The 120481-nt window shown below is 36.8% G+C and overlaps 1 protein-coding gene across 1 annotated transcript; it reads right to left on the bottom strand.

Moving 5' to 3' along the window:
• Positions 1-22191: 22191 nt before the first annotated feature.
• LOC149078698 (uncharacterized) lies at positions 22192-102835 on the bottom strand. Its single transcript, XM_089241394.1, has 20 exons — positions 102823-102835; positions 102697-102732; positions 97433-97483; positions 77677-77715; positions 72126-72173; positions 61564-61620; positions 59456-59494; positions 57730-57759; positions 56689-56757; positions 53512-53544; positions 51552-51599; positions 49560-49601; positions 47673-47726; positions 46850-46897; positions 44286-44336; positions 35378-35428; positions 31514-31564; positions 28871-28921; positions 27378-27425; positions 22192-22354 (listed from the first exon to the last, which is right to left on the bottom strand). Exons 1-20 carry the CDS (start codon positions 102833-102835, stop codon positions 22287-22289), a joined length of 927 nt encoding a protein of 308 aa, XP_089097520.1. The 3' UTR covers positions 22192-22286.
• Positions 102836-120481: the final 17646 nt, after the last annotated feature.

Below are 120481 nucleotides of genomic sequence, written 5' to 3'. Positions count from 1 at the left end.
ATCTAGTGATATAGATCAGTGGTTCTCAACCATTTTTTGTCCATGACCCCCTTTCAATCATTTCTCATTCCTGTGGCCCCCTTGCGAACATGAATAATTTTCTACTCCCCCCCCCCCCCGTTTTCCCATTGGAAGATAATTATTCAAAAATTGTCTGAAGTGTAAATATTTTTGAATTTAATTTGATTAATTTTAAATTTATGAAAATAACGAAAAAGCAAAATAAACATAGTAGAATAAATCCCTTGGGGTCACAAAGTGTCTGTATCATCGTAATGTTACTTTTTGTGAAGTTTATTGTTTTGTGTTTTTCACAGTTTGATTTGTATGTTTTATGTGTTGTGTCAGTCCAATTAAAAAAAAATATTTTTAATCAATGTAAACTCTGCGCTTTGAAGACGACACAATGTCTTCAGTCGTGTTACAATGTCAAGTTACTGTACTGGATAAAATTTTTATTATTTCCAAATTAGTTATTTTTTGTGTGTAAAAGATAATGGCTTCATTGAGAAATGTCAGTTGTAGCTTCCAAAATACGCATCCTTATAGTGATAAAAATCGCAAAAAGTGGTAGCAAGCAGTTTTATTAATTTTATTCTCTTCATGTGGATAAAAGTAGTAATGAGGGAGTAGCCACACACAAATGAATCACAATTGAAAAGTTCAACCTTCCACATCGTTTTCAACAATTATACATGTATCAAGGATATAGGTTCATGTTGTATCCCTGCTATGAATTTAAAAAAATGAACTAAAATACATGTGAAAATTTTTTAAATATTTGTTTGAACCATTCATTCCAGAGAAATCATGTATGCAGTGACGAAACTGTTCGTGTGAACATAATAATGATTCATTATCAGGATTTCAAGCCCATCGGAAAATATAAATAATCAGATTTTAAAATAAGAAAATTATCAGTTTATTGACTTCAATTTCGATACGGTGAAAATCTGATATTTCGTTGGATGACAAGCTACCTTCAAGTGGCTTTTTGGTTCATAATGTGACCGCTCTCTCGCAGGCGAACGAAGCAACGTGCGTGTTGGCTTAAACACAACACAATATTTCACATAACAGTCCATACTATATTTCATATACAGTGCGCATAGGTAACGGGGCATATGGCATTTTTCTGGCGAACCATTGGTCCTAGAGGCATACTTCCAGTTGGAAAAAGTACCCGAATAATGTGTATTACTCAGATATTTGATTCATGTTGTCAGGGGTTACATAGTTATTAAAATAAAAATGTCAACTTTTTATGCGGACACCCTGTGCCCCAAAACCCAATTGGAAAGTTTTGTTTCCTGGTCTCCGACAAAAAAATTCAACCTGTCTAAGTTCAAATTTTCACTGAGATATTCGAAGAAAGTTGGACAGAAACAGCATTGAATGAGGGGAAACCATTTTACCCGCATTTAATGCTATTTTTCCCAAATTTCCCCAATTTTTCGAATTTGCATATCTCGGTGAATATTGCACTTAGAAACGTGAAATTACTTTAGTTGGCATCGGGAAAGACAGTAAATATTAAGAAATAAGTCGTTAACTCACATAATTTGATGTATCGGCCTAACATATATAAACAGGCGGTGAGTAGTCTGATAAGACTGAAGTCGAAGATGTGTCTGTCTGGAGGTAGGCCAGCAGAAGGTCTAGTTTTGGTATGTCATATATACATATCAGTAATCCATAGAATTTATAAGGTTTTTCATCTTTTTGATGGCGACCTAGTGGCGTGAATGCGAGCCGATTTTCCCGTTAAAAATTCTGGCCACAGAGAGCAGCAGGCCAAATATAATACAAATACCGGCACAGTAATATAAATATTCAATTGTTACATGTCACTTACAATTTAAAATATAGAAGGCAACGGTCAAAAATCCAACGCTACACTAGCTACGCACTCAGACAGGTACACACACTCATATTTTCGACTCAATTCATTTGTTCGTAAATTGCTAATGACAAAAGACTGCAGTCGTACCCGGTTTGGAAGAAATATGGAAGCATATACCAATTAAAAAAGTCTGTATTCCAAGCGGAACTGATTTCGGACGAAAATTCACATGCCACTAGAAGAAACCGAACCGTCGCCATTCGCAGTCATTAAGCTACAGAAAACTCACATGCAACTCACACAAAACTGCACATTTCTTTACGCATATTCTACTGGAAGGTATGTGTAAGCTGTAAGGGAGGTGCGAAATAACATGCGTATGGGAGAGAAAATAAATGGTAGAAGAACGATTTTATAACGAATACTGTATACAACAGCGCGTCGAATGAGAGGTAAGCCCGCGTCATTCGTGCAAAAAGGGGAAAAAGAAAACACGAAAGAAATGTTTCAAACGTGTACAAGTCGCGGCATCTGAAGGTGGCCAAAGGGCATACAGGGTCAGCACCAGGCTTGACATTGCAGTGACATTGGAGCCGAGGAAGGTATGTGTGCTCGAGTTCAGAAGTGGCGTAGTAGCTGGGGCCGTGAATGCTCGGCTCGATCCATCGTTTCGAATTTGGGGGGACTATCGGGGCCTCTTCTCAGCAGTGATATCGAGGCCGTGGAAATTGTTGGCAGGGCTGGCGACAGGCTTATTCATCTTCCGACAAATGCTTTTTCCTGCCAACACCATACCAGAAATATCTCTAGTGTGGTGCTGTTTGTTTCCGGAATGTTCTGACTGCCCATTTCTCATGTTTGGTGTTTCCAGTAAAGTTTCTCGCAGAACCCTTGATGATAATGAAGCTGTTCCACAGAACTCAAACAAATTTTTGAATATTTTTCTGAAAAAGTGTGGATCCTACTGCCGTCCCAATAACATCATAGCTTCAGTGAAAATGAAGGAGGACCAAGGCAGCACCTCTTCATTTACTTATTTATTGTCATACATTATTGTGCTAGATCTTATCAGCGATGCTCCTATCCAACTGAGGTTCCTGCATGGCTTCCACAAAGAAGGGCGGCCTTTCAGGCCTCCTACCCAAGGACCCGAGATGATTCTCATCAGATACACTGTGTATGGTTCCATTTTTGATTTTCATAAGACAAATTCATATTAGAGGGGCACGTGAACAGTCCGACCTGGAAGTCCACCAAAGATCTTAGCCTAGGGACCGTGCCCGGTTCAGCTCATAGTCGGGCCCCGTGAGGTTTCAGTCCTGCAAGTCAATTGGCAGGCATATTCACAAATCAAGAGCAAAATGGGGATGGATCTATTATAACCATCCATCAGACGAAACGCTCCCGCGCAAGAACTCTGACATACACTTTAACTGAAATAATCATGACACTAATCATTGAATCAGGATTCTCATATGAGTTGTCGGTGAATATCGCCTGAGTATGAAATCAAGCATCTGTCCTCAATGTTTCATGGGAGCACTATAAGCCCTACAAGGATAGGATTGGCAGGACACTAGCACTGAGGCCTGCGACAAACCTCGCTGTTGTTTTTATTCACACTATGAATTCACTTAAGAGGAGGCCGTGGTAAGCATCTCAGTCTTGAGAGTGCCTACCTCCAGGATAGAGGGGACGGGGTGGAGTAAAAAGGGAAAAAGGGAAAATTGTAGAACTTTTTTATTCTTACAAGAAATATGCCCTATAATTTTTTTACAGATAGAATTGCCGTTTATTTCACCTGTATAGACGTGTTTCTCTGATCACAGAATTTGTGTGGGGTGACAAAATATATGGAAATTTTTTCTCTGCAGCATAAAAAAAACTCTATACACGGGAGCATCCTTAGTCATTCTCAGACTCTAAACGTCCATGTTTTGTGAATTTTTTCGACACGAAAGCTTTTCTTATGCACTTTTGTACCATAAGCAATAAACGGATAAAAAAAATAACATTTCATCAGAAAAAATATGCCTTTGGAAAATATTGAAAACAATTACTCATTACAGTATTATATTGCGTGTGAGAAAGACATCAATGAAGTAGAACCAATCGCGGCACCTATTAAATAAAACTATTACAATTGTTCGAATGAAATTAGGAACCAGATTTCTATTAATGTGACGTATGGAAAAAGCAATATGATGTGATATTAGTTAATATTTAAAAAATAATAATATGAATCAAGTTTGCCTCGAACTCTCGAACTTTTAACATTTGTTATTTGTGCGTGGTGAAGGAACGTTAGTAAAACTTGCAAAGTGTAGTCGTAATTGGTTTTTATACTGTTTTACTGTTTTTGATTACGATCACAGAAAACCTAGGATGGCTACACTTTGCAAGTTTTGCTAACGTTATTTTAGCATGCACATAAAACAAATGTTGAAATTGTGAAGCAAACTTTATAATTAAGCTAATATTATATTAGCTAAGATTTAATTATTAGTTAATTATTATTATTAGTTTAATTATTTAATTATTAATTTAATTATTAATTTAATTATTAATTAATTTATTATTAAGCTAATATTATTGTTTTTAAAATATTAACTAATATTATAACGTATTGTTTTTCCATACGGCATATTAAACAAAATCCGGTTGCTAAGTTCAATCAAGATTTGTTTCATGTCTATTTTACATGCGATACAGTGTGATTCTAAATTCATGGGACACACTTTGAGAGGTGATACAAGATATCAAAACAAGCGGCGATGCATCACTTCCTGGAGGATTGAGAAGTGGTCACTGGCAGGTATCAAAAGGCTATTATCAATGTTAGTCGTTGTTCGAGCTGCTTTGTCTGCTTTCTCGTTGCCCGGTATTCCTACATGACCTGGTACACAGTTAAATTTTACTGTGGTACCGTGATGAGTGAGGTAATGTCGATTGACGGTGTACTAAAAGTTCATGGTCCATCCTATCCATCCCATTGAAAATTTTAAACACTTCGATGATATCTCCTCGACACCTGCGTTCATCCAATGTAAACATATTCAAAAAATGAAGTCTGTCTTCATAACTCAAGCCCTGTGTGCCAATAAGGACACCGTAGCTCTTCTCTGCACCCCGTCATCCAAGTCTATGTCCCTCTGAAGGTATGGTCTCCAAAACCTTACCGCATACTCCAGTCCAGGACGAACTAAGCCTCGAAAAAGCGGAAGAATGACTTTAGGAGAACGCGAAGAGACCTTTTTGAAAAGGAGTCCAAGCATTCTATTCGATTTTTTGACCACCGCTGAACAATGTTCAGAAAACCAAAGCCGCTCGTCAATGAGAATTCCCAAACCGGAGACCCTAGTTGCATCCGGGATAGTGACAGCATTCAACTAGTAAGAGAACCGTGGGTTGTTCGAACCAAAATGAGCGACCATGCACTTATCAACGCTAAACGTCATGCTCCATTCATTTCTCCATGCTGCAATCCTGTTTAAGTTGGTCTGGAGCAACTCCCTATCGCTTTCATTCTCGATTATCCCCATTAGCTTCACATCATCTGCGAATTTGCTAGTAATCCCATCGATACCCTGATCGAGTGTATCGATAAAAGGTGAAAAAAGTATGGGGCCAAGGACACTTCCCCGAGGAACTCCACTTGTGACGTCTATCCAACCAGAGAATACCCCGTTCACCATAACTCGTTGCGACCTATCTCTCAACCACGATTCTATCCAATTCAGCATATTGCCCCCAATTCCAATCTCGTGTAAACGCTTCAAGAGTTTGCCATGCTGGACCCGATCGAATGCCTTCTGGAAATCAAGGTAAACAACGTCGAAATTTTTGCTCTTACCCAAAGCCTTAGTCACGTGATCATAGAAGCAATGGAGGTTAGTTACACATGACTTTCCCTTCCTGGACCCATGCTGATTATCCGACAATACATTATTCTCTTCTATCCACTTCACAAACTGTCTTTTGATGATAATTTCCAAAATTTTCGAGAAGGAGCTCATCAAACTCACTGGAGGATAATTTGACACCGCTTCTCTACTACCCTTCTTATATATCGGAACAACATTAGCAAGTTTCCAATCTCTTTGGACGATACCCTCAGCAACACTACTCCTGTATATCTGTGCGACTGGCCCCAACAATTCATTAGCACATTCCCTGAGGACCCTGGGATAGATATCATCTGGTGCTGGTGCTTTGCTTGCACATACATTTCTTAGAAGATTTAGGACCTCCACGTCTTCTACTTGAATATCGTTGAGGGTTTTATTACCCCATGCAACACCCGTACATCGAATATCATTATCTCTATTAAAAACCGACGCGAAAAAGTCATTGCAAGCACTACACATGCCTACATTGCTCTCTAACCTAGAGCCTCCTATCGAGAGGGGGCCAACTGTCCCCTTACATCCATTATTGACGTATCGAAAAAATGATTTTGGGTCAGAGCGAATGTTATCTGCCAACCTAGATTCAACTTCCTTTTTACTATCCCTTATCGCTTTCTTCAACAGTTTTCTTTTATCAGTAAACAATGATAGGTCACCTCGTCCACTTTTATACTCTCTGAATGATCTTTTCTCTTCAAGATAAAGGTTCCGCACGCTATCCGGGAACCATAGAGGGTGCGATGTACAAACACGCTTTTTTGCGAGCAAAGGGTATGCCGTCGTGCAAAACAGAGGACAGTTTCGTACTAAATTCTTCCCATTGACTTACCACCCCTACTGATTCCAACTGGTCTTTGAAAACTTCCGCTAACCTTCCTCTCAAAACATCAAAGTTAGTTCTCCGAAAACAAGAAACCAGTCTTTTGTTATCAACCTTACCTGAGAAAAAGTTACACCGAAATCTGACGATACGATGTTCACTAGAAGAAAACTCTTCCTCCACCGAAACATGTTCAACTAGATCCTCAGAACTAGTTAGAACTAAATCCAAAATAGCAGAACCCCTAGTGGCTTCTGATACATGCTGTAAGCCTATAAGTCTATAAGAAAGTCTCACATACTGATTTCCAGATGAAAGGTTTTCCCAATCAATACCTGGGTAATTGAAATATCCTAGTATGAGAACCCTCTTTCGCTTACACATGTAGGAAATTTCATCATGAAATTTAGCGATGTAGTTTTGATCCCTGTTCGGTGGATTGTAACAAACCCCTACAATAGTGACGGACTCGCGATGCGAGGATCCGGGTTCGAACCCCACAGTGGTGGTGGCTGAAGTTCAGTGGCTGAAGTTGGTTTTCTGTGGTTCCCAACTTCAAGGCGCAAATGCGAGCCAATCTCCCCGTTAAAAAGTCTCGCCACAGAGAGCAACAGTCCTACAACGATAAATCATTCAATCATAACACTTCAATCACAATTAGAAAAACTGGTGGCAGATGGCAGCACCACACATAACAAGCATTACAGAGAAACAAAAAAAAACTTCACGTCAGGTTTCACTACACGCACATTCCCGCATGTACCGATTCGTTGACGGGTTCCGCGGGGGTGGGGGGGGGGGTGGGCGGAGGTGCATGTGTGGTGTAGTAGTAGTAGGTAGGGCCTCCAAAAAATTGCTCGGGGATCCATGATGTTCTTAAGTCGCCACAACAGGCAAATTGCCTGTTGTGGCGTTGTATTTGTATATTTGAAGTTTATGGCGTCTTTTGTTCTCAAGTTCAACCCATATGGTTTCAATATCATTTCTCTGCACGTTACACTCTCTAGCCTTCAAACAGGATTTCTCGTATATCAACACTCCGCACCCTCTCCTATCAGATCTATTTCTCAAAAAAGTATCGTATCCTGAGATATGTAAGAAAGATCCATCCCCATCGTTTGCCCAAGAATCTGTAATGGCTATTAGATCCAAGCCCTCCACAACTATCATAGTTTCTAAAAAAATTTCTTATTACCCAAGCTCCTGGCATTTATTAACACACATTTTAATTTGCCCGGTGATTTAGTGTCATTAAATTTTAGTTTGTTTTTTATTGGTGCAAGGACCCATCAAGGTTATGCTGCGCGAAATAATGATCAAGCGCTACAATGACTGGTGGTAAAATTTGTGTTATCAGGTTGCACTATGAAAAGGCCTACCAGATTACAATACTTCGCACCCTTGAATGGTTGATTGCACTTATTGCAGTAAATGCGTCGAGAAAATACACACGATGTTTGCTGTTGATTAAGGGATGTTGTGCACTTTCCAAAAACACCCTCTACCGCCTTTGCTACTGGATTCGACCGTGCATAGATATCTTCTATCACCTTAGATATCGTCTATCACCTTAGATATCTTCTATCACCTCGTAAGGTTAGCTCCTTGGTATGATTTAACCGGTTTTTTTGTAGTTGTTATGAACCATTAAAGCATGATGATGAAGAATACACCTCCCTCCTCACAATAAATTGTGACTTACAGACAGGATCGTAAGGTGCGAATACGATCCAGTTTCCTATTTGAAAAAGTCTCTCCACTGAGAGAAGACAGACTTTCAACTAGGGTTTCCAAATTCCCGACATTTTGTCGCCTTAGAGAATCGGGAACGGAGAACGGGAATCATATTTCACGAAAATTCTCGGGGAATTCCCGCGAAATCACTTACTTACCGTTAAACGCCGTTTACACGAATTCCTCCGTTTATACGACGTAATAACTCTCAACTCGATTACTCTTTATTACTTTTTTAAGTTAAAATATTTCATTTATTCACCACACAACTTCAATTACAAGACATTTCCCCATGAATCCATTTCATAATTAATTGATTAATTTATTAATTATAATAATTCAATTTATTTTTCATGTAGAGTGCTGCGGGTGATTGTATCGGGGATGAATTTCATTTTGACTCTTATCTTGTGACTTCACGACTTTTAGAAGACGACGATATTCTAGAATCCTTCAACCAAAGAGCAAGCGTTTCATGTTCCGAAGAAATAGAACGGGAAAGTTCAGATGAAGAAGAAATATCTGCACCATCTCGCTATAATGCATCAAAAAGCTCTAGATGTGATACGTTGCTTCCTACGCACTCGGGAAAAACCGAACAATCGCTGGATAAACTGAATAGTGTAGAAGTTTTTCTCTTTGGAAAGAAAAGCAAATATTCTTGATTATTTTTCATGACGTGATTTTTTTTTGTTTTTATTCTATTATGAAATTACCCTGAATTAAAACTAATGAGAATTAAAATTTTATTTAAAGGAATTGTTCGGATGTATAATAATTACGTACACAAAAACGACTGGACAAAAATTGAGAGTGAAAGCCTGCTAATTTGACATCCGCTTAAGTCGACATGTTTGTTGATAATTTTGGGGTGTCGAGAGTTTACTATTCACGACATCTATATTTCTTATGGGCATCTTTTACTCAACCACTTCGTTGGAAATTCCGCCTGCTGTGGCCTTGTATTTTTATATTATATTATTATCGTGCAGTCGATCCCGTTTTAACTAATCCCGTTATAGCAAAACTCTCGTTTTAACGAGCACTTATCTCCCAGATAAGTTTATATAGGAACAATGCAAAAACCTGGAATTCCTTTACAACGAAATTTCGTTATAACGACGTGATTTCTCCGGTCTCTTGGAGTTCGAAATAACGGGATTCGACTGTATTTATATTACCTTACCTATAATACTAATGATCCATGTAATTAAACGTAGAAGCTTTACAAATCTTTTCGTTGAAGGGTGAATTGGCACTCATGCTTGTGTACTCGACTCTCCTGTTGGCTGCCCTGGCACCAGATCCTAAATTTCATTGCAGTTTGGTCAAGTTCCGCAAAACTTATAATATTTCATATTTTTCTTATTGAAGATTAAATTAAACTTACCCATCATGTGAAATTATATTTTATTCAATTTCCCCACAGTTAGCAAAGTAAAAAAAAAGGAATGCCTTGTCTTTCGCATATTTTGAATTAAAACTTGCCTTTGCAACACTAAGATGGCTTCATTCCAATTATACTGATCGCATGCTTACACATCAGTCTTATAATCATTTACTACTGATAAATATAATAATTCATGCCCACGGAAGAAAGCATACGAGATTTTTAGTTTCAACTGCATAGTGTTATATCGAACCACTGGAAGAATATATATATATGTAATTATCAGATTAACCCAGGCTCCTAGTGGTCCAATATACATTTAGAAAAAAAAAACGATGACTCATGAAAAGAAGGAATCAGTTAAATTTCATTAGTATTTAATATTTACTCAAATGATCATATGAAAAGAACGAGTTATATTTACACAAAATAAAAGTCAATTAGAAAAATCCATTTCCACGATAGCAAATTCTGCATAATACATAAACAAAATACTGTATGTTCAAATATAATAATTTTAACTTGATGTTGGAATATCTCTCTTTAATCACATTTTATACCTAATTTCACCATCTCTGCCCCCGGTTAATTCCTCCTAATTTAGATCTTAACTAAACATCTATAATTTACTAAAATTGTGGTAAGAATTTCTTTCCTACCTTTTCCTCCATCCCTTTCATCACGGATGATCGCCGCTCCTGATGCTACAGTTGAAATGTGTTTTAAAAAATATTCTACTCTTTCTACATTTTTTTTCCAACTTGATTTCTAGTGGTTCGATATAACAATGGTACCGTGACCATTCCCTTACAGTATTATTCCAAATTTTATTTTTTGTAATACTGTTCTTAATTCATAAATTTACCCTTTTATTACCTTCAGATAAAAATGTCAAAACATGAACAAATGATGACTCTTGAGAGAATGTTCAAATTGATATGGTCATAATGATAATTTAAAAGGAAAAAAAGAAACATTAAGTTGGTGTTGAAATTTATTATTGTATAGAAACTTTTGTGTTTTGGGAATTTCTACATTTACTTTCATTGAATTTTGATTTTATAATTTTTGTGAAATCTTTTGAATATATTGCACTATGGCTGAAGATCCTAGCAATTTTAATAAGTTAGCGGGGTGCCAGGCATTAATTCCCCATTTTGACAACGTATCTGCTGTCACTCCCCGATATTTTGTCGATACGTTAGAGGCAATCGCAAAAACCGCAAATTGTACTGAATCAGAGAAATTATTGTTGCTAAAATCCAGAGTTAGGGGAGATGCGTTGACACAGATCATTAACAATGTTGATTTGGAAAATGAGCAGAATTATGAAAACTTTAAACAAAAATTTTTGGATTTTTTCTCCACCAAAACAAGCCTTGCTACACGACAGCAACTTTTCTCGAATTGTCGCATGTCCTCCGACGAAGGGGTCAAAATCTACGCTGCTCGTGTTTCCACAAATACACAAAATTTTTTCGGCAATGCCGATATCAGTAAACCCGAAGTGAAATCACTTTACGAACAAACACGACTAGCCAAATTCTTGGAAGGCCTCCTACCAAAATACAAAAGTTCTATTTTAGTGAAAGACCCCCAATCGTTTCAAGATGCTGTGAATTTCATTGAAACTTTACAAGTTAATGAATCATCAACACAACACGAGACAATTTGTAATGTAGAAAACAGCAAAGATAAAGAAATCAAGAGCTTACTAGAAACGCACACAAAACTGACCCACAACACACTTGCTGCACTACAAAAGCAGGTGGAAAATCTTCAACTGCACTCCGTGCCAAGGCACGAAAACAGTGCGCAATTTCGTTTTGAAAATAATCCCTCCACAACTCAAGCATTCTCTGAACCCCCACAGCAACATACTCACACACAGGTGTGGACCGCAGGTTGCGGTGGAAACACTTGCTGCAACGAAACAATTTCACACAGATTTCCACTCAATGATTTTGAAGGTCATAGACACCCTCATTTTGCTCAGAATTTTTGTGGAAACTGTGGTCGAAACAATCATACAGCTTCAGAATGCTATGCTTATAATCCTGAGCACCGTTTCAACCAACGTTCACACGCACCACGCACTCAAAATTTTCATCAGACATTTCATTCTAATCGAGGACGTTTTAATACACGCAATCATTCACCACATCCTCGAAGAAGCAATACAGGCAGATCAGTAAGATTTGAGGACAACAACACATCTCATTCCGGTAATTTAAACTAATTAGGGGAACGAACGAAAGTGCTTCCACTTCCGCGGCTAGAGTCCGTTCCCCTAACATGAATACCACTTCAACTTCTACAGAGCCGCAACAAGATACATGTATTACACAAGTTAAAACGATAAACACACAGATTCTGGATTCACAAGAAAATGACTTCTACCTTCCTGTTGCTGATGTCAAATTTGCTGGTTGCCAAACAACCAGTTTGATTGATTCTGGCGCCTCAGTCTCATTACTTCAGTATTCTGTTTTTCAGAAAATCAGAAATGACGCACGGATAAAAAAAGCTAACACTGATGTCAGAGTTAAATCCATTTCAGGAGAGCCACTAGATATTTTGGGGTCATTCAAAATCCCTCTCACATTGGGAAATAAATGCATTATTCATCCATTTTTTATAGTCAGAAATGATTTGGCTACACAATACCAAGCAATAATTGGCTATGACCTTTTGAAGGCCCACAAATTCATACTCAACCTCGATAATGACATATTAGAAGCTGGTAATACAAAAATTAAAATACGAGACGCCAATTCTCCAACTTGTAACACATTATCCACAGAGTACGCCCGACTAGCAACGAAAATCACACTTTTGCCACACGAATCCAGGGTAGTGTATTTGAAAACTGACATTTTGGCTAGTGAAGGGGATGATATAATGTTGACACCTACACTACAAAACGATGCTATAGAAGTACATAGAGCTGTGTGCTCCATCTCTAAAGATAAAACGATCCCCATTATGCTTTCGAACTTGACCGCTCGAAAAGTGGCTCTAAACAAAAACACTCGTGTAGGTACAATCACGAATGACGTAGAAATCAGAGACATGGAGGAAATCAAACAGTTACGCAGGCAGGAATTGTCGGAAAATGATTTTGAGCTGAGCCACTTAGACCTTCCAACTCGTTCGAAGCTATTGAAATTACTTTTTGAATTTGGTGATATATTTAGTAAACGCTTATACACCATAGGTTGTACAGATAAAATCACTCCTATTTTACAAGTAAATTCATCAAAACTACCATCTACTCGCCCCTACAATGTTCCCTACGCTTTGAGAGACGAATTAAAATGTCAGTTAAATGAATTAGAACAAGCAAATTTGATTGAAAAATCAGACAGTCACATAAGCTTCCCTTTGATCATGATAAAGAAGAAAAATCCTTCAGGAGACCCGAAGCAACAGAAATGGCGATTGGTAGTAGACTATAGAAAATTGAACGCTCATTTAAAATATCCAAGATATCCTCTACCAATCATTCATCACTTACTGGAAATGCTACGGGGATCTAATCTTTTTTGCTCCCTTGATCTATCATCATCTTTTTGGCAGATTCCTTTGAAACCCGAGGATCGTGACATGACAACATTTAGCTCTCCATTTGGCTCGTTCCGTTACAAAACTATGCCTCAAGGCTTGAATGCTAGTCCGGAAACATTTTCCAATCTTTCAGATCAACTTTTAGCTCCTCTTTCGGATTTGAAAATTGCCAACTATATTGATGATTTTTGCTTGGGTGCCGACAATGTCTCACAAATGCTCTACAAATTGAGAAAACTATTCGAGAGGTTCCGCTATTTTGGTTTGACACTTAATCCAGCTAAATGTTCATTTCTTGTTCCTCAGATCGAATTCCTAGGTCATACTTTGAACAGTTCAGGCATTCGCCCCATTGAAACAAACATTAGAAAGATACAAGACTTTCCAGTTCCCAACACCGTACGGAAAATTCGCCGTTTTATTGGGCTGGTTGGGTATTACAGGCGTTTCATACAAAATTTTTCAGATATTACGGCACCTATTACTAACCTCACTAGAAAGAGTAGAAAATTTCATTGGACTCAAGAGGCCCAGAATGCTTTTGACATTCTAAAACAAAAACTTTCGCAACCTCCAATTTTGATTCATCCGGATTTCAACAAGGAATTTATCCTTTCTACTGACAGCAGTGACGTTGCATTAGGTGCAATGATTGGGCAGAGAATAGACAATTCTAATGTCATACATCCAATTGCATATTTTTCCAAGAAGTTAAATCCCACACAAATTCGATACACTATTATGGAAAAAGAATTAATGGCCATTGTGGAATCTGTAAAAGCATTCAAGTACTATTTGTATGGTAGACATTTCACTATTAGGTGTGATAATGCTGCTTTGACCAAATTATCGAAATGGGATTCTCCAGGAAGCAGAGTCACTCGATGGTTTGCATTTCTCTCAGAATTTAATTATGATTTTGAATTAATCAAATCTTCGGAAAACCAAGTCGCCGATATTTTTTCACGCGACTTTCATGTGAATACAGTACAGATCACTTTACCCTCCATAGAGGAGATAAAGTTGGCTCAGCGCGAAGATCCTAAATTGTCAACCATAATCTCTACATTAGAAGACGATAATACTCAGCACTCAAAGCTCAGGATTAAGTATGTCCTATCGAATGGTCTTCTTATGCACAAAGGGATTATCACTCGCTCAGGGGGTCAGAAGATCATACTACAAATAGTTATACCTAACAAGTTCAAGCCACACATTCTTGCAGCCAACCACTTGACACACTTTGGACACTTAAAAACATACCACGCCATTAAAGAGAAGTATTTCTGGGATAATTTATACACAGATACAAAACATTACGTAGAATCTTGCACACATTGCATATCTTTCCGATCTCCTCGTAGAGTACCACCTGTTCCATTGCAACGTCATTTTATTCCATCTCGACCAATGGAATACGTCTCTTGCGATTTTGTCGGAAGATTGCCTAACACCTCACGTGGAAACTGCTATATACTTACGTTCATTGATCATTTCACAAAATTTGTGAAACTGTACGCAGTTCCCGACCAAACATCAAAAACAACAGCAGAGAAATTCCTCGACTTTGCTTGCACTTTTGGATTTCCTGAGAAATTATTATCAGACAAAGGTTCAAATTTTGTGAGTGACCTTTTTAAAACACTTTGTAGTCGCCTAGGGGTAACGAAATTACAAACAACGGCGATGTGCCCACAATCCAATGGTCAAAGTGAAAGGATAAATTCTAACTTGAAGAAGTCCCTCTCTATATTTGCACTAGGAACAACTGATTGGGATGCATACATTAATTACTATGAATTAATTTATAATTCAACTATTCATCAAGCAACACAGGAAAAGCCGGCATATTTACATCTTTCCTACGACCCTACACTTCCAACAGACATTCTTAATCAGACAACTCCACATACACGTGTCTCATATTCTGATTTTGTCACACAAAAAACAACACAACTGCAGTACACATTCAACAAAGTGCGTGAAAGTCTAATTACATCAGCAGAGAGGCAGGAAAATTACCAACGAAAATTCGCGAAAGATAGGAATTTTCACCCAGGTCAATTAGTATTCTTGCATCAACCCGACGCTGATAGACACGCTTCGCTTCCTAAGCGAAGAAATTTCGTCGGTCCCTACAGAATTCTCACAGTTCACAATCCTGTAAATTTTACAATAATTGATACAAGAAATCCAAAAGCAAAACCTATTAAAGTACATGCAAACAGGTTGATCCCATTCAAAGAAAGACGTCAAGAATTGGATTATATGCACAGTACTATTAGGGAAAACAGGAATAGTAGAAATCCGGCAGACTCCATTATACAACAAAGGCCACACGCTAGTTTCGATGAATTGTCTGACCTTCAATGGCTTCAATGTATTTCTCCTAGTGCCGCACGTTCGGTGGGGAACCCACCCAGCAGTAGCCCTGGGCACTATTCCGAGGAGCCTTCTCGAAACACAGATAACCGTACCGTTGTAATACCACAATCTTCTATTCAAGGATGTCAAGCCCAAAGGCCTTCCACAAGTACAGCAAGTGATGCACCCCCTGCTCTGGATAATATGTCCCGTAATTTATTGCCTCAGCGTTCCGTTGGTCATCGATACAATTTGCGCTCTAACCGGCCGGCACAAATTAACACTTTCACTTTTGGAACATATTAATCAAGTGTTGTGTATGTAAATACATAAATAATATGGGACTTGCAAATATAAATTTTTTTTAAAAATTTCTATAACGATTATTCGAAAATTAATTCACCGAATTTTATAATCGTATTCAGTGATAAGTTTTTTTTTTATTACTGGAATTCCGTCGTGGATACAAATATGCTGTTGATTGTTCAGTGAGAAGGGCCCCTCATTGGACGGTGAACACTTATTTGTTTCCAATTTTCATTTTTTTTTCATGCAAAATTTTTCTTCAAACTCACTATCTCTCCTTCACAAATTAAATTTGAGGTAGACATTGAAGTGCACTGCAAGTTTGATCAAGTCCCACCTTATTTAAAAACAAAAAAATGCATATATGTACATATCTCTATTTCTGAAGAAGCAGAAGATGAAGCATTCAGCAACAATGACTGTCAAATTATGTTTATATTGAAAACTATATGTTTAATGGATGCATTTACATTGTTCATTTCTATGCGTAATCAATTTCGCACTATTATATTTGAAAAAAAAAAATTGTTAAAACCTTGAAAACAAAGTAGAGTTATAATGGAATTATGAAAAAAAAGTTATTATGAAAGTGTGAGAAAAAAATGAGACTATGAGAAAAAAAAAAAAAAAAAAGATGAGAGAAAAAAAAATGAAATTATAAAAGGAAAATTGAACGTATAGAAAAAAAGATGAAAGTATAGAGAAAAAAAAGGGATATGAAAGTATACAAAAAAGACAAAAACAAAATAAGGATGAAAAAAATGAAATTAAGAAAAAAAAAATGAAATTATGAAAGAAGAAAAAATGGAAGTGAAGAAAAAGAAAAAATTTTTTGTCAAAATGTTAAAAATGTGCATGAGGAACAAAAGTATTAATGTTGTACACTTATGCATGCAAGTACTTTCATGTAAATATCCACATATAGCATATATGCAATTTTGTGTTAAGAATACAACATACTGCGTATTAGTGTAGTATAATTTGATGTTGGAATCTATAATCCCTCAGAGTTATTAGGGTTTTAATATTTATATTGAGCATTTAAACAAGTTTAATTTGGGAATGATTATAAATGATCACACTGTGGTAAGATTTTTTCTTTCTCTGCCAAATGGTTTATATACTATGTTTTTATATCCCTTCCACGTTCATAATTCATAAGTGAAATGTGCCCGTACTCTCAGGACACCGCTCACAAATTTCAATTATCTCTGCTTCGAGGAGACAGTTATCAACTGTTTCAAACTTTCCCTTCGAACGATGCAAATTCCTTTTCAGCAGACAACGACATCGATCACTCAGACTCGTTGATGCGATGGTTCACCGAGTAATGTGGCAGTGATATCTTCAAGCAAAGAAATTTGCTAACTTCACTAATATGTTCAAAACTTCACATTGAACTGCCATTTCCAGACACCATACACTGAAATTGTTTACGTGCAATTTCTCTTGGATACGCCTGCGGAACGAGATGCATCGCCGGTGTCGCACTTTGGTTGTCCTCAGTCGTCTGTGTAACAAATAGTGTTCGGGACTGCTGCACGTCTGAACACGAACGAACGGTCGAATATTTCGTTTAATAATTTTCGCTTCGACAGTACTCCAGCGTCGTCCTCTATTCAGTGACTGACATGTGAAAAGAACAAACACATTCGACGCTCTATACACATTCGCTGCAAAGTGCAACCCACGCTGAACATCATGAGGACTGATTCCTGACATTGGGTCTAGTGCGGATTGAGCCACAACAAGCCAATTTGTTTCCTGTACAGCTGGATTTTTGAAAATTTACACTTTCGAACTAATAACACTCGAGGCACTGAACAAGTACGTTGAAGTTCAGAGTAATGAATGTGCTGTAACTTATCTAGAATCAATGCGCAGCATTTTCAGGGAAACATGTTCTGCGACACTTAATGTTACATTTATTTCAGTGATAAATGCAACAGTGATTTTCTTGTTGCTGTGTCTAAACGTATTATTGATATATTTTTGTGACGTTATACGAAGAAATTATACGTATCTTCGCTATTCCGAAAAAAAAAAAAAAAAAAAAAAAAAGTACTTCCGATAAATCATCGAAAGAGATGATAGGTAATCTACGTTATGAATTCATGAAATTTTTAAAAGCTTCTGTGTATTTCATGCTCAGTGATTTTTGCAAAGCTCTTTGGTATATTATTTTATTTCTGCTTATATTATCTTTCTACAATTCACTTACGACATTACCGAAGCACATGTATATATCTACAACACATAATGCATATTCACTTCTAATTTTTATATTACATATATATATATTTTTTCTTTTCGCATATGTATAAGTATATCTAGGTACGAGTATTCTTTTCCATGCATCCCTACATTGCTTACCTTTGTGTCAAGTGATGTACATTTGTACATACCAGATTTTCATTCATGTTTTGTACAGCAAACATAATTTTATTGCCAGTATTGTAATCTCCCGACTTATCTTTTCTTTTTCTTTTTTTTTTCGTTTTTTTTTTTTCTTTTTCCGCAAGATGGATGTGCATTGCTATGGCGTCAATAGCCATCGCTATCAGATGAAGCGGGAGAGGTCCAATTTCCAGCCCAATATAAAATAATAATAAGAGAAAAGGGAAAAGGGGACTTGAGCCATTTAAATTGAAAAAAACATGCTCTTTCGCCTCCATCAACACTCCTTAATTTTATGGCCACTTACTTAAAGGGCCCCTTCAAAGTTTGCGTAATAGCCGCTCCGTATTCTTCTTTTCTCTCTCTCTTCCCTACATACTCAAGCCTCTTGACCTTTGTAATTGCCACCTGCAGGCGATTGACTTTATTTCATCTATTGTACGCATCCCTTCTTGGGAATATGTGCCTTCTGACTTTCTTGCTTCCTCTCTACTTTTCTTTTCCTTCTTTTTGTACAACTTCCCCCCCCCCCCACAGAAAACGTCTTCCTCCCATATGCTTCGAAAGATCGTAGGGGGTGAACCTTGACCAATGATGTCAATTTAATACAATTTTTACCTACGTAATCCTCATCACCCAATGGAAGGATCTTTCTTTGAAGCCGGACTACCAATTAGAAATAGGGGGTTGGTACCCCTCAAAACTTTACTTTTTGGAATCTTTGAAAAATTAGAGCAGATTGATTAGTGAAAACTAGAAATCAAGTTGGAAAAAAAATGTAGAAAGAGTAGAATATTTTTTAAAACACATTTCAACTGTAGCATCAGGAGCGGCGATCATCCGTGATGAAAGGGATGGAGGAAAAGGTAGGAAAGAAATTCTTACCACAATTTTAGTAAATTATAGATGTTTAGTTAAGATCTAAATTAGGAGGAATTAACCGGGGGCAGAGATGGTGAAATTAGGTATAAAATGTGATTAAAGAGAGATATTCCAACATCAAGTTAAAATTATTATATTTGAACATACAGTATTTTGTTTATGTATTATGCAGAATTTGCTATCGTGGAAATGGATTTTTCTAATTGACTTTTATTTTGTGTAAATATAACTCGTTCTTTTCATATGATCATTTGAGTAAATATTAAATACTAATGAAATTTAACTGATTCCTTCTTTTCATGAGTCATCGTTTTTTTTTCTAAATGTATATTGGACCACTAGGAGCCTGGGTTAATCTGATAATTACATATATATATATTCTTCCAGTGGTTCGATATAACAATAGAGTGATTTCCACCCCACTCGTACAGCACTTTTTTATTTTTTGGAATTTAAAGCCATTCAAATTGAAAGGTCAAACGTGGTCAGTGGTTCATCCCACCCGAAAGTTAAAAAAAAGCAACCCCTCCCCCCTCTCCTTCGCAATCGATATTTTATTTTCGGGGAGGATTATTCAAAGAAAAACAGGGGAGGAGAGGGGGGGGGTCAGTTGTGAACGACAAATTTTCCGAGGGAAGGGATTCAAGTGCACGAAATTTGTCAGCGAAAACCATAAAACATCGTCTCTTAATCACTCGCAGGTGGTTAAACGAAAAGAACAAAAAGGATAAGTTATCAAGTATTAAAGTTGCGTAGAGAGGAAAGGCAAGAAAGTATCAGAGCGTATTGCGATGAGTGAAGAAAATATACTACGTATTATGCATGTTTGAGTTTGAATAGCAGAGAGCTTTTCCGTTTTTTTTCAGAAATGAAGGGAACCCACACATAGAGTAATTGGGATAGCTATCGATGCGCTATAACACATTTGGAAATCACTTCAGGCAAGAATCGGAACACTATGTCTTTTTCCAGATACATAACATGAAAATTCAAGCGTTTATTTTCTTCAAACATAAAAAAAAGATGACTGCACCAGAGAACACACAAAAAAAACACAACTCTGACAACACTAATGCGTTAAGGCCACACATATGAATGCGCACACACACAACACGTCCCTCCGTGTAAACAGGGAAGAACGGGGAATCAACTTTTTTTTTGGGGGGGGGGAGAAGCAAAAGGCTTGACAGCACAAGAAATTTCGTTACGAAAAATTTGGAGGTATAGAGCCTCGAGAAGTATTAAAATAAACCAAAATTGATCAAAAAAGCATGTTGAAGGTGTTTTAAATACAAATACAAATACAACGCCACAACAGGCAAATTGCCCAACGAGGTGGCTGACTTAAGAACATCATGGATCCCCGACCCATTTTTTTTTTGGAGGCCCTACCTACTACTGCTACACCACACATGCACCCCCCCCGCAGAACCCCCCAACGAATCGGTACATGCGGGAATGTGCGTGTACGTGTAGTGCAACCTGACGTAAAGTTTGTTTCTGTGTAATGCTTGTTATGTGTAGTGCTGTCATCTGCCCCCAGTTTTTCTAACTATGAGTGAAGTGTTATGGTTGAATGATTTACCGTTGTAGGACTGTTGCTCTCTGTGGCGAGACTTTTTAACGGGGAGATCGGCTCGCATTTGCGCCTTGAAGTTGGGAACCACAGAAAACCAACTTCAGCCGACCACCACTGTGGGGTTCGAACCCGGATCCTCGCATCACGAGTCCGGCACTATAACCACTCGACCACCACAGCGGCTGTCGATATTTCAATTATTTTGCGAAAATATTTGTAGTTTTTTTTTTTCAAATATTTAATCGACTTAGGGGGAGGGGGTGAAGAAAACACAAATGAGCCCCCCGCCTCCCTGCCTATGCCTCTGCAATTAAACAAATCGTTGGGAATTTCGGAGAGGAATGTGCACGTTCAAGTTGTAAGAATAGGCAGAGTCGTAAAAGTTTTTAAAACGGTGCTTTTTGGTACCCTGAAAAGTGCCATCCTTGTCAGCCTCTCCTCCAGTTCCGGCCCTTCTTTGGGAAGGGAACATTGATCCGTCATTTCTTAGAATGGTTACGTGTTCTGTGCGCCCGAACTACGCCGCGCTTTTAAAGACGGCGCTATTTTCTCTTATCTTACACGCACAAAGGCACGGGTCGCCACAGAGCACGACATTCCTGGGACACTTGGATGTTTTTAATAAATTTTCAGGGTCTTATACAGCCCAATCCCGTTATAACGAGATCCAAGAGACCGGAGAAATCACGTCATTGTAGCGAAATTTCGTTATAAAGGAATTCCAGTTGTTTTATATTGTTACTATGTAAACTTATCTGGGGATTAGAAAAGTGTTCATTGAAACGAGATTTTCGCTATAACGGTATTCGTTAAAACGGAATTTGACTGTATTAGGTTTGCTTTCGCGAGCCAACACTTATGACTTCAAGGGCCACGGGTTGAGAATTTTAGACCTTATCAATAATTACAAGTGCATTATTACATTTTTTGTAGTCGAAGAATCTTTGTAAGCTGGTTTTAATTCTAAGACTTTTTTTAAATGTGTTATATAAATATTCATTGCACATACCAAATGCACATTGGTCACTTTTTATTTCGAAGATGGATTTAATACCCATGGCGAGGGCAATCTCATACTTGAAGCGCCCGACTGGTGAAGTGGTAAGATGCTCGTCTTCCGCCGTAAAGGTTGCCTTCAAGGTCCGTGGGCTCGAATCTGGAGAACATCGTTAATAAGGTATTTGCCTACCGAGCCTGGAGCGATCACTGATAAATGGCTTTGGCGATATGACCGGAGTTGGTGCGCAGTAAAGAGTCGCATGGGGTACTGATGAACTCAAATTTTTAGACATCGGAACAACTTATCAACTACTCAAATTGAACGCATGTTTTCGAGCACAATGCTGATGAATCAGTAACATCTCGTTTGAAAAAATTCAGACACAAACTAGAGGATTTTCTACTTAATAATGATTATTTATTCAACATATAGTGTCCATGAATTCAGAAAGTCCGTTTGCTGATCGTAGTCTCTCTTCACTCCTTCACCGACTATACTAGTCCTCCTGTATTCTATAGTCTTTCAAATACTCATCTTTTGAAATTATATTAAACATGTATTTGACTAGAGAGAGACAGAGAAAAAAACCCAATTAAAACTCATTACAATTCAACTACAGGTATGCAGTATCTTCAAAAGATCTGCTACTTCACTCGATTTTATCGATGCAAAATAAAATTACATAATCATGAACTTATAACACTTGGATTCAAACTAATATCAATTGAATTGCTTTTTCAATAAATACTCGCTCTGGAAGGTGCAGCAGGTCCATTATAGAAATTCCGCTTCGAATTTCGAAGTTATATTCAGTTTTGTTGTTGATAAAGATAAGTCCCAACTACACTCATTGCCATAAAAATTTGCGCACCCAGAAGAAGTCGTCAAAATGAAACGAAATTTTACACATGTAAGTACTGCGTTGATATAAGTAAGTGATTAGAAAATCCGAGAAAAAGGATCATTTATTGCAGAAAAAAGTACAGATGAACAGAAGTTTTAGTACTCTGTTGGACCCCCCCCCCCTCTAGCGCGAATGCACGATGCGATACGAGCTGGCATTGAGGCATACAAGTTCCGTATTATGTCCTGAGACATCTCGTTCCACAGTTGCTGTAAATGCGCATCTAGTTCGATCAACCTCGTCGGGTGTCCAACTTGCCGTCCCAAATGATCCCAGATATGTTAGATTAGTGACAAATCTGGAGATAGAGCAGGCCAGGGAAGGGTGGTAATGTGGCGGAGGCAGTCTTGTGACATCCTTGCTGTGTGTGGCCTAGCATTGTCTTGTTGAAAAATGGCTCCTGAGGGCCCTGCCATGAGTGGCAACACATGTGGCTGAAGGATGTTATGGACGTACCGCTGGGCTGTCATTGTGCCATGGATCAATATTAGGGGTGACCGTGTATCGTAAGCAATGGCACTCCATACCATGACACCAGCTGTGGGAGCGGTGTGTCGCTGTAAAGCGAAGGCAGGATTGAAGCGTTCACCACGGGGCCCCCCACACACGAACACGATTGTCATCACTGCTCAAGTTGAATCTCGAGTCGTCGCTGAAGACGACCTGGTTCCATTCCGTTGCAGTCCAATCCCGTCGTGCTCGACACCACTCCAAACGGAGGCGTTGGTGTGTGGGTGTCATTGGCAGCACACGTAATGGGCGCCGCGGTACCAGATGTCCTTCAGCCAGGCGCCTTGCGATGGTTCGGGAAGACACAGGGGCCCGTAGTGAAGCTGCTGCCTGTGTATGGATAGCGGCCAATGAGGCAGTTGGCTCTACGCGTGCGTTTCGGATGATGTGACGGTCTTCTCGACGACTGGTCTGTCGAAGGCGTCCTGAACCTGGTCGCCGTGTAAATGACGTCTCGTCTGTCCACTGGTCCCAACACCTCCTCACAGTAAAATCAGAACGGCCTAGTTGACGAGCTACTCGCCAAGCTGACCACCCAGCTTCCATCATCCCGATGATTCTTCCCCTATCGTACTCTGACAACTGCTCATATGGTCTTCGACGGCGGGGTAACGGCATGTCTCCCTCAGCATTTCCTTTGCAAACGATTAAATACACTCCAGCAAGCTCTGCTTACCTGTTTTATACTCCAAGGAGAACGAAGTTCAACGCCCTCTAGTAGCATTACGCAATGCGCAATCACGCTGCATTTCTAATCATTTGCATATCTGCCCGATATTTACCTTCAGGCCAACTTTCGTTTCAATCCCACAATTATTTCTTGGTGCGCAAATTTTTATGGCAATGAATGTATTTCTCGGGGGTAAAACAAATTACTAATCTAAAATTGCACTTTACATGAAGAAAAAATCTAAATCGCTTTTTGAAATCTGCGTCGAAAACAAAATCGCCACTTATCTTACTACTACACATTTTGCCAAATGTGAATGAATTATGTAATTGACCCTCCGAGACAGCAAAGAGAGTATGACGTTCCCTACCTGCCTGAACCTGTTTCATTCATATCGAACACATACAGTGTATCTGCCTAGTTCGTGGGTTATTTATATATATAAAAACGAATGTATGTCTGTTTGTCCTTTATGTACTCGTATTACTAGACCATTCATCCGATCGCCATGAAACTTTGGGAAGTTGTTGAGTACACTCCCACGAAGGTTTCTGGGCATAGTTTCCCCCCCCCCCTTCCTTCATTTCCTTGAATTTCCTTCCTTCCGAGATCGCAGCAACGCACGACAGTTAAGCTATTATGCAATAAAAATTACCGTTGTTAAGGAGATGCCGAATTTTTCACGGCGTTCAGAAGTTAAATTTTTTTGCCCGCTTATCAATAAAACCCCATTTTTGTTTCACTAATTATAATTTGAACCAGGGTATGGTAAAAAGTGATGATTCAGACTTCGTTCCATGTGAGAAATATCTACTATTTAAAATCTTCAGATAGCCGACTTATACTGCGTACCCAATATCTTTGAACCGTTGGTATTAGAAGATACTTTCATCTATATAAAAAGTATTCAAACTTTGCCATTGTAGATATTTCATTTCTTTTTACTGCCGTATATGTGCTGACGTAAAAAAAATAAATCTTTTATAGGGTCCCTGTCCTCTAACTTCCAATTAGGAAATTACTGTTTTGCCCCTCCCCGAGCTCAAAAAAGGAAAATAAATTAATAAAAAAATAATCCATATTTTTAATTGACAGTTATTTACTGAGATATTATATTCCCAATTGGGGAATTTAAGAGCGTACATCTAGTAAATTGGATAAAAGAAATTATCAACCGCAGCTGCAAAAAAAAATATATATATATATTGGAATTTCTATGTCATGTTTGTCCATTTTTTTAAATAACCGTATAAAAAAATCAAATTCTGCATTTAGGTACGTGTACGGCCCCTAATGAAACGCATGCCATATTTGAAACTGGCACTTTATTAAGATAATTGCTTTTGATTGAAAGTATGTCTCTACAACTCTAAAAAAAAAATCTTCAGGTACCTATAAAAAATATTCAAACAACGTGACCATTATTGATATTTCATTTCTTTCATTTCCTTTTAGGGCTTCATATGTACTGACATAAAAATATTAAATTTTTCTAGGGTCCACTTTCAATCAGTAAATTACTGCCCTGTCTCTCCCGAGCTCAAAAAAAAAAAGTTTCTATCAATGCTGATTCAAAACTGAATCGGGAACCCTGAATCGGGGGCCGCTGAAATCTGGGACCCTTACACCTCCAGTAATACAGACAAACTTGAATCAATTCAAAATAAATCCGACCGATTTGTTCACGACAGCTGGTCATCTTTCATTTCTGTGTCCGAACTTAAAAATGAACTTCATCTCCTCCCTCTCTCTACTCTTCGTCTCATTTCTCGATTAACATTGCTTTATAAAATTTTCTATGGTCAGCTCAACATAGATACTTCTGGTATCTTAGCCAAACCATCCTACATCTCCAGAAGACTCGACCATTCCCTTAAAATAAAACCTATTTTTGCTTCCACTGACTGCTTTAAATACAGCTTCTTTCCTCATACCATTGGTGAATGGAACAAACTCCCAAGCTCTATTGTTGAATCTCCCTCTATCACTAGTTTTTTATCCAACATCAAACAATATCTTTGTCATTCTCAATAGCATCCTCTTGTATAGGCCCAAGGGCCAACAATATTGTATAAATAAATAAATAAAAAGAAAATTTTTAAGCACATAACGTTACATCCAATTAAATGACATTACATCCTATATATAATTCATATATTACTCGTTATTCCTTATGCTTTAAAAGTCAGGAATGCAAACCGCCTAACACAGGGACTGCAAAACTTTTCTAGTTCATTGCATGCTTGAAATTTCAAAATACAGTGTAACCTGCGACTCTAGACACCTTTATATATTGGACTACCATATTAGACAGCTTTGAATGGAACCGACCATAACTTTTTATCAAAGCATGTCCGCAATACTCTATCTTCGACACCTCTCTATCTTGTACATTGGACACCCTCTGGGTTCGCTTCTTGGACAGGTGCAGCTCATTGCCTGGTGAGGATCTGCTTAAGTGATGAATACTTGACAATGCATATCAAATTGTTGTTGGGAGAGTAGGTTTACCGGTTTTCAGGAAGATATAAAAAACAGGTTTATTTTTAACCTGAAAAATAGAGAGGAACAAGCAGATTGTAGTGGTTTTCTTACAACTCTGCATCCATAATTTCTCAAATTTTCTTTTATCTCTGTGCATTTCGACCTTTTATTCAGTCCTCAATAGTGTTCTATATGTGAAGTATAGTTTGTGAAATCATAGAAGTGTGTGCAAGTAAGTTTTATTTTTAAACTTATCATTATATGAGTAAACGGAATCATGGCCTTAACAAGGGTGGGGCTCACAGTGCTTCAGCCCTGGAGGGCGGGGTCTGGAGCGGTTCTCATCTTTTTTTTTTCACACTATACGTTCACTATAGAAGGGAAAGATTTTCTTGTGAAAATATCTGATCTTGAGGCCTTCCACAAAGATCCCAGCCCTAGGACCCCTGTTACAGCCCATGAACAAAAGTTTGTAGAGTTGACCATCGAAAAAAAAAAATTGAGTTATTTAATGTGTGGTGACTTTAAATCAACCATCGATAGCACAAAACATTGGCTTCTAGTTGATTTTTTCCATAAGCATTGATATAAGTGGGAAAAAAATGAAAAGACTATTGCACTCAAAAACAAATATTTAATTAATGCGTTTAGATTTCTTCATCGTAAAATATTGCTAATAATTAAAGAGATATTTTTTTACACAATTATTTTCCAAGTATGCATAGTTAGGATTTTTTTTTTATCATATTCCACAAAGTAAAGCCTTTTAATGATGCGTAAAATATTTCTTTGTACCTCAATATCTTGGACACCTCTCTAACTTATACAGGCTTTAATGGAACCGCAGGTGCCCAACTTAGACAGGTTTTACTGTATACTGGGGGAACTCCCACTCTATCTCGAAGCACATCGGTGGCAAACAAAATCACAATGGATACTTAGCATGGTAACATCAAGTGCTAAAATAAAGTAAAATTATTGTATTTGCGTAAAAGTAGGAAGAAAAAAACACTACGTACAATGGTCCACCTTGCGCTTTTTCACAATTTCCTCTTCCTCAGCAGCGTCTGCCAAACCAAAAGAAATGAAAACATTAAATTAATAAAAAATTCATTGTTCTGGAAATTGAAGCCATGAAATAAGAGGAAGAGTATTTCTTCTGTAAATGAATTTACTGTAGAAAAACTATTATAAATGAATTTACAGTAGAAAAACTATTATAAATGAATTTACAGTAGAAAAACTATTATAAATGAATTTACAGTAGAAAAACTATTATAAATGAATTTACAGTAGAAAAACTATTATAAATGAATTTACAGTAGAAAAACTATTATAAATGAATTTACAGTAGAAAAACTATTATAAATGAATTTACAGTAGAAAAACTATTATAAATGAATTTACAGTAGAAAAACTATTATAAATGAATTTACAGTAGAAAAACTATTATAAATGAATTTACAGTAGAAAAACTATTATAAATGAATTTACAGTAGAAAAACGATCATTCAGGGCCCAAACATTATACCGGCAGAATCAAGATTTCATTTGATTACCTTGATTTTTTCCCATTCTGATCCTTTTTTAGAGATATCAGAAATATAATTCACATGAAAAAATAATAATCTTGTATGTTTTCCGGACTTGCCCATGTCCATAGAAACGGCAAAATATTAAAATTAGACAAAAAAAATTTAAATTTTTTTCTTCCTTAAAAATATAAGATTAAAATATTAAATTTATGCCATAAGTGCTGAGATTAATGCCATTTTTGTATAGTAAACTAATTTTGGAATCTCACCCTTTCAGAAAAAAAATCAAGTGCTTTCATTTCAAGCAAAATATCTTTCATGAATTATTAATTATTAATGCATATAAAGGTGTATATATATAACACACAAAATACTGTTTTACCTCGGAACTTAATTTCAGAACTTATTATTCTAATTCAGTTTTTAATTTAAATAACACTAAATTCATTTCTATTACTTGTATATTGTATAAAAATCATAGAAAATTAAAATTACTCTTCTTTCTTACTGTAATCATGAAATATAAATTTTTAGAGAAGTCAAAATTATTCCAAGGCATAACATGGGTCGTGAACCTTGAAATAGGGTGAAATCGCATTAAAAAAAAACTACAAAAATTACTGGAAAAAAAAATATGATGAGGATTTTAATATGTACAACATATCAAAATGGAAGATGTAAAGATAATAACACAAATATGATCATTAATGTACAGTATGTTTTCGGTAACTCCTAATACCAATCTCATCAACCGTTCGTCGGTGAGGTATGTTGTATGACTTATTAATGCATTGCTATTCATAAATAGGTTGTATTACTCCAATTTAAAAAAAAAAAAACTCAATATGTAGAAGTGAAAACAAAGTAGAATGTGAAACATAATCCACAAAATCTGCAACATTCTCAGCACGTATTACTGTAATGATATGATAAGCAACTTATCGGATAAAAATTTGAGAAAAAAAACAACAACATACCATTCTCCGTAGTAACATCGTATCCTTCGGTCTCTTCTTCAAGAACGTCTCCTTCAGAAAAGAAATTAAATTACTAGTTCTCACAAAATTATGATATTTTTCTATGTTCAGATACTACTGTCAGAACAATTGTCAATTCCATTGATCTTTTAGTTGGTGACGCACTGTTTTTTCACTCCCAAAACTGTAAGACCAGTCGTGGCCCTGGCTCTGTCCCATGAGGGATATAAGCCTTTTACTCCGTGGGGTTGTACTACGCTGAATCACTCCCAAAACTAGAACAGGGTGATTTTTAAACACATTTTCAACATTAGTACCTACAGGACACCCTGTATACACAAAAAAGTATTATAAATGGAGGTAAGAACACGTTTGTATAGATGAAATGTGCATTATTATTCTGCATCGTACTTGTAGAAAAAAAATTTTAAACATTCAAAATTAAAAAAAACGTTCAGTCCTGTCAGTTTGTTTGATGCCATGTGAGTGTATTACAGATACGAGATCCGTGAATATGCTACATCCATCACAAATGGGTAATAAAATACTTTCTCACGTCTCCTCTTAAGGAAATTCACGTGGTAAAAGTTTTTGTTGGACACATCCCACACTAAGTTTCACCAAATCATCAAAGTATAAATACGAAATATAAAAAGCCAAAACGTTTGGAAACGTTTATCCTAATTTTTTTTTCACTGCATGGCTGCAATTAATATGAAAATTACGGAGAATACTGAACTGAACCGTGCACGTTCTAGCCTTCGGATTCACCGCTATAATGCCCTCTGAAATGCTTTTTTTTTATCTTCCGGGTTTTATTACTGAATTTGCGTTATGTCCCGGTTTTTATCAGGATTTGATCAAGTATCTGAGTCGCTTGATCTGGCCATCCTGCCCTGGGCCTGCACCTGGCCATTACACTGGCAACTCTTTTCTTGGCCCCATACCCTTTGTTCGAATATGGAATTTCTGAATTGTCAACCAAATCCTATGTATAGAGTTTTTGTCCCCCATTTACGTTTTGTCAATCTTTCAATCGTTCTGCGAAATGATTCTTATTCTGAACATTTTCGATACATTAATTTGCAAACCCTTCCGTTGTGCGAGAGTTCTGTAGTTGTATCACGAGCAACCTTTCTCAAAGTTTTATTGGAAAGTGATCATGCAGCTAGTGTAATTCTCGAATGTTAAATCGAATTTTGTAAACAGTTTTTGGCGTATATTGATGTTCGGTCGATTCTTCGTTGTATTTGTATTTTTCTTTGCACAAATCAAATGCTTTTGACTTTTTAGCCTTCTTTTTTTAAATTTTTGATTTTGTATGTTGTATTTGTTGCATCTATGATCACCATGTATCATTCGAAATTCTTTTGTATCATTCCATAAATGCATTGTTATCTATATGCTCATATGTGTGTATATATATATATATAACTTGTATAACTAGTTTTCACGAGCCCCACTCGTGGCCTGCAGGCGATGTGCATCTGTGCACCTGCCAGGGGACCCTGCTGCTGTTTGGCTTGTGGTTGTGTGACTTGGTATGGGTGGTTTGCTGGTCTTGGATGTCGGTGGATTTTCCCACCGTGGCCCATGTCTACTGAGACGAACCAGGTTGTATCCCCTAGGGGGACATAGCGGGGGTCACGGTTGGTCTGGTGGTGGACCTGCGCCCATCCTTCGGGAACGCTTCTATCTCTCTCCGAAATGGGAAGCGAGGTGTGTCCGGTCTTCAAAGGTGAGCCTGCGCCTGCCCAAGTCGAGTCCCCCTACTGTAAATCGGCTATGATTCTATAAGCGAGGTGCGTTGAAACTTGGTGACTTCTTTTCCAACACCACCAGCATGAAAAACTATAATTAGCGGATTCACTTATTTTAGATTTTTAACATCTGTAACACCTTTAAAATCCTTAAAATATTTAACATCCCCAGGACATGAGCAAACTCCTTCCTACTGAAACTGTCTCTGTCACAATGAAACGCTCCTCATGTTTGTTGCAGTGCAGCGAAGCGAAATTATTTTTTTTATTGCGCGTTATTTACAAAAATCGTTCATGAATTTCTGATCGAAATTACACGACATGTCGCTAACAAACTCATAATATAATTCGATTATCTATGCAACAGCAGCTTTTAAGCGCATGGTATTTAATGCACCCTGAATTAGTTTATAGCTAATTTTGATCAGCTTTGATTCGATTTCTGTCATTCCACGGTCGATGTTGTGTAGCATTTCGAGGGACAAACGAATCCCTTCTCCTCAATGAAAGTTAATGGCTCTTTTAAAAATGTGATTTATGAATTAATGTGATCATTTCAGGTTCAACATTCCCTGGTCAGAAAATATTCCAACAAGCACGTTTGAAACATGCCCTGATACATCAGGTAATTTTTTTCAAATGTTAGTCTGTGAATGGCTCATCGACAATTTTTTTTCTCTTTGTTCATACGAATATTTCCCGTGAAGGTAGTAGAAGCTGGGCCATGAAAGAATTTGTATTTTTAGCAATCTTATCATGGAAAAAAAAGAGGACAGTTAAACGTAAACCACCAAATCTGCAACATTATCAACACGTATTGCTGTAATGATGTAATGCGCAAAGAATAGGATGAAAAATTTGACAGAAAAAAAAAACCACATACTATTCTCCGTAGTAATTTCGTATCCTTCGGCCTCTTCTATAGCATCGTCTCCTTAAGAAAAGGGATTAAAACGTTAGATCTCTCTCACAAAATTAAGCCATTCTGTGACAATCTGTTGACAAAATTGTTAATTGCATTGGTTTTTTCATTTCGTTTTTCATTTCGTTTTTGTTTACTATCAAAACTAGTGCAGGGTGATTTCTAAACACATTTTCAGCATTAGGACCTACAGGCCACCCTGTATTTACAAAAAAATAAAAATTGAGGTAAGAACGTGCTTATATAGATGAAATGCACATTATTATTCTGCATGGTAATTGTAGAAAAAACATCGAATGTTCAAAACAAAATCATTCCTGTCAGTTTCTTTGATGCCATGTGAGTGTATCAGAGATCCAAATCTGTGAATATGCTATATGAAGCACTGATGGGTAATAAATAGACCCGGATCACATGTTTTGGCCTTTTTCTGCATTAATGCATATAAATGCAAAAAATCAAATAATTTTCAGAATAAGTGCATATTTTTAAATGCTTATTTAAGCGTTATCACATTTTTATAATTTTTGAAATAAATATTGGTAATAGTACAGTTAAGCCTCTCTTTTGCGGTCTCTCACCAACGGGACGAAAAAATTAGTTCGTAAAAGAGGGTGGACCGTTGATCAGGGGTTTAAAAAGCACACTTCTATTACAGAAGGGGAAAATATTATTTGGGCTTAAAAAGAAGAGTGATCGCATCTGATGGGTGCCCGTTAAGAGGGTTTTACTGTATTTTTATAACATCGATTTTTCTGCCGCATTAGTGAATCTGCCGAATCTGCGTGACACCACTCGTGCTGCTGCTGCAGGTAGCCCTCCAAGAAAAAGGGTCGAGAAAATCGAGTCGGCCCTGAAAATCCAGAAACGTAAGACATCTAAGAGTACCACAAGGGCCACTTCTGCTGCTGTTGAAGCTCCAGGTGGTTTTCGAATTCTTAAGCGGCTTGACGCTTACCGCGTATGGCTTGTGCGAGTCGAGCACATCACCCATCTTCGGTGGAAGATTGACGACGTTGTTTCTTTTGGTGAGCGCAACTGGAGAGTGTTGGTAGATGTGGACGAGCTGGGACCTCGTCAAGGCACTGCTATCCGACATATTCACCAGTTTTCGCAGTCACAGGATATTATCGTAACCGCGATCGGAAGGCATGGATAGTTCCAGTAAGGGTTTGGGCTTTCGGCAGGTTTATCCTTTTCCGGCGAACTTTTCTTATTTGCCATGAACTTTGTCTTTGCCTCTTAACTGTTGCGGTTCTCTAACTTCGATGTTCTGATAATCTAATGAATAATCTGAAATCTAAATTTTTTGCCCCATTTTTGAAAATACTGTGTTGTTTTCGAAATCAACAGCAATCGAAAATTCTCAATTTCAACCATTACAATCACAGTCCACACCGCTTAATGTGATCACATCGGGACTCGGGGGTTTCTGATAAAATAACCAAATGATAACTATGTCAGAAAAATCCCGTTTTCAAGTTCGGTGAACATACATCCAGTTTGATTGAGCGGTACATATGACAAACGGTATTGGTAAAACGGGACAACTCTGTTTTTCTTTCCTACACAACTGGTTGCAAAATGCTTATTCACTTTGTTTTTTTTTTAATTCTAAAAGAAAACTTTTTCTTCTTTTAAGTAAAAAGTCTGTTTTTTTTTTTCAACCATTATGAGGGCATTAGAATGAAACTGTCTAATGTGTATCATGAACTACGTTTTTAATGCGCAATACGTTTCATAGAATCCCTTGAGAAAGTCTCTCGGAAAAAGAAATTTCTAACTGAAAGAAACTGATCAAAAACTGAAAGCAAGGATTTTTTCCCGTCATGCATTTGTCTTCCTTATAATAAGGCCATTGCAAAAGCAGCTCCATGGATCCCACGCTGGATCACAGCGAATACTACGGACCGATTACGGAAATATTTGTCAACATTATGAGATAAGAGAGAGCACCTTCTAGTCTCCTAAATAGTCTTGCAGCCTGATGATAACTTACAGGGGAGAAAATATCATAGTTCATTTTAATTTCTACAGATGGTAGAACTCTTATTAACCTGTAAATTTCTCAAATATTCGAAATTTCGAACCAGAAGCTAATGAATGGTCCTATCGCCCGAGTGGCGCAGTGGTAAGATGCTCGTCTTCCACTATGAAGGTTGCCGTCAAGGTTCATGGGTTCATATCCAGATAAAAGCACATCAGAAAAAGTTCAAAGGGCGACCACAGATGGATGGCGCTTTCATTTTACACCCAACTCCACTAGTTAGAAATGACCATACGGCGATATATATGGCCGTGAAGTATTGAATGTCCTAATGATGCTAATAATATCATGATGCCAGTAAGTCTCACTAATGTTCTTGAACGCCATTTTCTGTTTCAAATTTGCAAAAACTATGATTTTTTATCAGCTAGCAGTGAGGATTCTTGAATTCGAGAAATTACGTGTAATCATGGGACAACCAAGGCCATCTTAACACACGGGTCTCACCAGCACCTCCTCCTCCGCACGCCGGAGATAAAAGGCCTCCCACGCTGTTTGTGACGGGAGCAAGTCCATTTACCCTGAGAATGATCAGGGAAAAACATTCCCTGCTCGTGCCAATATCATCCTTGTGCAGAAAAGAAATGATAGGACTCAAAATTGGTGATGTCTATGACCCATATCTAATCCCCATGCGGTATTCGTGAGCAAACCAGGAAGATTCTACGCCAAAATAAGAAGAACCGAAATAGATTCTGTAGTTCAAAATATGGCAAACTTGCTAGGTAGTCTTAATGACATTACAGATGAACTTGACAACCCGTACGGAATCCTTCTATTTCTAGGACAGAGGCCTTCAAACCTTTTTTTTGTCACGAGCACTGTCTGTACCCCTCCTCAAAAGAAGAGCACCCCTTACGACAAGTTTGACATACGAATGCATGAAATCAGAATGATTTCAATCTTTGAATGCAATTTGTAAATGGTGTTCACTTGGAAAGTTGATCAAGTGCTCGCGAGCATGAAATCGGACACGAGCATCGCACTCTGAAGCGCTCCTGAAGCACTCAGTGCTTCAGGAAGCACTGCGGTGCTCACGAGCAATGGGCTGAAGATGCCTGCTTCCAACCATATATGATAAATCCTTGACCTGCAGACCAAAAGTGGCCCTGATGTGGCTTGTCCCTTCAAACCTAATTTCGTAAAAATGAACTACGCGACACATTTACGAATCGCTTAAATGGCCCGTGGCACAATTCCAGAGCATTTGAGTGGCCCGTGGCACAATTCCAGAGCATTTGAGTGGCCCGTGGCACATTTTCAGATCACTAAAGTATGCTCATGGCACATTCAAAGATCACTTAAGTCACTCACACAAAGAGCTCAGAAATTCAATGTCGCTTGGTACCAAATTCAGACTTCAAAAAAAGCTTTCTGTGAACAAATTTTAATGAATATATTTCAAATAATATCAATTTATTGATTGCCGAGGTTTCTCGTAAATACTCATGGCCTGTTGCAGATTTCCAAGAGTGGAAATTCTATATTTTTAACGACATCGAAAACAATCTAAGTTTACATCATTATGGGCCAGAATTTGAGAAAAAATATTTCGGCCACTTTAAAAAGCTTTTTAAAGAGATTAAAAACATGTTAATATGAATGCAAAAATGTTAATGAAAAATTTGCTATTACAATCGTTTATAAGCTAGCTAATAACTTTGCGATTATTTGCAAGTTATATTATTAGCTTGCAGCTCAATGAATATAACAATATTTGCCATGTAATGAGGTAACGGGCATCGGATGAAAATTTGACAGAAAAAAAAAAAACATACCACTCTTCGTAGTTATATCGTATCCTTCGGCCTCTTCTATAGCAGTGTCTCCTTAAGAAAAGAGATTAAAACGTTACATCTCACAAAATTATGTCATTCAGTGACAATCTTTAGACGAAATTGTTAATTGCATTGATTTTTTATTTTGTGACATTATTTTCTTTCACTCCCAAAACTAATGCAGGGTGATTTCTAAAGACATTTTCTGCATTATGAGTAATGCGTAAGTTGATTATTTCACGTAAACTAGGAAATTTGCAGTTCTTACACTAATCGAACGCAATTTTGCAGAATTTGTAAAAAAGGAAAATGTTAACTTTATTTACAGTGCTTGGTATAATTGAGCGATTGGTGTGGTTTATCAGGTGACTGGTCTATTGAAAAAAGGAACAGACTATAATTATTAAATATAGTTCAGCAGATTTGCAATGTTTAGAAGAAACATCCCAAAAACAAGAGCAGTTTTATCACTAAAATGTGTACTAAAACTTTTCCCCTAAAGTTTTTTTTTCTTCACTGCTTCACTGCAATTAATATGAAAGTGATGGAGAATACAAAACTGAACGTGCAAGTCCAGGCTATAGGATTCGAAACTATAACGCCCTCCGAATTGTTTTTGTTCGAAATGTCCAAGGTTTTATCATTGAACTTACGTTACGTCGCGGTTTCTATCAGGATTTGATCAAGTATCTCAGTCGCTTAATCAGGTCACCCTGTCCTTGGCCCGCGCCCGCCCATATCGACTGCCATAATGTTAAACGGCTGTTATTCTATAAGTGAGATGTGTTGCAATTTGGTAACTTCTCTTCCGACGCCATCAGCACTGGAAATTATAATTAGCGGTTTTGACCATTTTTTTTTTTTTTAGATTTTTATAATCTCTAACATCCTCAGCATTATCAAACCAACAGGAGCAAACTCCTTTCCACTAAAACTGTCTCTGTGATAATCAAACACGCATAGGCGTAAACTTCTATAGGGCCCCCCCAACATTTTTGAAGACGCGGCTCAGCCCCCCCAAAAATTCGTATGAATATGGCTTATTCATTTTGCAATGATGAAAAATTTTTTTTTAACCAAAAGTTGTCCTAATTATGAATTAGTTAATGGAAACAATCTGCTCAAAATTTTAGTTCTTTCAAAAAATCTGGATGGTCTTTGGCTTTCTTGTTCCATGACAATACGTTTATCTCATTTTTCCCTGCCGTTCAATCCCCAATTGCACCCTCCATCGATTCCAATCCTGCCAGAAGGCACGGCTGAGAGGAAGATTCTTTGAGGTGTTGAGGGGGATCTTTCTTCTTTGCCTGTGGCAAAAACTGAGTGTCTCTTCTTTTGTTCACTGCGACCGGAGGACGGCCATGGCACCGACATGAAAATAAGCCCAAAGATGCATGGTGGGGGGGGGGGGGGAGGTTGAAAATTGGGAAGCAATGATATTGAAACCGAAATAAATTACACTCTATAAAGAATAGGTGCCAGAACCTAGAGGCTGAGGCCATTTGAGCCCCCCCCCCCCGCAATAAATTTTGTAAGGGGACTGAGCCTCCCAGTAATTACTGAAAAAAACCATTGTGGAATGCATTCTCCCTCTCCTTCGTACACGCTTGAGTCCCGTATATGCGGGAGGACCAATAACTTTTAGGCCCCACCCCAATGTTTTTTTGAAAAATATTGGGGAAAAAAGCACATTCTAAATGCCCATTCATAACAGATCTTGCGGACCGATGCCGAAACATTTTTCAAGCCCCTTTACAACAAAATTTGACTGGGGGGGGGGGTAGAACATAGGCGTAAACTTGTATCCGGCCCATGGGCCCGAGCCCCCCCCTCCAACATTTTAGAAGAGCCGGCTCGGCCCCCCCCCCCAAAAAAAAAAAAAAAATTCGAGTGGATATGTTTCTCACACTTGGCTCAGAAAAAACTTTTTGACAAAAAATTTCTTTAAATAGTAGAAATCCATCTGCTCGAAATTTTATGTTTTTACTTTTCTTCAGAATCTCAACGCACTTGTTCTGAGACAATAGTAGTCTTATCTCCGAATCAATCCAGCATCCATTCATCCTAAATTGCGTCCTCCCAGAGTGGTACCTGAAGGCACCAGTGTAGATAACTTGGGGGGGGGGGGACCTTTCTCTTGCTTGCACTGTCAGTAAACTCAAGAGCATCTCTTCCTTCTTTTGTTGAGTGTGACCCTTGGGGATGGGGACATGATACAACACAAAAAAGAAAAAAAGTGGGAGGAGGTAAAGTGAACAATGATTAAGCTTATTAACAAGTTCTTCACAACAGAGGCGCTGACATGAAGAAATTAACATTGGGTGGGGAGAGAGCGCTGAAAGTTGCCCGATTTTTCACACGGAAGTGCTTGGACGTGTCGTAAGCGTAACTTGTATTAAGTCGTATGTTAAGTGCATTAAGTCGTAACTTGTATTACCTGTCGTAACTTGTTTTAAGCCAATGGGATCGAGACTCCCCCCCCCCCCTCTTATTAATTTCGGAGAGCTGGCTCAATCTTCCCCTCTCCCCCAAAAAAAATCGTATGGATACGTTTTCCACACCTAGACTCGGAATAATCACGTCACGTCAGTACAGTGAGTTTCGGCCTTTATACGAAGCTGTGACATGTAAAAAAAAAAGTGGCGATTTTTCCACAAACACTTTTTTCCGGCCATTTTACAGGATGCGACCTCTATTTATCGGAAAATACTGTAATTTTTTCTATGTTCCATTGCAAATTAAATTGGGGAATTTTTCTAAAAAGGATGTAGTATTTCTTATGTTATTCAAAAAATTGTGTTTATTTCAAAATGAAGAATTATTTTCAAGGTTTTAATAGGGTTCCTCCTTTCCCGATCAATTCTTTTTCACGGACGAATTTCTATTTGTCCAGCCGGTGACCGCAAAGAGGGGGTTTTACATACCCTGTTTACGTTCGCAGCACTGTAGAAATTTTAAATATCTTGCGGCATCACAGTCGATCTCAATGAGGCATTTCGATGCTTTCCCCCCTCCCCTTTCCCGACAATAAAATTATCTTCACTCCTAGTTACAGCCCGTCCGTGGCATCTAGTGGCGTGTTTCCCGGGGGGGGGGGGCACTCAGCGAGCTATAAGCACGGCCATGGACTCCCACATACTGGAGAAGGGCTTCTAGCCTGGGATCTTTGGCGGACTTTTAATTCCATGTATTTTTTTTTTTTTTCATGATAAAGGGGCCGCACCTTCTGCAGCTGACAAAGAGCATTTCAGTAGGGTTCAGTTTCGGCTGTTTCAATGCAGGTTTACTGAATACAATCACCATTTCCTAATTAGAAGGACGGGGAGTGTATAGCGTGTCGCTTTTATGTGGGGAATATGTCACCTGGAGGCATCCGTCCATATGGGGAACCCCCTTCTGATCCTGAAAACTACATTCTTCTTGACGCCGCCGGTCAAGGCTTTAAAAGCTTTTGTGCTTAATGGATGGCCATTCGTGAAGGACGCCGACATAGATGATCCTAATTGGAATATAAAGAAATTACGCTGGTGAAGAAAGATCTAGACGAGGTTTGTGATTCTGCAAAATAAGAATAGCTGTGTTTGGAGCCACTTGAAGTAAACTCCTTGTTTTTCCACTGAAACCCCCCCCCCCACAAATGTTGAGATGGACAGTTCCACAGTATTTTATGGTTTGTGTGGGCCACATTCGGTTGTGCACGTACAGTATAACCTTCTGTTAGTAAAACATGTTGTATTACAAGAAAACGGAAAAGTTCCTCGTGATTCCGCACAGTTTCCTGACAGAAAAAGTAAGCAATATTAAATATAGCTACACATTTTTGATAAATTCATGCATTTTAAGCATTTTCTTTAATGATAATTTATTCAGAATCTTCAAAAACAATCTAGATTTTGCAGCCCTCTAATACTTATAATCAAAAAAGCGTAGTATAAAATAATTTTTTTTCTGTTAGACACATCAATAAATTAATAAAACTTACTATATGTTTTATTTTTTTCAATCATATTTAAAATTTATTTAAGAAAAATTTAAACTCCATTTGGCTTGCATACTTGTAAAAGTGACAATATTTGAATCGAGTTTTTAATAAGAAATTTATGCAACTAAAAAAATTATTATTTTTCTAATTTAAAACCTGATATATGACTCAATATATGAGAGTAAAATAAATCTTAAATAAGTGACATGTAATTTGATTTTGGGGGAAATATACACTGTATCATAAAATATAAATAAATACAGGGCTCGACAAAAATCATTAAAAAATTTAGGCACCAGCCAAATTTTGTAAGAGCCAAGCATGGTTTTTTCACGAGAAAAGTATCTTAAATAATCTTTTTTCAACCTTTCTGGGAATTGATGACCCCTTCCCAGGGCCGCAACTAGATACTTTGTCATCTGGGGCAATTCGGAATTTTGGCGCCCCTTGCATGTAGAAGAAGCAGTTAAAGGGTGAATTCGACTCACATTCTGGTCCAGCGTCCGGAGCACCAGACCTACCTGCTTTCTCTAGTTGTGGCTCTGCTCCTTTCCATGTTGGAAGACAATTATGAAATCGGAAAATTTTGAGCCATCACTAGATTCTGATTTAGCAATCACATATACAAAATTTTAGGCACGAATACAGATTTTCCAGTCACCATGGTGACCTGGCACTTGGGGTTTGTCCAACCCTGGAATAAATAAAGATGCATATACTGTTCTGATTATATTTTTTGTATATAGTCATTTTCATGACCCCGCCCAGGGGATTTCGGGATTCATGAGATCTGGGGGATCCTGGGAGGATATACTCAGATTTACGGCATGACTAGATCTGAATAAATTGCCTATGGCGATAGACCGGAGTTGTGCTCGTTTCAATGAGAGAGAGAGAATGAAAATATATTTTTACTTGGACCGTGATCAAACTAGAATGGGGCTCAAGGGCAAAGGCTACGCCCCCAACAATCAAATAAATTTTTGTTAATTAAATGCTTTTGGAAAATTGGCACCAACTCAAAAATTCTCTGGAAGAAATTCCGTGTCCCCCCCCCCCAATAGATTGGTTTTCTTGGGTAGCTCATGCTCAGGGGTAGTCCCATTCCAAGGGCGTAGCGAAGAGGAAGACTTGGGGGTCTGGTCCCCTCGTCCGAAATGTGAGAAAATGACCGAAAAAAGGGAAAAAGATGACCAAATCTATTGTTCTATCACTTTGGTCCCCCCTGCCGAACGAAATTTCTGGCTACGCCCTTGTCCCATTCACTTTGGTAACAATACATTAAATGATTGTTATACAGTCGAATATCCTGTTATAACGAAGTCCAAGAAACCGGAGAAAACACTTCGTTATAAAGAAATTTCAGATTGTTTGCATTGTTCCTATGTATACTTATTAGAGGGATTAGGAAACCATTCGTTAAAACGATATTTTCGCTGTAACGGTATTCGTTAAAACGGGATTCGCCTGTAATTAGAGCCCGAATTTTCCACTTAAAAAAAATGGCTAAATATGAACTAAAACTGAGAAAATATGTGCTAAAGAACAAATAACCAAGCAAAAAACGCAAATGCGTTTTTAAATGCATCTTTTCTATTTATCTCGGTGCATGTTCATTTGCAAAAACATTCTCATGCAAATGATTTCTACATGTATTTTATTTAGGAATTTCTAGTTATTAGTACTGTAGCTGCTCACTAATAGAAAGAAAAAGTTGCTCGAAAAAGAAGCAAACTACACGTGCACACAAGTGCATACATGAATAATGTCAAAAATGGGCGGATTTTTCTCCTGAGATTTTACTTCTTTTTACTTGAAAAAAAAGAAATGACAAGCAAATAAAGCACCCGGGCTTCGGGTATGGTCCATGTAGCTAGAAGGTCCTTGGAGTTGAGCAACCAAACTATTTGAAAATGTCGAATTTCCGATTCGATAGACGATGTTGCCTGATCCATAAATCCATGGAAGTGAGCATGAATGTAATAAGTTCAGACTTTTAATTGTTCAGTTGGTCATCTAAACCGCTTTGATGACACGAAATTCTGTGGAAAACGTCTTATACTCTTAGAGAATCAACTGATTTGAGATCAAAAATCAATTTCACATGACTAGAGTTCCGTTCAATCGTTAATATTAGAACGAAATGATCTCAAAGACGTCCCAATGCAGATAAAGCAGCAATTTTCAATAATTTTATGTCCTTACAGAGCGAAACGTGAAAATTCGTTAATAATGAGAACTACGTTACAGCGAAAACTTTTCTTGTGGTTGTGAGCTGTTGTTATAACGAACTTTTATTGTATTATGAGCAATATTAATTTGAAAAATTACAAAAATTTAATTAATCTTCCGCACAACTTGAAAATTTGCACTTATTCTGAAAATTCTTCAATTACATACATTTATACACACATTAATGCTAAAAAGAGGTTAATTTATATAAATGCAACAAACAGGACTAATCATAACAAATTTATAAATAGTGCAAAAAAAATGAATAAATCAAAAATAAAAAGGTCAATTTCCCGTGACCTTTCATTAAATTAAGTTCTATAATAACCAAGAATGGCCACTGAAGCTGTGTTTTCCAAAGTGTGAAATATCGACCCCTGGGGGAAGGGGTCGATGCAATTGTCCAAAGGGTCGATAGAAGCTATGGGTTTAGTATAGGATCCTATGGGTGGGCTTGAGTTGGGAGAAATGAGAAAGAAATTTTTTTTTAAAGAAGAGCTATGGAACACAAAAAGTTTGGGAAACTTTTCACTGAAGCAGCGGTTCTCAACCGGTGCCCTGTGTACACTTCCCGGGGGCTCCGCACCCACTCGAAGAAAATAAATCAGTAAATTCGATAAATGAATATAAGAGGAGAGCGTACGGGGCTCCACCATAGAAATTTTACGCCGAATAGAGGCGACCACTGATGCATATTTGTGTTTGAGTACAGGTGATCATTTGTGGAGATTTTACTGTATTTAGGAAAATGTAATGGAACCCTTTGTATATATCTCCCTATTACGTTTCTGACCTTACTTATTTGTACGAGGTTTTGCTTCAGTTGCTATACATTTCTATACATTATCCCTGTATACAGGGCCTAATTTCTTCATGGGCAAATGAAGCCTTTATAACTTTGAGCCCCCGAAATTCAAACAACATACATTCACTGACCAATTAACATCTTTGACTCTTGTCGCAAGAGCCTCCTAATTCCTGCTTTACCCAGGACCCTGCCTGTATACACTTCAATTAATCGACGTTTTCACTTCGATTCGAACTCCCAAGTCTTTGGAAAACACCTTTTCTATCAATCGAATCACATAATTTTTCAATTGGTGAAAACGTGTCACTGAAATACAGTGTTTTACGGTTTTCAAAAACCCATCATGAAGACACGTTGTAAGCGGAAAAACTAAGCGGGACCGACTGTAGTTTCTCATGCATATTTTTTACTGAAAAAGTAATAAAAATTAAGATGATTGAACCAGTCAATCAGGGCTGCAACTAGATGCTTGGTTACCCGGGGCAAGCGCGCATTTTGACGCCCCCCTTGTAATGTTGAAGGAGAGGTTTTAGAATGAAATTTGCACCCCATCCGGTCTAGCGCCCGGGGCACGAGACCCGCCTGCTCCTCCCTAGTTGTGGCCCTGTGTTCAATGGCTTTTGACAGGTACTGAAATAATTATTGAACGGGCTACGGTATGCTGATAGCCAGGGCTGTAACTGGGATTTTTGTCGCCCCCACATTCGATAATTTTGTAACGGTGTTCTCTGTCAAGTAAAGGAAGTTTTACATAACGTTTAAATAACACTTTTTTTTCTGTTAAATCTTGAAATGAATACCGTAAAATTGCTTGAGACTTTAGCAACAGTAATGTTATGATAATATTATAAGTATATTTCTTCTCAAGCATAAGATTTTGAATCAAAACGACAGATTTTCACAAAATTTTTTTTCGGAAACATCTGTAAAAAAAAGGTGGGGGAGGGGGGGGGGAATTTTCGGAAAAATAATTTTCGCATTTATACGACGCGTCGTATAAACAAGGTTCCATTAGAGCCTGAGCCCCCCCCCCCCCCAACATTTTCAATAAGTTTACGCCTATGCAAACACGCCTCATACTTGTGGTAGTTCAGCAAAGCGAAATGATTTTCCTATTGAATTATTGATAATAATCGTTCACGAATTTCTGTTCAAAATTATACGATATGTATCTAACAAACTCATAATATAATTCGATTATCTATGCAACAACATCGTTTTAGGCATGTGGTATTTACTGCACCCTGAATTAGTTTGTAGCTAATTTTGATCAGCTTTGGTTCGATTCCTGTCATTCCACGGTCCGTGTTGAGTAGCATTTCGATGCACAAACGCATACCTTCTCCTCAATGAAAGTTATTAGCTCTTTTTAAAATGTGACTTACGAATTAATGTGTTCAGTTCAGGGGTTCATCAGCATTTCCTTGTCAGAATATATTCCATCAAGGATGTTTGGAACTTGCTTCCAGTTTAGAAAATACTCTGATTCATCAGGTAATTTTTTTTCGATGGTTTTTTTTGCCAGTGAATGGCTCATCGACATTTTTTTCTCTCCTTGTTCATAGGAATATTTCCCGTGAATGCATAGGCTGAGATAGACGTGAAAGTCTGGGGACATGATGATGTCAGTTCACATATACTCATATGCATTTGATCAGTCGGCTCTACCTTTGACCCCGTGGGGGCCCCATGCCCCCCCCCCCCACGTATCCCCGCCCATGCGTGAATGTGGCAGAAGCTGAAACATAAAAAATACATCATTTTTGGCAACTTTATCATGAGAAAAAAGTGTGTAAACCACAAAATCTGTAACATTCTCAGCACGTATTACTGTAATGATGTAATGAGCAAAGCATCAGATGAAAATTTAAAAAAAAATCACATACCATTCTCCGTAGTAATATCGTATCCTTCATCCTCTTCTATAGCAATGTCTCCTTGAGAAAATAAGTTAAAACTTTAGATCTCACAAAATTGTCATTTTGTAATATTCAGTTACTTATAAATAAAATTGACAAATGCATTGCGAGGAAGGCAAAGATGAAATAAAGATGTTTATTCTTTCATCTTCCTTAATATCAATCCACGCGTTTTCCTTCAAATGATATGAAATGTTACGGTTCACGTATCATCTGTATCAAAACAGGCAGATATGAGATGTTTCAGCATTTGAATGACCTTTTGATCTTTCATAAAGTTGCTCTTATTACGAACTATATTATAATTAAATATTAATAATTTGGAATCCTTAAAGAAAATTATGATATAGATGATAAAATTAGCAATGAAAAATTATATTTCATCATTTCATTTTTAAATGTACTTTTCAGTATTTGCTTCTAGCATACAGCAGTATTTTTTCAAGCGATTTACAAAAATATGTTCATTGACTGATGATGTTATTACAGTCGAATCTCGTTTTAACAAACACTTTTCTAATCCCCCAAATACGTTTACATAGGAACAATGCTAGGTAAGCTGGAATTCTTTTATAACGAAATTTCGTTTCAACGAAGTGATTCTTCCGGTCTCAGTGATTCATTGGCGTTCGTTATAACGGGATTCGACTGTATCACTCTCATGATGTTTTTCATGGTACAATAAGAACTCTAATGTACAAATTTACTTCACGACACACCAATTCCGGGCATGTATCGCCATACGGTTATTTGTAGACAGTGGAGTTTGATGGGAAATAAAGGCGTCATTCATCGGTATAGTACACCTCAGGCTCAGTGGGCGAAGAACTTGTTTTTGATGTTCTTTCCCGGATTCGAACACGTGGACCATGACTTTAACCTTCGTTGTGTTAGTTTCCTTACCAATATGCCTAAATCAGCGCTTTTTAATGATGCATATTTTTTTTCTGGTCAGTACAGTGTTTTTTTGCACCAGTTATGCACAAACAATTCTCCAGAGTACACGCTATGCAGAATTCGCAAATTTAATTGTTTGTACAGAGTTTTAGTACCATTTTATTTTATATACATTTTGTTTTCTGATTTTATTATCCGGTATGTAATATTTTGAACCATGTTTGCATATGAACCATGTTTAAATTAGTACAAATTCGCATTTGTGGTCGCTATGTGGTCTGCCACGAAAATTTTCCTCACGTATTTTTTTTTTTTTTTTTTTTGCTGTCCAGCGCGTCTCTTATGCGTTCGAAGTTCCTCAGGCAATATTAACGTCGGGGTGCGTTTGGTTTAGTAAAAGCAACTTTCATGGTGGAAGACGAGCATCTTACCACTGCACCACTCGAACGCTTAATGCACAAACTGGAACAATGAAGTCCCAGCCTCAAGTTAATTGCAATTATGCCGAATTTCCTTTTCTTTATGCCTTTAAAATTGATAATGAATACCCGACAAAAAGCACGTTAATTTCTAAGAAATCATATCATTTGTTTGTTTATGCATAACTAGTTTTTGAAGCACGTGCTATCAAGGAGGCCACCGAACTAGTTTATAGCTACCTCCATTCCTATTGCCACTCATCTCTTTGTATTATTTACAAATGTGGAGTTATTTCCTTTTTTTATTGTTATTATTATTATAAAATTATCCTTATCTTAAAAAGAAGAAAGAAAACTTATTTCCTATTCTAGAATTCACACCGAGCTCAATATACGTTCCCCTATCAATAACTTGTCCGATTTGGACAAGTTAAAATTTTTCTGTATTGTAATTAAATGCTGAAGATAGGTCACAATGTGAACGCAATAATGTCATTTATATCCGCTAACTAATGTAGCAATCGTTATACCACACAAATAAGGTATATCCACAACTGGAAACAACAGACTATACACAAACTAAGTTACGCATTGGATTTAATGATTGGCTCCTGACTGATTTAGATTTTTTTAATCATCGTAGAACATCATGATCATTGATTCATGAACTGTGTGTATTTTGAAATTTTCTGGAAGACAAAAAAATAAAGCCAAGATAAAATATAGCTAGGAACTATTTCAAGATAAGTATTATTTCACCCAATGCTATTCTGAAATCTTAACTTATTAACTTTTTTTTTTCGCCCAATCCATGACGGTGCTTATTCTTGTTAATTAGAATTTGATAAAATAGTGATTATAAAGGAGAAAAAATACATGCTGGAAGGGAAGGGCAGATGCGGCACTTACGTTGAATAATTTTTCGGCACGACGTTTTTTGTTACTACTGTGTTGTATACGCACTTGAGGGGATTTGGAAAGAAATACGGTGTATGTTTTTCTCTTACCCACCCCTTCCTCTCGTCATTGATAGGGACGTTTTCCATTCTCATTCTGTATTAGAAGCTGAAACATTCTATGGAAATTTTTTTTGTGACTATGTCATAAAAAAATGTTAACAACGAAACGATAAACACAAAAATCTCTACTATTCTCATTACGTAGAACGAAAATGAAAAATGTATATGATGAGAATATATAAAAAAAGTCACTTACCGTTCTCAACTTCCCTCCTCTCTCTTTGCATCGGTTCTTCATCGACGTCTGGTCAAGAAAAAAGAAATTAATCATTACTTCCGCAAAATTCAGAATGAATACAAAATAATTTATTACGCTCAACGTATTCGCAGCTGCAACAAATAGTCTGATCGATGGCAAAATTTGTCACGACGTTCAACCTGTCGATATGTCACATGTCGATTTTTAAGACGCATTTTTACGTAAAAAAAAATCCCGTCGCATTCCTTAACTTGAGTGGCTTTCCGACATCTTTTCAAACGGAACGCAAAGCTTAATGTGATAACTAATGCAAATAAGTGATAACGGTAATAGAGTGCGGATCCTGATCGGTGGAGAGACAGCGTTGTTTGCTATGGATACTAGAAAGTAAAGATTCATCAATAAGAATTCATAGCGTCTAGGAGTACTGACAGCGTTCCAACGCCCAATTAATGAAAATTAAACAATGAGGAGGCAGAGGTTATTAAACATCTGACTTTATTATTATTTTTTTTTTCATCGTCGGTATCAAGCGAGCATTAGTTTCAACTGTAGTTTCGAGAATTTCTTAGTAAAACGTCATAGAGATGGAAGTAAAGGCCTCAAAAAATGTGTCGTATTTTTTAGAGTGTTCAGGCTGCGTTTCCATCGACGACATAAGCAAGGTTTAATAAGAACATTTCTTTGGGAATCAGCTAAAAATTATTTTACTTTGTGTTCATATTTAAAAAAAATAACTTCTTTTTTAAGAAGTTCCGCCTTTAAAAAAATTCACCTTTCACATACTTAGTTATGAAAATGCTTTATGTAGTTTTCTTACTTTCTACGGATTGTATGCACGATGGACAAGTTGGACAATCAGGGCAAGTTTCGTCTGTAAAAAGAAAAAAAAACCAATCAAATTATTAGTTATATTCACGTTTTTAAAATATATATGCAAGTTTTGTTATATTAATTGCATTTTATACTGTAATTATGCCGTTGATAATTGGTACGAAGTAGTGTTCATTGAGCTCTCCTCTTCTTCGTTTCTCTACTTAGGTAGAGATATTGATTAGTCAATTGCAAGATGGTGGCTCTGAAACAACCATCTGAGATTTTTTAAAATATTATATAACAACCTTTTTTTTCAGGTTTGAGTAAAATGTGAAACATTTGACAATCATATTAGCTAAAAATAAACTATGGGGAAAGGTTACAAAACGATTATATGAATTTTTAGAGAATTTATATTATTTGTGTGCCTTCCAATACTTTACATTACTATAATTATTACACTTTAGAAAATATATAGAGCATCTATGCTTTCTTTATGAATACCTAGCATTATAGGCTTCGAAAGTGGTAGTTCTTTACTATTTTTAACGAACGAAATTCCCGTTGCTTTAGGAGTATTCATACGAATTTTCAAGTCATTCTGAGCAATGGTTTTTATTTTACTGATTTTTAAAATCGCAACAACAACAATCACCTTGTTGTTATATTTCACGGATATTCAATATCTCAATTTTTTTGTAATAACAAAGTGCAAGATTCCATTTTGTCGGTTGTTATTACAACATTAATATTAATTTTGTTGAATGGGTAATACGGATTCCAGATTATGGAGCTATATTCTAGAACAGGATAAAGAAGCAGTGAGATTTTCCGGATATTGAAAAAAAAATTACTTGAGAATTAAATACTTGATAATTCACCGGTAGATAGCGCTGCACTAATAAAAACTTGTACCTCCGTTAAATGGTAGTAACACAAGGCAAAATGACAATTTAACTAAAATTGCAAAATTTCCATAATTCAGATGAAAAAATCACAAAGATGAAGTCACAAAAATTTCACACTTTTGTGATGTTTCCATGAATCATGAAATTTTCTGTTAATTTTAAAATATGTGCACTGTCTGATTATCGTTTTCTTTCAGCGAACGAACTGACCCTGTTTCACGATTACAATTCCACCTATCGGTAAATTATTAGAGTTCGAAATTTTTGTTCGCCGAATAAAATTCCACTGCTTCAGGAGAATTCATGCAAATTTTATAGTCACTCTGAACAATGGTTCTTGTTTTACAGCGTTTTGAAATCTCAACTTTAGTTCCTACCTCATTATACTTCTAGTTGTGCTTTCAAATACGAATCACTGGATGTACGTTTTCAGAATGCTTTGATCACTTAGTTTTGTGAAAATTATCAACATTGACGTAAATGTGCAAGTCAAAAGTTTCAGTGCAAATCAGTTTTCAATGCAATAGCATCAATCTTCGCAATCGTAATCTTTTTTTTATACTCCTCCATACCGCTTTAACTACGTAGTTAAGAAATTCTCCGCTTTTCCGCTTTCTCAGATGTGGAAACTGTGCTTTTTAAAATGCGACTTTCCCTTTCCTTGCGTTTTGAATGTAAATATATTTTTCATAATTATGCATTCAACTTTTTTTCTTTCTTTATCATTATTATCGTATATATGCTTTGGTTTCCTATATCGCAACGTGATGTTTATATTCATTTTATTTTCATCATACTCTTACTGGACCTGTACTTATTTAAAATTATCAAAACTAAATAAACAAACTATACGATGTTAAATAATAAACTAAACGATACTGCTGTTTCACAGGTATCCTCAGAAGGGACTGGAATAATGAAGGTTTATAAAACTAAAGTGTAAATAATTATTGTATCAGAAATGTATAAAAAAATTGTCATACATTCGGGTTCTGTAAAGGTTGCAGGGCTCACAGTCCTCTTTACTGCAAAAAAAAACACAAGAAAAAGAATTCATATAAATGAGATTCTTCTAATTCTGCAAATAAATAAAATAATCATTATAAATTATCAGGGTTGATCATGATAATCAAAACTCAGTAATTCTATAAGGTATAGTTGATTGTCAAAAGAGGAACAGTTGAATTACTAACATCCAATCGCTTTTCGTTGAATGACACACAATAGGAAAAATCATTTAAATAAGTGCTTCTTAGCATACCAAATAAAAGTTTTTCCCTTTGATTGATTCATTTGTCCTTTACATTAAGCTTATTCAGTCGGTTTGCATACGAATACCCAAGATAGTTCAATGCACATCATCGTATTGGTAATTGGCATCTGGCCCTGGGTTTTGAATCAAACAACGAACCCCTAATTATTGAAGTATTTCCTGTACATATTTTGGAGTAGCTATTTTTTTTAGTGTTTCTGTACATTCTAAATGTACATTTATGTTTTTATGCTTTTCTCTGGATAACGTCCTCCCCACCAAAAATGTATAAAATAAATGGGAAAGATCAACGTCACTCGTCCATATGGTCCTCTTAATGGTACGGTAATGCCCTGAGATTCATCCTTTACCGTTTCACCCTCAGCCGATATACGCAAGTTCGCGCGCGATTTCATTCACTTCCTTCCTTCCTTCTTAATATAAAAAAATTAATGAAAAGTAATATATATATATAGTCTTCAATTAATTCAATTAATGCGCAAAAGTACCACTGCAACGTTGGTAGACCGCAGTAGTAATATTGTTATGATTCGGTAAAAATTTAACATAATTGTGGCAACATCTCTCGATAGGAGTATGAAACAGTGTTTTAGTTCTTTTGCAGTCTAGCAGATACCACTGCTATCGCATCAAATTTGCTAGTACTACATAAGATGGGGAGGGGGCGTATACATACACTCACAAAATATGCCCCGGCATATACCGATTCGTTGGGAATTCCGCAGAGAAAACACGAGGTGCGTGTACAGTTAAGTAGTAGTACTGAATAGAATTCCTTCTTACACATATTTTTACGACAAAATATGTGTAGTGCACTCACATGATTTCTTTCATATATATCATACTTACCAACTTTTCATTCAGGAATTATACATAATCACCGGCAAAAGTGATAAATGTAGGAAAATTTATCAAACTTGCCGAGACGATTGATGATTATGCGTAACAACCAGCGATTACGGATGATTACCGATTTACCACGTGTATGTGCGTCTCTGCGTCACCGTAAATGTGATAAATCGATTATTATACACAATAAACGGTTATTATGCTACTTACCAATCGCTTTAGTAAGTTTGATAATTTTATGACTTTTATCGACGAATATCTATAACACTCACACACAAGCGTCGCTAGTAAATTTGATAAATACCTGAAATATATAGGCCTATAGTTTGAATCTGTGATTGTGCATAATTCCTCAGGGTAATTGGTGCATTTGATAAATATGAAAAATATTCCAAACGAGTCTAGAATGTGTGATTATTTTAGTCGGACACACCGATAAAATGATAAAGTTTTGTAATCGTACCCGATATATTGATACAATACATGCATGAATTTTCATTGTAAACTATATCATATATTAAGATTTATCACGTTCAACAACGACGCGACGCTTGGGTACTATGCATGATCAGTGGTAGAAGTTATAATTTTTTAGTGCTACTTAAATTTACTAAGAACGCTTAGGTACAAAGCATAACCACCGGAAAAAGTGGTTAATTTAAGGGCAATTTAGCAAACTCACCAGGTGCTCGGTGATTATGCATAATAACTAGTTATCACATGTACCGTAACCTATATACTGTATATTAAAAACTCTATGTTCCTTATTTCACATATTTTCAAAACTTTTCCGTTTATAAGTAATAAATATCAAGTTAACACATTGACATCAAGAATGAATTAGCTGTATTACTTCTCTTAACACAAGGTGGACAAGGTGTGCATGGAGGACATGGTTTAACTATGAGAGAAAAAAGAAAAATAGAGTCATCTACATACAAAAGCAAAGTACAAAAAAGCAAAGTAAACAACAACAAAAAAATAAATAAACAAAAAAAATCGTTAATTTATTGTGACATGAATGTCGCTCTCCACTTGTTAATACAAGATATACAGAAGACTGGATGTTGTGAAGATATTTATTATTTGAGATGTTAATTTTTTAAGGAAGGAAAAAACTCATCTCTGTCTCTACCGGGAGTCGAACCCGGGTCCCTCGATTGCCGGACGAGTGCTCTGAACATATATACGCTCTAGAGAAGGAAAATCTCTATCTCCTCTGTAGCTTAGTGGTCAGAGCACTCGTCCGGCAATCGAGGGACCCGGGTTCGACTCCCGGTAGAGGCAGAGATGAGTTTTTTCCTTCCTTAAAAAATTAACATCTCAAATAATAAATATCTTCACAACATCCAGTCTTCTGTATATCTTGTGTTAATTTATTATTTTCTACAAACATATTGTGACATTTCTTCTTTTTCCTCTTTTAATGATAAGCTATTATTTAATTTAAAAGACATTTTTTGAAAATGTTGTGTATAAAGTGTGAAACGTTACATAATGTGAATAGGGTGATGATCATGTGAACGCAAACAAACCTTAAATTCATTCAGGTAAAGGGGGAAATTCGGCACCAATACTTTTGGTTCAGATAGAGCAAGAAATTAAATGCAGTTAGAGGCAGAAAAATTCAAAGGTTTAAAGAAAATTTAAAATAGCATGTTCCAGAAAATTTTCGTGCACCAACCCCATTTCAATAAAATTGATCCGAAATATAGGTGTCTTTGTTACGGTTGGTGCGACTGAACGATTAATCATGTCGATTAACCAATCAATTGTTTTAACCGCAGTTAAAACCTTTAGTTGGGTTAATCTAATCGATGAATTCAATTGAAATTTACATTGATAGTTTGTAAATTAATTTATTTTACGAAACCCATTAAATGTTTTATATATATATAAATTATGTTTCTAAATATAGCATTGAATGAAAGTATTTGAAAATATTTAACGAAACGTACGTAAGGATTTAAAAGTATTTGCTATTTTAATTTTTATGCAGCTTAGGACGTTAGTCGAGATACAGTTTGGCATAAATTTAGTAGATTCTGGAAGTTTGTTTCTATATAATCACTGACTGAAATTCTAAGGGTGTCTTTAACTTGCACCTTGTAATATACGAAAGATTATCGTTTATCCGACATAAACGGGCCGGCAGAACGTCGGATAAGCGTAAATATTGGATAATGGGAAGGTGTTAAGAAAAAGTCCTGTAAACGTCAAACTGATATAATTTTACACATTACGAACCTAATTATCATGTTTTTATCATGTTAATTATCGACTTTTAAGCAACACAGTAATGTTTGTCAAATTAGCACACATGGACTGTAACAGACGATAAACCGTAAACAATGTTGAACTACACTGCACTGTACTGAGTAGTGAGTTGTAACAGTGAGAGTGATGGGGTGAATGACACACACGTTAGTGTAGACGGGTGCACCGCTGTAAAGTCGTGAGTAACAAAAAATAATCTACGCTCACGCTAGCAACTTGCAATTCTTGCTGCCGATTCATCTAGATTTTTTTTTGTGTTATTTTTAAGATGAGACGTCGTATAATATGGAATGTCGTTATTATTACTATACTTCAACTCAAACCGCAGTCCAAATCTCTGATTACCCTGTTTCGTAGAAAGCATAAGCAAACTAATGTTAAATTTCAAGAAATATTCGAGTATTCAAAAATTTATTCGTGTATTCAAAAAATCATTAGCTGCAGATTGGTCATGTTATATTCAGAGAAAACATTTATTATATTCATCCATAAGTATAGTACTAGTACAGCAGTAAAATAATATCAAATGCACTCACTAGGACAGCAAGAACAGCCGGTTTTCAAAATTCCTATAGAAAAACCATCGATTGTTATAATGAACTATAAAGTATGGAATTTTGTTCATAATATGGCACAGACATTGCAATGTCAAATCTAACCTATACATACACGGTGCAGTCTTCTCTTAGATACGTATACATACCATTTATGTTTTTCGTAAATTTTTTTTCTGTATGATTGGAAGAATGTTTCTAGCAGCAACGGTTCGAAAGATAGACGGTGTATAAGGATAACACTTAACACTCTACATAAAAATACTAATAGAGCTCAGGCTTTCATTAAAAGCCACCAAATGGGATGGAAATTTTAGAGCAGGACGAAACACAATTTGATGTGGAAATGACAAATTTCATATGAGTTTAATGTGTTGGACATAAATATCACCTTCACAATTTTTTTTCCACAAAATTTGCTCAGCATTCTTTATGATCCTGTCAAATATGTATATCTTATTGTATTATTATGGTGGTCGACTGGAGAGTGATTCCTGTATGTTCCCAACTTCGAGACCAAAATGCGAGCCGATCCCCCCCCTCCCCCCCCCCGGTTAGAAAATTTTGCCACAGAGAGCAACAGGCATACAACGGACAATCATTCAATCATTACATTTCAGTCATAGTTAGAAAAAATGATGGCAGATGGCAGCACTACACGTAGCATGCATTACACAGAAACAAACTCTATATTAGATCCACAACACGTACACGCACATTCCGGCACGTATGAATTCATTAGAAATTGCGTGTATTTCTTATGCTAATTATATAATCAAATATGATTTTCACACGCAGCGTGGCGTGAAAGTGAAGAGTTAGGAGACTTCTGCTTCATTTGAACATGACCGTAGTAAAAATTGAAATAACTCTGGAATTTCCGTTATTCGTGGATATACAGACAAAGCTCGATTCAACACATCCATCGGATTTGAAGATTTTCAGCGCTGTGATGAGAGTTAAATAAGCGTGATATGGAATCATGGTTACGATTTTTAAAAACTTCGCGAATGACAGATGTTCCTTACGAACAAGCTCCGTGTGTGTGTGTGTGTGTGTGTGTGTGTGTGTGTGTGTGTGGGGGGGGGAATTTGTATTACTTATACTTATAGAGGAATACCACGGACCTCTTTACGGAATAATGTAATATTTATTAATTATTTACCATTATACTTTTTGTAGGAAGCTTGTTTTCATTTCCAATTACGCAGTGGAGTTTTCAGTTTCAATTGTTGTACCTGTTCCATTCGTACATCAAAGTTTTGAATTAAACAAACTTAATTTGGAATTTTGAAACATCTCCAAAGACCTCCAAGGGTTAGTGAACCTCCGATTGGTATAATGGAACCACTGGCATAAATGAAATCGTAAACTTATTTTCCTTTCGTTTTAGATATCCTTAAATCTGGGATACAATCTATATTATTTCAGATTTTTCATCAGATTCAGTCTTTTTTAGTCTTTTAACTTTTAGATTTTTTTGTGTGAATAACTAACCTTTATATGATAACACAAAGCTATGAACTGAATCAGTTCCCAATCTGCACCACATTAGAGTGTTTCTTATTGCATCTTTGTATACGTTGTCATTTCATATTATTTCTAGAGTGATTGAAATATTCTTATGAGATTTTTTCTCAATATACACAAGATTGAGTGTGAATATGACGTAACAGAAATCATTTTGTATTATTTCAGTTGAAGCCATGATTTCCAACGTAAAATCTCTCACGGAAACCTTGATGGTTATGAGGCTGTTCCACGGAACCATTGTGGCAGCTCCATGAAACCCATGAAATATCTAACTAATATGGTGGGCATCAAGGCTACTACTACTAAACCAGACATGCACCTCGTCCATATTCCTCTGCGGAACCTTTAACGAACTGGTACGTGTTGGAATGTGTGTGTACATATAGTGAACCTTCTGAGAAGTTTTTTTCTGTGTAATGCTTATTGTGTAGTGCTGCCATCTGCAATCAATTTCTTTCAACCATGAGTTATTCCTCAAGTCATAGAGCGTGAAGTATAATGAATGAATAATTATAGCGCCTCGAAGTTAGGAACAGCAGAAAACCAACTTCAGCCGATCACCACTGCGACGACGGTGGGGTTTGAACCCGGATCCTCGCGATGCTAGCCCGTCACTATGGCCACTCGACCACTACAGCGGCAATATGTCAATAGATATGTTCAGCCTGGGTGTCAAGGCTGCACATATCAATTGCCTGAGAGTCCCGGCGAGGAATTCGACCGGGCATGTATTTTTTTCTACCACATAGCATGACGCGGCAAGTAAACATATATTTAATTTTTTATTTAATTGTTTTTCATCGACGATCATACAAGTGTTCCTACACATACACGCGTGAAATTCCACAGAAATGCTTTCTTTAGCAGAAATGATAGAAGTGTGTAGTCAAAGTAGTTTGATCCATTTTCACGATTCTAATATTTAGCAGCCAGGTGCGGCTATGATAAAAATTTATACAATGCATATTATTTATATAATATATATTATTATGTTACATAAATGTATACAAAATTGTGCATCAAACTCACGGAGACGATTGGCGATTATGCATAATAGCCGATTTTTTTATCACGTTTACCGTAACACATAGGCAATACTAAAACATTTTCAACCTCTTGCCTTTAGGTCTGCCTCACATTTAGTGACGGAATCGTGATCTTAGCCAATGAGCATAAACCTATGTAAAAAAAATCCTATGTATAGAGAGAGATATGTGGCTTTTTCTCAGCCCAAGTTATTACTGAAATAGATATTTTCTGGATATTATGCTTATATTACGTGAACTCGGAAAGGAAAGTCATCCCGTCCCGGCGGAGACAAGATGACTTTTCTTTCCGAGTACAACTCAGTAATATCCAGAAAATATCGGTTTCCTTCAAATCGTATATATAGTAAGGAATAATCTTGAGGAGTTATAAAGGCCTCCTATACCTCCTCTAAGGCAGTAACGCTGCCTGGATACCCCCGGGTGCTGAAGTGCTTACATTGCTTCTGGCGACACATAGTAAAAAAAAAAAAGAAATAATCACTCTTTAAATTCGTGGTTTTATCTCTGTAGTTTGCGTAGCGTTACATATTTTTTTAAGATTTTTAAAGCAAACACACATCAAGGATTTACTACTCACTTAAGTCCTCTATGGTCGATACACAATCGGAACATAATGTCCAAAATGAAGATGGTGGTCCTTCTGGTACTGCAAGGAATAAAACTTTATATAAATGGGTGGTTTCAAGAATAAAAGAAGTAAATTATTTATATAGTAAATAAATCGAAAAAGATTGCTCAAAATTGCGTTTACAAATTTTTTAGCTCTTAATTTCTTCAGCATCATCTGTTTGAAAATATAAATGTTTTGAACTTTAAATGCTCAGCAGAGAAGTCCACCTTAACATTATCAAAGATATAAATGGAGTACATAATTAACCTTTGCATATTCGGTGGACCTGATTTGAGGATAGATACATTTTATCTAATAATAATTAGTTATAATTGACAGTATTGCATTTAGTCCTAGTCGAGAATGTCAGAATGATTTTGTATACTATTTTTAATACGAGACTTCATACTTCATCGTATTGTACTATACTTCAATACCTTTATGATTAAATACATCTAATCTTAAATGTTTGGCTTCAATAATTTTTTTTTTTTGAATTGTCCCAGGTCTGATGTCTGTAATATAGTCTTTTAACTACACAAAATACATCGCGAAAATTATAAATCTTATTGAACTCATCGAATAAACAGGCTGTTGTCCTGTACAAGACCAATCTGTATTGAATAATTTACGTATTATAGTCCCAGCTCCCACATAAAATAATCCATATACTCTTTGTGTCGAGCATTGGTATGCCATATCTTGTAGCCACACAAAGTTTTTATTCATTGATTAAAATACTACTCGTGCTCAAAATATTTCTGGTGATTGATATTGTTTGGAGTGAATTTTAGATTTATAGGAAATACTGTATATTACAAAGAAGATTGAAACTAATTTGCGATTTGTATATTCACATATACATATCTCCGGAAATTGGAGGCATACATTTTTCACTTATGAAATGAAGTATTTAAAGCATGATTATTTTTTCAGATATGCAACTATAACTGAGTTAATTGAAAGGAATTCTACAAATTATGTTAATCGAAAAAAAGTATGCAATACCTTCGTCTAAGTAGGATTTACATGTGGTATCTATAGAAAAAGAAATAATCATTAATAACAAATTCTCAATTGAAGATTAAGGTAGTGAAATTCATTAAAAAAATATGTTCATAAGTTCACACGAAAATTCAAAAATTTTGGAGATTCGGTATCTTTGTATATTTTAACAGCATTGAAAGCTATTATGTGTTATGTGTAAAACATAATTTCATACAAATTGATATCATCAAATAACACCATCAAACTAGAGAGTTAAATAATAAAGCCCAAGAAAATTAATATAAAATAATAATATAAGAATATCTCACTCACGAAAAATAATTTTAACTTTATATGAAATACATATGAGAGTGCATTTTTATTAAATTTTGAAAAAAAAATTTTTCTTTCAGTTCTAGGAGATTTTTATCAACGCTCAATCTATATACAGTACTAGCCTATAATACCAGGCGCTGCCCAGGTTTTCTTTAATGAGGCTTGTGGATTACGTGATATCTCCCTCTTTCTTTGAGAGACATGCAGACCGTGTCAAAGTAAACCAATATGGCGACTTCCTGCGCGACTCATGAAAGAAACAAATCTAGATTTAAAGAAAAACGTAGAAATGAATATATTTTTTCCCCTTTTTAAGGGGCGCCAAGTATTTCGATCCCCTGCCCCCTTTGAACTTCCAGTTATTCATCTGCTTGTTTCAGCTTTCGAAAATGCTTTAATTAAAGCTGTGGAATTTTTTCGATGTATTTTTTACGGGCCCATAATTAATTTTAAAACAACCTAACCCACATGAATTTGTGCAGTTGCATATTAAAAGACAATACGGAGACATCTTCTCAAGCATGAAAATTAAATAAAATGTTGAAATCAATGTTATTGCACTCAAATGAAAGTGGTGCAAGTCCATAAAAACTGTTTTTAAGACATCTAGTCTTAAGTTATAAGTAGATGACAAAATCTAGTATATATTTTTTTCAAATTCAATCAAGTTTTATTTTCAAACAGTTAAACTGTGGGATTAATTTCACTACTGCTCAGAATAAACCTGACGTTGTAGAATGTGCTAAAACTAAATTTACGATTATTTCAATTTCTGGACTCGCACCATTTGTATTCTGAACGCCTCAAATAAGATTGGGAAATTCTGTGCTGGTTTTCATCATATGAACGGTCACAGCAGTGATAAGACAGATTCAGATGATGATGATTTACATTAAAAACTGGTAATTAAAAATATTGATGAAAAAAATCCTGTTAATTATTTATTTTTAAAAAAGAATGTCAATAACTATGAAATGATGCTTTTTTGTACTTTCTTTTCAACAGTGAGAAATGATTTTTGCAAGGAAATAACTAAATCCAATTAAATTTATGTTAATATTTTTCGGGCATGTAAAATATTGATTCAAACATGTATTATTTTAAATCACATGCCCGATCGGGCATGTAAAGTTTTTGAGATTTGTCCAGCACTGGACACGGTCCTCTTTCGTTTACAACTTACAAAAAGTTTTCAACCCACCCAGCCATTTCTGAAAAAAAAGGTCTGTCTTCTGAAAGGCAATCCTCATAACAGAATTGAAGTTATTTATAATAAGGTCTTCGTGAGAGATGGAACCGCAAATCATCATCATTAATACCATATCATATTGATATGTATAATTTTGTCATTCCCGATATAATTATCATATAAATTTCACAAATATTTTAAACATGTCATGTAAATACATACAATAGTCTTCATCTTCACTAACTGTTGTTGCAGTTGAATCTGAAATAAATAAATAAACCACTCAAAAATCTCAGTTTTAGCGCTAAATTTGATTCATATATTTGTGTTTGACTTATTAAAATATGCATAGTCGTATTCAATATATATTTCTAGGGAAAATTTTAGCACGATAAAATAAGAATCCCACACATAATTGGAAATATAGAAATATGGGAATCTTTATTATCTAGTAGTGATGGCGATAGGAGATAAGAAAGGGGGTAAACCCACATTTTTTTTTAAACAAGCTTCACCTAAATTAGCTAAATTACTTCATTCGAAACAAAAACAGTAGTGTATATATATATATAAACATCGGAGTTCATTGTAAAGGATCGTTATGTGCTTCACGAAAAATTTAAATGAATGTGACTACATATAACTTTTATCAGGGTTTTCAAACTGAAACAGCAACCTACCAAACCGAATAAATGCCTTTCTACGACAGTGACAACTAAGCAGAGTTTGCCTCAAAATCGGTTTCTTACTCCTTTTTTTTTGTCACTTGTGGTTAAAATGGTACTGGAGTGAACGTTCCAAAAACCTTAGTTGGCAAATGAACTTTCCCAGCGTAACTTTCGTTACTTAAACTGTTCCGTTTGGGTATATAGGATTTTATGGTGACTTTTAAGCATATGGCAATGCTGTTAACATGCTCTTTTTTCAATGGGAGCCATAAAAATAGTCTGTTCCTCTTTCTCATACTTTTTCATAGTGTCGACTTAACCGAAATTAGTGACGAGTAAACAAGGGTTTAATAACATTGTGGTCTATGAGAGCTGGAAGGGTCTGAAGAAAAATGACGACTTAACCGGAGTGACGAGTTATCAGGATGACGACTTAATGAGGTTTTACTGTATTTACTCAGTATCCGAGTTTTATAAAAAAAAAAGATAGAGATAATTTTACAAACCCCGAGAATTCTATGTAAGAAATTTCAGAAACAATAGTAGAGTTAAAATCTCAAATCAAAAACTAATGTACAAATACAAAATCAACTAACTCGAGAAAAACTCATGTTCTGAACTTCGTGAAAGCATCAGATTCAAACATCGCAAATAATTCAAGCAATGAATGAATGAGGGCCAGCGATCCCGTTACCGAGACCGCTTCAAGCCTAGCTTCGTGCCACAGTCTGGAAGAAAAAATAACCAACAACTAGTCTTCAACTATCAGAGGAAGAAATGGACAATTTGGATGAAAATTACAACAGGAAAGCACTTATACAATTATATACACAGTAGGCAAATTGTACATAAAAATAGCTTTCATCCTAGAAAACTTTGAGTTAATTTTCAAAACAGGTTTTAGTATAGAAAAGCGCCCAACTTAAATTAAAACTACAAATCTAGGCCAAAAGAAGATTTTCAAAAATCTAAACGGAAATAAACCCAATTGTCGAAAGCAAACGTAATGCAGGCATGCAGTATATGAGAACATTTTTTTTTTGCAAATTTTTATCGCTGGAAGATTCAAGATGAATTTTGAATCTTCTAGAGAAGGTGTAGTTTTATCCTATTTAAGAAATAAACTCAAAAGAAATCAGGACAAAAACGTAGGGTTATTTATAGAATCTCATCCACATCAAAATAGTTAAACTAAGCTTTACAAATATTACGAATGATGGACTTCAAAATAATTTGAATTATGGACGAGAAATTATAGGGAGGAATGCTTGCATAGCAATGGGATTTTTTGAAACTTTTTGGGCATTAATAATGAAAGTAAAAAAAAAGAATATGTTCAAGCAGGGTGTCACAAACAAACAGCCAATAGGCCAGATAAAAATGCACTGCAATTGTTATCTAGGGAGGGAGCGGCGTATATAATTCAAAATGCGCATTTCTTTCTACCTATTTTATTGCCTGCGCCAGGGCTATTTTGATGCAAGAATATGATTGATTTTTCTAGAACCTGGACATTTGAGTCATTCAGCTAGGCTGTATAAATACTTTGTGAATATGTACATTGAAATACAAGAAATCATTGTTACTTATAATATTTTTAGCTTATAATTAAGTTCTAATTGGTATAATAACAAAAATAATTATCAAATGAGATATACTTACCACCAACATCAGATTTTACATCCCTCTTCTGTTTTTTGGCCTTTTGACGTTCTGACTCTAGAAACGAACGACAAGGTATATATTAACACAGAATGAGATTGTCAGTAATAAAGAATTGCACATTCCTGCATATTTTAAATAGCTTAGATTTACTGATTTACTTTTAGATTATGATCAAAGTGAACCTCAGAAGACAAATATAATTAATGAAGTAAAAACTGGATAAACAACATGCAATTTCCAAAATTATTGTATGAAAATTTAGTAAATTATTGTATGAAAAGTTAGTAAATTATTGTATGAAAAGTTAGTAAATTATTGTATGAAAATTTAGTAAATTATTGTATGAAAATTTAGTAAATTATTGAACGACAATTTCGAAAATTATTAAATGACAATTTCGTAAATTCCTAAAAGACAATTTCGTAAATTACTAAAAGACAATTTCGTAAATTACTAAAAGACAATTTCGTAAATTACTAAAAGACAATTTCGTAAATTACTAAAAGGCAATTTCGTAAATTACTAAAAGACAATTTTTGAAGTTATTAAACGATATTCAACAATTCAAGATGTTGTTAAATGGCATTGCAAGATGTTATTAAATGACAATGCAAGAAGTTATTAAATGGAAATTTTAAAAATTAATATATCACAATCATATATCAACTAATTAAATAAAATTGATAATGTTTGGAATTCACTTTGACTATTGGCAAGCATTTTCGAATTACCAGCAGAAACTTTTGACAACTTGTAGAAATTTCAAACTATTTGCAGCATTTTTATAATTTTCAATCCATTTGTATAATTTTCTCACTATTCGAAGAATTTTTGAACTATTCATACAATTTTGAAACTATTTGTACTGTTCAATTCTAGAATAAGACAAAACATTGATTACATGCAAGTTCAATTTCATCCTGGAAAAGCACAGCGGATACGTAGATGCGGCGCGAACACACATTTAACAAATCTTTTCTCTACATTTTTTCCACAACTACTCTACTTACTCAATTACGCAGATGCGAATTTGCTGCTTGGAGAAAAAAAAAATACCCGTATGTGCAAATTTCATTCGCCAATAATGAAAAATGATATAAAAAGAAAGGGCATGTTTTGTGATTATTATTATCTATTTTTTTTAGAAAAATACTGATTTTTTTCTGCTTGCATCTATAAAACATTTCAAAATTGTAAAGTATATATTTTTTACAAAATAATTTTCTAACTAATTATTTAAACTAATTTTAACTTAATTATTCAAACTAATTTTAACTTCATTATTCAAACTAATTTTAACTAATTATTTTTTACAAACTGATTTGCCACTGGAATGGATGAAATATAGATAAATATTACAATTCATCTATATTCCATCCATTCCAGTGTCAAATGAAACCTCATTAAGAAACTCTTTGGGTTTTAACGTAAAAATCAACGGATTATACAAAAATGCAATGAATGAATAGTAAATGATAAAATAAAAATTAAGAAACACAAAAACGTGATCGAGAAAATGATACCTTCAGGGTTTTGGTCTTTTGGTGTGGCTAAAAAAACACAAATGAAGAAAAATGATTGGAATTAAAATTCTTAATTTTTGAATATTTCAAATAATTTCCAATTTATTGTAGATCAATGAAGTACTGGGCGTTCAAAAATGTCCCAAGATTAATAGCGGAATTTCGTCAGCTGCATGAAAATTCCAACTACATGAATCCACGGTCTGGTGCAGCATGAATTGGTGCAACTTTTCCAATCCAACGGACGAATGAAATCAAAAAAGTAAATACTTTTAACCTTTAACAGGCCTGATGGGATCATTTCAATCCCACGCATTCTTCATTTGGACACCCGTTGGGAAAGAAATGCATCTGAACCATCATAGTTTCAGTACCTTTCAAGCTTGTTGTTTACGCGTGTTTAACAAATTTATGATGTTACTAGTACTCTTTCCTTCCTCTATAACATTGATCAAAGTTTGGATGGGGGTCAATTGATCCCACCACACCATTTGCATGAGCCTTTTTTTGTCTCACAACCAGTGCTCAGATAGAAATGACGTATCAGAAGAGAGCCAGTTTTCTCGATAATGGTTTCAAATAAATGGTGAAGCATTGGATATCCGAGATGATGATAGTGTTGTTAGTAAATTATACGTACGATCTCTCTGATCAACATGTTATGGTGTTGTTTGCAAAGATTGCGACATAGAATAAGACAAATTTTGGTGCTTTTGAAAATATAGTAAATATTATTTTAATTTGTAAACTTAATTTTCTGAGCATATTTCAATCATATCTGTTCATTTCTTAATCATGAAAATTGTTTAAAACAATTCGATATATACTTTAAAAAAAATTAAAAGTCATGTATCCCTCCATTTCAATCGGACATGTGTCTTAATGAAAGACAATTTTTGAGAAAATAATTAAAGAAATTTGAGAAATTATTTAGTGAGTTAATTGATTGATGAATGAAGTCATGTAAAAAACCCATTGCTTCTAAGAAAATTTCTTTTATTCAAATACAGGCAAAATGCCCAACGGCTGAGAAAAAGATGCCCATATCAAATATGTATGTCATATATTTAAAAAATACAGAAACTGAATTAAAAACGTAATTACAAAAACTGGATGATAAAATATTATACAATGCCCATAAAGAATACTTATTGTTATCTTATTCTAAGCATAGATAGCTTCTCGAGATTTACCCCAACATGTTTATCGTATTTCCTTTTAAATGTGTCAATTGTGTTAGCATTTACTACCTCCGGGGGTAAGCTATTCCATTTATTAACAACCCTGTTAGAGAAAAATTCCCTGAGACACCATAAATAACCCTTAAATGACGTTGTGAAAATTCTGTGCGTAACTGGCGTCGTGGGACCATTTTGACCCCAGAAAGTATTAAATGCCTTTTAAAAATAAACAAAAAGAGTCTTCATAAAAGCAAAGAGTTTTTTACATGCCTTCATCCATCTGTCAATTACTTCACTAGATAAGTTTTCAAATTTATTTAATTATTTTCTCTAAAATGGTATTTTATTAAGACACATATTCGATTGAAATGGAGGGATACATGACTTTTAAAAATGATTTAAATTATGTATTAACGTTTAGAAGTAATTTTATGATTAAACACAGAACAGATATGATTGAAATACACTCAGAAAATAAAATTTACAAATTAAAATTATATTTACTATATTTTCACAAGCAACAAAATTGGTCTTATTCCAAGTAGGAAACACAATACTTGCAAACAACACCATGAAATAATGATCACTAGAGCCCAGGAGATAAGGCCAAATGTTATATGCCCTTTTTTGCCTATTTTCAAACTTTTTTTTTGTGAAAATGCTTTTCCTGCCTAAAATGAATATTTTAACAGTTTTAAGTTTATTAGTAAATCTCACAGGGGCCAAATATGAAAAACTTGGATATTTTGAGCATTGAAAACAAAATAATTTAAAAAAATTTCGAAACAAAGCTTTTTCAAAATATTCCCAACTTTCAGTATTGATTACATTCGATCAGGTCCAACATGGCAAACTCTTGAAGCGTTTACACGAGATTGGAATTGGGGGCAACTTGCTGAATTGGATAAAATCGTGGTTGAGAGATAGGTCGCAACGAGTTATGGTGAACGGGGAATTCTCTGGTTGGACAGACGTCACAAGTGGAGTTACTCAAAGAACCGTCCTTGGCCCCCATACTTTTTCACTTCTTATCGATAAACTCAATCAGGGTATCGATGGGATTACTAGCAAATTCGCGGATGATGTGAAGCTAATGGGGGCAATCGGGAATGAAAGCGATAGGGAGTTGCTCCAGACCAACTTGGACAGGATTACAGCATGGGCAAATGAATGGAGCATGACGTTTAGCGTTGATAAGTGCATGGTCGCTCATTTTGGTTCGAACAACCCACGGTTCTCTTGCTAGTTGAATGCTGTCACTATCCCGGATGCAACTAGGGTCACCGATTTGCGAATTCTCATTGACGAACGACTTAGGTTTTCTGAACATTGTTCAGCGGTGGTCAAAAAAGCGAATAGAATGCTTGGTCTCATTTTCAAAAAGGTCTCTTCGCGTTCTCCTTAAGTCATTCTTCCGCTTTTTTGAGGCTTAGTTCGTCCTGGACTGGAGTATGCTGTAAGGTTTTGGAGACCATACCTACAGAGGGACATAGACTTGGTTGAAAGGGTGCAGAGAAGAGCTAACGCGTGTATATGTTTACATTGGATGAACGCAGGTGTCGAGGAGATATGATCGAAGTGTTCAACAAAATTTTTGAATGGGATGGATAGGATGGACCATGACCTTTTAGTACGCCGTCAATCGACTGCTTTTACAAGGGGACACCAGTATCGATTGATGAGGGACAATGCGAGGTTATGGTGTCGCAGGGAGTTTTTCTCTAATAGAGTTTTTAATGAATGGAATAGCTTACCCCCGGAGGTAGTAAATTGTAACACAATTGACACGTTTAAAAAGACATACGATAAACATGTTGGGGTAAATCGAGAAGCTATCCATACTTAGAATAAGACAACCATAAGTGTTCATTATGGGCATTGTATAATATTTTATCATGTGTATATATTGTTTATAATTATTTTTGTTAATTGCATTTTTAATTGGGTTGTTGTATTTTTGAAATATACGACATCCATATTTTTATGGGCATCTTTTTCTCATCCACTTCATTAGGCATTTTGCCTGTTGTGGCGTTGTGTTTGTGTTTGTATTTATTTGTATTATCATCAGAACCCCCCGCCCCTTCCATTCCTACCTCCATTTAAACTCGAATAAGTGATCTGTGAGATAGATAACTTGGTGTTGCCAACTTTGCTTTGACCGGATGATGTTAGACGTGGAAGATTTTGTTTCAAGTGGACGCAGCGCACGTTAGTAAAGCAGAGGAAAAATTATATAAATTTGCTCCTCCACATGATTCACATAACATGTGCGCAGGCATTAAAATACATTGTATATTTATAGCTGACTGATGACTGTCTCAAGAGGTCATCATTTGAGGTCATGGCTCACTCAAAGCGGGAAAGGGGCAAACAGGGCTCTGGGTACCCATGTGGTTATAATTTTATTAATTACACCATAAATGTACTGTAAACAATCATGGCTTAGTTTATTTTACATACATATTCAGTATTCGATTAAATTGACCAGAGCCACCTTCAGGGGTGTGTGACAGATGCGGATACACAGGGCCCCGCGCTTGAAGGAGCTCGCATATGTGGTAATATGAAAAAAAATAAAAAGCTAAAACTAAGCTATATGTTTCAACTATAGAAATGGCAATGATTGTTCCAAACTTTACAACAAATAAGCGAGAATTATTCTTAACAGGCTGCAGCCTCACATATCATTATCTCTACGGGCTCCACGTCTACTAATGGTGGCCCTGGAATTGGTACATTCTGAGGGTACACTAACATCTTATTTTGGGTTTGAAATCGATTTAACTTGGATAAAAATGCAGTTATTATAAACTGTAATAAAACAGTGGACGGATTAAGTGCAACCAATTTTTCAGCTAGTTTTTGGCCCCTTCATACCTTAGTTTTTAATAGTTATATTTCTTTCGTTCCATAAATTTTAAATGCCTTTTTCAGTGGCTATTTTGGGCATATTTAGTGCCTTTTTTGCCTGCTTATTTCGACCATTTTTAGTGCTAAACTTCCGGACTCTAATGATTACACAGAACTTACGTACAGTTCACCAACAACACTATCTTCATGCTCACCACGGATATTTGAGTTTCACCATTAATTTGAATCCATTATCGAGAAAACTGGCGCTCTTCCGAAACGCGATTTCTATCTCAACGAATTCTCTCGCGAATGGTGGGTCCTTATGACCCCACCGAAACTTTGACGAATGAAATAACGGAAAGAAAAAATAGAAAAACCTCATAAATTTGTCAAACACGTGTAAACAACTAGTTTGATAGGTACTGATAGCAGGATCCACCGGAAGTATTTCTTTCTCAAGCGAGTGACATGTTGAATGGTACGTGGGATCATTGACTCCACCAAGTCAGTTGAGGCATAACATAGAATTGTCCCTTACCAATCGATACTGGTGCCCCCTTGTAAATGCAGTCGATTGACGGTGTACACCTGTAGGTGTGTGTTCCTGACAGTCTGATTGAGTATCTAGCGTTGTGTCTGACGTTTCAATGCTGTCATCTATATTTCCAATTGGGAGTGAAGTGTAATGATTGAATATTTTTACCGTTGTATTTCAGTTACTATCTTCTGCAAGACTTTTTAACGGGAGATCGCTCGCATTCTCACCTCGAAGTTGGGAACCACAGAAAACTGACTACAGCCGACCACCACTGTGGCGACGGTGGGGTTTGAACCCGGGACCTCGTGATACGAGTCCGTCACTATGATCACTCAACCACCACAGTGGCTAAAACGAAGATTGCATCTTACATTAGTAAGTGCTCAAAATGTGCTCCGTCCATTGAGATATATGAAGAAGCACGGCGTGGGATGGAGAGCTGAACCCGCTCCAGCATGAACGGTGTTGTCACTGTTGTCACTGCCGCATGCAGAGCGGCTACGAGGTCTTCTTGCGAGTCAAACGTATGTCTATACACATGCGCTCTAAGATGGCCCCATAAAAAAAAATCTAAAGGGTTTAGATCAAGGGATCTAGCAGACCACTGTATTGGGCCACCGCGCCCAATCCACCGATTTGGGTATTCTTGATTTAACCACTCGCGGACATTCGATGCGTAATGGGCCGGTGGCCCATCATGCTGCAGCCAAAGATTTCGCAAGATAGCCAAGGGAAGGGCGTCAAGGAAGTCTGGGAGGCAATCTCTCAAGAAAACGAGGTAGTTTTAAGCAATCAGACGTTGTGGAAGCAGATATGGTCCCAGAAGATTGTTGTTTATAATGCCGCACCAAACATTAATTCCCCAACGAACCTGATGAGCATTTGGACGTGTTGCATAGGGATTTTTGAAAAATCCCAGATATGACTGTTATGGCTGTTAAAGACATCTTCACGAGTAAATGTTTCTATGTCAGTCCACAGAATCTTATTTAGGAAAGTGCTGTCATTGGAACGCTGTTGAAGCAGCCATTGACAGAATTCTTTCCTTCGCGGATAATTTTCTGATGAAAGTGTTTGCATCCGTGTGTAATGATACGGATGCAAAAACTCATCGTGAAAAACGTTTGAGACCGTTACGTGACTTGAATTTAATTCTCGTGCGATCGCTCGACTGCTGGACGTTGGATCCGATTCAACCAACGACAACACGTCATCTTCGAAAGCCGGTGTTCTTACGGACGATACTGGCCCAGCGTCTAAGTTTGGTTGTGGTAATACACATCTTGACTCGCGCAATCGCGGTCCAGTCGCAAAGTACCTTTATGGTCTGGGTGTTTTCGCGTTGGATACCGTTGACTGTATAACCTTGCTGCTTGCAAGGCACTCACGTGCATGTCACAATATTCTTGTATGCTGAATGCCATCAAATTAGAAATTATAACAATAAATAATTAGACGCAGTACTTTCTGGAGAATAAAACAAATCGACTAACGCTTATCTATAACCTTTGTAAAGCTAGCTTTGTGAGATGCAAACAAGCTGTTCTGACTTGTAAAAAAAGTTGTTTCTCTTTCCTGAAAAGTGCGAGGGAAAAAAACCGGTATTTATACCTCTTTCGTTTTCTGTATAGCAGGGCTAATACATTTTTAGCATTGTCTGAAACGTCAATTATACATTTGGTGTAAGCTTGGTGAATTTGGCCGGAATTTTAAGTGACGTAATCAATTTTAAAAGCGTTATAACTCATTAATTATCGGTCAGATCAAAAAATGGAAAAAACTTTTCCATATTAGTTTTTCCACAAGGAATGACGTGCGTAAGTATTGTGTGGTCGATAGTTACCACCCTGTATATCATGCACACACACTGGTATGGGAAAGCCCCGTTCACCTCCAAGATAAAAACAGTTGTATTTTTTTGTCGATATGTTAACAACATTGTTAGCTCTTATCGAAGTGAAGCTTCTTCATCTTACAGAAATACCACTCGCTCCCAATTATGAATATTTACTAATTTGACTAACCTCAAGAATTATTAGCAGTCGTATAAATCAGGATCTATCTATTATTTCTTGATTGTGGTTTCGGCAGGGATAATAACAAGTTAGTCTTTCAGCGCCGTCTTAATGCATGCGCATACAGGGGCCCTCAAGTGAGGAGGCATTCCTGAAAACGGTATCTTCGTGCAATTTTTGGCAGCAAGTATGTAATTTGGTTGGCATCTTTTCTAGGGAGTATTTCTAAGATAGCGCACATATTGGGACGAAGTTTCTAGAATTGCGACCAGGAAGGAAAATCGCATAGGGTTTATAAGTGCCCGCACATAGTAGAGGAATAGGAGAAGATGGCCGGAGGAGTGTTCTGATAGGTAAGGGTGTGATGATGATTTCTTCGCAGAAGTTCATTTTTATAAAGAGGAAATAAAAAAAGAAGGGAGAACGGACCAATATGCAGATAGTAAAAATCAGCAGATCGAGGTGAAACAAACATGTTTGTTTAAGACGCGCACCTCGATGAGTGGCCTCTTTCTTTCCTTCGTCTCGCTTCTCAAGTAAGTGCGGTGTAGACCAAAACAATACAATTTTTTGTCGCTAAAATCTATTATACACTCCGGTACCTCTTGGTAGTCCCACTATATGCGCGGCCTAGTAGGGCTTTAGAAAACTCATTTGACCAGGGGGGGGGGGGACTATGTTGCTTTAAAGAAAGCCCTGGTCTTTTTCCTATTCTATAGAATGCGATGAATATGGAACCCGATTATGGTAATTCTGTGGTCACAACTAGAATGAATGCTCTTTTCAATGTGTATGGATGTACCTATTTCATCTTTTATAGTGGAGATAACGTTAGTATGATAATAATTATTTATAATATACTCTAATAACATTCATAATATCTTCATCGCTGCCAGAGTCAATAGTAGTTTGATTTTTTTTTATCCCAGTTTGTGAGGCACAGGGGAATATTCTAACGAAAGATTCTGTCTTATACTTCTGTGAGGTTTAGTAACTGGATTCCCTGGTCTAGGTTACTCGAGATCGATTTGAGTGTCTCTGCGACTTGAGGGCCCAATTTTGCGTGGTTTCATCTTTATTCCAAGTCTGTACTTACCTGTTGGATAAGATGATATATATATATGAGTACTCAACATATGAAGAAAACAACAGCTAGACACGTTTTGGAACTCTATCAAGTTTCTTCAGTTGCAAACAAAAGTTGAAATATAGTTCCGAAACGTGTCTAACAGTTGTTTTCTTCACATTATTGCTTACCAACGTTATCAGTCTTATGTTTGACTTGAGTCTCCACTATATCAATACATATAGACCCAGGAATATTAATGTTTTAGTTTCATGGCGAGTATACAGCGTTATAGACTCAGAGCAATAAATTGAGGTACTATTTTGAACACTTTATATCATCGCAACTACAGTAAAACCTCGATAAGTCGTCACCTCTTGTTGTCGAAAAAGTATGACGACTTAAGCGGAGTGCCATCAGTTTTAATGTGCAATCTTGTGAAAATTGTATACATTTAAAGTAATAGGGCATTTATTAAAGTATGAATGAAAATAAAAATATCAATAAAATTTATAGGTAGCAAAAGAAAAATAATAGCAATTTTTTACCTTTTCTGATCTCTTATTACTTAACTTATTGTGGTAAAATTACTGGTACACTTTGATTTATACTAGTAATTTTTTTTAAATACTAACAGAGCAACTGTTCGAATAGGTAGCCTTTCTTCATAACAGAACTTTCTATTGCACATCAATTTTACATATGCATCAAATTTAATATTTTAGTGTTTTAATTCTTCATCAGTAGTTCATGATAAAACTGCAAGGTAATCTCGAACACAGGATCACGAACACTTTTAACTTGACGTGGGGGCCCTGGGCAGGGAAAAGTAAACAGAGAACCTCAACTTGGGAAAGAATGATTTTTTTCAACAAATATAGTTTGTTTAGATTTGAAACCCTAAATTAGTAGGGCCCATGCAGAAATGAGATTCAGCTCGAACAGCCCCTAACGTTTCAAAAACCTTAGTCGGCAGATGAACTTCCCCAGCGTAACTTTCGTTACTTAAACTAATCCCTTTGGGTATATAGGGTTTTATGGTGACTTTTAAGCAAATGGCAATGCTTTTAACAAGCTCGTTTTTTAATGGGAGCCATAAAAACAGTCTGTTCCTCTTTCTCAAATTTTTTCATAGTGACGAGTTAACCCAAATTAGTAACGATTAAACGAGTGTTTAATAACATTGTTTTCTATGGAAGGTGAAAGAGCCTGAAGAAAAATCACGACTTAACCGGAGTGACGACTTAACGAGGTTTTACTGTATATTATCATTACGGAAAAACTACACCCATCTGTTTCAGAAATATAGAATTCTCTTCGGGATGTAGACTCTCTGTGGCAATCCCCTCTAACAAAATAGAAATATAAAATATATCTTACTTGTATAGTTGCACGGAGGACAAGTCGGGCAAGAACAATCCGTTTGCTCTGTAAGAAAGAAAATGCAGAATTATATTGAGAGCACGTGTGTCTACGAAATTCATCTACATTAAATTGTCTATGGCATTTCACTGACACCCTCGTGGACAAGCGTCAACCGTTCTCTGAACATTTCTCAGCTACGGCTGGAAAATCGTACATGTTGGATATCATTGTAAGAAAGGTTCACACGAAAAGGTTGATGACCTTCGAGAAGACTGTTTGTCATTCAAAAAAGCCTTTCCTACAAGAAAATTAAGCGAACTTAAATTCGCATATTGATTATGAAATTGGAGCACAACTGTTGATTTACCGATTCCGAATTCGGAAGTTGGATGGCAGAACATACATGAGACATCCAAATTTAAGTTAGGTCACTGAACTTTTCCACATGGAGATATTATAGATATCAGAAAACTGTTACTACTATACCGTACATGCACTTAATACACATTCCTCTGCGGTAGTTCTATCGAATCAGTACATGTTGGAACGTGTTGTGTAGGTGTATGTATATGCATCTGTAGTCTATTTCTCTCTATCTTTTCTCTATCTCTCTTCTGAGCGGCCATGGGTTCACGAAATGCATTCCGGAGATTTTTACGATGAGAAATTACCTTTATTACAACTTCAATCAGGGTTTGAGGTTTAGGACAGGACACGCGGGATAAACTGTCCAAAAATGACTGAAACTGTCTAAAACCTCCAAGTTTTAAAATGTTATGTGGGAACCTTTGGATTTTTTTTTTAATACTAACATATTACAAAAAATACTAGCAGGATATAAAACTAACTGAATCAAAAATATTTCAAAAAGGTGTCATTTGGTTTTTTTCTAAGTTAATTGTTTCACCAAATTGATGGTTTTAAGTTGTAAATTAATATCACTCACATAAATGTTTAAATAAACACTGTTTCAATTTTTGAGTTTGTTGTAAATGTTATTTCTACTTCACATCTTATTTCTCATGTATGATTATGAAGCAGGTTCTGTATTTAGGACAGTGCTTGTCCAAAACCCTGCCGAATCTCTCCAAACACTTTTCTTTAAAAAATACATTATATTGAAGGTACCAAATATGCGTAATCACAGTAACAATCATTGCACACATTATTGTGAAACTCAACATAAATATTATTTTTTATTAGATAGCAATATAATGATGTGAGTATATATCAATGGTGTAGTGTTTATTTTATGCAAATTGTTCTATTTTTAATTTTCAAACTTTTTCTTTAAATTTTAAATTGATCTTTCTATTTTACATTCTCAATTTTCAAAAACTAATTACAAAGGAAAATATTTTTTCTGAATAAAATGAGGCCATATCTGAAGAAAATGTCTATATGATGATGAAAGACTACAAGACCCAAAGTTTTTGTTAAATTGAAATTGCAGCTCTTACGAGGCTAGAACTAATATTTCACCGAATAAATTCAAGCCATAATTATACAATTCTATCACATGGACAGCAATACGAAAAACACTGGAAGAAGGCTTATCAAAAGAATGTCTTTAACACATTGTTTTTTTATTTTCATGTCCTCCAAGTTATGCATCAATGAAAGAATATTTTCAAATTTTTTTATCTTACAAATCATCTTGGCACAGATAGGGCAGCTAAATTAGTTATGTGTTATCGAATGTTAAAAAGCGCAGCTGCGTTTGATTATTCATGCTCGATTATTACGTAAGTTGATATCATTCTGTAGATAGATAGAACCGCTCACAGCCCCGGACTGATGCATATATCATTCTGTAGTCATATCTATTTCTTTTTTCTAATTTTCATGTGACAAATTTTTATCCCATTCTTGTATCTTTTGTTTTCATAAATCTATTATCTAACCTCAAGACAGTTCAGTTTTCAATTGTTTGATAACCTGATATCAATCATACAACCCTTTACATATACTGTTTTGAATTTCAAAATTTTATTATATTTAATGTAATTAATAATATAATAAAATTTATGTATTATAAAGTTTATTATTTGATTGTAGAAGTTACATCCTCATCAAATTGCAGTTTTTCACTTGTAGTTATAAATAGGAGGTTTTGTACAGTTTAGGACAGTAAGGTAAAAACCACGGAAAATGCCGTGGTTTTTACCGTACTGTACGAAACCTTGCCAACCCTGACTTCAATACATTCAAATCTTAATACTCAACTTCATAATGCGTAATCCCAATGCATATTCCTTCTCTGTTACTTCTCGATATCACTACCTTATCCCCGAATACATAGTATTTATAACGTAGCTTGGCACACGTCAGAGTTTCCCACGGTTACATCGATTCTTCTAGATCAGTGGTTTCCAAACGTTTTCAGTTCGCATACCCCCAGCTGGCTCGGTTCCTTTTTGCGTACCCACGACCCTTAATCCTCCAGGCTTCCCCCAATCTGTTTCACCCAGTACAGATTCCAAAAACTTCTTCAGAAAAAGTATGTTGAATTAAAAATGGTATTTTTTTTTCATTATGTAGTTTCATGTTGTTGTTGTTTTTTTTTATTTTGACGGGTAAGCAAACAAATTAACACAAAGACTGGAAATAAAAGCTATTGTGATGTTTGGGACTATATTGAATTACAAAGTTTTATTTTTAAAAAATCAGGCTCAAAAGAGGATAAATCAATCTCAAATCCAGAGCTGCTTTCAATTTGCTTCCACGTTTATTTTTATATAAGTGTACGAAAAAACACCCGTTTTTTTTTCAACAAGCTCCGTGCTCACATACCGCAACAAAAACATTATGGCTTTTCTAGAAAGTTCACTGTATTCGTCACCGCGACGATCCCAAAAACTGACTAGGTTCACCATTCCGCCATTGAAGAGGTTCTTCTGAGTGGTATCTGATGCGAGCTCTAGCAGTTTATATTTTTCTGGAATCGACAATGAGCTGGTTCTAAATAACCTTCTTTGAAAGAATTAGATATCCACTGATCATCCATTTCCGACTCTAAAAAATATTTTTCAAACGAGGATTTTAATCTATCCATGTGCTCAATTATCTTATCACCAACTGTTAAATTTATCTCGCTTGTGACAAGAAATCGTCAAATGTTTCGAACACTTCAGGCTGTCCTTTTTGAATGCACTTAGCCCAAAAATCAAATTCGTTTTTCATGGATTCGATTTCATCGACAATTTGGAAAAAATAGTGAAACAGTGAAATTTTTTTTGAAGTAAAATATTGAGTTTATTTTAATCTGGTGGAAAATATCACTTAAGTATGCAAGGCTTTGTAGAGATTCAAAATCAATAATCTTGGATCTAAGATTTTTTAAAAGATGCTGTTTCAAAAAAGTTTTACCTCGTGTCGAAATTAGAACAGCCGAGTCAGGACTTTGCCCTAGGACAACCACCTAACTTCGGTGTGCAAAAGCAAAGTGTTATGAAGGTTGTCCATGTCTTCACACAAACATTTAAAGAACCTGAATGTGGTAGGATTCGCCTTGACGAAGTTAACACATTTAACTGCTTCATCAAGAACGTATCGCAAATCTGGAGGAAAAGGTTTCGATCTAAGGCTCTGTCTGTGAATAGAGCAGTGCCTCTATTTCATTTTGAGGGCGACTTCTGCCACCCGTGCACGAAGGCCTGAGTAGCAACCTTCTAGGGATTTCCTTCCATGGAGAGCCCAACACATTTTTACCATTGGATTCCTTTCTCAACGAAATAATTATCTATTGCTTCAAATACGTCTTTACTAGTCGTCAATGGGTCACAAATAAGGAGATTTACTTGGAATTCTAAGTCTTTCAAGTACTTAGCAATTACAAGTAGCACATAATATTGCGCAACGTCGACTTAGATAGAAAAATATTCACAACCTTTGACGTAGCTTACGACTGTGTTCTCCGCATCGGCTGATATGCCCTGTATTCTTCGGGACACCGTGTTATTTGACAAAGGTATTAAACTCATTTTATGAGCACTTTCCTCTTCAAGCGTGCATCTGACAGTATCTTTGATGCACGGTGAAATTACATAGAGGGGTTTAGGGCAGTTTTCTTTGCCTATACATAAAAATCCGTAATTAATGTAGCTGTCCAATTATTTTCTTCTCTTGTTTATTATTCCCTCTGAAGAAGAAACTGCAGTTTGTTTACTCACCTACCCTGATACTAGTTTGTAATTATAGTACCTCCAAGAACCAGCACCTACCCTGGTACTGGTTCTCGTTGTTTCGTATTGTTGGTCCAATCAGAGTCAGATAATGTGCACGGTACTTCATTTGATGTTTCAGTCACTGATCCATAGCGTAAATCACGTGAATAGTAGATAGTTGGTAGAAAAAGTGACGTAGGAATAACACGCACCGCCTCAACACAAACGCCCGCAACAAAAGTTGACCACAGCATTAATTCTATGTTTCTATGCACAGGCCGGCATGCGTCAACAATCATATTTAAAACACGAAGGAACAGTAAGCCGCGTGGAAGGACATAGCGCCAATCCTTATCGGAGGTTTGGCATAGTCTGAGGAGAAGGTAAGGCCGATTCTTCCAGTGGACGCAAACCCCTCTTCCATCAAAGATTTTATTGATAGAGAGATCAATATTACAACTGACAATATTAGTAAAAATCACCTCTACCTACTTTTTTATATAAAATTATTTTAAATATTTTTTAATTGTTCTGTTTTTTTAGCTGGATGGCCGTCATTACCATTTTCTTTTCGCGTACCCCTAATGGCAACTCACACACGGTTGGGAACCGCTGTTCTAAATCATACATTCTCAGTTCATCAACAACACCTGTCACACTACCAAATACACTGTAAATCATCAAATTTACTTGATTACACCTTGTTCGCCTAAATTGAAAATCAGAACATTCGTCTCCCCCTTTTCACGATTGCAGCAAGATATTTCCTTGACTCCCTTTCATCAACGTCAGCCTGTCCTTCATATCATTTGTTCTGGCATCAATGACCTCCACCCACATCGTTGAATCGTCCATTTCTGGATTCATGGTCATCAGCTCTATCTTTTCTCCACAGGTCAAAAAAAAAATACTGAAAACATTTTTCCATATTTGTTTTCATAAGAAATCGCGTGTGTAACTGTTGTGTGGTCGATACGTAATCCACGCTTTACATGTTAGGGTCAGCATATACACCATTTTTACAAGGTACATGACGGTTAAGAAGTAGTTATCGGTTGTTATGCAGAGATGATGATTGGTGGATAGAAAAACTCATCACCTACACATAGCAACCAGTGTCATGCATATCTTGTACTAAAAAGTGGAGAAAATATCTTTCTGTAGGTATGCGCAAAATCGCTGAAAACTAAAAAAAAAAAAAAAAATCAAACATGAAAGCTTCCACAAATATTGCTATTGCATTTCCAAAAATCTGTGTAGCTCTACTATTTTTTTTTCAAAAACTTAATTTTTTTCCTTCTATTTGAGCAAAATATGATTTGCAATACGTATATATAATGATTTTTTTCTTCTTCTCATAGCATCAATCGTAACTACTAATAGTAACATAAAGCACTCACCAGTTGGGCATTTACTGCAATCGGGACGTAACGATTGAACTGCAGGTAAAAAAGAAAAAAAAAACCTTTTCAGTCAAGTAAGAATATAAGGTAGTGGAAAAAAATTAAAGGGCAGCGAACAATACTCATAATTATCTTGAAAATCTGCGGATGTGAATACGTGAAATTTTTGAGAAATAATTATAAGCTGAACATTTCCTATTTTAAGTAATTTTGACGAGTATTGCACTGCTTCAACAGAAATAAAAAACACAAAAAAATATACCGGAATATTTAAATTTTGGTGCAAAATTATAGAATTGAGTGCTTTTTTATGAATAAATTTTCATTTTTCCTCATATTGTCGGAACAGCCAAAACCGTTTTGATCAGCCCTGCACTGTGAAACAGAGGTTCTCTTTGAAAGTGTGAAAATGCAAAAAATTGAGCATGTTCACGCACACATTCAAAAACACATTTAATGTGTTTTTTTATTCATCGGAAATAAAAAAACACAGTAATTCTCAAAACACAGCCTATAGATGGCGCAGACATGAGGGACTTCGTTGGAAATATGCAAATGAGACGGTTATAGGAATTGCGCTCCTAATACACTACCAGTTCACAGTTGTTAACCGTGTATGTGGATTCACTGCACTCTGCCGTTGCTGGATTTGTGATTCGCCTGCAATGTGTTATCCCCTGTGGTGGTGGACATGCAGAACGCATACTGCTGTGATAAACGATTGGGAAAGACATTTTGTTCGTTATTTGCGTGTCTTTTCCTTGACTTGTGTACGTCAGAGTAACTTATCGCCTTTTTTTATTTCTTTTTTTCTGTCAAAAATATTCCTGTGAACTAGCGATTCCCTGCAAACAGTTTTTTATTTCGGCTATTTTTACGGTTTTTATGAATTTTTAAAGTTTCTACGGACTTTTTGCCCACCCTGTATTATCTTGCTCAGAGTGTGTGTGCTTGTTTAAGTGTTCTTGCTCAAACTTTCATTTACGTTAAATTGTATTCGCAGACATACATAATGGCATTAATTAATAAGGGGAACGCTTCATAAAAGAAAAGCATATACACTGCTCAAAACAAATAGGGGAGCAAGCAAAAAAGTGAAGAAAACCGTGCGAGACAGCCACGTATTGGCATACAATGGATAGTACACGCGTATCAATGCGCAATACAGAAAAAAGATGTAAAAAAATTTGGAATTAAGCTTTAATTCTTCGAAAATATGGAAAAAACATGAAAAGATGATTTAGGGCAACAATTTGGTTACATGTAAACGATAAAAAAAGTACTGTTTAGACATGATGCATGAGTTTTAATAGGGCGTGTGGTCTCCTCGAACAGCTAAGACTGCTGCACACCTGTTTGCCATGGATGCGATGAGGTTATCGATCAGACTTTGGGGAATACTGTTCCACTCCTCAAGAAGTGCAATCTGCAAGTCTCGGACAGTAACATGCGGCCTTGGTCGCGCAGCAATGCGTCGTCCGAGCATGTCCCAAACATGCTCGATTGGATTCAGGTCAGGAGAGCACGCTGGCCATTGCATACGCTGTATTGTTTCAGCTTCAAGCATGTTCTCCACCAGACGAGCTCTATGCGGTCGGGCATTATCATCCTGGAAAACAAAGGAATCTCCAATGGCTCCAGCGTAAGGGATGACATGAGGTCGCAGTATCTCGTCCGCATACCTTCGGGCCGTCAAAGTGCCATTCCGAATGATATGCAGGTCCGTACGTCCGCCTATGCTGATTCCACCCCATACCATCCAACCAGCTCGTCTGTATTGTGACCTTTCACGAACGAATGCGGGGTTATTTCGTGTGCCCCTGTCCCTCCATACCAGAAAACGTCGGGTGTCACACTCCAGACTGAATCGGGACTCGTCTGTAAACAGCACTTGGCTCCAATCATGTTGCTCCCAATCTCGATGTTCAGCAGCCCATCTTCTTCGGGCCGCACGGTGGCGTGGGGTCAACGGAATGCAGACCATTGGCCTACGTGCATAGAGCCCTCCCTCATGAAGCCGATTACGTACTGTTTGGTTGGACGGACACCCTTCGTCCTGTTGCCAAGAGCAACCGTCTTTGCAGCTGCGTAGCATTCTCTGTTCTGTTTCGAAGGGGTGTTAACCGTACATACCGGTCATCAGTTGATGTAGTGGCGCGTGGCCGACCTTGCCCTGGTCGACGTCTAACATTTCCTGTTTCTTGGAATCGGTTGCACAGCCTTGCAACAACACTTCTGGCGACTCCAACAGCGTCCGCGACACTACGTTGTGTTTGCCCGGATTCCAGTCTGCCTATAACACGCCATGCCATGGATTCCGGTAAATCACGTTGTTGAGACATCCTCAAGTCACCTTGTCTCAAAAAAAAAAATACTGCGCAATCAAATTTCACAGTTACGGCAGTAAAACAGACGTTTCTGCAACATCCCAATTTCTGCCCTTATCTCCTTTTTCTAGTTTTTGACGTCATGAACTTTGATTTGCATATGAAGTTTTCTTCTTCCGTTTCCTGCTAGGCTTTAAATTATGGATGATTCATTTTATGTTACTTATCGGTATACATCTTTGCGTAATTTTGTTAAAACCATGTGCTCCCCTAATTGTTTTGAGCAGTGTATATAAGAAATTGTGTGCGTACAAAGAAACAAAAACAAACAAAATACCACAGTTTCTTCCGTATAATCAGTGGATTATCTGCTAAAAAAGTAGTTAAGCATTAAAATATGCGGATTATCTACCGCTGCGAACAATCTGCAGAAAATGATGATCTCAGCATGATGGATATTCTGATGAGTCTGAATTTGAATGCTTTTGATTGAACTGTAAATTATGTTTTGTGTGGAAATACTGCTATTGTTTCATAAAAAAATTTCATTAATTAGCGTATCAATGGATTGATTATTGAATCATAAGGTAAGTTTTTACCATTATTCATGAATCCTGCGGACAATACGCCACCGTGGATTATACGTATTTTTTTTCTATTTTAAATTTTGCATGCGGGTTATGCGCCACCACGGATTATACGCAGGGAAATACGGTACCTTTGATGCGCATCTCGGCAATACAGAAAATGTCCTTTCAAACTGGAAAAACAAATAACTATCCACCCATCGGATACCTGCATCAACACCAAGTATATATCGGGAATAACCAGAACAAAGAAATATAGGAGGCCAAAGAACTCATACATACACAGATAGCTTGAAAACTATCTCCGTAACAGCATCAGCATATGTAATAGCGAAATATCATAAGATGATTGAGTGCTGGAGTAGTAAGCTAGAAAACGACAATAATATCTTTCAAGCTGAATTACTAGCCTTATATATGGCAACAATGAAAGCTCAAGAATTCCAACAAGCAACTATAATCTATAGCGATAGCCTTTCAAGTATATATGCAATACAGAACCCGATGACCATCCATGCTATGGATATTCGGCAGGTCCTCCACAAGAACCCACATATTCGTATATCTTGGATCAAAGCGCACGTGGGTGAGTGGGGGAACGACGAAGCAGACGCAATAGCCAAAGCAGCGACAATTAATGGCACACAATTAATTAAAATATTATTACCATCATGTATAGCGAACCAAAAGGCAAGAAAAGAAATGGTTAATCTATGGTGAACCCGATGGAATGATGCCAAAACTGGAAGAAGTGTCCACAAAACAGTACGTAAAGTTTCATACAACGCAAAAAATTGGAGCAGAGAACTTGTATTTTTTACAACCAATCACGGACCTTTTCCAAATTACCTTCACCGCTTCAAAAAACGAGGAACAGATCATTGCCTTTGTGGTGAAATAGGCACTCCCATCCATTACTTGACAACATGTAAATTAACTGCACATCTCTAAAGCACATGGCTGTGCCCGCTGCCAAAAATGTCACACTCTGGATCAGAGAGATTTTTAAAAACAAAATTAGAATAAATAAAGTCATGAAAATAATTAGATTGATAGAAGACAATGAAGACAAAGTGATCCCACAGACGCCATATCAGCCATAGCACAAATACAAACTGTACCACCTCGCCGTTCACAAAGAAAAAAGAAACTGATCAACTATAAAGGCTGACTGATGGGGCACAAGAACAGTATAATGCCGTGGAAATCGAACGATTTAAATTGAGGATGAAATCGATTATGAATTTTATCTGATTTATTATTGATTTCAATATGCGATTTAGGATTTTATATTCGAATTAAGATTTAATATGGGATATAGGATTATATTCTTGATTTCCGATTGTATACGTGGATTGTGATCTCGCTGCTGATTTTATACTTAGATTACGATTTTATACTAATTATTATTACATGATTGTAATGTATATTTTTGTATATTTTGTAATGTATGCTTTTTCATGAATAAATTGTCAGAGGTATATATCCAGTCCGTGAGGACAATGAGCCGATATTGCCATATGGCGATGTAGCCTGGGTATCTTTCGGTTTGACATTCAGTCAGAGCGAGAGCGAGGCACACAATTGCTTCTTTCGCGATTTTTCAGTTCATCGTTACTGCTCATGAATATTCGATAAAGATGATTATTGATGATAGTTGTCCATGGATATGGATGCATTGAAAACGAGCGGCGAGTCGATCACCAAGTGAATATTATTCGAGACGGAAACTTCATGCGCATGCATAAACATATCGGTGAGAAATTTTATAGAAAAAATGGTTTTCGACGGAGAAGCCCCTCTCAGAGGGGATGTCCTCTAGGTTCTCTCTTCACTGAGCTACATCAACAAGTCTGTCAGTTAGCAGAGGATAAAAATCACGACGACGCTATGTTTGGTGATTTTGGCTGTCTTTCCCTTTCACCAAATTGGGCTACGTGCGCCCCAAAATGCGTGAAGGTCACTAAAAACTGGTACGATCCAGATAAAACGATGATTACATTAGCAGCGGTTCTCAACCTTTTTTGACTCTCGGAGCCCTTTTCAGTATGTAATTTCTATGGCGGAGCCCTTTTTTGTGCATAATTTTTATGGCAGAACCTTCTAGGCCTCCCTTATTTACTTATCTATCCAATTTATCGATTCATTTTATTTTCCTCGAGTCGCCGCGGAGCCCCTGGGAGGTGCACACGCAGCCCTTGGGGCTCCGCGGAGCACCGGTTGAGAATCGCTGCATTAGAGTTTTGGGGAAGTCAGGCATTGGTTTGTTCTGCTGTTGGCATGGTTGAGGAGCGCCGCCACTGTGTCTGGCTTGCAAACTCTTGCAAGGTGTTGAATTTTTTCCAAATAAAGGTCTGTGCTAAAAATAGCTTAGGCCTTTGTTGGCTGAAACAAACACGGGGGGTGGGTTATGTTTATGTCGTATGGTATTACACTTGTTCACAAGCCCACGAGAAAATACTAGATATTTTCGTTATATCATTGTACGTGGGAGTACGTGGCTGTTCATTTTCAGTAAGGTAGGCATTGTCGTATTTCAAAATATATTCGAAAATGACACTGTCATGCCTGGGGGTCTTAAACAGGAAAGAACTGATCGGGAAAAAATAGACTCCGGGGGAGGGAATTCTTGTTGAGGGGCCCCGGAGGAACAGAAAAAGAACAACACACGGCCGAACACATACTGGAGATGTGAGCGGAGAGGTACGAGAGTGCGGCCAAAACAAATGTACTGTTTTGTTCTGCGCCTCACATACTCGGGCAGCGAGACAAGGAGGAGAAAGAGGCAGCTCCGAGAGGTACGCGACTCTTTCAAGCCGGTTTGTTTTCATCGCGAGGTAAAATCAGACGCTATTCGGGGATTGGTCAGTTTTCTCCCCTTTTTTCTTCTCCTCCCTCTCTTAGAAAAAAAAAAAATTCTGAGGGGGGAGCATCATCATCATCATCACTCCCATTTGGTTTGGAGGGAGCATTTCGAATTTTTTTTTCCCACTTTTGGCGCTCCCTCTTCTTTTCAATTCCCATTGTGATTAACCTAACCCAGTGGTTCTCAACCTTTTCGGAACCGCAGCCCAGTGAATCAAATTTCACATATTTTGCGTGATACGAAGCTTTCAAAATACGAAGTTTTCATTCACAGTGGGCAATTAAATTTATTTGTGCTGACATCAACGCAACACTTATTAATTAACACTTCTTAAATAATTTAGTGCAAAATATATTTTGCGATCAAATTTTGCATTTAATCTTAGCTAGAAAGACGGTAATGATATAAAAAAATGGTGTACATTGTAACTCGCCGTAAAAAAAAAATCAGCTGAAAAGCCGGAAATTGTTCCATTTTGGGCGAAACGCTCGTTTCAGTATATTCACGATAGAGGCTTATGTTAAATTGTGTAACTTAATAAATTTCAAAACCTTGAGCACTTAATTTTTCTACTCTAAAATTTGCAAACTTTTCTTCTGATACTACCGGGAGTTGTATCAGAAGGTGCGCAAATTACATCCTTTCAATTTTCCCTCAATAGATTCTAATAAGAAACGTACTGCAATGGGACATAGGCACCAGAACCGGGTTGGGGGGGGGAGGGGCAAGGCTATTTCAGACACCCCCCCCCCCCATAAATTATTTTGTTAGGAACTGAGAACCCCCTTCTCCAATTAATGAATAGATAACGCGGGGCACTGCATCCTCCTACATACGGGCTCGTCACGAGACGACTGGCAACTTTCAGCCCTCTCAATGTTTTTTTCATGCTCACGCCTTTGCCCTGGGCTGCAAAATGTACAGGGCGGTAACTGATAAACCGCTATAAAATCATTATGCGGTCTTGAGACTGAAATATAATATCTCCCTACAAACCAGAGTTGTCAAATTTGCTCCCCGGGTAGATACCTATTTTCTTCCCCGGGCTGGGTTTTTTTAGCCTAAAACACCCAGGTTTTTTTGGGGAAAATGGGTTTTTTTAGGGAATATTATTTGTTTTCGAAGAAAATGTGTTACTTTCAGGTTAAAATTTTAGTTTGAGCTTAGTTTATGTATTCCAAAAATTGCTGCATAGTGCAGTGTTTAGAATATGTATATTTTGAAATATTTTTTAATGATTTTTTAGGAACAAAAATGTGATAATAAATAATTTCTTGGAATCACAAACAGCATTTAGGTATAAGATCCACATATTAAAATATTTTACAGGAAATCGCAAACAGAAAATTGTAACCATGGACCTTAGTTTAAAAAATATACCTGATATATGTGATAAGCATACCTACAGAAATTTATTTATAATACACAATAATTTTTCACACACACACACAAATCCTTTTATAAATAAATTGAAGCATCTGTGAAGAAGTAAACCAATGTATGTAAACTGAATTTTCATTCAAAAAATATTTACATGTTTTTGCAATACTTTTTTATAAGTTTTATACAGGTACATCAGACTTGATAACAGAAATATCAAGAGACAAAAATAACATTATCTAATAATGAAAAGAAAATAACTGTGGGATTCTTGAATTGAACATTGGCAACGAACATCATCAATTGAAACAGAATAAAAAGTATAGTTTTTCTTATGTGAAAATAACACCTAAGCAGAAAATAAGCCTTAGCTTGAATTTTCAAGATGCTGATAATACAAACCCGACCCAGAAAATTTGCCTGTTAAACTCGTCAGCCAGATGAAGGCATTCTGTAGGTCTGTTGCTATACATGACAGGTTTCTTGTATAAAGTGATATTAATATATAATAATGCTATTGACATTTATGTTTAATGATAATTCAAGTTATTCCGTAGTTTTAAGTTCCCAAAAATGGTTAATTTGGACAAGTGGAAAACACCTCCAGAGTATGGAATCCTCAGAATGACTTATCTCCTCCTCTTAGCCAGATCATTTTTTAATTATCACTGCTCCTTTAAAAATATTTCAGAATTTAATTTAATGAAGTAGGGATATTCTTTAACAGTGAGGAATTTAAGAAAAAGAGAAGCATGAGATTTTTTAGCTCCTGAAAGTTTGGGTTCGATTATAAAAAAAAAACTGTGGTTCGGGTTACATAGCTGAAAGATTGCATTTTTGACATATCAGGACACTTTTGGTTGCATTTTCTGCGGGGTCTGAAAAATTTGGAGAAAAAAAAAATTCAGGCACCATTCTGATTTCTCAGAATTTTCATTATCTCCAAATTCATTTATTTTTACCACAAACAATTTTCTTGCTGCAGTTTTGCATACAACTCAAGGTTCAGATATAATTACACAGAAGGGTGTGTTTGTGTGTGAACAATTATTCCCTTACTTATAATCATGGTCAATTTTATTGATCAAATACATAGTTTAACATTCACCAAAAATGTATATTTAGACATAATATAAGATGTAGGCTTACACGTAAAGGATGTGCATTAGGGTGGATCGAAAAAAAATATTTTATTTGCAAATCGCTATAGTGCGGAAAAGTAGCTTCTTTTAATAAAAAGAAAAATGACGTAAATAAATTTAAAATCGATTGACATTTTCCGGTCATGCATCGTACTTGAAGTTTATAAAAATTGACAAAATTGAACATTTTTCTTAAATTTTTTTAATATTACTTAAAATTTGATGATCAATGTGCAAAAGTTTCTTATGCTTATTTTATGGTTCAATAAAGTAAAATAAATTAAAAGATCATTGATGTCTCAATGTTTATCGGTCGCACAATGTGTTCGAAAAACTGGAATTGACAAAATTTTTGCAAGTTTCATTGTGCAGCTCTTTGCATGCTTTGTCAGAACAAAATGACCCAGAATTTACAATGAAGAGGTGGCTGCACATCGAGTTCCACCGACACTCTATCCAATCAAATATCCAAAGTAGGAGAGTGTATGCAATTCACATTATAGTTACCAAAATTGTGTGACTAGGATTTACTGGTTTACAGTTTCTTCTATTGTTTCTTTTCCAAGTGTTCACATTTAAAGTCTAACTTTTGCACAATGAAACTTGCAAATATTTGGTCAATTCCAGTTTTTGGAACACATTGCGCGACCGATAAACATTGAAATATCAATGATGTTTTAATTTATTTTACTTTATTGAACCATAAAATAAACATAACAAACTTTTGCATGCCGATCGTTTTAAGTAATATTAAAAATATTAAGAAAAATGTTCAATTTTGTCAATTTTCATAATCTTCAAGTAGTATGCGCGACCGGAAGATATCAACTGATCTTAAAATTTTTTGTTGTTTTTCTTCTTATTAAAAGAGGCAACTTTTCCGCACTATAGCAATTTGAAAATGAAACTTCATTTTTTTTCAACCCACCCTGTTGTACATACATGTTTAGGTTACATATTTTGAAGTTGTGGAAAAAGAAAATTAAATTTTCCTTCCATTTTGCCCAAAAATCTCGCCTGGGCTGTAACTGAACAATTATTCTCTTATTTTATTATTCCCAATTTTATTAATCAAATACATAGTTTAACATGCACTAAAAATATATACACTGCTGGCCACCCAAATTGCAACACCAAGAAAGACAAGAGATATCGCAACAATATTTATTTTGTAGATAACATGTTGACCAAGCATCAAATGATTAAATTTATAGACTTCTGTGAAGTGTGGTTCCTGCCAAAATCAGTAGCCAGAGTAGCCGCCATTGTTGGAGATCACCGCTGCCACACGCCTCGACATTGATTCAAAGAGACTTTGGATGTGTTCTTGTGGTACAGCAGACCAAGCAGCTTCCACGCGTTGCCAAAGTTGATCTGGTGTGGCAGCTGGGGATGTAATCTGGGTCAATCGTTGAGCAACCATCGACCACATGTTTTCTATCGGCGAAAGATCCGGAGAGCGAGCTGGCCAGGGAAGCAATTCAATCTGGCGATTGACGAAGAACCTTTGGACAATGCGTGCCACGTGTGGTCGCGCATTATCCTGTTGAAATATGGCTGTGGGCAAGCCCTGAAGGTAAGGAAGGACAACTGGCTCCAACACCTCGGAGATGTAGCGCTGGCTTTTTAAAGTACCGGCAATGCGTACTAGAGGAGTGCGAGAGTGATACCCGGTGCAGGACCAGTGTGGCGGTGCATAACGTAGCTGTTCAGCATCCTCTCTCCACGGTGTCTCCAGACTCGAATCCGACCATCGTGGTGTTGCAAACAGAAGCGTGACTCGTCAGTAAAGACAATTTCATTCCATTGTGCCGTCCACATCCTTCTTTCATCGCACCATTGGCGGCGGAGACGTCTGTGGTTCTGCGTCAAGGGTAGACGAAGCAATGGACGTCTTGCGGACAGACCACTCTGCTGTAAACGGCGTCGAATGGTACGCGCAGACACTGGATGATGCGGTACAGACTGAATGTGCTGTGCTATGGTTCGTGATGTGGCTGAGCGATCCGTCACTGCCATACGCACAATACGCCTGTCATCACGTGAAGTGGTGCACTGAGGTGGATGCGATCGAACACGTCGGTCCGTCGTACCCTCCTGCATCCAACGATCACATATCCGCATTACAGTTGTTTGGTTTCGTCCAACACGACTACCGATTTCCCTGAAAGATAATCCACAATCTCGGTAGGCCACTATCCTTCCTCTGTCGAACTCGGATACTTGATCAAAAGATGATCGCTGTTTTCTACGAGGCATAATTGATCGTTTTTTTGAAAAAACCACAAGAAAAACACAATTGCCGTCAAATTTTCCAATTTTCCAATCGTCGAAATCTCCAAGCCTTAAATAGCGCTTTGAAGTGGCGCCACAGGCGCGCGTGATGTGCGTCTGCGCCGAAATTCTAATCATTTGCATATCTCACCTCCGCTAATGCATGTTGTAAATTTCATATTATTTGCATGCTTCCTTCAGGGTGTTGCATTTACGGTGGCCAGCAGTGTATTTAGGCATAATGTGTGTGTAAGATGTACACATGTTTAAATTAGATATTTTGTGGTTGTGGAAAAAGAAAATTCAATTTTCCCCATTTTGCCCAAAAAACTCGGGTTTTTTAGAAAAACCCGCCCGGGCTAGTTTTTTTTCTTTTTTTTAAAACCCGGGTTTTTTACAATCCTGCTACAAACACATCGAAATCAACGCAGTACCTACAACAGCAGTTGCCTATAACTGCTCTTCGTATGGGTGGCGCGGGTGGAAAATGTTTGAGAAACTCCTGGGTTTTAAGGAAACGGATAAACACCGTGACGATTGCCCATCGCTTGCTACCATTATCGAAATATGGTTTCTGTTTTTTTTTTTTTTTTGCTTGTATTTTATTGTTCTGTATGTCTGTTATTTCTGTGAATTTGAATGCCGTCTGTTACGAGAGAGACACCAGATTTTTTTTCCTGATTACATATGAACATCTCACACACAATATATCTCTGTATTTCTTACAAAATCTAAACCAGTTTATTTCATCATCCGCGCTTTAATTGAAATTTGTTATGCACAGAACCTGCCGGATATAGCCAGCGCCATCTTAACATGGGCCCACTCGAGCATGGCCCGGGGACCTCAAGAAAAAAAAAGGGGCCTCACAAAAAAGAGATCTGGTTGAGATTTTCGAGAATTTGTCTGGTAGGGCCTCAAAAAAATCATTCGGGCCCATGATGCTCTTAAGACGGCCCTGCATATAGGAGGAATCTATAATTCTGGGATGTCATAAATAATGGATCCACTCTGATAATTTGTGATTAACAACCACGTATACATTTATGGCTAATAACAATCGTTTTCAGCCATTCACCTTGTTGGGCAATTTGTGTGTTGGGGCGTATGTATTTGTATCATTTGTGTTGTGTGTATGATAAACTATTCTAAAATTATTAAATACAGGTGAGTATTAAGAATAATGAGCATTTCATTGTCTTCTCTTACAAATGTCATATGATCGGAATCCAGTAAAGGTTCTTATGTTGTTTATTAGAGGGAGAAGCTGAAGGAATATACTGTTGTAGGAAAACTTTTGATTTGATTCTTGTTTTTCCAGCGCAACAATAAACATGTTTTTTACACTGATATTACCGACACTCTACTTTTTTTGAAAGAGCAACTACTATTTCTCTACTAATAATGAAAGAAAAACCAACTCTTCTTACCCTTTTGTGAAGTCTTTTTGCCGCACTAAAGAATTTTTTACCATAGGGAACCCATCGGGGCCCTTTGTGAAATTTAACACTTCATTAACACATCTGTATCTCGACGGTACCGTCCGGCGCTCAGGTGCCACAGAATGTAACACGTCTGCTGCGCTGCTATAACGCCTTCGTTGCAGCATTTCATTGCACAAACATTGCGTGTTCACCGTTTTCTTTAATGGGAATTTTTTCCAACCATGGAAGCATCTCTTTGGAACCAAAATTTTACAATTTGGAATAGATTCCAATTTACCAAGAAGTTTGACCATACTTTCAGGAAAGTCTAATTTTGAAATTTTTATTGTGAATTTATCAAAATTTGTTACGTTCATTTAAAAAATGATTACAAAAAAAAGGTGGCTCCGCAACAAAGGGCTCGGTACTAGAGGAAGACGAGAAGGTGCAACTGCCCCGGGCAGGAACATTTTGGGGTGGGAGTTTTAGCTGGGAACAAAGAACACCTTTCTAAAATTATCGAATTTTAAAGTCGGGGGGGGGGGCAAAAATACTATTCCCGACCATGCCGCAGCACTCCATTCCAGGGCAGGGGCATACGCATAATTGACCTTTGGAAGAGGCCAAAAATTTTTCTTCCCGAGCAGTTTGAGTAATCAACATTCAAAAAGCATTTAAATTAACAGAAATAGATTCAAATAGTATATGAAAGGTATTTTCTTTCACCGATACATTGAAATTGTTCCTAATTCTTGGTTAGCTTAGGGAGCAATGCATGAACCCCCTACGCCCTTCTCTTGCGTACGCCTCTGCCCTAGCATGCCGTGCATAGGGATGAGTACTATATACAGTTTTTTTTCCTCCAAGAATTTGAAATGGAAATAAATGTTCCAAAAATTAATTTGCAATAACATAATTTTTCACAGATTTATAGATAGATACATATTCAGAGGCAACAACAGGCAAAATACCCAACGATGGGGCTGAAACAGGATGCCCGTAAAAAAGTATGGATGTTAATACATCTGCTATGCAGTAACCTCATATGGAGAGCGGTGACCACGTGAAAGAAAAAAAAATATATAAAATAATGTACAGTGCCCACAAAAATAATTATGGTTGCGTCATCGAGGTGTATGGATAACTTCTCGCTTCATCTCATTAACGGTGATATTTTCTTTAGAAAGTATCAAAATTAGCTTCTGCGAATTATAGGCATGTATTTTTATTCAGAGTCCATATCTTGATTGAAGTATAATTACTTCAATCTTTACACATACTACGCAATAATATCCGAAACAACGGCTTGATACATGAAGTCATTAAAAACATATATCAGGAATTTTACTGTTTTGAGGATTAACGCGTTTATTTTATTGGAATCCTCCAATATTACCAAACTGATTGATTTGGCATGAACAGGCTGGTAGGGTTACTAGTTTGCGAGATGTCACGTTTCCCGCTCAAAGGCTTTTCTTCTTTACCTTTCAAAACGCCTGCGGTCATTTTCGCTCTCTTCTGCATCGTCAGTTCAGTATGTGTGGGGACATCGACATGAGCATCGATGTATTTTCTCTTTTGAAATCGCTCGCTTTGTTCCGCTCCCCAGTATGTGTTCGGCCATAGGGGGATGCATCTCTGGTGACGAAGGCCGGGGTTTTTTTTTTTTTTTTTATGCATTATGTGTGTGTGCTGGAGAGAGAGAGAGAGAGAGAGAATGTGGTTTTCTTGTACTCTCAGTTGGTAATTAAATATATTGTTTGTTTTCACAAATATGAGTGGAGTTACTTTTGTTCGAGGAGATGCTGGTAGTTGATGGAGAAAGGGAGTTCTCATAGTGTTGCAGTCGCAGTGGATTCGAACCAATTTAGAATAAACTTTCCGTGAGAACGCTGTATCTTCGTAGCGAATTTCCGGTGTCATGGCTTCCATTCCATGTCAAGACGCGCTAGGCTTGATGGTTGTTTGATGCGCGACGAGTGTGGTTTCGTCAACAGGATGGTCAGCGATCGTCGCTGGTGATGGCATCAGGGATTCAACATCGGGAAATAACTAGGGATAGTCAGCGATTGTCGATGGTGACATCCGACCAGTGTGCTTGTATCAACGGGATGATGGAGGATCAGCAATCGTCGGTGAGGTGATTAGTGATTAAACGTCCGTCAACGAGGCAATATATCTCTCTACGTCGAATCTCGAGGAAAACAACAAGGTCTGTAATCAATATCTAACAAAGGTCATTCATACACAGGGTGAGTGAATCCCTGTATTTGTGTTCTTTGAGCCATTTGTAGTGTATTCATGAGTAATAGAAGTTTTACGTATGCGTATATATTATATACAGGTAAAATTTTTTTTGTATGAATTATGTATGCATAGTTATTATTATTGCATAATTATAAGAAGATAAAAAGGGGAAAAAAATCATGGCTTGTTTCGGTAAGGCAAGGAAGGAAGATTTACTTGTTTTGGCGGAAGGGATAGGAGTGGAGGTACCACCAAATACAAAGGTGTATGATATTTAAAGAAATTATATTGAGGTCTGACAAATTTGACGAAGAGGCGGTGAGAGAGTTAGCGAAGGCGATAGTCGATGAAAGGCTAGGAAAGGAAAAACGGGAGTATGAGTTGCAAAAGCAGGAAAGTGAGGAAAAATCGAAAAGAGAAGAACGGGAGTTTGAGTTGAAAAGGCAAGAAAATGAGATGAGATTAAGACAACTGGAAAATCAGAATGGTGCTCAAAGGGGAGAAGAAAATTTGGTTTCAGCGTCTGGTAACAGTGTGAATAGGGCTGGCAATAACTTTATGGATTTGTTTAAGGTTATCAAGGGAGTCCTACCGGAGCCACCAGAGCGATCTGAGGAATGGTCATTTTTCTTTCACCAGGTAGAGACCGTGTTCAAATTGTATGAAGTCCCGGAATCTTATCAGGGTAAGATTATGTTGTACACTCTAAAGGGAAGGATAAAGGGATTGAGCACTATGTTGACTGGTGATGAGTTGGATGACTATACAAAAATTAAAGGCTGTGTGCTCAAGGAACACCAAATCACTCCCCTATAACATAAAAAGAACCTGGAAAAATGTGAAAAAAGGGTCAATGAGTCGTATACTCAGTATATGAATAGATTGGAACACGCATGAGAATTGTATTTGGAATCTAGACAAGTGGATACTTTGGAAATGTTGAGGGACCTGTTGGTAGTAGATAGAGTTAAGGATAATCTGCCTAGGGATGTCAAGTCTCATATCTATTTGAAAGAAACCGAAACTTGGTTGTCGAGGGAAGAGTTAGCTAGAGAGCTGGACAATTTTGTATTAGCAGGCATAACCCCACATTCGAACTATATAAAGGGTAGACTAGGAAGTTCTGATGCTAGGTCTGGGAAGATTGGTGATTTTCAAGGTTTATTCATTAAAACGGTACAGGGTAGGGTTGTTAAGTGTTTCAAATGCAATCAGGAATGTCATATTCGGAAGTTTTGCCCAAGAATAAACACTATCGCAAAATCTGTAGTCAAGAGCAATGAAGAGAGGGACAAAGCATGCGCTCTAGTGGAAAGTACCATGGAACTGATGGACGAGGTAGTAGACAGAGGAACGGATGAGGGTTTACCAAAGATTGAGTTGGCAATCGGTCCGGTAAAGTTTCAGGGCATTGTGGATAGTGGTGCCGAAATCTCAGTGTTACGACAATGCTTGGTTCCCAAGGAGTATCTCGAATCAGCTGGTAAGGTTATGTTGAGACCTGCTTTTGGACTACAAATAGAATCTAAATTAGTAACATTGCCCTGAAGTTTATGGACGGAGGAGGGGGAAATAATACCCTTTGTGAATGTTCACGTAGCAGTGGCTGAAAATCTGAACGAAATGGCATTGATAACACCAGAGGTGTATAGATTGTTAAAGGATCAAAAAATAAAGTACCTTGGAGAAGAGACTGATTTCTTCAGACCAAGTAGTGGTCATGGGGTAATTGAAGAAATTAGAGAACTGGAGGAGCGGGAAGGGGGTGAGGTCACGGCGGAATCAGCGGATGTTACGAGGAAAGGTGGTGATGCCGGGCTGGTAGTTCCTGTGTGTCCAGTGGCAAGTGAAAGTGTTGAGGTACACCGGGAGAGAGAAGGAGGTAATAATAACCCATTATCTCAGACTCAGAAGTTTAGGCGAGAACAAGCAGAATACGAAACCTTGAAGAGAGCGTTTGAGGAAGCCAGGCGGGGGAAGAATGGATATTATTTGCAAACTGATATATTGTATCATACAGGGTCCGTAGCTGGCCAGGGATATAGTCAGTTGGTGATTCCGCAATCCCGGAGAAAGGAAATTCTCAAATTGGCTCACGAGACTTCGGGGGGTCATCTGGGTTATAGGAAGACCAGAGACCGGATTGCCTTGTCGTTTTGATGGGATGGTTTGATAGCTGATGTTAAAAAAGTGTGTGAGTCATGTCATGATTGTCAGATGCGTCGGAGAGTGAAGATTAAAGATAGAGCATCCATCGAAGCTGTAGGAAGGCCAGAGTTACCATTTCAGGTGGTCAACGCGGATGTGTTAGGGCCCATCGAGCCTCAGTCATCAAGAGGGCATAGTTATGTGTTGTGCATAATGGACCAACACAGTAGGTGGCCGGAAGCTATACCACTTAAATCTTTAACTGCTAAGGCTACTTACGACGCTTTTATCCAAATTTTCATGCGAACGGGAATATCGAGAATTATAGCGATGGATAATGCTACAAATTTTTCTGCGAGTCTCACACAGGAATTTTTGAGTAGACTGGGGTGCTGCCCTAAGTTCTCTACTCCGGGTTATCCACAGTCGAATGGGCTGGTTGAGCGTTTCGTTGGAACGATGAAAAACATGCTGCATCACGCAATTCGTAGTCATGGTAGAGCATGGGATAAGCAATTACCGTTCTTACCGTGGGCTTACCGAGAAGTTCCCAATTCAACGACTGGAGTACCCCCATTTTTGCTTGTGCATGGTCATATGCCCATAGGTCCTTTGGCCATACTAAGGTCTAGTTGGGAAGATGATGAGGTTTTGCCACAGGGTATTGGAGGTTCTGTGTCACAGTATTTGCGATCCCTTCGGGAAAATATAGCGGCAGCAGAACAATTTGTGTCTACAACTGTTAATAAACAACAAGAAAAGTATGTAAATCATTATAGTTTGCGATCTAAGGATGAAAGATTCGAAGTTGGTGATGAGGTGGTAGTCCTTATCCCAGATTTAACAAACAAGCTTTGTTCAAAATGGAGTGGTCCAGGAGAGATCGTAGACATCAGGGGTCCCCATTCATATTTTGTTAGGTTGCCCGACGGAAGCGTACGGAATTTACACCAGAACAAATTACGCAAATGCATACAGCCGATACGGGCGGTGGGTTTAATCTATGAGGAAGACGATGAGTTTGGCGAAATTCGGCATGTCCCCGTGGAGCATCGGAAAGTAGACGGTTTGTTAGAAAAATCTAACGGAATGGAAAAATTAAGCCATTTGGATGAAAAACAAGTCAGGGATCTGAAAAAAATTATCGGGAAGTTTCAAACCGTGTTTGAAGGGGAAATAAAACGTGCCAAAGTAGGGTCTCACTTAATCCAGCTGAAACCGGGAATAACAAGGAAACAGCCCTACATCTACAGAGTTCCAGAAGCACTGAAACCTCAAGTTGAACGCCAGATTGGGGAGTTGATGGATAGGGGTCTAATTGAACCATCTAGAGCTGAGATAGTGTACCCTATTGTGTGTGTGGCCAAGAAAGATGGTACTATAAGACTTTGTTGTGACTATCGGGCACTTAACGCAGCTAGTAAGGTGGTCCCATTTCCAATGCAGAGTTCCGAAGAATTGAAGTACAAAGCAGGAGCGGCAAGTTACTTGACTACTCTAGATATTTTGAAAGGATATTGGGAAATTCCTTTTGATAAGGGTTGTAGAGAGTTGACAAGTTTCGTATCACCAAGTGGCCAATACCAGTGGAAGGTGATGCCATTTGGTTTATCGGGGGCGGCGGCAACGTTCCAAAGGACGATATGAACCAGGCTTTGAGAATACATAGTGGGTACGCAGAGAGTTTCATAGATGATATCGTTCTTTATTCAGGTAATTGGGAAGAGCATACGAGTCACTTAGAAACAGTGCTGAACACTTTAAAATCTTTGAACTTCTCGGCCAATCTGGAGAAATGTACATTTGGGAGATCGGAAGTGAAGTATCTGGGACACGAGATTGGTTCAGGGAAACATGGTCCTGATCCGGCGAAGTTAAAAACTATAAAAATGTTGAATTCTTGTTGGGGGCCCCGGAGGAACAGAAAAAGAAGAGACGTAGGGGGATGCATCTCTGGTGACGAAGGCCGGAGGGTTTTTCTTTTTTATGTATTATGTGTGTGTGCTCGAGAGAGAGAGAAATGGAGTTTTCTTGTACTCTGAGTTGGTAATTAAATATATTGTTTGTTTTCACAAATATGAGTGGAGTTACTTTTGTTCGAGGAGATGCTGGTAGTTGATGGAGAAAGGGAGTTCTCATAGACACCAAATGATTTTTGAAAGGGAAAAGCTAATCTTCGATAGTAATGGATGAATGGCGCTTAAAAATAATTTGTATAAAAAGGTGCTTGAATAAAACCTGTATATGTATGTCCTCTCACGAAATAAATCGCTAATCTTTTGTCCGTTATCATGTGCCTGTGCATTATTTGAGTTCTCCACACAGTCCCAACAACTAAAATTTTAAAGAAATATAATTCAGATGTGAAACTATTAAGTTAGTGCTAGAATGAGTATGTTGAATGGATTGAGGCGGATCAGTTTGAAAGAGCAATGAGTACATATCTATGTTTACCAAAGCACATCATCAAGATTTTCAGGTGAAGTGAAATCGAAGATCAAATAATGAAATATTGCGGCACTTCATTGCTAGGCGAGAGTTCATGAAGGTGTAGAAGGTAATGCTGCTCCCCCAAGTAAAAATAACAACAAACGTTTATAAATAAAACCCACCAAAACTTTATATGCATCAATGATATCCACTTGCATACAAATAATATACATGAATAATATTCACTATATAATATTGAAAAATAATATGTATAAATGATGTGCACCTAAATAATATGCATCTAAATGATATAAATTGGCAGAATATTATGCATGTATAACATAATGTTCAAAAACAAAATGCACCTAAACAATATGCATAAATGACATGCACCTTTATAATAGCACTGATGAATACGGGATAGAAATACAACTGTTTTCCTTAAAAGAACACTCATGATTATGCATATACAAAGATTCCTTACATCAATTACATAAATGGCTACCCCAATCGACGAAAAGGTAACAACATTCCCGCTTCCGAAGATTACTGTGACACCCATCAAATTTTGACTCAAAAAATTAAGAAATAAACCGTAAAAATATTTATATATATATAAAATTGATAGATATACCCTTTGTGTTATGGGGGGGGGGGTTATGACTGATTTTTGTATTTATTTATACATTTTTTTAACAACATGACATCCATCAACACATACCCAAAATCATTAATATTGTGAAATTAAAAATAAAGCTGCACGGGGTCTGTATATAAAAGTATGTACTTTAGCAATTTCTTGCACTATGTGCTCATTCATTCACTTGTTAAATACAAATTCCAAAAAAACAAAAAAAAAAACAAATTGATTTTAACTAGTGAACTCCATATACTTAGCGATATGGAGAGAGGGGAAAAAAGAACTTACGATCTACTGAATCTTGAAAGCACTGTACACAGGCATGAAACCTTGCGTCGACTAGAAAACAAAACAGAACAGTTTGAGGAAATTAAATAACAAAACACTGACAATAGCAGCAAATAACATAAAAATATTTAGTATTTAGTGATATCATGGAGCTCGTCAGCAAATAAACACGCTACCGGTTTTCAATAATCTAGGCCAGCGGTTCTCAACCTTCTTTGACTCACGGGAGCCCTTTTTATTAAAAAAAATTCTATGGCGGAGCCCCGTAGACCCAATTTTTAATTATCCATCGAAGTTACTGATTTATTTTTACTATTTAAAAATATTTATAATTATTTTTTTTTAACTTTTCTGGTTTTTTTTTTATATTCCTCTAGCGCTTTACTTTCCTCGCGGAGCCCCTGTAAAGTGCACAAGGAGCGCCAAGGGCTCCGCGGAGCACCGGTTGAGAACCGCTGACCTACGCTAATTGTAATTACCAGAATATCGTAAGCAAACATTGGTGAATGCACCCTGTATATGTGCCACACTTCGGCTAATTCCTATAGTATCTCCGATCACGAGAAAAATGAATGCAGATTTTAATATTTGAAAGTAATGAAATATGAAGATTCCATTGCTTTTTATATACACCACCTTGATAATTTTATGCTCAGGCTTTTCGCAACGAATTCGGACGACGCGTGGTGGTGCGTCATGCAAAAAAAACGTGGTCAAAAGTCCTTCATCGTCTTGAAATAAAGGTATATTGCATATTCTTGAAAAATTTTTGAAATAAGAAATATCATGCTTTTTTTTAACAGCAGACTGCAGATTATGCAATTGAAGGGATTTTAATTAAGTGAAATGCTTAAAAAATTATGTTTTTCTTTGGCTATTGGGAGAATTGCTAAAAAAAATTATCATTTGCTCATGATATCCCATCATCACATATATAATATTTGAATTGAAGTAACATGAGAATACTGCTGAGACATGATATTAAAAGACCTTTAATGACGTAAAAATGTTGCATACGGAAAATTAATTCATAATTCAAAAAGATTTCGCATTTGAAAAATAAGTAAAAACAGATTAGTAAAAAGCAAGTTAAAATATGCATGAAACCTACTTTAAACACAGAAATTTGCAATAAAAATTTCGTACTGAAAGGAAAAATAGTTCTGCTCGAAATCTGGGTGCAAAACCTTTTGGTCACAACTGTTAATGTATACCATAATAATAGTATAGTCATTATTATGATTTATGAACAATATCGCTCAAACAGTCAAAACCAGTTTTATGTAATTGAAGAGGCTTTGTGGTCACCTTACATTTTCTTTTTCTATCGCTGCTTTCTTATGCTAAATATGAACGGATCAGAAAAAAATATTAATTGATGTAGAACAGGACAGATCGAGCACGACCAGTCTCTGTCGCTTACGGGATTTTAGCTCATTCCTTCGGAGGGTGTGGTCGTGCCGGAGAAAATTCTAAAATGCAAGGAAAAAGTAACGTTTTTTTGATTTTTAAAACTATACAACCCCTTGAAACACATAAATTAAGTATCTGAGTTCTACACGTGTTGTTTGGATATATACTTTTTCTTAATTGCAAGTATGTCTGCAAACTTTGTTCCTTCTAACTTCGGTCCGAATGCCAACAAAAGCTCGTGCGCGATACTCGAAATGATTGGTTAAAGTTTCACCTTTGTTGCAGTACAACACCGCGAAAAATATAGTTTGCCCCTCGTATCATAAAATACCTCATATTTTTTTTAAAATATTTATTCCGTATTATTTCAAAGTTATCTGGAGAACGGGAAAATATTTTTTAAAGATCGGTCAAAGCATTTTTGCTGCTATAACTTCAGGGTGGGTGTTGACAGGATACGCCTTCCTCACTCAAACATTACTGTCCCTTTTTTAACAGAAGTATCATTTTATTATTATTAATATTCTTATATTTGCAAACAGATTTGATATAAATTTGTATACGCTTCTTCAAGATCTCTTGCAAAAAAGGAGCTTTTTTCTTCATCGTTTGATGACAAATATGGTATCATTAAATGTGCGTGTCTATCTTGTTTGGCAGAGCCATTTGAAAACTCATTTCTTTGCAGCTACTTTGCGACTCCTATAAACAAAGTTTCTGTCAACAAAAACTTTTTCCTCACCCACACGCTTTTACATACACTGAACGGAACGGGAGTCACTTATCGTGGTGAATATACGCATTTCCAAATAATTCGCATTTCTGTTTGTGCGGCTAGTTGGGAGGAAGTATCATTCGTTTTATCGAAGGCGGTGAGCCGAAAAAGTCTGAGGATCATCTAAAAGACACGAAGGTAAAGTTATGAAAATCTGGTTCGAAAGCGTGCTGTTAAATTTTTATTCAGTTAGCCTCATTACGACAGCCACTATAGATTCACTATGCTGTGAGAAAGTCTGGCCTGAGGGATCATTAAAGATCCCAATCCAGTGACTCCTGGTGCTGGATGTTGGAGTCATGGCTCATTTCAACCTACGCATGGATAAAAAACCGAAATTGTCTCGACAAAAAACAGGGTATCAACAACAGGTCGAAGTAAAGAAACAAAATAATGTGGAAGACTCGCTAGTTAAATTTGAACTACTACAACCCGTGGATACTCCAAATATTTAATAATACAGACCCGCAAGAAAAATAAAAAACGGCAACACAACGATAAGTTGTTCATAATTTGTTTTATGTTATAATTGGTAGCATATCCGACCCAGGAAAATCATATGGCGTAAATTAGCTCAGAATTGAATTGTAGAATTTTGAAGAAGAAAAAAAGTAATAAGAAAGAATGAGGATTTTTCTCACTATCTGCCGTAAAATGAGGTCTCACAAACTTTTATAACGACCATGGCGCCCACATCCTGCTGCAAGATCCCTCCCCTCCCAGGCTGGGATCTTTGGCGGCACTCAGACCAACCTTTCAACAGCTCTTCTATATAATAAACGTGTAGCGTGAAAAAAATGACAAGGATTGTCCCAGGCACCTGGGCTGGAGCCCTGCCATCCCAACTCGAGGAAAGTGCTACGATAACGACAGAATACCTTATCGATTTTTGTTTGAGAGAGACATATACCTCTTTCTATTTTAATTATAGTTATCAACTGTTTTTATTTAAACGAAATTTTTAAAACAGTGAAATTGTTTTTTTCATCTAATTCTTTTATAACGAATTTACAATCTCACGTTTGTGGGGGAAAAACGCACATATTCGGGACTCGTAATGAAGGGGGGGGGGGTAAAATTTCAGCCAATAGAGATAAAGGATGCGGAGTGATATCAGAAATTGGTACAACGGTTTATTTACATCCGGACCCAAGTTATCTGGAGCGGACTTTAGGATCAACGGTTTGCCGATAAAATGTGGCAAGGGCAATTACTTAGTTACCCCCATACATATGTTACTGCCAAAGCCCAAAGTGCTGCCAAATCGTGACGGGCCGGAGAAGAGTTTTGGTCAAAGTCTGAATTGCAGAAATGATTCGGGTTTTGGCCGGCCATTTAGCAAAGTGGCCGGATATTAATGGCCAAAGCTCGAGGGTCGATGTGCTAATGTAGGAAGGCTCGGTAGGAGCCAAAATTCATTTTTTTAATCGCTAACGTGATAACATGTCTGTATATAGCAGCTCTAATGAATTAGCTCCATGTGACGAGAGAAAAAGAGCGAAATTTGAGAGAAAAAGCTACAAAAATAATTATATAAACATATAGTTCTTTTGCCAAATTTTGGTGGGAAAAAAAATGATTACCGAATCGTGACTGCAGTTTGATTGGTTGCCATAGCTAACGTGGACATGATTATCACGAATAAAAACGCCAACTTGACGATGATCCTGAATCATGTCTTTTGATCGGACTTTTTCCAGGGACACTGACCACTTCGCGAAATGACCGGGTCAATTTTTAACAAAATTGGCCAATTCACGAATTGGTCAATTTCGGGCTAGCATATATATATGGTATGATACTTCTTTTTCTATCTCCATATTAATCAATATTACTTATTCCATTATTTTCATACTTATTTAATCTCGAAAAAATTATAACTTAACGGAAAATAATTGGTTGTGTGGAATTTCATGAGGGAGGAAGGAGTAATTTTTTGAAATCCATCGTTTTCAATCATTTAATCATTGACTGATTTCATTTCACCTTGTGTATAGAAATATACATATAGCGAAAAATAAATATGATATATAGTGATATGATTTCAATTGTCAATACATTTTGTTTTATTAAAAATTAAATTCCATAATTTCATATGAGGTATTATATTGTTCATTGTTTTACATGTCTATTCAAACAAAACTGCACTCGACTTCATTAAAATACAAAAAAAAGAGAGGTTGGGAAGCAATTTGTATTGAAAAGAATACTCATGCACCTGAATGAATGAACGCCAGGGTCTCTACCACCGGACTTATCCCGTTGCCGAGATCTCTTCCAGCCCAGCTTCGTGGCAGAGTCTGGAACAAAGTGAGTGCACCTAACAGTCTGATTGTGTAGCTAGTGTTGTGTATGATATTTCAGTGCTTCCATCTATACTTCAAACTGTGAGTGAAGTGTAATGATTGAATATTTGTAACGTTGTACGCCTGTTGCTCTCTGTGGCGAGAATTTTTAACGGGGAGATCGGCTCGCGTTCGCGCCTTGAAGTTGGGAACCACAGAAAACCAACTTCAGCCGACCACCACTGTGGGGTTCGAACGCAGTGAATACTCATGCACCTGTGTATTGACAAACGACGGTCAAAAATTGTGTCCAGGTTTATATAGATTTAAAATGTATCATATATGTGCAAATTATATACATATGATTATTTGTGAAATGATTCTAATTATTCCGATGATTTAAATTAAGTTATTCAACTTATTCCATATATAATGATACAAATTATTGCAAAAACTACGGAATGTGGTTTTTTGGATGCAAAAAACCTTAGCAACCCTACGGTTAATGAATTTAAGTAATTTAAAACAAGATTCAATTATGATTCAAACACGAGCTAACAGTCATGTTCCCCACATCTTGGAACATGTCTCCTGGACTGGGATTTTTCGCAAGCCCCGTACTTTTTCCCACGTCTTTCTATAATGAATTTAGTATGTGAAAAAAAAAATGTTGATTATTAGCCATCAAATTATATATTATATTATTTGAGTCACACAACACCCATGATTTTGTGGGCCATAATAGCAGTACAATAAATTGAAAATAAAGTAAGAGGAAAAAAATAACTCACATTCCTCGTCACAATGGCTTGGACATACAAGGCATTCTAAAATAACATGTTATTATAATGAAAATTTATTTCTTAAACAAAATTTTATATAAATTCCATTGAAAATTCTTCGTGCCAAATCAAAACCATGCGCATTCATGCTAACAAAAAAAAAAACCAATGACACACGCATGAGGCATGCTATAACACATGCGTACGTAATACTCAATAGCGATTTATTTTACATATGCAGTCAATTCGCGATAGGTCAAAGTTGACTGGAATAATAGTTTAAAAAACCTTAGCAACTGTTTCAACTATTATCAATTACTGCAACAGAATTTAGCATCTAGCAACAGAATTCAGCAACAGAATTTAGCATCTAGCAACAGAATTTAGCATCTAGCCATAGAATTCAGCAACAGAATTTAGAATTTATTAATACAACATATCAACAGAATTTATCATTTACGAATAAAATATAGCAACAAAACTTAGCATTTACCAATAGAATATAGCAACAGAATTGAGCATTTACCGATAGAATATAGCAACAGAATTTAACATTTAGCAATAGAGGTTTTCGACTTAGCCCGAGAACTTTTCTGTATTCTAGTACAGTAAAACTTCGATTAACCGCCACTCGTTTAACAGTCAGCTTCTGTTATCCGTCAGTGTCTAAAAAAATACGGAAAAAAAGCCCCAGATTTCAAGGTCCAAAAAGATCGGATCACTGCTATGGTCTGTGCAAATGCCACCGGCAATCATAGATTACCCCTTCTTTTAATTGGTGAATCCAAAAAGCCACGTGCTTTCAAAAATTTAAATATGAACGCATGGCCTGTGAACTAGTATTTCCAAAAAAGTGCTTGGATGGACCAACCATTTTTCTTTTCTTTTTTTTTTTTGAGAATGGTTCCACAACATTTTCGTGCCTTAAGTTAAAGCTCATATGGCCGAAAAGCAGTTGCCGCAAGAAGCACCGCTGTTAATGGACAATGCCTCTTGTGAACTCAATAGTGATAATGGCAAAATAACATGCCTCTTTCTCAAAGCGAATGCAACTCTACTTACCCAGCCTATGGAATCGGGCATAATTGAATTAGCTTGCGGATGGCTTGTTCTTATTTGATGATATAATGTCAGGCCCGTCATTTAGGGGGGGGGGGCATAGGGGGGGGGTGACCCCCTGGTTTTTGAAAATACACTAATGATATATATATATATATACATACATTGAGCACATGTCCTTCCCCCCCCCCCCCGGAAAAAGTTGAAATGACGGCTCTGTGCGATGACTGTCTAAGAATATTGGAAGGGATACAACTTAATGGACGCTATTTTCAATGTCGCCACTCTGAGTGGGCTGACCTTATATTGATCGTTTTCTAAAATTAAATATAATATGCATGTATTATTCACTTTTAACGCATTTTATTTTTGTCCCAGCCCGCAGTGAAATCACGTTACTGTACGTATATGTATTAGGAGATTTCGGTTATCCGTCTAAGTCCCGATCAGGACGGTGATGGTTTACCGAAATTTTACTGTATTAAAATTTTTCTTTGATACGAAGTTTTCTTCTTTTAAGTCGAAGTTTTCGGGAATGAGAAAAATTTGAAAAACAGCATTAGGTAATGCAATTAATCGAAATAAATTATAGAGTTTAGTATTTACTAATAGAATGTAGCTTTAAGCAACATAATTTAGCATTTAGCAAAAGAATTTAGTATTTAGCAATAGAATTTAGCAACAGAATCCCGCAATAGAATTTAGTATTTAGCAATAGAATTTACCAACAGAATCCAGCAATAGAATTTAGCATTTAGCAACAGAATTTAGCATTTAGCAACAGAATTTAGCATTTAGCAACAGAATTTAGCATTTAGCAACAGAATTTAGCATTTAGCAACAGAATTTAGCATTTAGCGATAGAATTTAGCAACTGTAACAGGCAAGCTGTTAACAAGGATGTACAGTAATACTTTTATTCACGAGACACGTAAGATTTAAGTTGTATCGAGAGAAGAAGACATTCTCGAGAGTTCGATTTTAACCTTCATCACGAAGGGTTGTATGTTTCGCAGGTTAATGCAGAATAAAGGAATGCTTCATGTTCGTCGCTTCGTATACACCTCACCAATCGTCACATTGGCGCCCAACGTTTAAAATAGACGCGTGAGTGTTTTTAGCTAAGCGGACATCCTAATTAGGTACCAAGTGAGTGAAAATGGCATACTTGGCGAAATATCGAAAAGACGAACTCCGTCGCCTTGCCGAAGAGATGGGCGAACCTACCGAACCCGAGATGAAAGTGATAGAGCTGAAGAAGCTGATTACGTCCAGTAAAGAATACGATGAGGTCTTCGCAAAAGGAGTGCTACAGACCCTCGTAGAAGAGAGAATTCGGCAAGAAGAAGCAGAAGAAAGAATTCGACGAGAAGAAACAGAGGAGAGGATTCGACGGGAAGATGCCGAAGAGAAAGAAAGAATTCGACGAGAAGAAACAGAAGAAAGAATTCGACGAGAAGAAACAGAGGAGAGGATTCGACGGGAAGATGCCGAAGAGAGGAACCGGCGAGCAGAAATGCAGTTCGAACTCGAGAGACTGAGGATAGAATCGGAGAAGTGCCAAGCTTCCGTTCGACCGGCTGTGACAAATCGGGACTTTCAAGTGTCGGTTCCGCGTTTTGAATCATCAGATGACATTTCACTGTTCCTGGTCCTGTTCGAACGACACATGGGATTACACCAGATTCCGGAAGAATTGTGGATTACGTATCTCATCAATAGCTTACCGAAGGAGGTGGCTAGGATCTGTGCCAGGGAGCCTGACGAGAAGTTCAAGGACTATCGGTATGTCAAGGAACTGCTGTTAAAGCGATTTAAGCTACATGCGGACAGATTTCGACAGCTTTTTGTAGAGCATCGGAAGAACTCGGAGAGTTCATGGCGTGATTTTTATTTTGAGTTGAAAACGTATCTTGAAGGGTGGTTAACAGAAGTTAAGGTCACAACATTCGAGGACTTGATTAATCTAGTCATAGCTGATCAGATGAAGAAGAAGTGCCCTCCACAAGTGAAAGAACATTTCATCGATGTATGGGCCATGTTGATCTCCCCATCGGAACTAGCGGAGAAACTCGACGCGTATGAAGATGCCAGGAGTACTTTCCCAAAGGAAGTCAACCAGAAGTACGATGTCGAGGGTCATCGAAAGCAAACACCGAGGAAATATCCATGGACGTCATCAAAACCAGTGATTCGTGCAGATGAACAGACACTTCCCATGATCAGCCTGGATGAACAGCGACCTCTAAGCTGCTATGGATGTGGATATCCGGGGGTAATTAGAGCGCAGTGTCCGACCTGTAATCCCGAAATGACAGCGACAACCGCTCAGTTTGGTCAGTTGGAACTGAATCTATGCTCTTCTGTAACAAAACCCGTAGCATTGTTAAAAATTCATGTAAATGGCAAAGTGGGAACTGCCTGTGCCGACAGCGGTGCTACGCACTGTATCGCAAGTGATACTCTGTATCGTATTTTGAAAGAGCAAAACGCCAAATTCCATCAGGAAACTATCGAGATGCGTCTTGCAAACGGACAGCAATCAACGGTGAATGTGTGGACACAACGGTATTGGTCAACATCCAATGGAAGCGACTAAGGACGAAATTTATAGTTCTTCCTGGAATCGTCGGTAACAGAACTCTTTTGGGAATCGACTTTTTAGAGAAAGCTGGTATCGTGTTGGATCTCAAGCGAAGGCAATGGTTCTTCGGGGAAAATACTCGGAAGCGATTCCACTTTGTGAACGAGTCTACGATTAAAACTGTTCAACATGTAGTAGAGCATGTTAACTTGAATTCTTGCCAACTACGACAAGTTGAAGGACAGCAACGGAAACAAGTGCTGAACAGGTCGTGGAAAAAGAATGAAAAATTTTTCAGTCCAGGGGGAGGAGACACTCCCGAAGGCGAAGTTCACCATGGTGATATGGCATCGGAACCTCAGCGGTGGGATCGGTTTAGACGTCTCAGGAACCAAACAGGTCACGTCCGTGACTATCCACATCATGTTTCTGGCTATCCACGTCCTGCTGTCCATAGCGAAATCCACCGATCCGCAAGAAGCTTTCATCACCAATCGGTGCAAAGGCAACCACGAGTTACTCCGACAGGCAGGCAACTACTAGACTTACGTTTCCGCAGGAACGAACGAGTCGAACTTTCCGGTGCCAGGCGACGCATTCCAGGATCACCAGGATATTATCACATACTGCATCGTTGTAAAATGCCAAGCCAAACAATAACGTCTAGCAATAGCTTCCATGAGTCAAGGACCCAAACAAGTATAAGCAGTGCTAGAGAAGGGAACGATAAATGCAGGGGGAGCGGCATTAAATATTCGGATCAAAACCCTAACGCGCGTCGATCAGAAGTTCGCAGCCATGCCCAAAGAAGTCGTGAAAACAGGTTGACTCCCATGCAAAGCCTTACAAGAGTTTCTGTGAAGCAGAAAGTGGAACAAAAATGGGATGAACGCAAAGGTTATGTTGACAACGGTTCCAAACCGAGTTCTCGAAGGAAGAACTGGTCGACAAAGTTCACGCCACAACGAGATGGACCGTACCCTGTGCTAGCCCAGAGATCGCCTACGAGGTACATAGTCGCTGATCCGGCCAAATCGGGTGTCTCTGTCAGCGTATATCGTACTTCTGCTCTCACACCATGTGCGAAACCGGATGCTGTATCCGTAGTGTCATCACGAAAGAAGGGACGACCACTCAAAGTTGGAACTAACAAGAACAGTGAACAACCTCCCACAACGCCTATTGCTGGTTCCTTGCCGGGACGTCCGCGAAACCAGAGGGGGAGTATGTAACAGGCAAGCTGTTAACAAGGATGTACAGTAATACTTTTATTCACGAGACACGTAAGATTTAAGTTGTATCGAGAGAAGAAGACATTCTCGAGAGTTCGATTTTAACCTTCATCACGAAGGGTTGTATGTTTCGCAGGTTAATGCAGAATAAAGGAATGCTTCATGTTCGTCGCTTCGTATACACCTCACCAATCGTCACACAACAGAATTTTGCATTAACAATAAAATTTACCATTTGGCAATATAATTGAACATTTAGCAATAGAATTTAGCATTTGGCAATAGAATTTAACATTTAGCAATAGAATTTAACATTTAGCAGTAGAATTTAGCATTTGGCAATATAATTTAACATTTAGCAATAGAATTTAGCATTTGGCAACATAATTTAGCATTTAGCAACATAATTTAGCATTTAGCAATATAATTTAACATTTAGCAATAGAATTTAGCATTTGGCAACATAATTTAGCATTTAGCAACATAATTTAGCATTTAGCAACAGAATTTAGCATTTAGCAACATAATTTATCATTTAGCAACAGAATTAAGCATTCAGTAACATAATTTAGCAATAGAATTTATCAGTTTCATTTATCAGGTTCATTTGTCGGCTGGCAAAAAATTGAACGACTTTCTCGGGAAAGAAAAACAAGAAAAGACAGACAGCCAAAAATCATTGCATTTTTTGACATAGAATAATGTTGTATATACTTTATTCAATTCGTTACATTTACACCAGTATCATGTGTGCGCGTCTATTTCCATAATACTGTAGGCACGTCTAGTTTACTTATAAATATTCTCATTAAATAATTTTTAAATTATAATAACTTACAATTTGAATTTTCTTCAACTCTTGTAGTTTGACATGTTTTACTATTGCCATATTCATAAATATAGCGCTGTTATTTTAAAAAAAAATGTTTTCTTTCTTTCTGAAATCAGAATCTCCGATAACTGGAAGTTTTTTGTCGGTCGCTGCACATTCGATTTATCGAGATTTGACTGTCAATAAATCTTTCTAAGGTTTTTTAAATTAAGCGACGGTTTTATACGGATGTAAAGTAATTGGAAAAAATAAAAATTCACAGAAAAAATAAATTACAATGTAATATATAGAGAATTTTTATATTATTATTTTTATAGTTAATATATTAAGTATGTATCTCATTATATAATTTATTATCGATAATGAAATTTGAAAAAAATGTATTGTTGGAAAAGCCGTACCTTTTTTTGGTGTAGTACAAGTGGCTGTTGGGGAAGAAACAAAATTTTTATTTTCTTTTTTTATCTGCAATTTTTCATATATATTTCGTTTATAAGTAATTTGAAAATAATATGCAATACTTATTGTCATTCCAATTGTAGCGAAACAATTTTTTCTTGATGGAATCAGAATCATTGGGAAATATTTCTGATTCTTGCATGTGTCGGAAAATAAACCTTATCGATGAAACTTAAGCTGCTTAAACCTGAGTAAATCTCTCGCATTAAATTTTCTTAAATGCATCATTTTACATATTAAATGCGTCTTACCTTTCGAAACAGAGGTACCACGTCACCAAAAAGCGTTGATCACAAAAACAAAACAGTGTATGATCACGGTGACAAAAGCGTTGCCACCAAAAAACTGAATAACTTAGAAGATATGTATGGTACGGGAATGAATTATATCTCATCCGAAAGAACATTAAATACAGCATATAATAAACACTCATCAAACTTGGGTGGGTGTTCTCAGCTACTGCTACATTGCTACCAACTTGAGGCACTAAAATCGAAGATCCACGCCCGCGCGGCTGAAAATTAGTGTAGCTCTGGACATGCTGCAAAATATCACGTTGTGTGAGGTGTCATTAGATTCTTTTTAGTAAGTTCCACAAGAATCCGACAAATAAAAAAGACAAATAGCGATCTAAACAAAATTATGGACTGGGGGAACTTCTAAAATTCTCTTTCAAATGGAAAATATCGTGATGTAAGGCTAATAAATGCCTTCAAATTTACCAATTATCAAAAATTCATTCCGTTGATAGACTATATCAAGAAGGTCCATGGGAAACCAAAGTTTTAAACGTCAAAGAGGGACATGTAGGAAAGCGTCTCACATTTAAAGAAAGGACGGGTATCCTGAAGTGATTTCCGTGCATGACCAAACTCACTAGATCATCTGTGTTTTGTTACGTCGGAGCCCCCGATGAGGTAATTACTAAATTATCAAAATTTCATAAACGTATTTCAAGATGTAATGATATTTATTAAGCACAAGCACACAATGGTGCATTTGTGTGCTTGTGGTATAGTTATTGCATAACTATTCGGATGTCTGAAATTGAATTCTTCAAACAGGACTGTAATTGATTGTCTTTCGTTTACCTTTCTGACATATTCTATAGCTTCAACCTAGCGGATATGTCACGACACAGCCCCTTTTGTTTTGAACATAGATATTATTTCAGGTCAAATGCGCTTATTTTCAAAAGTGTACATTGCTACTTTTTTTTCGAAATGCAATTTGACGGATTCTGAATCTTCTGGATGAGTTAGCTCAGTCAGATTATGCAACAGGGTTTATTCAAACGGGAATCGATTTGGTACAAATCAAGTGTGTGTGTGTGTGTGTGTGTGTGTGTATATATATATATATATATATATATATATAATTTTATCTTCATGTAGCATTGATAGTAAACATTACTGTACTCATTATTTTCGTCTTACATATTTAATTGCTGTTTGAAAAGTTGAGTGGCAAGAATTGGTCAGATTTGAATCGAAGTAACTTGTAGATAACACACACGAGCAAAGAAATCGCTTAAAAAAAAAAAAAAGAAAACAGTAGAACTTTTCGGCACAGCGTCATTAGACATTGAATGACCGGAAACATGAAACACCCTGCTTTACATCTCAGAGAGATATCGAAGCGTCATTAGACAGCACAATGAAACCCAATCTTGAAATACTGAAACTGTCTCATAACATGGCAAAACTTTATACTCTTTGAGACCTGTGAACCATCACCTTTTGTCAGGTGTCGTTCGATTTCTCTTAGCGAGTTCTGCACAAATATGGTGAAAAAACAAAACAAAAACTAAATAATATAATGATAAATACAGTCGACTCTGGGCTATCCGATCTACTGTGTCGGAGGGGCAGTGTTTCGTTTTTCACTGCAGAAATAATCTCGGCTCTAGCTGCCCCCTCCCCGGCTTACGCCTACTGTATTGTACGTTTCAAAATTTTGTTACAGAAAAAGGAAGTCCAAGTATAAAAATATTGTATATATTTTAAAATAAATTTGATAGCGTCTAACTTAGTTGCAGGGGAAAAAAAGCATGAAAACCGACTTACAGTGGGAATACGTAAACTTTTAAAACAAACAAAATATCAATGTTCAGTTAATTATTTACAAAAATTATTCAAATTTATTTTACTATTAATTGATTAAATGATGACGCAAATTGGTAACACTCTCTTGGAACACCTTGGCAAAGTAAATTATACTCCATTTTATCAAGGAGAATAATTATTATTCAACTAGGCCGAATAGTGCGGATTCAGGATAGTCGAGAGTCTATTGTAGTTAGCATGTGAGGAAATTATGATGCAAAAATATTTGTGAATTTTTATTCTTTAACTACAACTCAAGGTTTAGCCTTGAGCCGCAAAAGGTTAATGTCATTAATTGGCAAACTTATTTTATCAAAGACGGTATATCATTATCTCATTTGGATATAAATTACAGATCAGTAAAAAACTTACGTGGCCCCTTCGGGATTGCTGGATAGAAAATAATAATTAATGATTATTTTGTTTTGCTATATATGTATATATAATCATTCAAAGAAAAAACAACATGCATGAAAAACGATACCAGTAAATTTGTTAATGGCGATCGCTGAGGACCCTGATAAGAGACATATGCTAACCTAATCTTAATTCTGCGGCTAAAAACATCAGAGAACGAGTTTCAATCGATGAAAAAAAAAACCAACTACTAGAGTAAAGTCTGTTTCTAGTGTATGAATTCATGGAAGAGGTAAAAAAATTATGATGTCGTTCGCAACTCAGACGCTGTGGAGGTAAGACGTGTTCTTATCGCGTTCCGTTCATCAACCACTAGCCGAAGTCGCGTAGCGGGATCCTTATACAAATACAAACACGAAGGCTAGAACAGGCAAATTGCCTAATGAGGTACCTAGAAAAAGATGTCCATAGAAAATTTGGACGTCAAGTATAATTAGATTACAGCACCCCAAAATAAGAGCATAATCACGGGAAAAAAACGAATAGTTAATAATGTACTCTATATTGTACTATACTAAAAAAAAATTACACTCTAAAATACACTTAATTTTTATTTGTGTATTTTCCTGATCGATTTAATTCTCTTTTGCTTGATTTCATTTCCATTTGTTTTTGCGCTGTCAGGCTTTTCCGTTGGTTCTTGGTTTATCTTCAAACAGTTGCTTACTTACACATATCAGAGGGAATACAGACAAACCTCGTTAATAAGTCACTCTTGGGAGAGCAAAAATATGACTTGATAAGCGGAGTGACTCGTTAAACGGAGTAAGCCATAGCTGTGCCAATTCCTGCCCGAGGATAATTGGGACTTCCAAAAAGTGATCCGGTAAGCGGAGTGACGTGTTAACCGGGTGACCCACTGACGAGGTTTGACTGTATATCTGATTCTTTATTTTCGGTTATTCCGATGTTTGGGGTCGTTCAAGTATTACGTCAGCACATTTTCAGCCATTTTTGACACTCCTCCCCTGTCAGCAAAACTCTGACCCCCGCTTGTCAGCAAAATTTCGTCCGCACTACCCCCTACCTCCTAACGCATACTGGTGGGATCAAAAACGCACGCGGGAGGGGGGGGCATAGGGGGCTAGTGCGCCTTCCCCCCCCCAAATGAATTTTTCATTTTATTTTAATGTAAAAATCATTTTTGGAAGAAATTAAAATTTCGAAAGAAAATACCTTTATATGTTATTATAATCGATTTCTGTTAATTTCAAGGCTATTTGAAGGGTGAAAACTCAAAATTTCTCTTTAAGCAATGCATTGCGATCAACCCTTGGAGCCATGTATGATAAACCCTTAACCCCGCGGACCAAATGTGACCCTCAAGATTATCTGATGGTCCCCTCAAACCCAACTTTTTAAAAATGAACTAAGCGGCATATTTACAGATGGCTTAAATGACCCATGGCATAATTCCAGAGCGTTTAAGTGGTCCGTGGAACATTTTGAGATCACTGAAGTAGGCCCGTGGCACATTCAAAGATCGCTGCCGCGACACAGTTCCAGAACACTTAAATGATTCGTGGCACATTTAGAGATACCTTGAGTGACATATGGCACAATTTTAGAGCACTTAAGCGGCCTCCCAGTGCGGTTCTACATTACTGGAGTTACCCGCGGAACATGCCCTGATTAATAAGTGATCTGCGGCATAACTACGAATTACTTGAGTGATGCGTTGCACAGTTTCAGAGCACTTAAGTGGGGCCCGGACACATTTCCTGAGCACTTGAATGATCCGTGAAACATTTAAAGATCGCTGAAGTGGCTCTGTAACGGATTTTATCATTAGAGAGAATGTTAGTGCAGGTGCCCACAAACCAGCGAAAAGGGTTTTTTCATTTTTGGCGCTCCGAGTAAGATGTCATAAAGAATATTTCATATTTTCATAAAGGGTGGTTGATTACGTAAGCATCATCTAACCCCCCCCCCCCGTCATAAAAAGTCAGCAAATCGGAACCCCTCCCCTGACGTGATACTTGAATGATCCCTTTTCTCCACATCTTTGATACGTATGTTACGGTTATTGTGATGAATCGGTTATTATACATAACAACTGATTATTATGCATACTCAACAATCATATTGGTAAATTTAATAAATTTAGCACATTTACCGGTGAATATACGCATATTTTACAAGGGGCCATCCAGGTATTACGTCAGCATCGATGGGGGGGGGGGTCCGATTTGCTGACTTTTGATTACGGGGGGTGGTGGTTTGGATAGTGTTTACGTTATCAACCACCCTTTATGGAAATATGAAATATTCTTAATGGCATCTTACTCGGTGCGCCAAAAACTAGAAAAACCTTTCGATAGTTTGTGGGCACTTGAAGTAACATTCCCCCCTATTGATAAGTGCCCTAAAGAGCCACGTTACAGATCTCTAACTGTTTCGTGGATCCAATTGATCTGCAAATGCGTCCGAGCCGCTTAAGTGCTCTGCAACTGTGCCACACATCACTCAAGTGATCCGTAATTATATGTCGTGGATCACTTAAATAATCTGAAAATGTGCCGTAGGTAACTTGAGTGATGTATTGTGTCACAGATCGATTAAGTGTTCTGGAACTGTGCCCCAGGTCATTTAAGTGATCTGAAAATGTGCCACGGGACACTTAACGATCTGTAAATGTGCCGCTTAGTTCATTTTTACGAAATTAGGTTTGGGGAGGGCAGGCCGCATCAGATAACCCCCAGAACCATATTTGGTCAACCTTGACCAAGGGCCTTTAGAGAGTGGGTCGCAATGAATTTATAAACGATAACTTTCATAGCCTTCAAATAACATTGAAATTAACAGAAATTGATTATAATAATATATAAAAGTATTTTCTTCCGAAAATGTTTTTAATTATAACTTATTAAATTTTAAATTAATGTTTTTTATTATTTTAATTAAAAATGTTTTTTTGCATTAAAAAAGTAAATTTTTGATCGTGGGTGGGGGGCACGAGCCCCCTCTATGCCCCACCCCCCCCCCCCCCCGTGTACGTCTCTGATCCCAGAAATATGCGTAAGGATTCAGAGGGGCAGAGCTGATGACGAAATTTTGCTGAGAAGGGGGAGGGGGCCAGAGTTTTGCTGACTGGGGGGGGGGGTCAAAATTGGCTAAAAACTTGCTTACGTAATACTTGAACGGCCCCCAAGCGTCGTTGATAAATTTCATAAATTCAAAAAAAATTCACTTTTATCTCAGATTACGCTTAATAACCAAGCCTCGGGGGTAAATTAGATAAATACTTGAAATACTATTACTGTTATCGGCCGTTATGCATAATAGCAAAGTGTCGCTGGTAAATTTGATGAGTTCCTGAAATTTATTGCCTTTATTTGTGATTGTTCATCTGTGTAACTGGTGAACTTGATAAATATGAAAAAAAATTTGAAATTACTCTAGCATGTGTGATGGATATAATCAGACCCTGATATAAAGATACCAAATTTAACGATAGCCCCCGATTTATTGATATAATACATGTATATTGACAAAAAAAATATGACTTTCATCCCGTGATCGGCAAACATGATAAATCATATTACATGTATGTAATGATACTTGTAGAATACATGTAGCTTGACATGTATTGCATCATTACATAATGCACAACATACATGTAATACGATTTATCAGGTTTACCAACGACGCGAAGCTTGCCTAATCCTTATGATTGACGGTGAAAATGATTTTCTTAGCCCTTATTAAATTTACTAACCAGATCTGGTACTTCATATAATCACCGGGGAAGATGAATTTCGTTAAATACATCAAAAATTCAGTTTATATAATGATTACTTTGACATTCAAATCATCAATCGACAATGAATTCACGCATTTCGAATATAATGAACAAAAAACTTGTAAATGGTGAACAGCAATTCAACTGATAAACGAACAGTAGTCCGCACCTGATCTTCACATCAAGAGAATAAAACCCCACTCAAACAAGAGTTTTAGTCAAGTTTGAAAAGAAAGAACCAGAATGAATCAGACCAAAGTTTGTTTCCATTATATAGGTACACTCATGAAACCGGCTAAGAAAAATTGATATGATTCGTACATAAATCTTGTTTAAAACAATTCCATCTCTGAACCACTAAGAGATATGCAATATCATCCAAAAAAACTTGCATTCCTGTGATCCATAATCAGTATTAAATATCTATGAAAGAATGAACCAATTAAGAAATTATTTAATTTGACTATGAAAATAAGCCCAACGATGTCATTATTAGATAAGACTAGCTGATACCCGGCGACGTTGCCCGCCCCGTAAAAAATTTATATATGTATAGCTTATTAATTACTTCTTAATCAAAAAAAATTTCTGCATCAAGTAAGAGAAAATTGCTTTTATATTTAAATATTTTAATTAAAATCTTCAGGCAATCGCTTGTGGATACAAAATATTTTTTCCATCTGGTGTGTAGATGTACAAATTTTTGCTATTACCAACACGCGAACAGGTGACGAAAAGTTGTGAAAAACAGGGCTCAAGTAAGTTGATACCTGCCACTGCTAACAACTGGCCTTGCACTTTGTTGATTGTCATGGCAAAAGCTAAACGAATCGGGAACTGTAATCGCTTGAAAGTGAATGGCATTTCTTCGGTGATGATTGGGATACGTGGAATGAAGACTTCTTTTTCTTTGTAACATCCAGTTAGAATCGTTGCTTCAATGATGCAATTGTGCAATTTCTTCACGCAGAGTCTGTTGCCATAGCAGAGTATCGGTGTCTCCAAATTTCTTAAAAGCATTACAGGTGCTCCGACTTTGAGGGTCAAGTTGTTTGGTGGCACACCCGGAGTTCAGAAATTTTGCAGGATACAGAACTGTCTGCGCTGTGTCTGTGACAGTGTCAACCGATTTGTAAGATGTGGAGTCTCCCGGAATAATTTTTAGGATTTTTCCGTTGATCTTGTTCACACTCATTTTTCGGTGCCAGAATCGCACTCTCACAAAGCCACTCATGGTTTCGGTGATTTTGTTGAATGTTTGGGAAGACTTTGTCTGCAACTTCTTGAACTGAGTTTATATATATAATAACTGGCAAAATCCATTTGGGAACGTTATCAGTCCAGTGCTTGGGTCTACGGGAATTCTTCCATTGCCAAGTTTGATCAACTGATGTGAAAATGATAGCAGTGCTGAGTCATTTTGCAGTTGAACTCGCATGTTGGTGGATAATGATAATTTTTTAGCTTCGAGCCAGAGTGTTGATGTCCTAACAAACTCGAGGCGACCACCGATAGACAGAACCTTCACTTCCAACCCATCTCACAAATGGCAGTAAATTGCAATGTAGCGATATGGCCAGAGTTGGTGTTTGGTGAAGTAGAGTGCTGATGATTTGAGGCAAGCATTGAGTTCATCAGCTGGCGTAGAACATTTTTATTCCCTGTTTTATCGTCGTAGTTGTTGTTCTCTGTTGCTAGTGACGTCAGATGTCCAGCTTCTGCAGCGAATATTATTCAAACTCCTTTTAAGCACTTTTTAAATTGAAACTATACCTCAACGGTGGGTGGTTTATGAGATAAAGGCCACATTAGCACTTACAGGACACCCTGTATACATGCAAGCAAAAATATCTGGTGCTTCCCGGGTTTTTTTTAATTACTGGGAGGATTGGAAAAGTGACAAACCATTATAAAGGAATGAACTGTAATGATGGCAGCGTTAAAGATGTGACAAACTATTGTAAAGACATATACACGTCTGAAATGCATTGTTGGGAACCACGGTAACCAAAGTAAACGTTCCGAAAGTAATTGTTGAGGCCCCAAAACCATTGTTGCCCGGCAGTTTTTCGCCCATTTCGGGCATTTGCCCAGCTCTGACAACTTTTAAAGTAGCCTACGGTTCAATCCCGGACCTGTTTGGTATATATGCAAAATCTGGCGACGATCGGTCTAAAACTGTAGATTTGTATAAAGAGCATACATACATACATACATACTTTCACATTTATATATAAGATAAAATATCAAAACAGTGTATGTACTTAAATATTTTTTTCAAAATATTACATTCTCAGCAGATAAGATTTCAGTCATATGTTAAGACAAAATACTATTCCATAGAAACTTTCATTCTTGGTCAATAAACTCGATAATAAGTAGCGATAAATTACTGAATTGAGAAAATTATATAACTTGAGTTGGAAAAGAAGTTCAGCGACGTGAGCAGTTGATTTGAATAAAACAATATAACGGTAGAAACTTACCAGATGTCGGTGAAGTAGCTGAATAAACAAAGATAACAATTAGTGATTAATTTCTTGCTTAAATCATTCATCGAAAATGAATTCATATTTGAAATAGAATACATGAATGAAATTATATGGTAATCAAAAATCAGCTTGACAAAAAATGTGTAATGCTTCTAGCAAAAGAATGTTTTCTTCTTGACGGACTCGGAAGCGACATCGCAACAATTTCCTCAAGACAAATTAGAATATAACGGGATCGTGAAAAAATTGAGTTTCCCCTTGTGACAAAATGTATATTCACGTTCAAGACCTGTTAAAGTTTATTTCTGAACAAATTTTGCGAATTTCTTAAGTAAATCGTAATACTTGGACAAAAGGTTGCTGAGATAAACGACGCAGAATAAGGTCGTTCCTGACACCCTAATATAACGTAATGATGGAGGATCAGAAATTTCTTTATGTGTATAACTAGATCTATTCAAAAATTCCAACCTCGAGCAGCAAACGCTCAAATTGTGTTGAGTAATATTTCTGTTTCAGGGGTAGGCATCGATGCACGAACGATTATACAAATTACATAATATAAAGAGAGTCTGACGTAATGTCATTACTTGACATGTATAAATGCAATGTCAGAAAAAAAGTACGTGATTCCTGTGGGGTCTCTGAAGAAACGAGGTTTAATTAGAGTTTCTTTTATCATTCAAATCATCCACCAACGACAAATTCTAGTCCCAGTATGGTGAATGAAAGAATTGTAAATGATGATTGGCAAATCGACTAATTCTAAAATTTGTTCTGACCCGATCGTGACATCAAGAGGACGAAATAACATCAGATTATTAAGACAATTATTAGACAAATTATTTAATTTATTCATCAGACAATTTAAGTACAGAATGAAAAATTAAGATGTATATGCACCAGAACATATCTTGATTCTAAAATATAAGTAATCTCTTGGAACTAACGTAATCTCTTGGTGAGGGATATTTATATGATGCGCATAAAAACTTCTGTTTTAAAAAGGTTATATTTTTGAACTACCAAACGTAATACGGAATAACCCATCAGAGAAAAATGGCACAGCTACTTCCTAATATATTTTAAATATCTGTGCAGGAATGAACAGACTAAGACGTTATATAATTCGACTTCAAAGATAAGCCATATCATGTCGTTATTGTATCTCTACGGATGGTAGATATGCCAAAAACAACTTACTTTCTTCTGGCGGTTTAGCTATATAAACAAAGATAACAATTAGTGATTAATTTCTCGCTTAAATCATTCATCGAAAGTGATTCATATTTGAAAAAGTGTTACATAATACAAAGAGTCTCACTAATAATGTCATAATAATGACTAATAATGTCATTACTTGACATACATAAATACAATATCAGGATAAAAGTACGTGTTTTCTGTGTGGTTGAATACACGATCAATGGTCTGAATACACGATCAATGGTCTGAATACACGATCAATGGTCTGAATACACGATAAATGGTCTGAGTACACGAAGTTTAATTACCGATTTTTTTCATCAAATCATCCATCAACGACAAATTCTACTTCCAGTATGATGAATCAAAGAATTGTAAATGATGATTATCAAGTCGACTGATTCGAAGATTTGTTCTGACCCGATCGTGACATCAAGAGTACAAAAAATAATCAGATCAACAATTTAAGTACAGAATGAAAAAGTCAGATGTATATGCACCAGAACAAATCTTGATTTTAAAATATACGTAATCTCTTGGAACTTGCTGAGGGATATTGATATGATGCGCATAAAAACTGATGTTTTAAAATGTTCTATTTTTGAACTACCAAACGTTATACGGTATAACCCATCAGAGAAAAATGGCATTCCTTCGTAATAGATACTAAATATCTGTGCATGGATGAACAGACTACGACGTTATATAATTCGACTTCAAAGATAGGCCACATCATGTCGTAATTGTATCTGTATGGATGGTAGATATGACAAAAACAACTTACTTTCTTCTGGCGGTTTAGCTATGTAAACAAGAGATATCAATGAATTATTATTTTTATTTATTAAATCATTCACCGCAAACGAAAGCATATTACAAAAGTTTTTGTAAATTTTGATAAGCAAAAACGCAAATACAAAGTGTGACTAAAACAATATAACGGTAGAAACTTACGAGATGACGGCGAAGTAGCTAAATTAACAAAGATAACAATTGGTGATTAATTTCTCGCTCAAATCATTCATCGAAAGTGATTCATATTTGAAAAAGTGTTACATAATACAGAGACTCTCACTAATAATGCCATTACTTGACATGTATAAATACAAGATCAGGATAAAAGTACGTGTTTCCTGTGTGGTTTCTGAATACACGAAGTTTAATTACCGATTTTTTTCATCAAATCATCCATCAACGACAAATTCTACTTCCAGTATGATGAATCAAAAAATTGTAAATGATGATTATCAAGTCGACTGATTCGAAGATTTGTTCTGACCCGATCGTGACATCAAGAGTACAAAAAATAATCAGATCAACAATTTAAGTACAGAATGAAAAAGTCAGATGTATATGCACCAGAACAAATCTTGATTTTAAAATATACGTAATCTCTTGGAACTTGCTGAGGGATATTGATATGATGCGCATAAAAACTGATGTTTTAAAATGTTCTATTTTTGAACTACCAAACGTTATACGGTATAACACATCAGAGAAAAATGGCATTCCTTCGTAATAGATACTAAATATCTGTGCATGGATGAACAGACTACGACGTTATATAATTCGACTTCAAAGATAGGCCACATCATGTCGTAATTGTATCTGTATGGATGGTAGATATGACAAAAACAACTTACTTTCTTCTGGCGGTTTAGCTATG

The sequence above is a fragment of the Pholcus phalangioides genome, unplaced genomic scaffold (assembly GCF_987345545.1).
Source record: "Pholcus phalangioides strain wild (caught in Gottingen) unplaced genomic scaffold, Ppha-v1.0 ptg000013l_1, whole genome shotgun sequence".
NCBI lineage: Eukaryota > Metazoa > Arthropoda > Arachnida > Araneae > Pholcidae > Pholcus > Pholcus phalangioides.
This window is presented reverse-complemented; position numbering and strand designations above follow the sequence as displayed.

Bases quoted from the DNA above. Each gene is read 5' to 3' on its own strand.
- LOC149078698 (XM_089241394.1), bottom strand. The intron at 56,758-57,729 runs GTATTGCATACT...TATTCCTTGCAG, and splicing joins TAAATCCTACTTAGACGAAG to TACCAGAAGGACCACCATCT. The intron at 22,355-27,377 runs GTACGTAGTGTT...GTCTCTCTCTAG, and splicing joins AAAGCGCAAGGTGGACCATT to TCAAATACATGTTTAATATA.